The sequence below is a fragment of the Budorcas taxicolor genome, chromosome 8 (assembly GCF_023091745.1).
Source record: "Budorcas taxicolor isolate Tak-1 chromosome 8, Takin1.1, whole genome shotgun sequence".
NCBI lineage: Eukaryota > Metazoa > Chordata > Mammalia > Artiodactyla > Bovidae > Budorcas > Budorcas taxicolor.
In genome coordinates this window covers 89,633,972-89,778,150 of record NC_068917.1, presented here as the reverse complement: position 1 = coordinate 89,778,150, position 144,179 = coordinate 89,633,972, and the positions used below count along the sequence as shown (strand labels likewise).

The window sequence follows — 144,179 nt, the reverse complement described above, 5'->3', positions numbered from 1 at the left end:
ACTAAACAAACTCTGATGCAAATGTTCACTCAGCCAAGACTGCTCTCAAGTAGAAATGCTGGCAGCTATGCCAAGAGACTCAGTGAAGCCAGGGTGGCTGGGGGGACACCAGCCTCTGGGGTCTTACCCCACACTCACTTGGTGAATAGAAGGGGTGTCCTGGCAAAGCCAGCGCCCTGTCAGAGGGAGCTCTTCTGTCTCTCCTGCCACAGCAAGGAAACTGTTCTGTGGTTCTTGACTTGCTTTTTCTCTGATGGCCCCCTAACTTCCCACCAGGACCCTGGTTCTCATGATGAGTTAAACCAACCATTGATTCTACTTTTAATGATGACAATGATAAACTCTTTGTTGTTTCTGCTGAATTAGATTGCCACAGAAAGAATTTAATTTGGAACTTAGGAAGAATTTTCTATCAATAATTATGAGAGTTTTCAATTTCTAAGAAAAATTACTAAGGGTTTCTTTCTGTCAGTATGGCATCTGTCCAAAAATCTTTGTTATTTAAAAGCACCTGAAGGTAGAGGAGTTTTTTCTCTTTTTCTCTCATTGGTTCTTACATTACAGAATGAAGGAAAATCATATCTTAAAGGAATCTTCAAAAGTAGAAAGTCCAGTCTTTTCATTAAACACTTAAGTCTGAATGTGATATTGTCTTAGGGGAGTTTAAACCCAAAAGGGCACCAACCGCAGCCTTGAACCTTGGTATGGATCCTGAAACAGGAAAGCTAGTGCAGTAAAACAAAATCTTCAGTTTAGCTAACAACATTGCACCAATATTGCACCAATGGTAGTCCTTCTGTTTTGATGAATGCTTCATGGCTATATAAGATGTTAATGCTGGGGAAGTTGGGAGAAGGGTACATGGCCACTCTCTGTAGCTTTTTTGCAACTTTTCTGAAATCTGAAATTACTCCAAAATTGAAAATCTTTTTCTTTAAAAAAATAATAAATAAAGGACAGATTTCCATTTATTAGTATGTTTCTCTGAGTCAAATTTGTTTTCTGAATTGAGTAATAATACATTTTTAATACTTTAATATGTGGTTACATCAGGATCTTTATTCAAGATTCCCAAAGTTAAACAAATCTTTCTGCTTTCTCATTGTCATCCGTAAAGTAAAATGAAGATATTCAGAACAGGTAAAATCTTAATAAATTTTAAAAAGAACTTAGAGTGAGCACCACAAATGGATATAAAAATGTTTGAACCTGATACTTTTATGTAAATCAGTATGCATACTAATTTTTTGAACACAATCATTCTTTTAAAAAGTTTGCATAAAACTTCAATGAAAGGTAATGGTACTTTCTTTTTTCCTTTAATATTTTTGGGCTTTCTTCCTTTCATTATTGGACTTCCCTAGTGGTTCAGTGGTAAAGAGTCCACCTGCAATACAGGAGGCGTGGGTTCAATCCCTGGGTTGGGAAGATCCCCAGGAGAAGGAAATGGCAACCCACTCCAGTATTCTTGCCTGGGAAATCCCATGGGCAGAGGAGCCTGGCAGGATTACCCCCATAGGGGTGCGAGAGTCGGACACAACTTAGTGACTAAACCACTATCATCACATTTCATTATTATATGTAAAAGAGCAAGAGTGCGAAAGCGTAAGACAAATAGTTCATATTTAATACAAGATCTAGTATAAGCTTAGACATAACCTCTGGCTTCTGGAGGGCTGTGGGTGGGTAGGTAGTGTAGGGGGTGATCAGGTCCTTGCAAAGGTCACATGGAAGAAGAAGGCAGGAGTCAGCTGACTTGTGACTAGAGGCAGCCTCCGTGTGCTCTGTGGGTGACGAGACCCTTTTTTTTTTCCTGACTAGAACCAGGGTAAACCAGCTCAGAACAGCTAGCTAGTCAATCCCAATGACTTGAATGTGTTTTCCAAGTAAAACCTAACTTCTGGTTAAATAGTCTCCATCTCTTCGACCTACTTAGGGCTTCCCAGGTGACTCAGTGGTAAAGAACCCACCCGCCAATGCAGGAAATGCAGGGCACACAGGTTTGATCCCTAGGTTGGGAAAATCTCCTGAAGGAGGAAATGGCAGCTCGATCAGGTACTCTTGCCTGGAAAATCCCATGGACAGTGGAGCCTGGCAGGCTACAGTTCATGGGCTCACAAAGAGTCAGATGTGATTGAATGACTGAGTACATAGTACCCAAACTTACTTAATGTGTTCTCTCCGACAATGCATTAAGCCGCCTGTCTCTGATTTAGTGTAAGGAATCCATGCACTGTACAAAAGGACCATAATACTCTTGCTTAATAAACTCCTTGAATAATTTAGATTATCTATGTCACATGGGAGAAGGCAATGGCACCCCACTCCAGTACTCTTGCCTGAAAAATCCCGTGGACTGAGGAGCTTGGTAGGCTGCAGTCCATGGGGTCATTAAGGGTGACCAACTTCATGACTGAGCAACTTCACTTTCACTTTTCACTTTCATGCATTGGAGAAGGAAATGGCAACCCACTCCAGTGTTCTTGCCTGGAGAATCCTGGGGATGGGGGAGCCTGGTGGGCCACCGTCTATGGGGTCACACAGAGTCAGAAACAACTGAAGCAACTTAGCAGCAGCAGCAGCATGTCACAGGTCCACACACTTATTACAGAGAGCCAGAGAGTAAAAATGTTAGGTTTTAATGTTAGCAAAATGCCCAGGCCACAAGGAATCTCTGAGGCATAGTCAACAATGTTTAGTTGTTCCTTTTTTTTTTTATAAAGTTTATTTTCATCAGGAGAAGCACACAGAAGGAAAAACAAAAGTACATTATGCATCTTTTTCTGCAAATTTACAGTACAAAAGATACTGCCTTTTAAGTATACAATATTTAAAAAAAAAACAATATAATTTTAAAAATCATTGATATCGTAACACAACACACTGGAACCCACTGGCAGCTTCTGAAAACCAAAAGGCAGCCCATCTCGGGGACTTCTGATTGGAGGAGTAGTTTATACCTATATTTTCTTGCAAAAGAGAGGAAAACAGGATGGCCTAGGTGGCAATAAAAACTCTACTGAACAGGAGAACAATTGTGTGATGGGAGAGATAGGGGAAGGACTAGGCTGCAGTCCAGTATTTAATTCTTGTATGAGTTTTTAAACACCCTTTAAACAGTCCGTTAAAATTGTAAAAACCATCCTTGGTGTGGGAGGGCATATACAAAAGAGGCCACTGGCCGAATCTGGTCAGCTGTTGCAGTTTAGCAATCTCTGACCGCTTATCACAGCGTCTTTAATTTTTACTTTTTATAAAGTGCCTCAAAGACAAAAAACGAATGAAAAGAGCTGTCAAAAAAAAAGAGTAAAAAAATTTTCCCCATGATGACAAAACATTCCTAAATTTACAACCCTGTTCCCTGAGTCAGGGTTTGTTCAGACAGCACCCTCTGCAGGTTCCAGGCAGGAGGCTGTGGATTGAGCCAGTAAGCAGAAGCTCACACAACCACTGGTTAAGGATATTCCCGGCAGGTGCAGAGGGTCCTGGAGGGCTCACCAGGGCCTGAGAGTCCAATCCCTGGAGGATCGGCTTGCGACCTCTGATTTCAGGTGTGTATATGAGTCCACCTGATGACTGCTCACCTGATGCCCACTCACCAAAGTTGAGTAGCCAGCTGCCTTCCCAACTTCCTCTCCCCTGCATTTCATACCCACTTCCCTCCACAACCTGCTCAGACAGCACCCCCAGGAAGCTCTAGTCCTGCTTCTCCTCTGAGATGTCCCTGTTCTACAAGGACACTAAGACCAAGTGGACAGCAGCGGGTGGTCTAGTCCTGATGGAGCCATCCTTAGCTTCTCTCCAATCGTGAGTTATTCTAATGCTCTGGTTGCTCAAGATGTTTTCAGTTCTCAGTGTAGCCTCTGACAAGGAGAATGAAGGACCTATTTTGGGTCACTTCTACCCATACCTTCCATGTTACTGGAGTTGATGCCTTCCGTGGCTGAGAATTCCACATGGCTGGGATGTAGGACACTGACAGCTCCCGTGCTCCCTGCTGTCTCTAGATGCCCATCCTCTGATTTGACCACAGGCACAATTCCTTCCAAATCCTCAATGGTCCCAGCCATGTTCTAACATTTACCTTCTTTAATACAGAAAGATAGAGTAGGGAATGTGTCTACATATCGCCTTACAAACGATAGTCCTCTTAACTGTAGAAGAAATAAATAGCGGAATTTTTTAAGTTCTTAGGTTCTATGTAGTTTGTGTGTCTGTTTTATATAACAGAAAGGCTGTCCAACGTGTACTTTCTGTTAAGGATTCTCTCCATAACATCAAACATATACTGAAAGGGGGACTGTCTAGTTATACCAGTCATAAAAGAAACTGTTGTCAGCAACCATCAGCCTCTAAATTATAAATTAACATAAACATATTCTATAGCATAAATTATAGTTTAATAAATTTATACTAAATACAAATATGTCCAGCTGCATGTGTGGAAAGACAACAAAGTGTAGAGTGACCTACACTTGTTTTTTAGCAGTTCACTCTGCTGCAAGTCACCAGAAATATCAGAAAAATTTAACACTCAGTGTAGACCACTGTTAGAGAAGTCTGGTGTATCACTATACCAAACTCGCTTTTCCACTTAATAACCATGAATTGGACAACAGCTTCCCTCTGTTTTCCTCCTTTAGCTCCTCAAAACTGAATCAGAGAATCTGTGATCTAAGAATGCACATGCATGTGTGTTTTCTCAGCCTACTGATAATAAAAGTAAACATCCTATCATGCTGGAGGAAGGGCTTTTCCTAGCAAAGAAGACATTTTCAAATCTTGGAAAAGAATCAGAATGAAGCAAAATTACAAAGCACGAAAATTACAAAGGTAAAGCAATTAAAGAAGTAATGTCCTAGCATATTAGACAGATAAATGAAATAGAACAGAAAGAACAGAAATAGATTCAAGTATTTAGCAATTCAGTATTTGATAAAACTTAATTACTAATCTTTGAAAAGATGGACTGTTGAATGAACTAACCATTTGGGGAAAGAGATTAAATATCTATTTCACTCCTTATGGCCAAATAAATTTCACATGTATTATAATGGATTCTAAGGTTCGAAATGTAAAAACGTGAATATTTTTGTATATTTGAATATAACAAAGGCATTAAAGCTAGAAACAATAGGTAATTTTTCTATATAAGATACTGAAATATTATTTTGGTACAGATACATAAACAAATGAAATATAGAAAGCTGAAAGACAAAGAATAAATGGGGGAAAACATTTACAATATAACTGGTGAACATAGATAGAAATAAGGTTTATAACCTACAAAACTTTTTATAAACCAACACAAAAATTAGCACCTGGTGAAAATACTGTGAAATGTAATAAATAGGCACTTCCCCAAAGAAGAAATATTAATAATCAATAAAGCTATAAAATTACATTCAATCTCTCTAGTTAAAATGATATAAATCAGAAGTTAAAATGAAATACTTTTCACCTCTCACGTTAGCTGGTATAAACGCATCATTAAGCAGAGTGTATGCTAGACTTTGGTTCCACCCAATCCTGTGCTGAGTACCACCTGTACAAGGTGGAAGTATAATATTATCAGAATCACATCTCAGTTTAGTTCAGTTCAGTCGCTCAGTCATGTCTGACTATTTGCGACCCCATGAACCGCAAGCAAAAAGCATCATAGATAAAACTGCACCTCTTCTGACTAAGTCAGTTTGTAGGAATTTATTCCAGAAAGATCCATTAAGGATCAAAGATGTACAAACAGGGATCTCTATGGTAAGGCAGTTCATAATAGCAAATCTCTGAAAATAATTAATGGTATATCATCAGGGATTGGTTATCACTCATGGTCCATGCATTACAGAGTCAATCAGTTCAGTTCAGTTCAGTTCAGTCGCTCAGTCGTGGCCGACTCTTTGCGACCTCATGAATCGCAGCACGCCAGGCCTCCCTGTCCAGCACCAACTCCCGGAGTTCACTCAGACTCACGTCCATTGAGTCAGTGATGCCATCCAGCCATCTCATCCTCTGTCGTCCCCTTCTCCTCCTGCCCCCAGTCCCTCCCAGCATCAGAGTCTTTTCCAATGAGTCAACTCTTCGTGTGAGGCGGCCAAAGTACTGGAGCTTCAGCTTTAGCATCATTCCTTCCAAAGAAATCCCAGGGTTGCTCTCCTTCAGAATGGACTGGTTGGATCTCCTGGAAGTCCAAGGGAGTCTCAAGAGTCTTCTCCAACACCACAGTTCAGAAGAATCAATTTCTCGGTGTTCAGCCTTCTTCACAGTTCAACTCTCACATCCATAGCCTTGACTAGACAGACCTTAGTCGGCAAAGTAATATCTCTGCTTTTGAATGTGCTATCTAGGTTGGTCATAACTTTTCTTCCAAGGAGTAAGCGTCGTTTAATTTCATGGCTGCAGTCACCATCTGCAGTGATTTTGGAGCCCAAAAAAATAAAGTCTGACACTGTTTCCACTGTTTCCCCATCTATTACCCATGAAGTGATGGGACCGGATGCCATGATCTTCGTTTTCTGAATGTTGAGCTTTAGGCCAACTTTTTCGCTCTCGTCTTTCACTTTCATCAAAAGGCTTTTTAGTTCCTCTTCACTTTCTGCATTAAGGGTGGTGTCATCTGCATATCTGAGGTTATTGATATTTCTCCCGGCAATCTTGATTCCAGCTTGTGTTTCTTCCAGTCCAGTGTTTCTCATGATGTACTCTGCATATAGGTTAAATAAGCAGGGTGACAATATACAGCCTTGATGTACTCCTTTTCCTATTTGGAGACAGTCTATTGTTCCATGTCTAGTTCTAACTGTTGCTTCCTGACCTGCATACAGATTTCTCAAGAGGCAGGTCAGGTGGTCTGGTATTCCCATCTCTTGAAGAATTTTCCACAGTTTATTGTGATCCACAGTCAAAGGCTTTGGCATAGTCAATAAAGCAGAAATAGATGTTTTTCTGGAACTCTCTTGCTTTTTCCATGATCCAGTGGATGTTGGCAATTTGATCTCTGGTTCCTCTGCCTTTTCGAAAACCAGCTTGAACTTCAGGAAGTTCACGGTTCACATATAGCTGAAGCCTGGCTTGGAGAATTTTGATCATTACTTTACTAGCATGTGAGATGAGTGCAATTGTGCAGCAGTTTGAGCATTCTCTGGCATTGCCTTTCTTTGGGATTGTAATGAAAACTGACTTTTTCCAGTCCTGTGGCCACTGCTGAGTTTTCCAAATATGTTGGCATATTGAGTGCAGCACTTTCACAGCATCATCTTTCAGGATTTGAAACAGCTCCACTGGAATTCCATCACCTCCACTAACTTTGTTCGTAGTGATGCTTTCTAAGGCCTATTTGACTTCACATTCCAGGATGTCTGGCTCTAGATGAGTGATCACACCATCGTGATTAGCCGGGTCATGAAGATCTTTTTTGTACAGTTCTTCAGTGTATTCTTGCCACCTCTTCTTAGTATCTTCTGCTTCTGTTAGGTCCAGACCATTTCTGTCCTTTATTGAGCACAGCTTTGCATGAAACGTTCCCTTGGTATCTCTAATATTCTTGAAGAGATCTCTAGTCTTTCCCATTTTGTTGTTTTCCTCTATTTCTTTGCATTGATCACTGAAGGCTTTCTTATCTGTTCTTGCTATTCTCTGGAACTCTGCATTCAGATGCTTATATCTTTCCTTTTCTCCTTTGCTTTTTGCTTCTCTTCTTTTCACAGCTATTTGTAAGGCCTCACCAGACAGCCATTTTGCTTTTTTGCATTTCTTTTCCATGGGGATGGTCTTGATCCCTGTCTCCTTACAATATCACCAACCTCTGTCCATAGTTCTCCAGGCACTCTATCTATCAGATCTAGTCCCTTAAGTCTATTTCTCACTTCCACTGTATAATCATAATGGATTTGATTTAGGTCATACCTGAATGGTCTAGCAGTTTTCCCTACTTTTTCAATTTGAGTCTGAATTTGGAAATAAGGGGTTCATGATCTGAGCCACAGTCAGCTCCTGGTCTTGTTTTTGTTGACTGTATAGAGCTTCTCCATCTTTGGCTGCAAAGAATATAATCAATCTGATTTCGGTGTTGACCATCTGGTGATGTCCATGTGTAGAGTCTTCTCTTGTGTTGTTGGAAGAGGGTGTTTGCTATGACCAGTGCATTTTCTTGGCAAAACTCTATGAGTCTTTGCCCAGCTTCATTCTGCATTCCAAGGCCAAATTTGCCTGTTACTCCAGGTATTTCTTGACTTCCTACTTTTGCATTCCAGTCCCCTAGAATGAAAATGACATCCTTTTTGGGTGTTAGTTCTAAAAGGTCTTGTAGGTCTTCATAGAACCGTTCAACTTCAGCTTCTTCAGCGTTACTGGTTGGGGCATAGACTTGGATTACCATGATATTGAATGGTTTGCCTTGGAGACGAACAGAGATCATTCTGTCATTTTTGAGATTGCATCCAAGTACTGCATTTTGGACTCTTTTGTTGACCATGATGGCTACTCCATTTCTTCTGAGAGATTCCTGCCCGCAGTAGTAGATATAATGGTCATCTGAGTTAAATTCACCCATTCCAGTCCATTTTAGTTTGCTGATTCCTAGAATGTCGACGTTCACTCTTGCCATCTCTTGTTTGACCACTTCCAATTTGCCTTGATTCATGGACCTGACATTCCAGGTTCCTATGCAATATTGCTCTTTACAGCATCAGACCTTGCTTCTACCACCAGTCACATCACCAGCTGGGTATTGTTTTTGCTTTGGCTCCATCCCTTCATTCTTTCTAGAGTTATTTCTCCACTGATCTCCAGAAGCATATTGGGCACCTACCGACCTGGGGAGTTCCTCCTTCAGTATCCTATCATTTTGCCTTCTCATACTGTTCATGAGGTTCTCAAGACAAGAATACTGAAGTGGTTTGCCATTCCCTTCTCCAGTGGACCACATTCTGTCAGACCTCTCCACCATGACCTGCTCGTCTTGGGTTACCCCACGGGCATGGTTTAGTTTCATTGAGTTAGACAAGGCTGTGGTCCTAGTATGATTAGATTGACTAGTTTTCTTTGAGTATGGTTTCAATGTGTCTGCCCTCTGATGCCCTCTTGCAACACCTACCATCTTACTTTGGTTTCTCTTACCTTGGGCTTGGGGTATCTCTTCACGGCTGCTCCAGCAAAGTGCAGCCACTGCTCCTTCCTGACATGCTATCTAATCCTATAATCAAGTAATAAAAAACATAATCACACATTTATATGTATGCAGACAAATGACTAAAACCACATCAAGAAAAGTTTTAGTTGCCTCTAGAATTGTAACTTGGGTGTCTTTTATACTTTACCATTTTATTAAAACTTCTATGGCTCAGTGGGTAAAGAATCTGCCTGCAATGCAGGAGACACAGGATATGAGATTTGATTCCTGGCTTGAGAAGATACTCTGGAGAAGAACATGGCAACCCACTCCAGTATTCTTGCCTGAATAATCCCATAGATAAAGGAGCCTGGCAGGCTACAGTCAAAGGGCCACAGAGGATCAGACATGACTGAGCAATTACACACACACATATTAGACATATATTTTACTTGGAAAATCAGAGTTCTTTCTTGAACCATTTCTATTTATAAATTCTGTCTTCATTGAACCCCACCCATCTAGTAGTCCCCTGTCATTATTAGCCATCTATTTTGTCTTTGACTCAAATCAAAGAGCCACCATTTAGAAAGCAGGGAGTCTTGAGACCCACAGACTCACAAGCAAAGAATGTAGATAATTCCAATCAGTCATTCCTTTCTTCAGTTTCTATATGGCAACAAATTTTACAACAAACTGTATTAATAGTTATAAAAGATACATTAATTTGAAAACTTTTCATTTTTAACTTTAAAAATAAAGTTTATTTAAACAACAAAAAAGAGACAAAAAACAGCTCATTTATTTCTCTTACCTTCCCACCTCCTACCTCAGAGACCACCACTCTGTTTTCTGCATACCTATATATATATGTGTGTGTGTGTACAAATCTAATATATATATTAGATTCCACATTTAATGAGATCACATGGTATTTGTCTTTCTCTGTCTGCCTTATTTCACTTAGCATTATGTTCTTGAGGTCTACCTATGTTTTCACAAATAGAAGGTTTTAATTCATTTTTAAGGCTCAATAATGTTCCACTGTGCATATATGCCACATATTATTTATCTGTTCATTAATCAATTGACACTTAGGTTATTTCCTTATCTTGGCTATTGTAAATAATGCTGCAAAGAACATGAGGGTGCAGATATCTTTTCGAGTTTGTGCTTTTATTTTCTTTAGGCAAATACTGAGAAGTGGAATTCCTGGATGATATGGTAGTTCTATTTTCAATGTTTGGAGAAATCTCTTCACTGTTTTCCATAGTTTTACCAATTTAGTGCCCACTAACAGCAAAGAAGTGCTCCCTTTTCACTACGTTTTCACCAACACTTGTTATTTCTAGCCATTTTGATAATAACCATTCTAACAGGTGTGGGGTAGTATCTCATTGTGGTTGGATTTTCATTTCCCTGATAATCAGTTGTGTAGAACATCTTTTCATGTGCCTACTGGGCATCTGTATGTCTTCATGTACCTATTTGCCATTTGTATGAATGAAAAGAATCACAATTTTTCATTCTTAACTGAGTTTCAAAGTGACAGCTTCAACACCAGATCAAAACTGAGAATTCAAATCAGTCAAGATTTTCAAACATTATCAGTGGAAGAGATGTATGGGCAAGAAGGAAATGCCCATTCATGGAACTGAAACATATTTTGGATCAGAAAAAAAAAAAAAATAGTTTCTATTCTTTGTTTCTAAGAATATTTTTTCTAGGTAAAATTGAAATAGATTATGATTCCCAGGGGGAACATAGGCTAAGTTGCTCCAGTTGTGTCTGACTCTTTGTGAGCCTATGGACCATAGCCCACCAGGCTCCTCTGTCCACGGAGTTCTGTAAACAAGAATACTGGAGTGATTCCCATGCCCTCCTCCAGGCGATCTTTCTGACCCAGGGATAGAACCTGCATTTCTTACATCTCCTGCGTTGATAGGCAGGTTCTTCATCATTAGTGCCAGTGGGAAGGGTAATAATATTTAACAGGACTTCATACCAATATGCTTAATACTTTATATTAGAAGATTTTTAAAATATTATATATTTCAAGTTATTTACTTTTATATTTAACTTAATTTCCTCCACAAATCACTCACCATCTCCCTAAGACCACATATAGACTTAAAGAAACAAAATTCACTTAAGTAATGCTTAACTAAAAGAAAAATACCAGTGATATTTTAGAAAGTGTCAATTTTTTTAGTTTAATTTTCTATTGTCTGAGATAGATATATATACAATCTCTAGCAGAAATGTTGAAGAGGGCTCAACAGATATTTGTCTGGGTCAGGGGTGAGTAGGTTCATAAGGACCAATGTTAGTTAATGAGAGTAGAACATAAGGAAGTTCACATCATACGCTTCAATATATGAAAACCAATCAAGTGATACCCTATATTAACAAATAGAAACATAAAAACCATATGATAAACTCAATAGATGCAGAAAAAGCTTTTGACAAAATTCAGCATCCATTTATAATTTTTTTTAAAAAAAATCTTCAAAAGTTCACATCATATTCTTCAATATATGAAAGCCAATCAAGTGATACCCTATATTAACAAATTGAAACATAAAAACCATATGATAAACTCAATAGATGCAGAAAAAGCTTTTGACAAAATTCAGCATCCATTTATAATTTTTTTAAAGAAATCTTCAAAATATGAAGGAACCTACCTCAACATGAAGGAACCTACCTCAACATGATAAAGGTCATATACTGCAAATCCACAGCAAACATTATTTTCAATGGTGAAAAACTGGAAGCGTTTCCTTGACGACCAGGGGCAAGACAAGGGTGCCCATTCTCAACACTATTATTCAACAAAGTTTTTGAAGCCCTAGCTATGGCAATCAGAGAAGAAAAAGAAATAAAAGGAATCTAGATTGGAAAAGAAGTGAAACCCTCACTGTTTGCAGATTACATGATACTATACATAGAAAACTCTGAAAATACTATCAGAAAATTACTGGAGCTAATAAGTGAATTTAGTAAAGTCACAGGATATAAAACCAATATACAGAAATCACTTACATTCCTATACACTAGCAATGAAAAAATTAGAAAGAGGAATTAGGAATCAATCTCATTTATCATCACAACAAAAAGAATAAAATGTCTAGGAATAAACCTACCTAAAGAGACCAAAAAAAAAAATTGCAAGACACTGGTGAAAGAAATGAAAGATGACATAAACAGACAGAGAGATATTCCATGTTCCTGAATTTGGAAGAATCAACATTGTGAAAATGACTATACTACCAAAGCAACCTACAGATTCAAGGCAATCCTTACCAAATTACCAGTGGCAGTTTTCACAGAACTAGAACAAAAAATTTCACAATTTGCATGGAAACACAAAAGACCCCAAATAGCCAAAGCAATCTTAAGAAAGAAGAATGGAGCTAGAGGAATCAACTTCCAGATTTTAGACTATATTACAAAGCTACAGTCATCACGGCAGTATGGTACTGGCATAAAACCAAAAATATAGACCAATGGAACAAGATAGAAAGGTCCAATATAATCCCATGCACTAATGGACAACTTATCTTTGACAAAGGAGGCAATAATATACAATGGAGAAAAAAAATCTTTTCAATAAGCAATCCTAGGAAAACTGGACAGCTGTACATAAAAGAATGAAATTAGAACACCTCCTGATACCATACACAGAGATAAACTCAGACTGGATTAAAGAACTAAGTGTAAGACCAAAAAATATAAAATTCTTAGAGGAAAACAAAGGCAAAACACTCTATGACATAAATCACAGCAAGATCCTCAATGACCCACCTCCTGGAGTAAAGGAAATTAAAAAACAAACAAACAACAAAAAAGTGGGACATAATTAAACTTAAAAGCTTTTGCACAGCAAAGGAAACTATAAACAAGGTGAAATGACAACCCTTAGAATGGGAAACAACAATAGCAAATGAAACAACTGACAAAGGATTAATTTCAAAAATATACAAGTAGCTCATGCAACTCAATACCAGAAAAACAAACAACCCAATCAAAATGTGGGGGAAAGACCTAAATAGACATTTCACCAAAGAAGACATTAGGATGACTAATAAACACATGAAAAGATGCTCAACATCGTTCATTAGAGAAAAGGAAATCAAAACTACAATGAGGTATCACATCAATCACACCATCATCAAAACATCTACAAACAATAAATGCTGGAGAGGGAGTAAAGGGAACCCTCTTGCACTGTTGGTGGGAATATGAATTGATACAATGACTATGGAGGACAGTAGGGAGATTCCTTAAAAAACTAGGAATATAACTACCATAAAATCAAACAATCCCACCACTGGGCATATACCCAGAGAAAACCACAAATGAAAAAGATACATGTATTCCAGTGTTCATCACAGCACTATTTGCAATAGCTAAGACATGGAAGCAAAATGTTTTACAGAGTGAGGTAAGTCAGAAAGAGTAAAACAAATATATATTAATGCATAAATATGGAACCATGCACCTACATGCAAAGCAGCAGTAGAGAGGCAAACATAAAGAACAGACTTGTGGACACAGCAGGGGAGGGAGAGGGTGGGACGAACTGAGAGACTAGCATTGAAACATATACATTACTTACTATATGTAGAACAGATAGCCAGTGGGAAGTGGCTATATAATTCAGGGGACCCAACCTGGTACTCTGTGACAGCCTAGAGGGGTGGGATGGGGTCAGGAGTGGAAAGGACGTTCAGGGGGGTGGAGACATATGTATACTTATGACTGATTCACATTGTTGTATGGCAGAAACCAAAACAACATTGTAAAGCAATTTTTCTCCAAATTAAAAAAAAAAAAACTTAATATCATTAAGAAGGAAATGTTCCCAAATCGATCTACAAAGTCAACAAAATTCCTTTCAAAACTCTAGCTTACATTTTTGCATAAATTGATATTTGTCCTAAAATTCATATAATAAAAATGCAAAAGGAACTATTACAGCCAGAACAATCTTGAGTTAGAACAGAGCTGAATGCAAACTTCCCTATTTCCAAGTTTACCACAAAATGACAGTAATTAAGATTCTCTAGTGCTGATATTGGAGAAGGCAGTGGCACCCCACTCCAGTACTCTTGCCTGGAAAACCCCATGGACAGAGGAGACTGGTGGGCTGCAGTCCATAGGGTCGCTAAGAGTCGGACACGACTGAGCAACTTCACTTTCACTTTTCACTTTCATGCATTGGAGAAGGAAATGGCAACCCACTCCAGTGTTCTTGCCTGGAGAATCCCAGGGATGGTGGGAGCCTGGTGGGCTGCCGTCTATGGGGTCTCACAGAGTTGGATACAACTGAAGCAACTTAGCAGCAGCAGCAGCAGTGCTGGTATAAGGACAGATACATAGATCAATGAGATGGAATGGAGAGTCCAGAATAAACCTTTACACTGATCTTCAACAGGGTGTTGAGATGACTGTGGACAGAATAGCTGTTTCAACAACTAATGTGGAACAACTGGATATGCCCCTGCATAAAGGCTGAAGTTGGACCTCAGTCTTATTATTATATGTAAAAATTATATGCTGAAATTTGTATGTAGAATAAATTTATATGCTCAAAGCTATATGTAAAAATTAACTCAAAATGCATCTGAAACATAAATGTATGACGTAAAGCTATAAAACTCCAGAAACAGAATGAAAACAAAAGTAGAAAACAGAAGAGTAAAATTTTAAGATCTTGAGTAAGACAATGGTTTCTTAGATACAACACAAAACTATAAGCAAAAAAATAGAAAAACTGGAAAAGTTGAACTTCTTCAAAATTAAAACTTATGTTTGGCACATGATATAATAAAAAAGTGACATACAGATGCTCATGGCAGGATTATCCATAATAGTCAAAGAATATCCAGTGTGTGGATAAATAAAAGAGTATAGGTATATCCATACAAAGTGATATCATTTGGCAATAAAGAGGAATGAGATACAAATATATGCCATGAGAACACAACTTGAAAACATAATAAAGAAGTCAGTTACAATGAGCACATATTGTACAATTCTATTTGTATGAAATGCCCAGAGACAGAAATAAAGATTGGTGCTTTCCTAGGGTATATGTGAAGGGGTGGAATGTCTGAGGTGGGGAAAATGGAGAGTGACTACTGATGGGTACAGCATTTCTTTTCGTGGTTAAAAAAAAAAAAGTCCTAATATTGAATTAGGTGATGGTTACACAACTTTGTGAATATACTTAAAATAACTGAATTATACATTTTAATTTGTTAAACTGTGTAAATGTCAATTATATAAAAAATAAGCTTAAAACTGAATTGCATTTTTATAAAATAAAAATTGAAAGATCTTCCTATGAGAAAATCCATTTGACTGAAGTGATTTTGATTAAATCAAAAATAACCGCTTGCACTTCCTTTCAATTAAGTAATTATATTTTTTAATTAATTTATTTATTTTAATTGGAGGCTAATTACTTTACAATATTGTAGTGGGTTTTGCCACACATTGATATGAATCAGCCATGGCTGTACATGTGTCCCCCATCCTGAACCCCTTTCCCATCTTTCTCCCCATCCCATCCTTCAGGTTGCCCCAGTGCACCAGCTTTGAGTGCCCTGTTTCATGCATCGAACTTGGACTGGTGATCTATTTCACATATAGTAATATACATGTTTCAATGCTATTCTCTCAAATCATCCCATCTTGCCTTCTCCCACAGAGTCCAAAAGTCTGTTCTTTACATCTGTGTCTCTTTTGCTGTCTCGCATATAGGGTTTTTGTTATCATCTTTTTAAATTCCATATATATGCGTTAATACACTGTATTGGTGTTTTTCTTTATGACTTACTTCACTCTGTATAATAGGCTCCAGTTTCATCCTCCTCATTAGAACTGGTTCAAATGCATTTTTTTTACTAGCTGAATAATATTCCATTGTGTATATATACCATAGCTTTCTTATCCATTCATCTGCCGATGGAAATCTAGGTTGCTTCCATGTCCTAGCTATTGTAAACAGTGCTGTGATTAGCATTGGGGTACATGTGTCTCTCTCAGTTCTGGTTACCTCAGTGTGTATGCCCAGCAGTGGGATTGCTGCGTCATATTGGAAATTCTATTTCCAGTTTTTTAAGGAATCTCCACACTATTCTCCATAGTCGCCATACTAGTTTGCATTCCCACCAACAGTGTGAGAGGGTTCCTTTTTCTCCGCACCCTCTCTAGCATTTATTGTTTGTAGACTTTTTGATAACAGCCATTCTAACCGGCGTGAGATGGTATCTCATTATGGTTTTGATTTGCATTTCTCTGACAATGAGTGATGTTGAGCATCTTTTCATGTGTTTGTTAGCCATCTGTATGTCTTCTTTGGAGAAATGTCTATTTAGTTCTTTGGCCCATTTTTTGATTGGGTTGTTTATTTTTCTGGTATTGAGCTGCATGAGCAGCTTATATATTTTTGAGATTAATTCTTTGTCAGTTGCTTCATTTGCTGTTATTTTCTTCCATTCTGAAGGTTGTTTTTTCATTTTGCTTATAGTTTCCTTCGCTGTGCAAAAGCTTTTAAGTTTAATTAGGTCCCATTTGTTTATTTTTGCTTAGTAATTATATTTTTTAAGAGGCAAATGCATGCTTACCTGTTCAGACTTGTGAAGAGAGGACTTATTTTTTAGCATAAATTTTCCCATCCTTTTAAATCTCCAGTGCTTAGGATTATTTCTGACAATAAATGACACACAATACTTGCTTGCTGACTTCATGGAAAACAAGAAACCAGAAATTCCCACAAAAGACTTGATTTGCTCAGAGCCACAAGAAAGGGGGAGCACTGGGGTGACAGTCCAGGCTTAGCAGCCTCCACTGGGTGCTCTTATCACTAGCTTAGATGTTGGCATCCAAGTTCCAATGCTTTACTTGGTTCTTAAGTAATTTTTCTCTTTCTCTGTCTGTTCAAAACCTCACTAACTATAAAAAAAGAAGGAAGTCTGTAATTTGTAGGTGAAAAGTCACATTGAGATCATGGTTGAATTGGCAGGGGATCCCAGCAGCAGAAAGAGGCTCTCCTTCCTGCCATGTTCAGTGGCATTTTAGAAGAGAGATGGATGTGGCCAGGTTGGGGAAATCACTGAGATAAAGGAATTCATCTCATTATTCTGCCAGTGATTCTGGCTAATTAATCAAAAGTAACTTGTCTTCATAAGATAAGAAAGGGCTGAGCCATAACATTTTTAAAAGTTTCGCCTACATTTTAAAATGATTAAAATGGTAGATTTTGTGTCACGTGACTTATCTCAACTTAAAATAATTTGTATAAAAGTACGCCTGATACTGTCCTAATTCTGGGATTTTTCTCCTTTATATGTCAGCAAAATTTTACTATTCAATCTTCTTATTTCACTTTTAAGTATTTATTTATTTGGCTGTGCTGGGTCTTAGCTGTGGCACATGGGATCTCTGGTCTTTGCTGTCATGCGTGGGATCTTTAATTGAGGCATGTGGGATCTAGTTCCCTGACTAGGGATTGAAACTGGGCCCCTTGCATTGGGACCTCAGAGTCTCAGTCACTGGACCCCCATAGATTCAATTACAGTTGATCTACAATGTGCTAGTTTCAGGTATATAGCAATGTGATTCAGTTTATATATATGTTCTTTTTCAGATTATTTTGCCTTATAGGTTATTACAAGATATTAAGAATAGTTCCCTGTGCTGTATAGTAGGTCCTTGTTGGCTATCTATTTTATATATAGTTAGTATGTATATGTTAATCCCATACTCCTAATTTATCCTTCTCTTTTGGTAAGTATAAGTTTGTTTCTTATATCTATGAGTCTATTTCTGCTTTGTAAATAAGTTCATTTGTATCATTTTTTTGATCTCACATATAAGTGATGTCATATGATATTTGTATTTCTCTGGCTGGCTTATTTCAGTTAGCATGATAATCTCTAGGTTCATCTATGTTGCTGCAAATGGTAAATTTTCTTCTTTTCTATGGCTGAGAAATACTCCATTGTATATGTATACCACATCTTTATCCATTCAGGGTGTAGAGAAAAAGGAACCCTCCTACTCTGTTAGTATGTATTAATCTAATATCACTGTTAGAATGTATTAATAAATTGGTATAGCCACTATGGAGAACAATATGGAGATTCCTTAAAAAACTAAAAATTGAGCTAACATATAATTCAGGAATCCCATTCCTGAGCATATATCTGAAAAAAAACTAGAACTCCAATCTGTACATGCACTCCAATGTTCATAGCAGCACTATTTACAATAGCCAAGACATGGAAGCAATCAAAATGTCCAACAGCAGATGAATCAATTTTACTGTTTCAGCAGTTGTAGTTAAATATTATTTTATTTGCAACCTAAAGTGTCATGTGTAACTGTGTATTTTTTATCTGAAAGAGAAGAAAAATGAGGACCTTGCATTCTAAATTTTAAAATATATGATCTATACTCTATAAGAAAAAAGAAATGTGTGGCATTAAATTTTGGATAAAAGTGGTGAGATATTCAGGGAGTATCAAGTTTCTACCATCTAGAAAAAAGATAAAGAACCCTTCCTCCACTTTCACCCCTATCTCTCTTCTACCAATAAAAAAAGGAAGGGGGAGAAATAAAAATGTAAAAGTTACCAACAGTAACCAAATGAGAAAAGGAGAAGCCCTTAATGGCATGAACTTAGAAAAGCGCTGGCTCATCCACAAAACAGAACTTTGAGAGTGTCACGATGAGGCCATGTCCCCACCTCCCAGAAACTACATCTTGTGAGTCTACAAAATCTTGCCAGTTCTCACTGAAATCTTGAGAGAAGTAAAAAGGACTGTTTGTTCTTAGCTTTTCCCAATTTTGACCAAGAAGTAGTGAAAATCGTTGCTGTGGAGATGAGGGTAAAAAGAAAAATATCAGCAATCTGGCATGACTCTGTCATGCTTGTGAAGAGCGGGGGAACTGAGCGAATGCCCAAAAGTGCTCCCCAAATAGTTAACTCTCCCTTCTTCCTCTGCCAAGGAGGATTGCACACACTCACTCAGTCATGTCTGACTCTTCGTGACCCCAAGGACTGTAGCGCGCCAGGATCATCTGTCCGTGGCATTCTCTAGGCAATTTATAATACTGGAGTGGGTTGCCTCCTCCAGGGGATCTTCCCTTGTCTCCTGCATTGGCAGGTAGATTCTTTACCACTAGTGCCACCTAGGAAGTCCCAAGGAGGAGTGAACCCTCATATATTTATTACGTGGGATGCGGGAGAGAGGAGCCCAGTTAGCACAACACGACTCCAGCTAAACACCCCCACCTTCCCTGTGCAAAGCCTATAGTAAAACAGGCATTAAGGGAATAAATATTAATATTTACTATTCATATCAATAATAGTATTTTATTATTAAGCAAACTATCAATATTACCCAGACAGAGGAAAGAAAAAGATTCTGATACAAGATTCAAGGAGCTATCTCTCACGAGTGTGCTAAGTCACTTCAGTCAGGTCTGACTCTGCAACCCCATGGACTGTAGCCCTCCAGGCTCCTCTGTCCATGGAATTCTCCATGCAAGAATACAGCAGTGGGTTGCCATGTACTCCTCCATGAGATCTTCCCTACCCAGGGACTGAACTCAGGTCTCTTATGTCTCCTGCATTGGCAGACTTGTTCTTTACCACTAGCGTCACCTGGGAAGCCAGCCTGGCACAAAGAAGCAGAACAAAATGAAGGGTTGCCAGCATGGGCAAAACAGTGAACTAGTAACAATGCCAAGAAGATAAAGAATCAGAATTAAAGTTGAAAGATGCAAGATGAAGAATCAGAATGGTTTGGAATTCTCAACAGCAACACTAGAAGCAAGAACGCAATAGAATAATGACTTTAAAATGTGAAGAGAAGTCATTTTTGAACTACTATTTGAACTACTATTTTCTATACAATCTAAACCATCAATCAAATTTGACAGTCAAAGCATTTTGGATGTGGAAGGTCTTTAAAATACCTATTTCCACTTCCTTATCTGGGATTCACATCCTCGTTGGCGGTCAGCTACAGTTCTAACCACTTTGGAGGCCACCACTACATGGCTTATCTTATCAGTGCTAAGATACCCACCACAGGTATTGATACTCACCAAAAGAGACATTAAATATAGAGCTGTATGACTGCCTAAAGTATTTTAGAGACATGCATCGTTCTTGAAGATGAATTGTGCTGTATCTTCTTGTTATTATGTTTCTTTTTTAAAATAAATATCTATGTAGAAGATTGTGTTTCACCAAAATGATCAAGTGAACTAAGGGAGAAAAAAAACATGGAATACAAACAATATGGACTCAAAGACAGAAGAAATGTGAAAAGAAGCACAAAGCAGAATCAGAGCAAATGAATCCTTAAGAAACTGCAGCCACAAGTTGACCATAGAAAGAAAGAAAGTGAAGTCGCTCAGTCATGTCCGACTCTTTGCAATCCCATGGACTGTAAGCTACCAGGCGCCTCTGTCCATGGGATTTTCCAGGCAAGAGTACTTGAGTGGGTTGCCTTTTCCTTCTGCAGAGGATCTTCCCAACCCAGGGATCGAGCCCAGGTCTCCCTCATTGTAGCCAGATGATTTACCATCTGAGCCATCAGGGAATTCCAAGTTGACCATAAGCTGAAGTCATTCAGTCGTGTCCGACTCTTTGTGACCCCGTGGACTGTAACCTTCTAGGGCTTCTCCGTCCATGGGATTCTCCAGGCAAGAATACTGGAGTGGATTGCCATTTCCTTCTCCAGGGGATCTTCCCGACCCAGGGATCAAACCTGGGTCTCCTGCATTGGAGGCAGACGCTTTAACCTCTGAGCCACCAGGGAAGCCCAAGTTGACCATAACAGTGCCCAAATCTCCAGTCCAGATTCTTGTCCCCTAGTTGGTCCCTAAAGACATAAACTGAGAATTTACCTTAAATTGTTGGCACACTAGTTGCACTCCAGACTGCTGACAGAAGCAAAGGCAAATTCTCTCTGAAATCAAAAGCAGAAAAACAAACAAACATACTTTCACCTTGGGCCTCAACTAATTTCCATAAATAACTTTTCAAGGACAAGGAGTGGCTCACAGTCCAGTGTAACGAAGTACAACTAAAAAAGCCAGGCACTGTAACACTCAGACAATGTATGCAGCAAAACTATATATATATATATAGGAACAGGAGATTTTTAAAAAGTAACTGTGTCTGGAGTCTGTAGGACCCTTTGGGTACAGGGCTTTGTTAGGAAGGCTTCCAGGACTCAGCATATAATCATAGCTAAGATTTATTTCAACAGCAAAGGGAAATGACACATGAAGTTGAAAGAAAGATTGGAAGAAATGTATTGACTTCTAGGAAGATTTTTCTTTTTCCTAGGTGTTTGTGTGATAGTTTTATTTTTTAAATTTTATCTATTTATTTTTGGCTGCACTGGGTCTTTGTTGCTACGTGCAAGCTTTCTCCAGTTGCTACAAGCTGAGGCTGCTCTCTAGTTGAGGTCCACTGGCTTCTCACATCAGCACCTGCTCTAGCTCACACAGGCTGTGTAGTTGTGGTGCATGGGTTTAGTTGTCCTTCCTCCCCCTCCCCAGGTGAAATCTTCTCAGACTAAGGATCAAACTCATGTCCCCTGCACTGGCAGATGGATTCTTAACCACTGGAAAACTAGGGATGTTGATAATTTTAACATTTTTTTAAAAAAATCATTAAAAGCAGGCTAGTTAACTTTAAGATGACTCAGAGGTGGGAAGGACTGTAGCAGTGCTAAAAGGTGGCTTAGAGATGGATGGAAAACCTCATCTTATCTCCCATAAGCACTACCTAAGGAAACATTGTAATCTTAGTAAAAGCAAGACAGATTCTGTAGCCTCTGTTTAGACAACAATGGCTATTTCCTTGGCTATTTGCAGTAAAATTAAGTCTTGTGGTTAACAAATAAAGTGAAGTGAAAGTCGCTCAGTCGTTTCTGACTCTTTGTGACCCCTTGGACTGTAAGTCCACGGAATTCTTCAGGCCAGAGTACTGGAGTGGGGAGCCTTTCCCTTCTCCAGGGGATCTTCCCAACCCAGGGATTGAACCCAGGTCTCCTGCATTGCAGGCGGATTCTTTACCAGCTGAGTCACAAGGGAAGCCCTAACAAATAAAACCATAATAGAAATCCTTCACTTGAGTTAAAAATTTAGTGGTAAAAATAAATGGAAGAGAGTGTTCCAGTGGAAAAGTCTGAGGGGTCCCACTGGAGTCTAAGGGCTTCCTATTAACGTTTTTTTCTCCATGGCAACTTTAATCTAACACCCTATATATTTTATTTTATTGATTATATTTTGGTTAAGCTTTTTAAAACAGGCAATGCTAGCCAGAGTTACCAGTACAGCCACAGTCTGGAAGCTGTTTTATGGGAAGATTCTAAAGAGGGCTAACAGGGGGAAAAAAGGGGGGGGGGGGGGGAGAGAACCAGGTAGGAGTTTTTAAACCATTTTAAAGACTACAGAGAAAGATGAAACTTTATTTAATTAAACGTCAGAACTGCTTGTGGGTAAGAGGGAAGCAAGTTTAACTCACTGTCAAGAACCTTGTAATAATTAAAGCCATCAGACAACTGACCAGCTGGACAGGCTGGGCTCACCCAAAGGTGAGCTGTAAAATCTGATGTTCGCTTATGTCAGGAGACCACCTGGGAGGACGACGACATGGGCCTTCCAGATCACCAGTCAGCATGAGCGTCTTGGGTTAGTGATTAGGAATAGACCACACTGTGAGCAAGATTCTCTTCCCAAACAATTGCACCTCAAATGGGCGTGACCCTGAGTGCCAGTTGGTCCTTGGAAGAATCACGCAGCAGGCAGGACAGGTGGCCAGAGGGTCCAGTTGTTGGCCATGCCCCATTTTTGCATATGAAGCCCCCTGTCTGGGCTTTCTGCGCCCGGGGAGTTGGGACCGAGCGCCTACCTGGCTCCCTTCCCTGCTCCCCTCTGGCCTCCTGCCTCTCAGGCCCACCCCGAGAGCCGGGTTCCGGTGCGCTCTGGCTGCCGATCCCCTGCGCTGGGCGCTGGGGGCGCACCGGGCACACGGGGCTCACGGGCGGCAGGGCGGGCCTGGGGCAGCGGGGCGCGGCAGCTGGGAGGAAGTTCAGGGCCTGCCAGGGCGCGTTAAGGAAGTTGCCCAAAATAAGGAAGCGTCGTGCACTAGGCGACTGAGGTGACTCCGGCGATTGGAGAAGCGAGGAGGAGCGGGTGGCCTGGCGCAGTGCCCGAGCTGCCCCCGCGATCTCGCCCGTCGAGTTCTCGCAGCCCCGCGCCCCGCCCTCGCCTCACCTGGCACAGGTAGGTGTGGCCGCGCGATCCCTCCGCTTTGGCTGCCGGGCTTGGGAAGGCGGCATGGGAGGGGAGAAGGCGCCGAGAGACGGAAAGATGCGGCCCTTCCTCCTTGGCCCGCACAAGACCTGTGCGCCCAGGCACACCCGGGCAGGTACGCTCAGGGCCTTCCTGCTTTGAAAATCGGAGGGAACGTTTGATAAAATATTTCGATTGAGAATTAGTCGATTGTGCCAGCTTTTCTCTTAAACTTAGTTAGTGTCTCTTGGGCTCCGGTTTCTGTACGGGAAGCCAGGGGCTGGGCCTGGGGGTCTGGGGGCTGTGCAATGGGGCCCCCAAACTCCAGGTGCTGCCGCGTGCGCAGCAAGTGCGGAAGCTGCTGCGTCCTGGGAGACTAGCTGGAATCCGCAGGCACAAGAAACTCGGTGTCGGGTATCGGAAAGAACATATTTTCGTTTGGCCATTTACAGAAGTCACTGGAAAATTCCACTGAATTTATGGAAGTGATTCCATGTAGAGATGTTCATACGCGTGCAAAGGTTTTATTTATACTTTTACTACAGAAAGAGCAGTTGCCTAAAATCATGACAGTTTCTGAACAGTAGCACAATTGCCTTTTTTTTTCCCCCCCTTCATATTCTCATGGTAAAATAGCTTAATTAGCCAGTGAATTACTTGAAGAGCAGGAAAGTTTGGTGTAGTTAAATGCGATAATTTTGAGTTAAAGATTTTTTTTGCACTATGGCAGTATGGCTTTAAAGGGCTTCCCTTGTGGCTCAGCGGTAAAGAATCTGCCTGCAATGCAGGAGTCGCAGATTGGATCCCTGTATCAGGAAGATCCCCTGGAGTAGCAAATGGGGTCTTCAGTATTCTTGCCCGAAGACTCCCCATGGACAGAGGAGCCTGACGGGCTACATCTTATGGGGTCGCAAAGAGTCAGACAGGACTGAAGCGACTTCACACATGCATGCACGGCTTCAAAACTTTAAACCTAACCTACATAATGATACAAAGGCGATTCATGTTTTGGTTTGTTTGAATATCAAGAACTAAAAAGACAACCACTGGAGAAGTTAGAGTTTGAATCTTTGGCCGTTTGCGGTTCAGTCGCTTGGCAAAGAGACTCTCCTTCATGGTGCAGTATATTCACGGGAACCAACCCAAGACACTCCTGTTGACTGGTGACCAGCCAGCCCTTGCCATCTTGCCAGGTGGCTTTTGGAAACCAGATTGCAGATTATTTTAATGAGTTTGCCTGACTCCATTAAAGATTCCCATTGACCCAAATAAAACTGTTGGCTGGAGTTGTTCTTTTTCTTAAACCCTAGAGGTAGTTCCGCTGCTGGTAAGTCACTTCATTTGTGTCTGACTCTGTGTGACCCCATAGACGTCAGCCCACCAGGCTCCCCCGTCCCTGGAATTCTCCAGGCAAGAACGCTGGAGTGGGTTGCCATTTCCTTAGAGGTAGTTCAGTATGTAGTTAAAAGACTTGGAGATATCTCACATCTGAATCTTTGTGTTAAAAAAAAAGAGGGGGGGGGGGAGATGATGGAGAATTCCTGAAAGAAATGGAATTGATTCTAACATCTGTTTTCTTTGTTGTAGTAAGAACAAATTCATTGCTGTGACTCAGGCAATATTTTCATTAGATGCAACTAAATTCGTTGATGTGCACACCTCTCTCCTATCCCCAGATAGGTTTATCTTTGACCTAAAATGTTTAAATACATGTAAAGTATTAGATGTTTCAAGTGAAAAATCTTGTCTACTAAAATTATTTTATCAAATTGTTTTGTTTTATCTACACTGAACTTTTGCTTTGATCTGTTTAGAGAAATGTTGCAGTAAGATAGAAACTTCATATTTCTTTATTTTACTTTTATATAAATAAAAAATTTATTCTTTGTATTTAGAGTGCTTCAATATGTAGGATTTTAGGAATCATCTCAATAACTATCATGTTCTTAATGTTTTAATCCAGGAATAAAAATGAGGTATTTATTTTAGCTCTTTACCTTTCCTGAGGCTAAAATTGTCAGAAAGCTCATTTTATCGCTAGATTTGCATTTCAGAAACCATTCACCTTAGCCTTCTTTAGGTTCGTATTTCTTGTTCTAATTGCAGGTCTGATTTCTCTGTTTTTAAATTAAAGACTTCTTAACAGAATGTAACTTATGCAGCACATAGCATATCCAAAATCATTATCCAAAACCCTGTGCCAAAATAATGTTTTGGAATTCAATATTTCTCAGAATTTAGAATTCAAATTTAGAATATGAGTTTCAGCCTTGAGAAATCCATTTCTCAGAATTTAGTAAGGTGTGCATGCAAACTGACGCCATATATTGCACACCACTCCAACACAGCCTGGGCAGCCTCCTGTAATCCCACGTGTTAATATTTCTGCACCAATAGTGTGAAAAGTCTCACTAAGTGGAATAAAGAGAGGCTACAAATAACTGTGTGCCAGTTCAGGGCAAGTGTTGTCACTTATGAGGTTCCCTACAAAACTCACCAAAAACCTTGTTTTTCAGAGCTTTGTGGAATTAGGGCTAAGGAACTGAGTCTGTGTTAGACTTCATGGAGCTACTGTTAGGTTTTGAAAGCAACTTGCATTTCCGTTGCCCAACAAGTCGCACTTTCCAGTAATTAGACAAATAGTTCCCCTGCCTTTACAGAAAGTTTGAAATAGCAAGACTTCCCTGAATTCTCAATGATAATCAAAAGACAGGCCCTCCGAGTGAGAATAGGATGTTTCATCCTTACTTATAGACTTTTCAACAGCAAAGTTTCTGCCACTCTGATTCTAAAAAAAGAATGCAGTAGCTACTTAAAGAAGAGGTATTATCACCCTTCACAACTACAGCCTGTCCTTGGAAGAAATACTGCTTCCTGATCACTTTGTTCTATCTGTCTCCATTATCTGTGCCTAAGGAATGGCCCAGTATTTTGTACAATCTAAGCTCCTGTTTCTTTCTCAGCTTTCCACCATATAGTTTTTTTCTGATTCCCTAAGTCACCCCCTGCCCCGCCCCACAATTTCTTCCACTTCTGGACTATTTAGCAGCAAATGAATGGAGAGAAAATTAGGAACTTAGACCAGTGAGTGAAATTTAAATATATATATATATATATATATACGCTGAACATTGCTTTTCGTTTAAAGCAACTGAAATCAAAAAGCAGAGTCTTAAAGAGAGACTGGAATTAAATTGCTTGACTTAATTATGTCTCACCATCTTACCTTCTACTTTGTAACTGAACAGGTTGGGTTTGCTTTTTTCATTCAGAAAAAAAAGAGATTTTTTTTTTTCCTTTCTCTTTAAAAGTTTGTGAAAAAGAGAGGAATTGTGGGAAGATTTTAAAAACTCAGCTGATTGGATTTTAAAGGGAAAGCTTTATTCATTCACTGTGGCTTTGCATCAGCAGGAATATTTTCTATTAGCTTAGAATTTTTTCTGGCAAAATGTTAGCTTGTATCAACTTAGTTTTTTTTTTTTAAGAATTAATTATGTAAGTTTTACCCTATGAATCCTGAAAGGTGGTTAAATTGAAATCTTAAATATAGTCAAATGTAGCCACTGCCAAAGACACCGATAGAAGGAAGAATATTTAGTTTCTATTACAGTAGGTTTAACAAATCAAAATGGAGAAGGAAATGACAACCCACTCCAGTATTCTTGCCTGGAAGGTCGCAAAGAGTCGGACACGACTGAGCAACTTCACTTCACTTCTCAGTAGGTTTAACAAATCAAAAAGGACTCTCTCTTGATTCTTTTGTTTCTGGAAAATTATGTATCTATTTTTGGTGGCTGCCAAAGGCTGAAGATAGGAAGAGAAAGGTGAGGATGATGTAACACCTCAATTACCAAGGGTAATGTACTGAAAACTTATGATGGACAGTTTCTGGTAAGTAGCATCCTCTGTCCTGAGGGTACCTGGCTCTGATACTGGAATCCTAGCTCCTGTTGCTGGAGAAGGCAGTACCTCTCAGTGCTGTGCTGGAGCCCTGGAGGGGAGCACAGATTTGAGAGGACATTGGGCTTCCAGATTGGCACACTGTGTGTGAGATATTTGATCTGAGCAGAGGCTGGGCAGACAGCAGGACTGACAAGGAGAGTGTAGGGCTGATGTCACGTAAGTGAGGCTTAGGCCTGGATACAGTCAGTGGGGCAGTGTTAAAGGATAGAAGGGGGCTGAGCACCAAATTGTAGAAAAAGTCACAATTTAAACGTTGGTTTCTTTAGTTATACTCAGTGAGGCTACAAAGAGCATTTGAATGTGCAACAATTAACCTTGTACTTTCCCACTCCATCTTCTGTCTTAAATGCTAAATCTTCATGCTGTTCTGGTCAGTCTGACAATTTATTAAATCTGTCCATTTCTGTTCAGTTATCATGGAAACGTTTTGGTGCAACCAGAGTTAATCTTTTTATTTAATTTCAATTTATAACAATACCTTCCCATCCTCTAGCACTGTTCCCCAAAAGCAATTTTTTAATATTTTTAGCTATTTCTTCTAGAATTTTCCTTCTTATTTCCTGATGCCATGTTCACTTGCTTTTTATATATATATATCAGTTTAGACAATGCTGACTTCCTATTCTGAGAAGTAAGCACATGGCAGTCCTAGGATAATTATTATTATCCAAGATAATCTTTCTGTGTGCTTCCCCGATTGATGGCTCAAGGGGTAAAGAATCCGCCTGCAATGCAGGAGACACAGGAGACATGGGTTCAATCCCTGGGTCGGGAAGATCCCCTGGAGGGGGAAATGGCAACCCACTCCAGTATTCTTGCCTGGAAAATTCCATAAATAGAGGAGCCTGGCAGGCTACAGTCCAAGGGGTCACAAAGACTCAGATCCTGCTGAACACAGGATGAATGGATGGCTGGAACCTTAACCTAGGGTTAAGATGCTACTTGGTATTTACCTTGTGATTTTGTTTACTAATAGAGCATGTTGTATAGTACAGTTCCATTTTCTTTCTTGTACCTCAAACTGTTTTTCATGGGGTAAATTCTTGTTTCATTTTTGTGTTTTCTCAGTTGGTCCTGTGCCTGTAGTGGTTCGCTCCCCGATTCTCTGACACGAAGCTAAACCGCACCACCCCCCCCAACCCCGGCAATTCGGACTCAATTTCCTACTGAGTCAAATATATCAAGCACTCTATGAGTTCCATTTCTTTCTTTTTCTGGAAACCCCTGCCTCTTTGCATCAGTCTAACAGTTTCTTTTCAGTCTTGCTACACACCTATTAATAACTGAAGCATATTTGGGGGTGTTGGTTAGCTAAATATATTTTCTGCAAGTTGCTGTCCTGTACGCATTTTGGAGTCTGAACATAACTCTTATCAACATTTGTGTACTTTTAAAATCCATTGTAAATCCATTGTCATAATTGTTGAAAACATTTCCCCCAAACTTTTGATTTCTATGGTTATTTGCTTATTTGTATAATTTATTACTTTTTGTAGTTTTTGGAACTTTTATACTTTCTCAGGTCGGGGTGTATTCTGAATCATGCATAGTGAAAGATTATTCTTAGCTCCAATTTAGCAGTTAGCATCTCTATTTTAAATCAATCTCAGTGTCACCTCTGTATTTGCTCTGACCCTGATGTTTTATTATTTGATTAATGGGAATATGTACTTTCTGGGGATGGGGGCTCCACAAATTTTAAAAATCAGATGACTGGCCTCAATTCTCTTGATTTCTGAAGCAGGTGCTATGCAATTTTAAATGGTATTTCCTAGGAAGCTTTGCTTGTTTAACCTTTCCTTGTTTCCTTATTCTTAGGCAGAATAAAGTTGAGTAAGCAGGATCATTGTCCTGGGCTTGCTCATGGCGGTTGTGCAGGTGGTGTGCATGGTGAGGGCGCATGTCGCTGAACTCTCACACCCCTGTGATCATGGGATACACTGGTTCTTGGAGCATCTTGTATAGTGGGTCTCCCCAGGTCTACTTTGGGAAAAAGCGGGTAACCTGCTGCCCCTTTACAAAATCCTCAGGCTTTGCTTAGACGGAGGCAGAATGCTAGGTTTATTTTCATCTCAAACACTAAGAGTATTTGAATCACTTGATTGCCCTAATGCTTCAGTCACTGAATATTTTTTATCAACAGGGGTTGAGAGTAGGGGTCTGAAGTCTCACTGGGTTCAAATCCCACTGTTTTCAAGCTACTCCTTCAGTCTTTGTAGATGGAAGGATTATAGGGGATTTCCGTGTGGTGCATGGTGGAGACAACATATGTAGTAATCGTACCTGGCCTGTGGTTAGAACTGGCATAACGGTCACAGTCTTTCCCAGGTGGGTAGCTCTGGGAGTCTGCCCTGTAGTCTTGGCTGGAGACTAATAATAGCAGTCCCAAATGAGCAGTCACAGATGAGTAAGTACTGGCTCTGAAGTTTTTTTTCTCTGACCTCCAAGATGGGGGAACTGTCTCTCATTTTCTTTTTGAAAAGTGTTGACTTGCATAACTGATGTCTGAGTACATACCGATTGGTGAAGAATTCAGATATGACAGGTAACACTGGAACCCTCATTGACCTCCACCCTTAGCCCCAGCCCACCCCAGCTGAGGGAGGGCAGCTTGATGTATAGTGTTCTAATCTCTCATTCTGTGCATTCATGTGTGTATATATATGTGTGTATTTTTAGAAGATATAGTGTGTGTCTTCTTAATACCAGTGTCATCCTGCAACTAACTTTTTTAATCAACAAGTTTGGGGGAGCCCTTCCTATCAGTGATCCTTGTGTTTTATTCCAGAGCAGAAAATATGATTACTTATTGATAGACATTTAGGATTTTTCTCTAATTTTTGATATTATATACAAAGCTGCAGGGAATGCACTTTTTCTTTCATTCGCTCCCTCTCTTTTACCCTTTTCATTGCATTTTATGGAACTGACAAGTTGATCATTTGCTCAAGAAAGATCTTCAGCCCTGTCCATCCTGTTTTTCAGTCCATCTATTGAGTCATTTGTATTTTAGCAAACAGGTGGGGAAGCAAGGAAGGAAGGTAGTTAATTCTTGATTTTTTAAGTGATACTTTAGGCTCTTCCGGATACTTGTTTTTGTGACTGCTTCCAGCGTGGACATTCTCTTCTTGCTTCATGAGCTCTATCTCCTTTGACACTTACTCATTTGTTTGCCCATTTGGTTCCTTACCTTTGTGGGGTTAGCTTTCTTGTTGTGCTAGGATGTGTGCTGGTCTTATTTCAGAGATGCCCTCGGAGTTAGTTTTTAAGGCTATGTATGTTGCATGGCCCTCTTTTTACCTGTCACCCATGATGTGGGTCTGGAGGAGGGAATGGCAATCCACTCCAGTATTCTTGCCTGGAGAATCCCAAAGACAGAGGAGCCTGGCAGGCTACAGTTCATGGGGAAGCGAAGAGTTGGACACGACTGAGCGATTAACGCACGCACACACACACACACACACACACACACACACACACGAGATGGGAGGAGCGTGAGATGTGAGCAGGACAGGATGAGCCAGTAACCACGGTGTGGGGTGCAGGCACTCTCTGTTCTTTGCAGATGTGGCCATACTCTGCCTCTCCAAATGCACGTCTTTCCTGCAGAGGGCCTTCTGCTGCTCTTAGGGGTGCCAGCAGCTGAGGAGTTGGAGAGGGTTTGGCTGCCTGCCTGCTTCCCACTCTGCTTCTCCCCCACCTCACCCACCCCATCCCACCCAGGCTTTGTCATTTCCAAGGCACCACGCCCTTGACTCTTTGCAGCCATCCCCAACTGCCTGCACTTAGGCTGTGGTTTCCTAAGTTTGAGCCCATCTTTCTTTGAGTCCTTCAAGAGTAGTGAGAGTTTCCATTCCGCTAACAATCTGCCTCCTTTGCTCCCAGCATGGTTATGGATTTATATTCTATATTATTGTTTTTGGTGCTGTTTCTTTTCTTTCTCTGCATTTTTAGCTGCTGTTAATACTTGAAGGGGAAGTCCAACACTTCCTTTTTTTTCAGCCACACCAATCAGCTGATGGTCATAGCTGTGAAGGAAGTGACAGGGAGGAGGAGGAAGGGGAGCTCCCTACAGCAGCCGTGAAAGGCAGACTTGGGGCTTCTTTCATCTTCCCTATTACCCTGGGAGCTGGGCTAGCCCTTCTACAGCTTAGGCAGGAATTGTTTCTAGAGAGAGGGCTGCATTGTTAAGACACTCCTGATCATTAGGCAATTGCTAGTCCTGAATCATGTTTCTTAGAAGTGTGTGTAAGGATGCCTGGGATGGTAGAGGCGGGGAGGGATCTTAGGCACCATCTAACTCAACCCCCTGAGAAGCAGTGAGTCCCAGAAAGATGATGTCACTTGGACTTGTCCAGAGGCTAAGCAATGCTGCTGCGAGTTGAAACCTACGACCCAGGTGTTTCTAATCCAGAATTAGACTCTGTATCCAGTTCTCTAATGAGGAGCCTAAAGGGACCTGCTGTCATGCCTGGTGCTAAGATTTAAAGTCCTATCAGTGGAGGCAGCCAGAGGGCAGAAGCCCAGTTTGACATGTTGATTTCACTCTTTTACCAGCAGTTTAGAAAATTTGTTATCTTCATAAGTTTGTGTTGAGAAATTAAGCAAATTCAGTAGGAATAGGGCCAAAAATTCCTGAATCCATGAGAGGTTAACATGGGAATGCCTGATGCTTTTGCACATGTTACTATCCAACTGAGACTGAGCTGACTTTCAATTCTACCACCCAGAGTGAACTTAAGTAATGTGAGAAGCTTTAAGTAAGGTTCAAAAGGATACTCCGAGCCTTTGTCTGCTCAGATATCAGGCTGATATCTCTGCCACTGTCCCCACACAGGATAGAATCACTGCTCTCTGCACATGTTATTGTTGAGAGGGTTGGGAGGGGGCATACATGGTGTCCTGAAGATTAGAATGAAGCAGGAGATAAAGGAAAATTTCAAGTGAAGTTCTGTTGCATGGTGGAAATATTTGTGATGCAGCTGGGATTTCAATGTTTTCAGTCAAAGGAAGGCAGGTTGACAACTCCAGGGGAAGCACGCCTTCTAGAAAGAAGGTAGAGAAGTCATGTATGTTTCCCCAAGAAGCCAATACCTGCAAAAATAAGTGCAAGATATTCCTTCTAGCTTATCCCTTTTCCACAGAAGACTCTGGAAACTATCAGCATTCATTAATAGAGGAACGGTGTATTCATTTTCTAGGGTCCCTGGAGCACAGTACCACAGACATTTATTGCATCACAGTCCTGAAGGCTGGAAGCCTGAGATTAAGGTGTGGGCAGAGTTGGTTTCTTCTGAGGCCTCTTTCCCTGGCTTATGGATGGCGTCTTCTCTCTGTATCTTTACGTCTTCTTCTCTCTGTTCATGTATCTGTAATTTCCTCTTTTTATAAGGACATCAGTCATAGGGAATTAGGTCACATGCTAATGACCTCATTTTAACTTACCTCTGTAAAGGCCTGATTTCCAACATCCCATTCTGAGGTACTGGGGGTCTGGGCTTCAACATATGTATTTGCGAAGGGAAGTGGTTCCTCCCACAGTTCAGTTCAATTCAGTCGCTCAGTCGTGTCCGACTCTGCAACCCCATGAATCGCAGCACGCCAGGCCTCCCTGTCCATCACCACAACAGGTAGTTAAGTGGAGCCTGCCACCTCCCCCACCCCCACCCCACCCCCACTCCCACTGTGGACTTGCTATGTAGCCACAGGAGCATGAAGGAGCTCTCTGTTATCACAATGGAGAGATTTCTTAAGCCAGCCGAAGTGAGCTCTGTGCACAGAAGGTTATGAAACAAGATGTCCATCACACACAAAACTCAGCAAGTTAAAATGCCCATGATACAATCTTCCTCCCACCTTAGACTGGCAATTTTATTTTATTTTTTTTTAATGAAACCTATGAGACCCAAAGGGAAAAAAAAAAAAGTAAGAATGGTGAAGAGAGACAAATTCTACAAGATCTTAAGGGAAAACTGCAAAGGAACGTGAGACAACAGACCCAAACTCCACATGGAATTTGGTGCAAAACAAGGGTGGCCTTTCCCATCAGTCAGGAAAGGGAGCATAGGTTATTAATCATTGGTCATGAGAAAGTTGACTGATGATTTGGGAAAAATAAAGCTTTGCTCTGTGTACAAAAATAAGTTCTGGATTGAACAAAAATATTGAATAAAATATAAAGTGCTAGAGGAAAAGAGTTGAGTTATAAAATAACTGGAGTGAAGACCTCTCTAAATATGGTAGAAACTATGAAACCATAATAGGAGAAGGTTGAGTATGATTTTCTAAAATTGCAAACAAGTCCTTATACAAAGGGAAAATATAAATAAGTGAGGGGGAAAAAACACAAAAGATACGTTTATTTTCAAGGTCTGTGGTAAAGGATTAGTAGCTCTCATATGCAGTGCTGTGGAAGACTGTGCAGTTGCTCAGGCATGTCCTACTCTTTTCAACCCTGTGAACTGTAGCCTGCCAGGCTCCTCTGTCCATGGGATTCTCCAGGCAAGAATACTGAAATGGGTTTCCATACCCTTCTCTAAGGGATCTTCCCAACCCAGAGATTGAACCATGGTCTCCCACATTGCGGGCAGATTCTTTACCATCTGAGTTACCAGGGAAGCCCTCATATGCAGTGAGTTCTTTCAAATCAATGAGAAAAATAAACACATTCCAATAGAAAGAGCAGTCAAGGACACAAACAAGCAGCCCAAAATGCAAATGAACCAAAAGCACAAGAATATGCTTTGCCTCTCTGGAAACTCACTTTGATTTAAGGGTTTACTGTATGGTGAGATGTGGGGAAAAGGGACGCTCCCACAGGTCAGTGCCTGCAAGGCGGTTGGGTAATGTCTGGAAATATAAAACACACATGTGTTTTGACTCAACAATTTCACTTTTAGGAACTTATTACACGCATAAATTTATAAAACTGGGGAAATATATATATATATACATACTGTAACTCATTGCAACATTTTATTTTGTAATAGGAAAGAAGGAAGGAAGAAAGAAATTTGTATCAGGCTTGATTAAATGAACTATGGTCTATCCATGCACTTAAATCATATGTGGTGTTTTTCTTAAATGTGGAATCTTACAAAGTAAAATATAAAGATGTTTAAGTTAAAAGCAAGATGTAGTATGTCACTATATTTTTGAAAACACATGCACATAACAATGTAGGCTACATTGGAATGTTATTTGCTATATAAAGATGCAGGTCTGCTTATACCTGTGTGTGTGTGTGTGTGTGTGTGTGTGTGTGTGTGTGTGTGTAAATATGTGGAGCGATTCTAAAGCAAAGGCAGCAAACTATGAGCAGCAGTTATCTAGTGAGGGCAGCAGGGGAATTGGTTTGGAGAAAAAAAAAGTGAAATGTGCATTTTTACTTTGCATACAGATGTTTCAGTGATTGTAATGAAATGATGAGGTTTGCTTCTGGGGCTGGAGGCTAAGTAGGAAGGGACCAGGAAAAGAATTAATTCGAAAACAAAGCATCAGTTATGGCTGTTGGGACCGTACTGTCTCCAAGGTGTTAGGTTTGGAGAGGTTGGCTAGTTTGCCCAGAGATGTACAGCCAAGGTTTGCAGCATGCCTGTACACAGCCATCATCTGAGCTTGTCTCACTCACTGATGCCCAGGCTGCCTCCAAAGTTTCTGATGTGGTTTGGCATGTGACCTGCCTTGGATATTTATTGCTAAGGTCTCCTCACTCCTCTTGCACCAAGTGCAGCAGCCAAGGTTGAGAACCACTGGTTTAGAATTAGTTTATGGGACTGTATAGCACACAAGCACAGCCGGACACAGTTCCACCAAATGTGATTTTAGTGGGAATAGTGGCAGCCATGTGTGCCTCTGATTGAAGAGACTCTGGGCATATGAGGTGGTACATCCTCACTTTGTGTGTGTGACAGAGGGGCGGGGGAAGGGAGAGAGAGATTGATTGAGAGAAGAGTGATTGAGATAGAGAAAACTCACATATTTTTATGCTTCAAGCACTCTACTCTTTGGAAACTTGCACTCATAACATCTGGAGGCCTGTGGAAGTTTTGGAAGCATGAGTGAGAATGTGAGTGTGTTCTTAGCACCCTGCTGTGAGACTTGTAAGAGGTGAGCGCACCTGAAATGATTGTCCAAGAAAGAATGCGTGCACTGGTCTGATTAGACAAACCATGCATACCATTTTTTTTTTTTAACCCAAGATAATGTGAATGATTAGTCCATCTTTCAGACTAGTTTTTAGCGTTACTCCAAGTCCACTGGCCTTATTTACTCTCAGACAGTGTGTCGTCTTCCTGTTTCGTGTGAGATGGTTTTTTTCTCATGAGGAGGATGTAAATGAACAGTCTTGCTTTGGGTGGAGAGCTGGGGCCTGGGTTTTCTGGTGACTGTGGTTGCTGGGCTTTGAAGGCTGCAGCAGATGTTGATGGAGGGGCCACTCTCTGTGTGGACCATTTGGGGACTTCCCTGGGGCTGGCTTCCCAGGTTCTGGGCTCCCTGGTACTGACTGTGTCCATCCAGGCATACACGTGGGAGCACTGAGCAGCACCCACATGGGAAGCCCCAGGGGCTCATCACGTGCACTCAGATTTATATTCTGTAATGAAACTTCTAGGACGATGACTGTGACCTATAAATGTCCAGCTCTGAAAGTCTCTCTGGGAGGCGGTGTGGGTGATGGGAGCAAACCAAGCCCATGGCTCTGATTCTGTTACCGACCAGGGTTTGTGGCCTCCTTAATCAATGGAAACTGGTCAGAGGCCAGACAAGAAATTCAAACGAAACTTTATTGGGGCACCCACAGCAGTGGGTAGCAAAAACAAGGAACAGTTTTCCTTGCTTGCTGCCCTAGTGAAAGTGCTTTAGTTCCTTATATAAAGTGGGGGTAGGGGTGGGTCCAGGGGTCAGACTGTAGGGATGGCTTGGGTGGGTTGCCCATTCCCTTAGTGGTGTTGAGTGCAGGGGGCATGCACAGTACCCCACTTTTGCTTTCAATCCATAGCTTTTGTTCCTGGCTCTTCAGAAGTGATGGTTGAGGCTTTTAGGTATTTTTTGTATCTCATCCGTAATTTGCCCCAATTGCACATGCACACAGTTATTTTAGTCCCTTACAGCTTCTCTGTAATTTTTCGCTTAAGGAGATGTTTGTCCAGGTACAAACACTGCAGCAAAGGGTCCCAGGACCCAACCTGGGTTAGGTGTCCTCACCTGAGCTAGATGTCCTCACCTGGGCTAGGTGTCAGAGGCGAGCGGCAGGCAGTGCCCAATTCCATCATTCCTTGAAACTGCTTCAGCTCTGGCCACCTCATCACCAAAACAAGGCTGAAAAGACCTGCCCCAGAGTGACTGTGGCTCCAGAGACACTCTATGCAGAGTGCTCAGCAGACTGGCTTGCAGACAGGTAGGTGCTCTGCAGAGCAGTCATGGTTGTGTAAAGGTAGTCAAGGAGCTACGTAGCCTCTGGTCACCTGGGGATTGAAAAGGAGGGTCTTCCAGGGGCAAAATGATATTAAAAGATTTTATGGGAAGGTCACAGAAAGTGACAAACCTAGAAAAGAGTAAAAAGTGGAGACATCACTTTGCCAACAAAGGCCTGTATAGTCAAAGCTATGGTTTTCCACTAGTCATATACGGATGTGACAGTTGAACCATAAAGAAGGCTGAACACCTAAGAACTGATCCTTTTGAACTGTGGTGCTGGAGAAGACTCTTGACAGTCCCTTGGACTGAAAGAAGATCAAACCAGTCAGTCCTAAAGGAGATCAACCCTGAATATTCATTGGAAGGACTGATGCTGAAGCTGAAGCTTCAGTCCTTCGGTCACCACCTGATGTGAAGGGCCTACTCAGTGGAAAAGACCCTGATGCTGGGAAAGATTGAGGGCAGGAGGAGAAGGGGACGGCAGAGGATGAGCTGGTTGGATGGCATCACCAGCTCAGTGGACATGAGTTTGAGCAAACTTTGGGAGATAGTAAAGGAGAGAGAAGCCTGGCATGCTGTGGTTTGTGGGGTTGCAAAGAGTCAGATGTGACTGAGCTACTGAACAACAACACAGAAAGAGTGGCTCTGGCCCTAGTGTCACTTGACTCTGAAGCAAGTGTGTGTCTATTCTTTGGTGGTGTCCTGGGGAACCCTTCTGGGTTTTAACATGCAGCTCTTATGGAGTGTTCTCTCCTGTCCCCAAGCGACTGGACAAGGACAGCCAGCTCAGGGGGTCCTAGCAGCACTCTAACCCTGAAGCTCTAAAACACAGTATGACATTATTTTGGACCCCAGTCATGTACTTTTACATTGGTTTGGAGACCATGCTGAGGACATTGTTGTGAGCTCTATGCTTCCAGCATGCGGCCCTCTGCACATGTGTAGAGACTTTTAATGTCCCCTCCTTACATTTCAATATGTCACGTAGAGTTTGAATACAGTAAGCTAGGTATTTGGAATAAAGTGTGTGTCTCTTGTTAATTAAGAGAAAACCTAGAGTCCCAAGCTTGGCCCAAGTAGAAAAAACATCTGGAAGGCAGAGGTGTCTGAACCACACAGCGTGTTCCTTGGGGTGAATTTATGAGATTCCCTTTGCTGACCTGCAGTCCTATCACATTGGTCCAATGGAGGAACTGCCTGCTGCTCACCTCTGACACCTTGCCCAGTTGAGGACACGTGGCCTCTCTCCAGCTTCCCTGGAAAGGACCTAGAACTGTGCTGCTCAGAGCTTTGCTACCAGCCACATATGGCTGTTTATACTGCAAATACTTAAAATGAAATAAAATGTAAAAATCAGTTCTTGGTCACAGTGGCCACATTTCAGGGCTCACTAGCCTCGTGTGGCAGGTGGCTCTGTGTGGGGCAGAGTAGAACTAGTATCTCCATCACTACAATATAGTTTGGGGACAGATTAACCACTCTGCGTTATACCTGAGCCCTATAGGGTCCTTCCTGGAGAGTGAGGAGACACAAGTTTCTATCCCATGCACACTGTTCCTCATTCTTGATACTGCTGTGTGTCAACAGTGCATTGTTGCACTCTTTTCCACGTGTGGATCCTGGGTGCCTCCTGTTTCTTTAAAGGACTCTAGCCTCAGAGATGATGGTGTCAGCAGGATGCCCACATCCCTGAGATAAGACCACAAGAAACAGGTCTGGCCCTTTCATTCTCAACACAGCAACCTCCATCAACACAGATACACACCCAGCACACATACATGTGCATACACACACATGCACAAGTGCACACACCGTGAGAGTCTAGTTTAGTGACAGTTTTCTCACATAGGGCCTGAAATGGTTCCCAGTTGCACTCTTGGAGCAGTCTAATGGGAACCCCGTCTTGGAGAATACTAAGTAATATATCCTGGAGTTAAGCACGCTTGGTTTGGTATAGTTTCTGAAAGAATAGGCTAGTTTTTTGTTCAAGAGGATTTAGAGTTAATGGGGAAATTTTGAGTACTGATTAACTTCTCTGCAGTAAAATAGAAAATCCAATGCCATTTCCTCAAAATATCTGTAATCCAAAATCTGTCCATTTTAAAAGGAAGATTTGAAGAGGGAGTGTATTCTTCCTCAAAATGAGGAATACACAATGCTGATCACATGACCTTGTTCTGTTCCTGCCAATACAAGAAAACAAGACTCTCACTCCTGGGAATGGAACGTGACCACGTGCATCTGAGAGCTCCGAGGGCAGTGGAAAGGGCAAAGCGGGCTGAGAGGCAGGTGCATCCTGTGGCAGGCAGCACCCGTGGAGCCTGTGATGGGGAGGAGATGGGCAGAGGGACCCACCCTGTGCGGGGGACCCACCCCAGCGGGGGACCCACCCCAGCGGGGCACCCACCCCAGCGGGGCACCCACCCCAGCGGGGCACCTGCCGCGTCCCCAGGCTCCATCTTTGCCTCATCCTCATTCTGGGCGGCGTAAGAGAGATGTGACATTTGCCTGTCTCTGAAATTCCTGTGCTGCTCAGTTTCGGGAGAGATAAAATACCACAAGTGAAGCAGTTGGACGGGTTTGCGATTATAGAACTTCCTTTCATGATTCAGCCCGACATCAGGAAGTGGAGCAAAACGCGTGGATTCCCAAGCGGACTTCATGCCCCACCCCACCCCCGGCCGTTACGCACGCGCGATGGGCAGGGAGGACTGGGGGGCAAGATACTTTTACCTGAATCGCTGAGTTAGCAAAATCAGTATGTCTAAAAATCAGTGTGTGAGGAGGCTTTACTGAACTAAACATGGTTTCCTGAATATCTTTCTTATTTCTTCTTTAGAATTCTATGTAAAACTTTGAATTTCCTACTCTTTCCATTTTTCTTCCGTTCTATAGCCCACGCTGTTGCTCACATCATCAGCCAGCTCTGTTTGGGCCAGTTTTGAACCTTCGGTACAGAGGCAGTAATTCTAGAACAGTGGTTCTGTGTCCCCACTGCTCACGAGAATCACTTGGAAAATAAAACAAAGAGACAGTGCTATCTGGGCCCCACCTCTGGAACTACTGAGTTTGTCTTATGGCACGGTCACCAGTACTTAAGGTACCCGGGTGGTTGTTACCTGGGTCCACGTGAAGAATCACTGTTCTGGCCTAGAGCTTTGCTATTGAACTTACTGTTGAAAACATTCTTCTGTGATTTTATGTGCTCATCCAACTCTGGGAGCAGAAGCACAGGCCCTCAGACTTAGACTCTGTAGGCTGCTGTACCGACCTCTGTCCTCCCACCCTATCTGCACAAATAAGAAGCATCTGGAGTGATTTGGAAGCAGTCTTGGAGGTGTAATGGGCCTGCTTGGCCTTTGGACTCTTGGCAGAAGCATTCGAACCTTTCTACCACCCACAGTACTTTTAGTCCCTGTCCTGAAATTGTGATGTTTGCAGCCAGCCCTTAGCCCAGCTGAACCTTTTGTTTCTGGTCTAGACATGCCTGACCCCTCTGGGAACACCCAGCCTTTGCCTGCTGGCTTGGACTGTGGCTGAGAAGAAGTCTGAAGCCCAGAACTTTCCTTCCTTTTGTAAGATCCTGGATAGGAGAATCCAGGGGAAGGTAACATTTAATTGAAGCTCTAAACATCTGTACCACCCTTTTATTTAAATTCTCTACTTCAGGAATGTCAGTCTTACGTACTTTGGATCTCCTTTGTCCTTCTAGTCTTCTGTTGAATTCTTCCACTCTTTGTTCATTTCATTTTTCTCCAGCTACTCCATCCTGTCCACTTATTCACAGTGTTAGTGTCTGTTCTCTTTTTTTCTGTTGGAAATAACAGACATCATTTCTTTCCTGTGTTTCCCCCGATTGCAGGCCTATTTCCCATGACTTTTCTTGCCTCCCCACCTCCTCCTCTGCCCTTTGTGTCTCCATTTAGAGCTACTGTTCCGAACAGTGGCTGTTCTGTTAAGTCCTTTGGCTCCGTGGCTGTATGTGTGGCTGTGATTTCATCTGCCCCCTGGGACGATTTTCCAGCCAGTGTTCTTTGCGTGCTGTTTGTTTCTCTTGTTGCTTCTCTCCTTTTTTTCCTCTTAGTGTCACTGTCCAGATTCAGGGTAAGTTCCTCATCTTGGAAGTGAATCATGTCAGGGAGAGGCCTAGGATGTGTTCTAGCCTAACAGAATCTGTTCCTCATTTTCCGTAATGCTGTGTGTGTCTCTGTGTGTGTATGTGTGTGTGAGAGGGAGGAGAGACAAGGAGGAAGGTAAAAGGAAGGAAGGAAGAAGGAAAGAAAGAAAGGAAGGAAGGGAGAGAATTGGCTAAACCTTTACTTCTTTCAGGGAGGCTGCCAGCCATTCGGAATCTCCTCTCTACCCCCAGGGGATGGCTGGCTTCCTTCCACCTGCTCAGTAGAAGCCCCAGCTCTGCAGGCTTTGGGGTCTGCAGAAGCACCTCTGCTTCCTTGACCATCTTCCTTAAAGGTATTCATGCTCCCAGGACAAGCCTTTGCTGCATTTTGCTGATCCCCTCAGATTGTTGTTCAGAGTGAGTAGGGTCTATTAGTTCCATGGCATTTCTTTTGTTTTTTCTAGAGGGTGATTTTAGAATGAAGGGAATTGTGACATCTTTACTCTATCAACATCCAAGCTATCTGATATTTTGATATTTATCATATATGACAACCTAGCATGTTTGGCATTTTTATGGAACAACTACATTTCTACAGGAACAGTTAAGAACAAACACACAGAAAACAACTTCAGAATGACCAAAAAAAGTTCATGTGGCACTCTTTGCTTCTGCCAGCCTCTCCAATCTACCTGTCCAACTGAGGCTATTTTGTTGGCTGGTTTCTTGATCTGTTCATTATATTGATTCACTGAATACCTCTCACCAGCCAGAAATGGTGCTAGGTGCTGGGGCTATTGCAATAACCAAGATCCCTCTCTGCACTTAAGCTGTTTACAGCCAAGTTGAAAGAAAGAGCAGGCCCAGCACCAGGACTTGATCAGATATAATCTCATTTATTCTTCACTGCAACCATTTAAAAATTTCAGAAACGTGCAACATCACTCATAATTAACAAACACTGCTGATTTACCATTTTTTCCCTTTCTTTCCTCCAAAAGAAGAGCATCCCAAATAAAGTAGAAGTTGTACCATTTTTGAGGAGAGTAACTTCCTAAGGCTGGAGAGCTTGTGAGCAGCAGGCCCCTCTGGGTGCAAAGTCTGTTTATTCCCTTACTTATTTGCTGCATTGCCTTGTGTATATGGCATTGATTATGACATGTGAGCTGTACAGCTCATCTACAGCAAACATCAACAGCAGACAGATTTTTTTTTTACACAGTAGACTGACTTTTAGTAATTGTAATTACTGCTTACATTGCCAAGACACATCTTATCCGAGAGCCAGCAAATAAAGGAAAACATGGTTATCAGAAGGGAGCTGAGATGAATTGAGATATAAATTTCCAAATATTAGTATCTCTTAACCCTTGTATTGATGTTTTACAATAGCCTGTACTTTCCCATCTAGTTTGTGACCACTGAGCCCCCTTGTGAATAAAAATGAATCTAAGACTTATATTTAGCTTTCCACAGATTCCATATTTGTAAATTTGCTTGCTCACCAAAATTTTTCTGTGACCCCTGAGTCAATACCCATGGTGCTTCTGTGGCCCTTTGTGGACGTGTGCAGAGCGGCAGATACTTGAGTCATCTGATGTGCCTGTTCCTAGCTTAGGCTGAATGAGGTGACATTCTGCCTTCTAGTCTCAGCTCACCCTAAGAATGGTGTCTTTTTGACATCAATTGAGTAGTGTATTTTCTGTGCTTTTTGTTGATGATTAAATTGATCCCCAAACACAGTGCTGAAGTGCTGTCTAATGTGCTGTGCACAGGAAGGCTGTGATGTACCTAAACAGGGAAAACACATGTGTAGGATAAGTTTCCTTTTGGCATGGGTCATAGGGCTGTTTCTGTGGGCTGTTTCAATATTAACGAATCAACTATATATATATATATATATATAATATTATATATATAATAAGATTTTATATATAATTATATATATAATAAGATTTCTTTAAACAGGAACATCCGTAAAACAAGGTTATGTATTATTTGGTTGATGAAAAGATGACCTGAGACTCTTAGGAACTTAGCCGTGTATTGCCCCTAGCAACAATGGGTTCAATATTTGCTAATTCAGTGTTAGTGGCAACTTTATAAAACATAATTACCACAAATAACTAGGAATGACTTTTATTTCATTTTTGTACAAATCAGAGAAATAATTTTTTAAACCCAGTTAAATTTGACTGTTTTTATGAGACATGGGTTTGAAACAAATGGACTATTTTATAATCCAGTGAACATCTCCTTAGGCTTGCATTTTGCATAGTTATTAAATTAGCAGGTTTTTTCTTGAGCTCCTACCGTGCACCTGTCACTACTCTGGTACCAGGAGGACATTGGTGAACAGGTTCAGAGGTCAAATAAATCCTTTTAATTCATCAAAATTTAAAGTTCTGACAGTAGGACTTCCCTGGCAGTCCAGTAGTTAAGTCTTAGCCTTTGAGTATAGGGGGTGCAGGTTCGATCCTTCGTCAGGGAGCTAAGATCCCACATGCTGTGCAGCCAAAAAGCCAAAAAGCCAAACCATTATTGTAACAAGTTCTTTAAAGATTTTAAAAATAGTCCACATCAAAAAAAATCTTAAAAACAGAAAATGTCCTGACGTTTCGCCAAGGTCATTTCTGTTTAAATTTGGTAGCAAACCTAGTGATTTCTCAAAATAAGAATCAGATTCTTATGTTAGTGATTTTCTTATGAGAGATTAATTTTTCATAGCCAGTATTTTTAAGTAAATATCTTTATCATACCCAGGGACTGATTTTATGTTAAGTTCCCTCCCAGCTAGGTGCACAGTGGGAAGCTGGTAATAATATACAGTAATATGAACCCACCAGAAGGTCCTCGTGGCTCACTGTATTCAGACCATTCAGTCATCACAGGTCATATTTGGCCTAGGCTGACTCAGAGGCTGTCAGACAGAAACCCCTCTGCACAGCAGGATGCCAACAAGCATTTTCCTCCAGTGAGGTCTTTACTGCATCATACAGCTCAGGTGTAAAAAGACAGGTCCACACCTGGAGCATGGCTGGGGAGCCAGCACTCTGTTTGTACAATATTCAAGACAGCTTCAGGGTCCCACTGGAAACAGGCCAAAGCTTTGGTTTTTGTCAGAAATTTATAGTTCCCCCAGTCCAGATGCAATTTATAAAATAAAATGCTAATTAGCATGAGTATAAGCAGTGCTGCCTAAATAGGTGGGCACCACCCAGCCAATAGGAGAAGGGCATCTTCTAGTGGGAGCAGAGCTTATTTTTTAGGTGGGAAATGTTGAACCTAAACAATTCTTGTGATAAAGGTCATATGTTCCTTGGAGGGTACAATGGTAGTCATTTTAGCAGTTGGAGGTTTCTGAGAACAAAATATTTTAGGTAACATCATAATAGAGAATATATTGTTTCAGGCTCTGTTTTCAGAGTTTCTTGTACCTTATTCTTTGATACGCTCCATCCCTTTATGTGCTTGGAGGGGGGGTGTTTGGGTCTAGCAGGCTGTGGTCATCCCCACTTTTTCCAATAAGACCCATGTACTGTACTTAGTCACTTAGTCATGTCCAGCTCTTTGCGACCCCATAGACTGTAGCCCAACAGACCCCTCTGTGCATGGGGTTCTCCAGACAGGAATGTTGGAATGGGTTGCCATGCCCTCCTCCAGGGGATCTTCCCAACCCACGGATAGAACCAAGGTCTCCCACATTGCAGGCGGATTCTCTGCCATCTGAGCCACCTGGTTAGCCCTAGTAAGACCCGTAAATCCACACTTTTTCCAGTAAGATCCATAAAGCCCAGAGATGTCCGTGTGGATAATCATGGACCCTCATGCAGTCAAAGGGGTGGTTGACAGGGACAGGCTTAAAATTTGTCTTTAAAGCCCATATTATGCAAGATAGGTAGGATATGCTCATTTTAAAAAATATTTTTGCATGAAAAAATTTACATTTTTATCTTGAATATTTTCTAATATGCCGACCAGTGTATCATGCATATACTCAAAGCTTAGTTGTGGTACTATTTTGTCATATTTTTTTCTGAAGTGCATTCCAAGTAAACTACAGATGTTATGAAATTTCACCCCTAAACACCTTCAATGGTCCTTTCTTAAAAAAGGCATGATAATAATAGTTATCCCCCTCCCACCACATTTAGCATTAGGGGAATACTTGTAATTATGGTGTCATCTGAGCCTGCTGACAGCCACAGAACCATGGAGACAGGTGAACATGCCATCCTAGGAGTGAAAGGATGAGAAAATCTACCCAAGGAAGTCATTTCCACCAATAGTGAAGGTACGCACTGTTGTTACCCTGACTGCCACTAGGCCACCCTCATTATCAACCTGGGTGGGGCATGTCCCAGGTGCCAGGCCATGCACTGTGAACCCTTCATACAGATTGACAATGGAATCCCCAAACCACTATTGGACATGGATTCCAGCATGATCCTTATTTTGCTAATGAAGAAAGCTGAGGCTCAGCTGCCTGGTTTAAAAGCAGTGGAGTCAGTGTTTGGACCCAGGGACTCTGTTTTGATCTGGGTCCTGTGACCATGTCACAGACCACCTCTCCACCCCAAGAATGCAAGGCTTTCTGTGACTCTACAAGAAGATTCTGCCTAAAATAAGGCATGGAAATTGCAGCCTGATCTTACTATTCAAATAAAAGGGAAATGTGAACATTGCTTTCAAAGCACAAGGCCCTTAATTTTGCAGAGTTATTGTAATTTTCTTGGTTTAAGCCTCAAATGTTTTTAATGGTTATGCAGAAGGAAAAGAAGGGAATTAAGACAATAAGGTTCACAATGTCCCTGTAATTTGGGACAAGATTATGATTTATTAATTAACCAGGGCTTCCCAGGTAGTGCTACTGGTTAAGAATCCACCTGCCGATGCAGGAGACTTAAGAGATGTGGGTTCAATCCCTGGGTTCGGAAGATCCGCTGGAGGAGAAAATGGCAACCCACTCCAGTATTCTTGCCTGGAAAATCCCATTGACAGAGGAGCCTGGTGAGCTACAGTCCATAGGGTTGCAAAGAGTCAGACACGACTGAAGTGACTTAGCACACACACATGCAAGTAACACTGGACAGTATCTAAATGGGACATACGAAGATTTTCTAACTGTATTGTATTTGGGGAAGAGTATTTTTTTTTTCCTTCTGCATTCCAGATCTGCATGAAAAAAAAAAGAGATCCAGTCAGTTGAGGCAGAAGTAGTTTAGGACTGGTCTCAGAGTTCCTGGGGAGAAAGTAGAGAAAGGGTATGCACTGTATGTCAGAGGATGTTGGGTTCTCTAGTTATTTAGAGTGAAATCAGGTGGACCAGACTTAGGACCCTGAAGTACCTGTGAGTTGCCTTGGATTTGAGATGGGTCGCCTGTCTGGAAAAAACTGCAATCACATCTCACTCACTCACTCATTCATTATTCATTTGACAAATGTTTATGGATCAGATAATCACATCTGAATCATTTAGTCTTTCATTTATAAATTCATAGGTGTGATGTAGTTATAGACCATCTACTATAGAATAATCATATCTGATCATTCATTCTTTCATTTGACAAATGCACATGGATCATCTGTTAAGGAGTAATCACATCTTAATACTTATTCATTTATTTATTTATCTGACAAATATTTTGGGGCCATCTCTAATAAGATAGACACCTGGTAAGGGTGAAAGAACAGAGACACCATCTTCCAGTTTCAGCTCCAACAAGTAGAACTTAAAATAGGTGTTGTCACTTTTATTCTTAGACTATTACAAAGCTGGACTAATTGAGAATCAGTGATACTTTTTTAGACTTAGGAAACGGAGGTCTTAGGACATATTGGCACCTAGAAGTTTTAGATTTGAGATGAACAATTAGGGCACCCATCTGGATAAAACTGCAGTTACATCTCACTCATTCATTCATTATTCATTTGAGAAATGTTTATGGACCAAATGTTATGTTTGGTGCTTCCAGAAACACCAAATCCTGCTTACCTAGAGCAGAAGCTATTGGAGCCCTAAAGAGACAGAATTCTTAAATGATCATTTTGGTGAGGACGATTGTGGACTAGGTTGAAAGGGAGAAATTTCAGTGAGTCACAGTCTCAGGAAGGTCTCCACTTTCTCTGGCTTTATCTCTAGAAACCTTGTTTTAAGGGTACCTGGGGTATGGTAAGACACACAGACACAGAAATAATTGTCATGAAGATAGAAGTTTTTATACCCATAGATCCCTAGAAATAGGAGGTATAGCACACCATGCAGGGCTACGTTAGGAAGCACCAGGTTTTGCCAGGATGCAGAGGGAGAGAAGAAAATACTTACAAGAGGCTTTGTTGTGGTTTCTGTGGGAAAGAACAAATGAGATAGAGTAAGTAAGCTTGGAATTGGCTAGTTTGAATAATTTCAGTGGACTCTAGTGCATACAGGCTGTTCCTAGTTGCCTGGTACCTGACCCTGGGATGACTGAGGAATACTGACTTGGCATGTAAATGAGGTGGGTGGGGGACTGCTTGTTTCAGATATAAAGGATACACTTGTAGGAGAGTCCAGTTAAAAAAATAAAACTGAAACTGTTACCCACAGAGGAATAAGGATAAGAATCATAGCATACTTCCCATCAAAAACAATGCAAATGAGAAATGGTGTGGTGAAAGATATGAAGTGTTGAAAGGAAAGAGAAAAAAAGCAACAACCTAGAATATTATATCCATCAGATTTACCCTTCAAAAGTGAAGGATAAATAAGGACTTTTCAAAAACAGAAAATTTAGGGACTTCCCTGGTAGTCCAATGGTTAAGACTTCACCTTCCAATGAAGAGGATACAGGTTCAGCTTCTGGTAAGAGAGCTAAGATCCCACATGTCTCATGGCCAAAAGAACAAAACATAAAACTGAAATACTATTGTAACGAACTCAATAAAGACTTAAAAAAAAAATTCACCACTAGCTGACTGCCCCTACAGCAAATATTAAAAGAAGTTCTTACTATTTAATAGTAGAAGGAAAATGATATAGGTCCAAAGCTTGAATCTATGTGAAAAAGAAAAAAAAAGGTTATTTTGTTTTTAATAATCGTAATTAGTCAAAAAGTAACTGTTTAAAGTAATAGAAGTAACAGCATATTGGATTATTATAACATGGATACACAAAATGAATGACAGCATTGTCTTAAAGATAGGATGGAGGAATTGAGAATACCCTGTTATGAGGTCCTTGTATGTGTAAAGCAGTATAGTGGTTTTTAAAGATGGAATTTAAGTTTTAAAATGTATAGTGTAAGCTACAGGACAATCACTAAAATTTTTAAGGGATATGCTGAGAAGATATAAAATGCTTGATTAAAATCACAGAAAGCTTAAACAGGAGGAAAAAAAGAAAGAACAAACAGCAGTGAGTTAAAAAAAAAAGATACAAGCATTGTAGATATTAATCCAATTAAGTCAATAATCAATTTAAATGCACATGGTATAAGCATACAAATTAAAGCATAGAGATTGTCAGAATGGTTTAAGAAATAAGACACAACTATCTACTATCTACAAAGAACCCATTTTAAATGTAAAAACACATATAAAGTAAAAGTAAAGTGATGGAGAAAGATATTCCATGCTAACACTAATCAAAAGGATATCAGAGTAGCTATATTAATTTTAGACAAAGCAGACTTCAGAAAGTGGAAGAGTATCAGAGATAAAGAGGCATGTTACATAATAATAAATGGATCAACCATCTAAGGAGACACAACAGCCTTAAACATGTGTGCACATGTTTAAGCATCAGAATACACAAGCCAAACACAGAACTGAAAGGAGATTAGACAAATCCACTATTATAACTGAAAATTTCCATCACCTCTGTCAGTAATTGATATATGAAGTAGATAGAAAATTAGAAAGTATATATATGACCTGAGCAGCACTGTTTCATCGACTTGATACTTATAAGATATCCAATTCGACAATGGAAAAAATCATGCCCACCTTATTTTGTTACACTTTGCTTTATTGTGCTTCATGGGTATTGATGCTTTTTACAAATTGGTTTGTCGCAACACTATGTCAAGCGATTCTATCAGTGCAGTGTTTGCAACAGCATTTGCTCACTTGATGTTTCTACATCACATTTTGGTAATTCTCACAATATTTCAAACTTTTTCATTATTCTATTCGATATGGTGATCTATGATCAGTGATCTTTGGTGTTACTATTGCAAAAACTTTATGACTCACTGATGGTTGATGGTTAATATTTTTTAGTAATAAAGTATTTTAAATGAAGATATTTATATTGTTTTTAAAACAATGCTACTGCTCACCAGTATAGTATATACATAATATTTATTAATATATGCATACACTTCTTGAGAAACAAAAAAATTCATGTGATTAGTTTCATTGATATTTGCTTGTGTGCCAGTACCCGTTCTTCTCAAACACACATGGAACATTCACCAAGACAGAACAAATTCTTGAAAAACATGTGAACAAATTTAAATGAAAAAATATGCAAATTATGTTCTCCGAACACAATGGAATTAAACCAGAAATCAGTAACAGAAAGTTATAAAATCCCCAAATGTTCGGAAATTGAACAATTAACTTTGAAATACAGTGTGGGTTCAGAAACAAGTCTGAAGATAGATTTTAAAATACTTTGAACTGAATAAAAATGAAAATACAACTTACCAAAATTCATGGGATGCATCAAAAGCAGTACATACGTTAGAGCATTAAGTGCATACGTCAGATAAAAAGAAAATATAAAATCAGCAACCTGTTTTTCAACCTGAGAAAACTACAGAAAAAAGAGCACATTTCCCTCAAGCAAGAAGAAGAAAATAAATAATTAAAATTGGAATAGAAATAACTGACATTGAAAACAGGAAGACAATAGAGAGAGTTGACAAAACTCAAAATGGGTTCTTTGAAAAATGTCAATAAACTTAAGAAACTTTTAGTTAAGGTAAACAGGAAAAAAGAGACAAGACACAAATTAGCAACATCAGAAATAAAAGAGATCAGTGCCACTGAGTCAGTGGACAAGTGGACAATAATGAAATACTATAACACAGTTCGGTTCTCACTAATGTGGTAAATTAAGTGAAAAAGACTGTCTTGAAAGACACAAACTGTTGAAATTCATAGAAAGAAAACTAGCTTGAATATCCATGTCTTTTCAATTTAAATCAATAATTTGTAACTTCCCTTCCAAAAAGCACCCAGAAAAGACAGTTTCATTGGTGAATTACTTAAGGAAGAGACTATATCAATTTTCAACAATTTTCTCTTCCAGAAAACAGAGGGATGGAGAGACATCAGCAGAAACTCTCATGAGGATTCATACAGATACAGAGGGATATATACAGAAATACATGTATTACATATACAGGTGAAGTAGACACATGTATTTCTTTGCTCTGTCATGTAACAAGGTCTAGAATAGTGACATCCTGGTAGCAGCAAGCATGCCTAGTGCCCAGATCTTGAGTGCCCATATCCTCAATAAAAAGGAATACAAACCATAGATTCTGGGATAGGAACAAGAAACATAAAGATAGGCTTGGGGTATCTTGTCATGCCAAAGGTAAAAAATTAAAAAAAAAAACTGCCCCCAAAACCCCACAGTGATGGAGGTGTGTCAGAGGGACACAGGAGCCAGTCATAAGTGTTCCCATAACCAGGCTGGAGTAATTTAAGCCACAAAATAAAGTAGCATTAGATTACAACCTAATGGATAAAAAAATAAATATCCCCGAATCCATACTTACCTAAATAAATTATTAAATAAATGAATAAATGGAGAGAATAGACAAATTTACTCTGCAGGAGAATTTCAAACAATTAATATAGATACTCTCCCCTCAAGGAAGTATCTCAGCTATCCTTAACTGCAAGTCATGCAGAAATTCTTCCTTCCAAGGAGGGTGATATGGAAAGGGGATGGGGTGGGAGAGCAACGTTGCGGTGGAGAAACCTGACAACCACCACCTCTGCCAAGGATTAAAGATTAACATCAGTGGTGACAAGTCATGTTGATAGCACGCATCTTACTTCTGTGTTCTTCCTCCCCAAAACACATAAAGCCCCAGTGTAAGCATGAGTAAAACATCAGATAAACCACAGCTGAAGCACATTCTGCGAACCACTTGACCAGTACTTCTCAAAACTGTCAAGATTATAAAAAACAAGGAAAGTCTGAGAGCATGTTGTAGCCAAACATTGCCTAAGGAGATATAATAACTAAGTATAATATGATATGTTGGCTGGGTTCCTGGAAAAGTAAAAAAAGGACAATAGGTAAAGACTAAGGAAACCCAAAGAAAATAATAAAGTATAACACAATAATTTGTCACTGTTGGTTCACTAATGGTGAGAAATGTACCATAATCATGTAAGATGTTAATAATAAGGGAAGCTGGATGTAGGGGTATAGGAAAGCTCCCTGTACAATCTTTGCAACTTTTCTGTAAATTTAAATATATCATAAAATTAAAAGTTCATTTAAAAAGTGAAAAAGAGAGACAGGGATGAATAGATATCTCAGCCTGCATTTTTCAAGATAGGAATTCATCCAATAATCACATACATCTAAGTAAAGGTAAATTAAAGTTAAGTCAGAACTGCGGTCAGTATTACAACAGAAAGCCACATGGTACCTTGAGGGGAGGTGGATGGTCTGAGTGCATCCAGGATACTGTACAGAGAAAGCCCAGGGTAGTGAGATCTGAGGGTAACTGATGTGGATGCTAAGAAATTGGTGTTCATCCTGAGATCAGAGAGCAGACAGTGATGAATCTTTAGCAGAAAATTGGTGTGATTAGGTTTTGACTGAAGAGTGGACATGTTTGGAAGGTTAGAAGATAAGATGTGTGAGATTGGTGATGCATTATTTTCAGGAATGAGGAGGGAAGAGAACTGTCTGAGAGGGCTTAGTTTTTTTGTCCTCAGCAGTTACATGGATGGAGTTCTTTAGCCAAAATTCTTGTAAGTTCCTGGTGATGCTGGTGTTGCAAAGGCCTGAGCTTGCATTTGGATGTGCTGATAGAAGCGTCTTTTCACATTCAGCTGAAGACCTAAAGGCAGTAGCTAAGAGAAGGGCTGGCTTCCCACACTGGCTCTCCCACTAATACCTGTGCCTGTTTTGAGAAGTAACTGACTTTTCCAAGCCCAGTACCCAGATGTGTGAGTTGGGGATTACAGCAGCCACTAACTTTAGGGATATTGTGCAGGTCAGCTGACGCCCTGCAGGGGAACTGCTTCTGGTTGCCATCCTTGTCATCATCCATCTCACAGTCATCAGATGTCAGCACTAAGCTTGTTTGTGCCTTGGGTTTATCACTCATAAAATGGTAATGCTTTTTTGCGTTAAAGCGATCATTTTTGCTAGCTTTAGGTACAGATTGGCTACTGTTACTTTTCTGAACACATCCTTGTGAGTGTCCTGGCCTCACCCAAATAAACCACCCACCAAACTCCTTCCAGCTTCAAGTGTCTGAAGAGGGTGTTTCTCCATCTTGCCTTTTCAAGGATATTTCCTCATCTGCTTCTGGGTGAAGCCTGGCTAGGCTCCTCCCAGCTGTTTTCCAGGTGAAGGGAATGGCACAGCCTGGAGTGAGACATTCAAATCTGTGCTTCCTGCAGAGTGTGTAGATGTTTGGTAGATCCTTGGAAAGCACCTCCTGTCTCAACTTGAAGGACCTCACAAAAGGCCCTTTGTGAAGTTGTGTCTCCTGCTGGTACTACAGGTGGCTGTCTGCCAGGAGGTCTGAGAGCAGAGTCAGAGATTGCTGGCACAGGTACTCTGACCCTGAACTCTGGCCTTCCTGCTGTAAAGACCATATTTGCTTACCTCTCCAATCTCCACACAGAAATTAGCATCCTGAGGTTGCTGATAAGTCCTTTGCTAGGAATTCTCTCTTATTTGATCCAGAGCTCAGGTGGAATTTGATATTTATAATGTCCTAGGGCTGTTTAAGGGATTTCCCAGGTGGCACTACTGGTTAAAGAACCTGCCTGCCAATGCAGGAGACCTAAGAATTGCAGGTTCAATTCCTGGGTCAGTAAGATCTCCTGCAGGAGAACATGGCAACCCACTCCAGCATTCTTGCCTGGAGAATCACATGGACAGAGAGGCCTGGTGGGCTACAGTCCATAGGTTCTCAAGGAGTCAGACATGACTAAAATGACTTATCACACACGCATGCATGTAAGGGCTGTTTAAAGTATAAAATAACCAAGATGACTTTGGTGTACCCCAGCTAGCACTTCAGGGCTTCCCTGGTGGCTCAGATGGTGAAGAATCTTCCTGCAATGCAGGAAGCCCAGGTTTAATCCCTGAGTCAGGAAGATTCCCTGGATAAGGGACTGGCTATCCACCCCAGTGGGCTTCCCTGGTGGCTCAGCATAAAGAATCTGCCTGTAATACAGCAGACCCAGCTTCAATCCCTGGGTCTGGAAGATCCCCTGGAGGAAGGCATGGCAACCCACTCTACTACCCTTGCCTGGAGAATCCCATGGACAGAAGAGCCTGGCAGGCTGCCTCCATAGGGTCACATGGAGTTGGACACTACTGACGTGATTAATCAGCAGCAGCATCTACTCCAGTATTCTTGCCTGGAGAATCGCCATGGACAGATGAGCTTGCAAGGCTACAGCTCTTGGGTCACAAAGAGTCAGACACGACTGAGTGACTAACACTAACACACACCTAGCACTTCAGGACACAGTTCCTTCAGTAAGAACTCTTGGGAGAGTGAATTTCCTGACTGGCTCAACACAAGCAGGCTCAGCCACTGGCACGCTCTGTTCTGGTGGGTTCCATGTCCCTGGGGTGTCCATTGGTATGTGCAAGTGAACGAGGCCAGTTGCGTGGAGATCTGCACTTCTGCTTTCTGGCTAGTTCGCTGAAATGGGAGAAGGCCCACTTCCTTAATTGCAGACACAGCACAGACAGGAAGTACTCCAGTTGTTAAGGCTCGTCTTCTGCTTTCTCTCCGTATCTGCTGTTCTCCCTTTAAATACTTCTCTCTGTCCTGGGCTTTTTCACTTCCCACACTCCATGCTGTCCTGGGCTTCTAACTGCAGACCTGCACTTGAATCTGGAAAAGGAAGGTGGGTCAGATGTGTGGTGATCAAGTAAACCCAGAACGGTGACCTTGGAGCCCTCCCCTCTGTGACTGCCCAGAGGAAGGGTAGTGCACTCGTATTTCAGGGAGTTCATGTCTGTGCTCGCATGCTGTGTGCTCTCTGCCCTGAGCACAGTCTTCTCCCTCTGAACGCATGCCCAGAAGAGCGGGACTCAGGTCTTTGCCATCCTACTTCTTGCCTATAGTTACTGTGTAGTCAGACCATCTCTCTCTTTCATAGAACACTTTGCCAGCTATGTAAGTACTGGATATATTTATGCCACAGGTTTATGAAATCTAAGGATACCGTCATACATTTCTATAGTATTTTGCCATCATGAATCACCCATAATTATTCTTTCACTGACCAGAAAAAAAGTGATGGCAATTTTTCAGGTATGCCTAGTAAAACTTTTAGTAGTTGTAATCCTTTCATTTGTATGTCTATGTGTGTGTGCTCAGTCATGTCTGAATCTTTGCAACCCCATGGACTGTAGCCCTCCAGGCTCTTCTGTCCGTGGGATTTTCCAAGCAAAAATACTGGAGTGGGTTGCCATTTCCTCCTCCAGGGGATCTTCCTGACCCAGGGATTGAACCCATGTCTCTTGAGTCTCCTGCATTGGCAAGTGAATTCTTTACCACTGTGCCCCTTGATTTAAATGTTGTGTGGTTTCTCCAGCAGCTGCAGGTCCCTGTGAATATCGTGTGGATGAGGTGGGGGTACAAGAAAGTAAAATAGTGCTCAGAAGCTAAAAACCTTCTCCAGGCACCGCCAGAGGGGACAGGAGAGGCCAAGTCACTGTGAGGTGACCATGGGTTTGCCAACAGGTCCAGATGTTCTCTGAGTGGGAAGGGGTCTTGGAGGGTCATCTGGATCAGGACCAGGGAAAACTCAGTAATTTTGCTGCCTGTTCAAATTTCCTGTGAGATATGCCCAAAGGAAGAGAAGGGCAGTGGGGTAAGGTATGAGCCAACAATGTGAATTCTCTCGTCTATGACTTTATCCGTTGTTTTGAAATTTCCCAAGAGCAGAGTGGGTGGCGAGGTGGTTTTCAGGACACAATGGTTGAGTGAAGTTCATGGTGGGGGTTGGAGGTGGGGAGATGTCCTAGGAACCACTTTGGGTTGACCCAGGCTTCAGCCCACAGTCAACAACCCCAAGAGGGCATGAGAGGGCATCACTAGCGACCACTTGGATGTGTTCCTATGCTCGCTGTTTCTTCACTAAGTCTAGCTCACTTTTAATAACAGCGTCCTTGTGCATAAATCCAGCTCCATGACGAGCATGGCTCTGACCCGGTGCCCTGGCAGAGGAGTGTCTGGATAACCTTTCCTCCCTAAGGGAGTTGGAGATGGATTTTCCTGCCTTGAGGTCAGCAGGCACAGTGTGGAGGACTTTAATCTTCTTCCCTGGTTCCCTTCCCTGCTATAGCAACAGGCAGCCCAGTTTCACTCCATCTCCAGACTCCCTTCTTCCCTACATCCTGGAGGGAGACAGCTCAATTCCCTTTTCTCTCTACCAGCCCCACTTGGGGAATGAAATATTGGATTATGGCAGAGGTTCTCAAGTAGGAAAGTGCTTGAAAATTGCCAGGAAGTTATTTAAAATCCACACTTGTCTTCTGTATGCTGTATCTCTGGCCCAAGCTGGGTCAGGGACCCCATTTCCAGCACTGAGCCTCAAGTGCACAGAATTTCCACCAAGATGTTACATCTGTGGTGGCTCTGGCCAGTCACACTGGGAAGCGAGAAGAGGTGTAGACAGTAGAGAATCGGGGTCTTCATAGTCCTGGGGATGGAAGCAGGGCCCCTGGAGAAGATTCACCACCCATGAGCCACTTCTGCTTGCTCGTTGTCTGGAGGCAGGGAAGTCCCCTTCCTATTCCATGAGGTCCTCAACAAAATGAACTGCACGTAGAAGATGCCCAACAAACATCCTAAATAAATAAATGATTCATAATTTGAAATTAAATTCACGATGGTGGGCTGGTTGCTTATTTGTAACCGAATGTATTGAGAGTTAATGTTTATGTTAAGTGTTAATGTTTCTGTAGGCATTGTATCTGTGATTTGTGCTAATCGCGTTGAGGGAGTATTGGGTGGATATAGTGAAGTTCTTGAATATCTTTGTGGAGCCTGAAAATCCAGATGTTGGCTGAGATACATCAGTATTTCCTTGATGCATTTTCAGCACCTTCGGGGTTTTGAAGGCAAGGCAGAAGAACTTGGTTTTGAAGGTTTGGATAACATTCTCAAGTATTGGAACATCTCATCTCTTCTAAATATCAGTGTAACATCGTGTTCTCTCCAGCCTCAGACTTACTTTCTGTTTCTTAAATGTGTGTCTCTGTATCTAAGAATCTCTGTGCTTTACCACAAGTGCAGAACAGGGACCATTCCGCAGAAGTTGTGAAGTATGCCGCTGCCTTGGAGACCCGGCCTGAGGCAGTGTGACCAGCCCAGCAGGCCTCAGAGGGCCCGGGGACAGCCCTGCAGGGTGGCTTCCCAGAAGGCCCTGCAAGGTGGTCTCCCATATCGGTCCAGATATGGGGCCAATATGAGGCCAATATGGGGGCCGATATGGGGCCATCTCAGGCTGGGGACTTGGGTTCTGCTTCTCCATGTTACAGCCGCAGGTCTGTTCACCTGTTTTTTTTTTTTAATTGCAGCCAAACCCCATTGCAGAGGGCAGCGCCCAGGGCCCTTTGCTGACTGATGGAGGGCAGTCATCTGCTGGTGTTGTTTGGGATGGTCCCCCTGCGTCTCCCTTTGCCTGGTCATTTCTCATAACTCATCAGCCAGAACCTGACTCGCCCAGGAAGAACTCTTCTCCCGCCCCCCCGGGCCAAGCTCTGTCCTCTTACTTATGAAAATTAATCAAACCTACAGATGCAGTTTTGCCTTTTACCCAAGTCCAAGCACTTAATTTTCTCAGCTTGAAGCTGCAGAGGGAATTCCCAGGCAAATTTTATCGGGGTTGCTTTGCATTGAGGTGCCTGTGTGGCTTTGAGCAAGATATCTTTTTCTGTCTTCCTGATTTTGTTCCCCTCTGTGGTAGGGCTGTGACAGAAATTGTCCCCAGACGGTGTTCCCCCAGAGTAGCACTTACTCTCGCCACTGTCACCTCCGTCCATATTAGAAGGGGAAACTGAGCCTGTGATGAGAAATCAGCCTACCTTTAATGTGCTAAGTGCTGTTGAAACATCCTCCACAGGAAGTAGAAAGGGCTGAACGCTTAGTCAGGGGCAGCACCTGCAGTAGCCATGGTTTGATGGGTCTTAAGAAAAGCCTTGAAGCGCAGGTCAGGGCTGGTGATAACCAGGGCAGATGGGGTTTTTAAAAAAGAACTTGAAAAAGAATAGACACGTGTATATGTATAACTGAATTACTTTGCTGCACACCTGAAACTAATTAATATTGTTCATCAACAATACTAAATATACAATAAAAAATTTTAAAATATGAGGGAAAAAATAAAAAAAATACAAATAAGCAAATGATCATTTTGTAGCTGAAATTTTTAGCATTAAAATATTGGAATTTTTATGGAATCTTTGATTAAGATAAACATTATGATCAATAAAAATATTCCACACTCTAAAAGATAAAATTAATTTTTTTAATTACAAAGACATAAGCTACCTCTTCTAGTTCTACACCAAGTTTAAAAGCACTGAAATGAACACAGATTAGAAAACAAGAATAATACACATAAGTACACAATCTTATGTTGCTGTTGTTTATGCACTAAGTCATATCTCACTCTTGTGATCCCATGGACTGCAACCCACCAGGCTCCTCTGTCCATGTGATTTCCTAGACAAGAATATTGGAATGAGTTGCCATTTCCTACTCCAGGGGATCTTCCTGACCCAGGGATCAAACCTGAGTCTACCGCGTTGCATGCAGACTCTTTACCACTGAGCTACCAGCAAATCCCTTATACCAAGACATCATTGTGTTTCTACCCATGAAGTGGAGGCTCTTCAGGCAAGTAGGAGAGAGTGGAGGAGAGTCACATATAGCCGATCCTCATTATTCATGGATTCCATTTTTACAAATTCACCTTCTTGGTAAAATAGATTTGCAACCCCCGCATCAATACTCCCCTCGCTTGTGTGGTCATTCGTCTACATGCACAGGACAGGGAAGAATGTGAGTCACTCAAGTCGTTCTCAGCTGAGGTTGAATGAAGAGTCACTCTGTCCTCTCATCTCAGCTCATCCTGCAAACAGGTAGCCTTTCCACAGTCTCTTTAGTGCCATGTTTTTTGTATATTTTTGTGTGTTTTTGTTGTTGTTGTTTAAAAGGGCCCCAAGCATAGTGCTGAAGTGCTGTCTGGTGTTTCTAAGGGCAAGAAGGCTATGAAGTGACTTATGGAGAAAACACACACTAGATAAGCTTCTCTCAGGCATAAATTATAGGGTTGTTGGCCATGAGTGAGCTGTTGATGTCAATGATATACATGAAATGAGTTTATTTAAACAGGAACACACAGAAAATGAAATTATATATTGATCTGTTGACAAAAATATCGTGGATCAGAGGCTCGAAAGAACCCAACCCAATTTTTCTCTATGAGCAATAGTTCAGCATTTGAAAATTTATTGTTCACAGCACTTATATAGAACATATATATGCACGCTAAGTTGCTTCAGTCGAGTCTGACTCTTTGCAACTCTATGGACTGTAGCCTGCCAGTCTCCTCTGTCCATGGGATTCTCCAGGCAAAAATACTGGAGTGGGTTGCCATTCCCTTCTCCAGAGGATCTTCCCAACCCAGGGATCAAACTCGTGTCTCATACATTTCCTGCATTGGCAGATGGGTTCTTTACCACTAGCACCAGCATAGAAGATAACTAGTCACAAATAATGACAGCCAACTATGGTTTGTTTCATGCATTGGATGAAAAGAAAATAGAGCCAAGGGTAGCGATATTGACATGATAGAGAGAAGAGGAAAAAGGGAAGGAAAGGATGCTATGAAAGTGGGTGAGTTACAATGTTGTCAGAGACAGTAACTTACTCCGAACTTTGGGCTCTGCCTCTGATCCCAGTTTCCAGGCTTGGATACCAAGGCCTTTGCAGGGCTTGGGGTCAGTGCCTCTGGTGGTCTTCAGTGTGTAGAAGCAGGGAAGAGGAAGACAGACTGGGGTGGCAGTTCCTAGGGGCACTCACTAGGTACATGTACCTCAGTTCCCTCCTTCCTGACCTTAGGAGTTCATCTCTTCCGTCCTCAGTACCTGGAAGTTTTATTCTGACTCTGGCAGAACCTAGCCTCTAGGTACTTCCCTCACTCAGTCCAAGATCTGAGGGCCTTGTTTGCCAACAAGTCATTCAAATATGTATGAAGCAGCTTTGTTCCTCTCATCTGACCTTATTCCACGTGCTGTATTAGTTATCTATTGTTCTATAACAGATTTCCCTCAGCTTAGTAGCTTAAACTAATCATGTGGTACCCCTCACAGTGCCTGTGGGTCAGTCTTGAGGTGGCCTGGCCTGGCTCACGGTCTCCTGTGAGGCTGCAGTCACAAGTACTGCATTGTCTGAAAGCCCATCGGGGCCTGGAGGACCCTCTTCTGAGGTGGCTTTCCTCCTGGCAAGTCCATGCTGGCTGTTGGCTGGAGGTCTCAGTTCCCCAAAGAGCTGCTTGAGCATCCTCATGACTTGGTATCTGGCTTTCCCCAGATTGGGACTTCCCTGGTGGCTCAGATGGGAAAGAATCTGTGTGGGCTCAGTCCCTGGGCCAGGAAGATCCCCTGGAGAAGGGAGTGGCAACCCACTCAAATATTTTTGCCTGGAGAATTCCATGGACAGAGGAGCCTGGCAGGCTCTAGTCCATGGGGTTCTAAAGAGTCGGACACGACTGAGCGACTAATACATTCACTTATTTTTCCCCAGGGTGAGTGATCCAGAGACAGGGGGAAATTGTAAAGGCCGTTATAGACTAGCCTCAGGCATCACACATTATCACTGTGCAGTCAGCCCTCAGTCAGGGTAGGAGGGCTGGAAAGGATCTGTGGAGCCATCGTGGAGACTGGCTACCGTGTACACATTCTAATTCTCCACCAAGCTTTGCAGGGTGGAAGCCCATTTTTAGGGGTGCCTCTGTTCTAGACGGGGCTTCCCTGGTGCCTCAGATGGTAAAGAATCTGCCTGCAATGTGGACGACTCAGGTTTGATCCCTGGGTTGGAAAGATCCCTGGAGAAGGGCAAGCAAACCCACTCTAGTATTCTTGTATGGAGAATTCCATGGACAAAGGATCCTGGTGGGCTACAGTCCATGGGATCACAAAGAGTCAGACACAACTGAGTGACTAACACTTTCTGCTCTAGGCAACAGGAAACAATACAGAAACACACTGATCCTTATGAAGTATCTATTCTAATGGCTTTCGGGATGCAGACAAGGAAAAAATAGAAGGTTTTAAAAGCTGAGGTGGGTGGGCATGCGATCCCACCCACCTCATGCTGAATTCACTCTGATTGTTCTCTGCTAGGGAAAAAAATTCCCTTCCACCTGAGTTGTGGGTTCCAAACAGCTTTTGTAGCTGCTATCCCGGGTGTGAGCAGCTGTACCTAACCTTGCACGCAGGCTGCCCCCAGAAGGGTGACTTTTTCTTTTAACTTTGCTAATCTTATCTGAGACACTGTGTTTATGATGGCAAGCATGGGCTATTCCCCTTAATCTATGAAATTGCTGTATGATAAGCTAGAACTACACAAGTGATATCTTCCAAGCTAAATGCATTGTAAAGGGCAAAGGTTGTGCTGGCAGCCTTGGCCCTGGGATTGGGGAAAATGGACTTTGAGAGGCTAGTTGGAAGGGAAGGTTGTAACATGTCAGAAGTGCAGAACACAGTGCTGCTTAGATGGAACAAAGAAGTCAGGAGGATGCTTGTCGGATTCCAGGGGTTCATCATCTGTCCCAGGAATGTGTTTCTGTAGGCTCAAGGGGGGCTGCTGATGGGGCTCCTTGGGTGAGGCAGCCAGAATCAAAGCCCAGTGATGAAATAGTCTCTATTCTAGAGATAACTCCTCAGAGGGCGTTGAATGCAGGATGAAGCCTTGCCTGATTAGGCAGGATTTAAAGTAGGGAATCATTGTCTGTGGTTCAATTCGAGCTTCCATCATCCTTGTGCGAGAATGTCTGTTGGGGGTGGTGTGTGCACATGCACTCAGATCCACACTCGCAGACACACACTTCTTTCAAGTGCAGGCTGACCATACCTCCCCCTCCACCACCCTACCATGAACCGTTCCTTTTGTTTTTGATTCAGAGCCTCCGTGAGTGAAGTCCCAGTTGCCATGGGCAGCCCCCACACTACCCATCGTGACTGTAGTGAGTTACGGTGACTTTGGTGCTACTGCCACCACTTTCACAGGTACAGAACTGTGGCTCTAATGGGTCTGGGAGTCAGGAACTGGGATGCGATGCCAGCCTGTATGGCGCTCAGGCTCTGCTCCGCACCCCTGGCTCTGCTACCTTCAGAGTCAAGGCACACTTACCTCCACAGGGCTCTTCTCCTTTCCACCTCTCCCTGTCCTGTGCTCAGAATGATGATGGTAATAAATGCGAGAGTGGGGTATTCATTTATCTAATTTATTGGTGAAGATGCTCTAGCAATGGAAAGAACACACAGATTTGTGGGCAGACCTAATAATTAACACAATGACTTCCAGTCAGGGGACATTTGGGGACTGTGTTCAGGGAGCTTTTGGCAGTGTCTGGAGATGGTTTTCATGATTGGGGGATGGGAGGAAGCTGTTGGCATTACTGGTGGAGGCCAGGATTGCTGCTACCTGGCCTATAGTTGATAAGAAGCCCCAGAGCAAGAATGGTCTGGCCCAGTTGTCAAGTGTATGAAGTTGAGAAGCATGGTGCTGATGCAATGAGAGGTGACAGATGGAAATGGGTGATACCAATCAAAAGAGTGTGAGTTGGGCACATGCAGCCTTCTTAATATGTAAATAGAGGGTGGAGGGCGTGCTTTGATCACATGCGATAGGGCAGCTTTTCACTTGTCAGTAGCCCAGTATGGCTACCAGGAGCTGAGGCCAGCCAGGGCCACGTCTATGGGCCACTGACAGCAGCTCCAGAGGGACCTGTGCATTTGTGTGTTTAGATCTCGGTGGTGGTGGCACAAAGCCAGCTACACCTTTTTTTAAATTTTTTTTTTTTTAAGCCAGCTACACCTTAAGAGGGTCTTGGGCAGAATGGAATTGTGTGGATCTTGAAAGAGGCTGGACACATGTTCTCCAAAGTTCTCTCATTCTAGCACTAAGCTGTCCACCTGGGTAGAGTAGCAGCCGCACGGTGAGAGTTCGTATTACTAAAGTAATATGTATTCACTGTGGAAACTCTAAAAAGGAGTGATCAGCACATTTCCATTTATTAGGTATTTTGTGAGCACCTGGGAAGCCCCTAAGTGTTTGGGATGCAGGTGAACTGTTGGGGTTGCAAGTCAATTTGTAGACCTCAGAGCTTACATTATACATGGACCTGCTTGTAGTGAATGGATTTAGGAAATAAACCTTTTCAGGAGATGAAGATAAAGGGGGTCAAGAAGCCACCTTAGACTCGGCCATCAGCATCACCTCTCTGAGGAGGTGACATGAGCTGAGACCACAGGCTTGAGAAGGAGGAAACCAGCCAGTGGTGGGAGGGGGTGGGCGGGTGTGGAGGGGAAAGTGCCATGGCCAGGACAGAAAGATGTGTGGCGTGGCTGAATGTGGTGAGCACAGGCGAGATGGGCAAATGGGCAAGAGGAGGAAGGGGCTTGGGCCAAATCAAGTTGGCTTTGAAGGTCAGGGGAGGAGGGTTTGGGATGTGTCTGAGAGAGGGTGATGCTTCTGCCTGCTGGGGGCATGGTGGGGGTGGACCAGAAGAAGGGTCGGGCGGAAGGGGGAACTAACGAGGTAAGACTTCCATTCACATGAGCGAGAGCTGATGAACATTCCACCCAGGGAATGTCAAGCGGAAGAAAGAGAAGCCATGACTTTGGAATACCTCTTAGAGGAAAACTGATGAGAGCTTCCTGGAGATCAGCTAGTCCAACTTCCTTCAAGAGTCTTTGATGGAGTCCCCAGCCCTTGATGGAGCCCCTTTGGTCTTTGAATGAAGCTCACTGTTTCCCAAGGGGACACATTACTGGGTGGGCTGGACCCATGTGAAGGAAAACATGTTCTTTTTCTTAATTAATTTTTACTGAAGTATAGTTGATTTACAGTGTTGTGTTAGTTTCTACCGTACAGCAGAGTGAATCAACTATATGTATTCATGTATCTCTTCTTTTTTGGATTTCCTCCCTGTTTAGGTGACCACAGGACATTGACTAGAGTTCCCTGAGCTATACAGGAGGCTTTCGTTGCTTATTTGTTTTATACATTGTGGCTGCTGCTGCTGCTGCTAAGTCGCTTCAGTCGTGCCTGACTCTGTGCAACCCCATAGACAGCAGCCCACCAGGCTCCTCTGTCCCTGGGATTCTCCAGGCAAGAATATTGCAGTGGGTTGCCGTTTCCTTCTCCAATGCATGAAAGTGAAAAGTGAAAGTGAAGTCGCTCAGTTGTGTCCAACATTGTGCCATATATATGTTAATCTCAATCCCCTAGTTCATCTTGCCTTCTCTTTTCTCCTTTGTATCCATATTTTTTTATCTGTATCTGTGTCTCTATTTCTGCTTTGAAATAAGATCATCTGCTTTAGCAGATTGGGTTTCCCAGGTGGCTCAGTGGTAAAGAATCTGCCAAAGCAGGAGACGCAGGTTCCATCCCTGGGTTGGGAAGATCCCTGGATGAGGGCACGACAACCCACTCTAGTATTCTTACCTAGAGAATCCCATGGACAGAGGAGCCTGGCAGGGTACGGTTTCAAAAGAGCTGGACATGATTTAGCAACTAAACAGAAGCAACAAGTGAGTGGATTAAACATGCATGATGAGTGAAAGGGAGGGATCCTGAGTCTTTAGGGTCTTGTCCTGAGCAACTGGTTAGAGTTAATGTCATTTCCTCAATGAAGAGGGGCTCAGGGAGATCATACATGAGCAATTGAAAGCCCGTTTTGGGCACCTGAAGGTTGAGTTGCCTTTTAGATTTTCAGTGGAAGCATCAGATAAGCAGCGTTTAGTTCAGAAGCTCAGCCAGGAGAGGTGGATGTGGGATCCATGGCACACGGGGGCCATGTGCAGGGAGAAGATGCAGGTGAAGACCCCACACTGGGCTGCAGAGTAAGCACAGGAAGGAGCCATGGTTGGGGGAGGAGTTGGCCAAGCAGAGGGACTGACCCACTAAAGTGTGGGTGCTGGGCAGCGTCCACTGCTAACGGGAGATCAGGCAGGACAGGGCCCTCAGAATGACCTGGAGTCTGGCCTTGTAAAGATTGATGACACTGGTGAGAGCAGATTCATGGAGCATGGAGTAAAGGCCAGGCAGAGGATGGTAGACAAAAGAGAAGGGGGCAGAGTGGACGCTTTGACAGAAAATACAAAAGAGGCCAGTAAAACCAGCCACAGCCCTTCCTCCATCCCCACCGTCCCCTCAGACCTTCTCTCTCCTTTCCCACTCTCTAGCTGTATATTATTATATGCTTTCATATATACAACCTTTTAAAAGCAAAACTGGATTACTCTGGACACATTATTTTGAAAGCTGCTTTCACTTAATCATAGGGTTACCAAAGCTGAGATCACCATACCGCAGGCCAATAAGTTGAGCACGAGGTGTTGGACAAGGAATAGCAGCTTTATTCAGACCGAGAAGATGGTGGAGTAGTGTCCCCATCTTGCTGGGGTTTGGATGCTAGTTTCTCTTCTAGAGCAAAGCGGGGAGGTGAGAAGATAAAAAGAAGTTGGCGCTAAGTTGTTGCAAATATTTCCTGGTTCCGGTCAGACTCTGCAGGCCATGTGCTAATTTCTTCTTTCCTGTAGTCATTCACAGGTTGACCAGGTCAGGATATTTCCTGTGAGCTAACCAAAGATATTGTAGCTTAATGCTCAGACATGGGAGGTAGGGTTCCCAGAGGTGGGTTATTATCGTACTTTAAGCTGTTGGGCTTCCCTTGTGGCTCAGCTGGTAAAGAATCTGCCTGCAATGAGGGAGACTTGGGTTCAATCCCTAGGTTGGGAAGATCTCCTGGAGAAGGGAATGGCTACCCAGTCAAGTACTCTAGCCTGGAGAATTCCATGGACTGTATAGACCATGGGGTCAAAAAGAGTCAGACACGACTTTTACTTAAGCTTTAGGCAGCATCCTTTTAGAGACTGCTCAAAGCCAAATCAACAGAATACAAAGGTTAAAGAGAAATAGATCCAATATGGAGTCAGACTTGTTCTTCCCATTATAATACCTGGGGCTTCCCTAGTGGCTCAGCAGTAAAGAATCCGCCTGCCAATGCAGGAGACACGGGTTTGATCCCTGGGTTGGGAAGATCCTTGGGGATGGAAATGGCAACTCACTCCAGTACTTTTGCTTGGGAAATCCCATAGACAGAGGAGCCTGGTGGGCTACAATCCATGGGGTCACAAAGAGTCAAACATGACTTAGCAACTGAACAACAACAGCAACATCACAATGCCTATTAGTCAACAAATAGTTTGGCCACCTGCCATATACCAGGAGCTGTTCCAGGCATCAGGACAGGGCAGTGAACAAAATCTTTCTCTTCTCACCTCCCAGAGCTGCCACTCTGGTGGGAGGACCAAGACAAGAATCTGTCTTCAATAGCAAATTACCACATATTGAAAGGTTGTCATCCATGGAGATGTGCTCTGGAGAACTAAGCTGGGAAGAGGAATGGGCTTCCCAGGAATCACAAAACACTATTTCATGTTATAAAACATTTTCTTGGTGTGAAATCCACCTTGAACTTGTGTCATAAAAAGGCCCCAAAGAGCCAGTCACTGGCTGCGGTGTTTTTTGGTTTTGCTTTTAAGTTGAAGTGTAGCTGATTTACAATGTCGTATTAACCTCAGGTATACAGCAAAGTGATTCAGCTATACTTCTATACACATTCTTTTTCATCTTCTTTTTCATTATAGTTTACTACAGGACATTGAATACAGTTCCCTGTTCTATACAATAGGGCCTTGTTGTTTATCCATTCTATATAGAATAGTTTGCATCCGCTAGTCCCAAGCTCCCAATCCAACTCTCCCCAGTGCTGCAAGGTTTTGAGGCTCTCATCTGGCAATAGCATGAAGCCTCACCTTACTCAAGAGCTAGCTATGCAGGTATGCCCCAGCTGAGGTGCTGGGGGTGTTTGGGAGGAGTTGAAGGGCCTGGTCCATGGAGACCAATGGCCTTTTTTGTTTCTCAATTTTTGAACTTTAGAATAAAGTGGTTTCACACATGGCAAAAAATAACTGGGAAAGTTGAAATAGACAAAAAACAGGTAACAAGTTCTAGGCACTGTCGAGAAGAATATTACCCTTGTTGTTATTTAGTCACTCAGTCTTATTTGACTCTTTGTGGTCCCATGGGCTATAACACACCAGGCTCCTCTGTCCATGAAATTTCCCAGGCAAGAAGACTGATGTTGGTTGCCATTTTCTCCTTCAAGGGGATCTTCCTGACCCTGGGGTAGAACCCGTATCTCTTGCATCTTCTGCATTGGAAGACGGATTCTTTACCACTGCACCACCTGGGAAGCCACAGGTGGAATATTATCCTATTACCCTGGAAGGCATATTTTCCTAGTGGGTGTTAAACAGAATTTGAGCTACAGATCTCCCCTGGGGTCCAGGGAAATGGAAGATTCAAGCAGTGCCTGTGAGAGAGTGCAGGCGGAGAGGGGAGCATCGCAGCGGGGAAGGCGCTGTCTGTACCGCTTCAGCAAAGTGAGCGAGAGCTACTGTCTGAGAAGCAGGGCTGAGAACAGCAGGGTGGGGATGCAGCTTCTGGGCACGGTGGCTACAGCAGAGGTGACCACCACCCATCACCACTGCCTGTGTTATGGCGAAGGTGTCAGATGGGTGCTGGTGAGAGCTGTCTGAACAAGGCATAAGAGGAGCATCACAGATGTTGTTCACCCTCCAAATTAAACAGCCCGAGAATCTTCCTTAAGCTGTCCTTGCAACAAACTGTCTCTGCTGTCAAAACCACCACCAAGAGCAATGGCCCAGTGTGTCTTTGTCAGGCCCTGGCGCAGTGTCACCTCCAGCACAGGAAATCACACCATCAGAAAAGGGCTACTCAGCCAGGCACTGCTCACGCCAAGGGCAGCCAGGCTTTGCTCTCCCAGGGAAGCCAGAGAGGTGCCACCTGCTGGGGCTGAGCCTGCCATGCCTCAGGAGCTTCCCACTAGGGGCCTGGAGGATGGGCCCGGCAGGCTGCCTTTCTGCCTGTCTCCTGTCTTGTCACATTCATTCACTTCAGTGTGGGATTCACAGCAGAGGGCCAGCACCGATGTAAATATTAGTGGCAAACTGATGAATTTTAAAAATGATAGTGGTTAAGGGTTTATATAAATTAAAAATATTTATTAACACTTACAATATTGTTTTTGAAGATGTAACGGTTTTCGTTGAGCCTAATGCTGGGTGGCAGCTCTGTAAAAAGTCCCAAGAAGTAGGAACAGCCGAGAGTGAGGGTGCATCTGAGGCAGGTGCGCAAGATGGTGTGTGATACAAGCAGAGGGGGTGTGTGAGCCAGGAAACAGGAGGGGGCAGCCATGGCCTGAGCCTGCTAGGAATGAAGCTGACCAAGAGAGGGATAGGGTGAGCTGTAGGGAACTGTGTGGATATGGAGCAGATGAAGCAGGAATAAGAGGGGAGAGCTTCCAGGGGAAGGGGAGGGCAGCTGTGCAGTTGGGGGTGGCGCCTTAAAGAGCCAGCAGGAAGAGATACAGGAGGCTTCCCAGGTGGCGCTAGTGGTAAAGAAGTGAAGTGAAGTGAAGTTGCTCAGTCGTGTCCAACTCTTTGTGACCCCATGGACTGTAGCCTACCGGGCTCCTCCGTCCATGGTAAAGAACCTGCCTGCCAATGCCGGAAACATAAGAGATGTAGGTTCGATCCCTGGGTCAAGAAGATCCCCTGGAGGAGGGCATGGCAACCCACTCCAGTATTCTTGCCTGGAGAATCCCATGGACAGAGGAGCCTGGAGGGCTACAATCCAGAGGGTCACAAAGAATTGGACATGACGGAAGCAATTTTACATACATGTATAAGGGATACAGAGAAACAGAACACATGCCAAAGCCATTTTAAAAACAAGCCCAAGAAAAAACAAGTATTCCGAAAGAACTGTGGGTTCCTGGCTGGGGCAACGCCTGGGCTTTGGAAGGTAGGCAAGTAGTACATGGGGATCTCAGCCTCAGATGCAGTCAGAGCCAGCTCCGACATCACCCAGATTGTTGGCACTGCAGCGAGGCTGGTCCCTGCTCTTAACAGAGTTCAGGGGATGTGCAGGCACATGGAAGTTGGAAAACTGATGGGCTGCAGGGGACAGGAGTTGGAAAGGCAGCTGGGCTCACAGCACGTGGCAGGTGAGGACCTGAAAGCCCCATTGCAAGAACAGAGCATACCATGAGACAGGAGCGCTAGGGCCATCCCTGTGGAGAGGGGGCTGAACTTGTAACATGCACGGCACACAGGGGTTATTATCCTGAGAAGGAGAAAGAAGCAGAAGAGAAATATCGTTCTGAAAAGACATGTCTCCTCACTGTCTTTCCAGAGAGGACTTTTGGTTAATAGCAGATGTCTTTGCCTTAAGAAAAAATATGAACTGTACTTTTAGGAGAAAACAAAACCTCACTGAGTGATGAATGTTTAGAAACTTCCACAAGGAAAAAGTAATGATAGATAGTCAATTAAGAGAAGTAAGCAAGAAAATTATTTGTACAACCAAATTATAATAAAACCTATGTCTTTTTTTCGGCGCGGGGGGAGGTGCTCACTGAGAAATACTGGTTTGGCAATATTACCTGGAGAAAATTTTTACCTCTACAAGGCAGGTATTATGTTCTGTGATCCTTTTAGGGTAATTCCTATTGAGAAGAAACTGTTTCATGTAATCATGTGTGCGTACAGGTGTTTGTGTATCTGCATCTCTGAATGTGTCGTGTGTGTGTGTGTGTGTGTGTGTGTGTGTGTGTGTGTGTGTAACATGACGGGGTGTTGCTTTGCTCTCTCAGTGTACAGATACAGTCATCTAGATTCTTTTCCATTGATGACAAGCCGCTTTTGGTTTACCCTTTGGTATGCTTTTTAGACTGGTAATTTAGATTCTTCTCATCTACAACCACAACTGATCAAACAATCTTCCTGTCAAATTGTCTTCACATTTCCCTTCTGAAGTGTGTGTCTGTTTAGTGCAAGAGGTAGCTTTTTTGTGACAGATGTCTTTATCAAATGTGGAACCTACACGACGTGTTCAATATCAGCCATGTGTTTGGTACAAGGTGGGTGCCAGGAAGTGGTATGGAGGAGAGCAGGGAGGGGTCTGCATGTTACTGAGGCCTGGGGTTTCGGGAGGATGACACTTTTCATGCCTCAGGGCAACTGCTTGCCTGTCCTACCTCCCAGCCAAAGGTTTGATGTGATATATAAACGTGGCCAGTGCTCAACTCTCTGGGGTCCAACTACAGTATGTGACACAGTAGTCCCTCAGTGTCTATATAAAAGGAGTCCCGTAACATCTTCACAGCAGGTAACTGACCAACATGAGTGGTCTTGACAGCCATCTCCATCTCCAGAGAGCAATGGACTCCTCTGGGTTCTGTCCCTATGTCCCGGTAACCAGACATAGGGACAGAGTGAGAGCTCCTAAGTCTTATTTTGCAGGAGGACTTCTCTTTTTAGTTTGTCGCTTATAATTCTTTGTCTCCAACAACAACAACAAAAAAAAGAGAAACAGAAAGCTTGGTTTGGCCCATTGGTCCAATGCTCTGTTTTTTGGTTCAATATTGAGAGGGTGTGTTTGAAAATCTTTTTTTTTTTTAATTTAAATTTATTTATTTTAATTGGAGGCTAATTACTTTACAATATTGTATTGGTTTTGCCGTACATCAACATGAATCCACCACGGGTGTACACATGTTCCCCATCCTGAACCCCCCTCCCACTATCCTCCCCATACCATCCCTCTGGGTCATCCCAGTGCACCAGCCCTGAGCATCCTGTATCCAGCATCGAACCTGGACTGGTGATTCATTTCATATATAATATTATACATGTTTCAGTGCCATTCTCCCAAATCATCCCACCCTCTCCCTCTCCCTCTCCCACAGAGTCCAAAAGACTGTTCTATACATCTGTGTCTCTTTTGCTGTCTCGCATACAGGGTTATCATTACCATCTTTCTAAATTCCATATATATGTGTTAGTATACTGTATTGGTGTTTTTCTTTCCAGCTTACTTCACTCTATATAATAGGCCCCAGTTTCATCCACCTCATTAGAACTGATTCAAATGTATTCTTTTTAATGGCTGAGTAATATTCCACTGTGTACATGTACCCCAGCTTTCTTATCCATTTGTCTGCTGATGGACATCTAGGTTGCTTCCACGTCCTGGCTATTATAAACAGTGCTGCGATGAACACTTGGGGTACACGTGTCTCTTTCAATTCTGGTTTCCTCAGTGTGTATGCCCAGCAGTGGGATTGCTGGGTCATAAAGCAGTTCTATTTCCAGTTTTTTTTAAGGAATCTCCACACTGTTCTCCATAGTGGCTGTACTAGTTTGCATTCCCACCAACAGTGTAAGAGGGTTCCCTTTTCTCCACACCCTCTCCAGCATTTATCGCTTGTAGACTTTTGGATCACAGCCATTCTGACTGGCGTGAAATGGTACCTCATTGTGGTCTTGATTTGCATTTCTCTGATAATGAGTGATGTTGAGCATCTTTTCATGCGTTTGTTAGCCATCCATATGTCTTCTTTGGAGAAATGCCTATTTAGTTCTTTGGCCCATTTTTTGATTGGGTCGTTTATTTTTCTGGAATTGAGCTGCAGGAGTTACTTGTATATTTTTGAGATTTGTTGTTTGTTAGTTGCTTCATTTGCTATTATTTCCTCTCATTATGAAGGCTGCCTTTTCACCTTGCTTATAGTTTCCTTTGTTGTGCAGAAGCTTTTAAGTTTAATTAGGTCCCATTTGTTTATTTTTGCTTTTATTTCCAATATTCTGGGAGGTGGGTCATAGAGGATCCTGCTGTGATTTATGTCGGAGAGTGTTTTGCCTATGTTCTCCTCTAGGAGTTTTATAGTTTCTGGTCTTACGTTTAGATCTTTAATCCATTTTGAGTTTATTTTTGTGTATGGTGTTAGGAAGTGATCTAGTTTCATTCCTTTACAAGTGGTTGACCAGTTTTCGTAGCACCACTTGTTAAAGAGATTGTCTTTAATCCATTGTATATTCTTGCCTCCTTTGTCAAAGATAAGGCGTCCATAGGTGCGTGGATTGAAATCTAATGGTTATGTGGGCAGAAAGGAAAAGGGCAGATTAGCTCAGGCTCTAGACCTGAGTCCCAGAAGGAAGAGCATCCTGCTGACTGGAGGACTTTCCTCCAGAGCTGGAGGGTGGGTCCTCTAACAATGTCTTGCCATTCGAGTCTTGACCACTGCCTGGTCTTTGTTTTGCCAGGTGGACACTTGAAGGAAAGGCACAGGCATGGGTGACGGCGCCAATCACCTGCCCTTCTTCTTCGGCAACATCACTCGGGAGGAGGCGGAAGACTACCTGGTCCAGGGGGGCATGAGCGATGGGCTCTACCTGCTGCGCCAGAGCCGCAACTACCTGGGTGGCTTCGCCCTGTCAGTGGCACATGACAGAAAGGCACATCACTACACCATCGAGAGGGAGCTGAATGGCACCTATGCCATCACGGGTGGCCGGGCCCATGGCAGTCCAGCCGAGCTCTGCCACTACCACACCCAGGAGCTGGATGGCCTCATCTGCCTCCTCCAGAAGCCCTTCAACCGGCCGCCGGGGGTGCAGCCGAAGACTGGCCCCTTTGAGGACTTGAAGGAGAACCTCATCCGAGAATATGTGAAACAGACATGGAACCTACAGGTGGGTGGTGGGCTGTCCTCTGGCAGGTGTGATGAAGGGTCTTATTGCTCAGAGGGGCCCTGGAATTCCACACAGGCACCCAGTTGCATGAGAGCTATGCAGTGGTGCTTCAGATAAGCAACCTTCTCCTTAGTCATCAACATGGGCCCCCAAATGCCTCACTCCAAGAAGGCAGCCTTTCCTTTTTTGTGGTCATGCTTGAGAGGGTGGGCCCCTTTGTGCCAGCAATGTGGGTTTCTCCACCACAGGAAACCACTGTCACCCAATTCATGCTGGGCCCTTTCAAAGCAGGATCACTGGGCAAATACTTGTATTTATTTACTTAAGAGGATCATACTGAACACACTGATTGGCACTTGATTTTACCCCTTCCTAACATCTCTTCCAGAATTTTCCATGTCAACAAGCACACAGCTGCATCAGCCCCTTACTGGCCCTCTGATAGTCCCTCCTGTGGACCATAATTCATTTTACTAGCACATATTGGTAGACACCTTCATTGTTTATAAACAATGCCCCCTACCATTCTCATAACCTTTTATCAATATCAGCAGGGTAACCCCAAACTGGTTGGATTGAACACAGTGAAGGATTTGGATGTGATGACAGGTTGTCATCCAGAAAGGTCCCAAAGGTTGTGACAACTTACGTTCCCGCCACACTCTCCATAGCACTTGGTATCAGGAGGCACCAGGCTGGTTGACAGTCTTCTGGTCGGACTCACATGTTGAACCATTTCCTTGCACTTTTTGGATGTATGCTTTTATATGTACATGTGGATAACAGTAGAGGCTTTTGGAGGATTCCATCCACTCACTCCTTCACTCCTATGATATGCTCTGTGCTGACTGCGTTCAGTCTTGCAGACCAATATTATGGATTCCGTATTTTTCATTAGTATTTATTGGATATGATTTATACCCGGGGTCCTCCAGGGTCTAATGCCTGATGATCTGAGGTGGAGCTATTGTAGCAATAATAGAAATAAAGCTCACCATAAATGTAATGTGCTTGAATCATCCAGAAACCATCCTCCACGAGGTCAGTGGAAAAATTATGCTCCACGAAACTGGTCCCTGGTGCCAAGACTTAGACCATCCTTTTACTCTTTTAATCAGATTTACTAAGGTATAATTTACACACTATGAAAATTCATCCCTTTTGAGTGTACAGTTCTATCATGTTTTTTTAACAAACAGGTGACATCATGTAGCCCCACCCCCAGCCCCAATCAAGATACACAACAGGTCCATCACCTATCAAGCAACCTCAGGTCACCCCCCACTCCAGCCCCTGGCAACCCCTTACCTGATTTCTGTCCCTATAGTTTTGCCTTGTCCAGAATGTCATGTAAATGGACTCACGCAGCATGTGGCCTTCTCAGACTGGTTCCTTACACCCAGTATAACACATTTGTGAGCCAGTTACGTGTCAGTGGTCCCTTCTTTATTGTGGCTGAGTAGTATTCCACACTCTGTTGCTTTTGCCCTTTGCTAACTCTTGCACCAGTTGCCTCCTTGGTATGTAACTATTACTGCTTTTGTTTTTCGTCCCATCTATGAAGCATGACAAAATGTTCAGGTTCACCTTCCCTTCTACCTCCCCTCCTCTCTTCCTGCTCCTCAGGGGTTGGTTATGTTTTTATTTTCACTTCTTCTGGTTCTTTTTATAACTTTGAATCAGCGACTTGTGTTCTTCATTTACTACTGTAATAGGTATCTATTTCTCTCCCACTAAGTGTGATTAGGAAGTTGATTCACTCAGCTGTCAGCCTCCTTCTCATTCTTGTTTTCCATGTTGTCCTTTCTGCATTGTCAAGATTTATCTCTTTTTTCTGTGACCACATCTGCAGTTACAGGCAGCAGCATATGTAAACACTTAGAGTGAAGCCTTTTAGGGGAAGACAGAAAAAAAAGCATGGCTCTTTGCTCGCACACATCTTAAGTCTTCCAGATTGTCATTAAACGATCAGGGTCTAATATAAAACAATCAGTTCTAGGAGGTGATTGATTGGGAGAGGTCAGGAGGCCCATTCTCTAGACCTCATGGATTATTCCTGATGGTTTCTAAAGCCCAATGTGTCTTTGCAAAGGCCAGCCTCTGTATTCTAAAATCTATTTTGTTAGTCACGCACTTGAAGATACTTTAACATACGAGGTCTATTAACTTTCTTTATTGAATGAACAAACAAACAGATGTGATTTCATTTTACCGTTATCAGGACTTAGGACAGATTGGACCTGCTTCATGTGTCTTTCTTGTCACTTTCACTTATTATGGCTCCATCTCCTTTCCTCGTGACAGGGTCAAGCTCTCGAGCAGGCCATCATCAGCCAGAAACCTCAGCTGGAGAAACTGATCGCCACCACAGCCCATGAAAAAATGCCCTGGTTCCATGGAAAAATCTCTCGGGATGAATCTGAGCAGATTGTCTTGATAGGATCAAAGACAAATGGAAAGTTTTTGTAAGTATTGTGTCTTTTCCCTTCAACCACTAGCACCAGGCCTGCTTGGACAGTTAGGGGTCACTAAGCCCTCCCACCCCTGAACTCCTGGTGACCTCGGAGAGGGACCATGTGCTATCAACTGAGACATGCATGTTGGTTGGCCTCATAGACATCTCAAATTGAAGCCATCTCATGTAACTCAGCATTTGTTTTGCTCAGTCTGGCCTCAAAGTGAACCCTCTTTTTGAGCACTGAGAGACATCATTTAAGAAAGTCTTTTCAGCCACATATTCTGCTTTCAATGACAAACATGGGATGTGTAATAGTATGCATCCACCCATGTTAAAAAACAGTGAAATATGTTTGCTCACGTTTTCCCCCAAATCTCAGCCTTTGCTTCTCTTTTTACTTGGAGAGACATGCCAATGGGGCAGATAGAAAAGAAAATTTTCTGATAGTCACTCATATGAAAGGTTAGCGCAGGAACTTGATCACAAGCAGGTATGTGAACTCTGGCCTCATAATCTCAGAAATGAGGTATGCATCCCAAGCCCTGCTCACTATTATTCTCAATGGTCAGCGCACCTCAATCTTGGAGCTGCTGGAGATGCAGGCCACCTTGGAGCAGGGTTGGTGGTCCAGAGAAGGCAAGGAGCTGTTTCAGACAGGTGTTGACCTCATTCCCCTGAGATGCTGTGACCAAGGGGACGGAGGGATGCTCACCTGTGCTTGTCACTACTCAGTGATCACCCCTGGCCGTGCCGACTGGGTGCCCCATCCTGGCCTTGGACAGTTACATAGCAGTGTTAGCCCTGTAACCAAGAATGTGGAGACACACCCAGTTGGTGTTTTAAATTTTTCCTAGAAATAAAAGTGTTTTCTCTGAGTATCCATCAATTTAAAGAATCTTCCTCAGACTTTACCGTAAAAGTAAATTTAGTTGCTCGGTTGTGTCCAACTCTTTGCAACCCTATGGACTATAGTCCACCAGGCTCCTCCATCCATGAAATTCTCCAGGCAAGAATACTGGAGTGGGTAGCCATTCCCTTCTCCAGGGGATCTTCCCCATCCAGGAATCAAACCCCAATCTCCTGCACTGCAGGCAGATTCTTTACCATCTGAGCCACCAGGGAAGCCCGACTTTACCATAATCCCTTTTATTTAAGAGGTGAGGTGATCTTAAACATAATACTTTTTTTTTAAAAAAAAGTGATCCTAAAAACAAGCATAGAGCAGCCTGAGTGGGCACACAAGGTGACTGGGATGATGCTTAGTGGATGTAATAACAACCACTGGCAGAGATCCTGGAGCAGGAAGATGTTTTCCACTCAGTGTGGCACCTCTTGGCTCATTTCCCATGAGGTTTGGACTTTTACCACCTTCTTAAGACTAATTTCCAACACACATGTTATGCGACTGGACCTATGGCCGCCTGTGGGTGAAGTCAGCCCTAAGTTGTATTATCCAGACAACAAGGCCTCCTGCCTTCTTGCCAGTTCAGAAACCTGCTCTCAGGCTCGCAGGGGAACAGCTGCGCTCAAGGAGGCTGCCTTCTTCCGACCTAGACAAGGGGGTGCTGCAGGGGGCACCCACTGTGGAACAGCCCCACAGCTATGGAGTCCTTCCTACTGAAGCTTCTTGGGCCTCATTCAGGTTTCCCTAAAGAATGTGTCTCCTCCACACTTTCCCATCATTTAAATGAACTTGTCCATCTGTGGACCAGCATTTACCAGTGTCCACAGCTGTGTGTGTTCTTGGGCTTCCCTCCTGGTTCAGATGGTAAAGAATCTGCCTCAAATGCAGGAGACCCAGGTTTGATCCCTGGATCAGGATGATCCACTGGAGGAGGGAATGGCTACCCACTCCAATATTCTTGCCTGGAGAATCCATGGACAGAGGAGCCTGGTGGGCTATAGTCCATGGGGTCACAAAGAGTCAGAGTGACTAACACTTTCAGAGTTGTGTGAGGAGCTAGATGCTGACTCCAACTTGGACTTTGGAGATGGAGATCTCTGCCTTGTGAAGCCCACATCTCACTGGCAGAAGTAGACACTGAACAATTGAACAAGAGCTGCCCAGTGCATTGGAGCATTTAAGGAAGGGACTAGAACTTGCTGTGATTGGCAGTCTGGGATTCTGTTTTATGCTGGGTGATCAGGAGGGGCCTTGCCATGAAGGAGGCATTTGAGCAGAGACCTGAGGGCAGCCAGGAGCCATCCTGATTGAGGGAAAAGCCTGTGTGGGTTCCCAGAGGCAGGAGTGTGCTCAGAGGGTCAGGCCACCATGAGGCCACTGTGGATGGTACAGAGTGTGGGGGGTACGGATGGAGGATAGGAGCCAGGCCATTGTGGGCTCTCCAGTATTAAGACTTTTCTTTGGGCAAATCAGTGCATCTACTTTTGGGAAGATGTTAGGGCAGATACAATTGAAGTTCATGGGGACCCATCTGGCTGGGTATAGAAAGAGCCAGTGCAGAGGAACAAAAGTGAGCAGGCTCACCAGCCACACTTGTGTGCATTTATATACATTTACACCAAAGTGTGATGTCCATTTTTCTGCAGAGATTTCAAGGCCTTCACCTTCTCATGTCTGAGCACAAGAACTGCCTTTAGTGAATGTTGGAAGGAGGAGTGGCATGGGTGCTGGTGGCTGCACCAGCGTGGCTGGGCCCTGTCTCTCCTGTGCAGACGGGCCCTTATTGTTGGGAGCAGCAGTTCATTTGCTTCCTCCTTTCCCAGTGACCCCAGGGAAGAGGCCAATTTCAGCACCAACCCTCTCTTATCCTGATGTTCATAGTTCCTTGTCAAATCTCATCTTGCTGCTTGATTTTATCACTGAGGGCTGATGATCCAGCTCATCATTACTTGCAGTTCTTATGCAGGTCCATTCCCAGCCCTCTGGATATGGTTTGGCTCCAGTCGGCTGCCCATGACCACCATGTGCTTCTTATACCCCCAACAACCTCTTCACACCAGCTCAGAGGTGTTTGTTTCCTGTGCCACCCTGTCTAAGACTTGCCAAGACTGGCAGATCTTACCTGGAACATGCCCACAGTACCTGGAAGATGTTGAGAATGTAGGAGCCTTTCAGATTCAGAAACAGAACTTATCCTCTGTGCTTCCTAATAATGGGCTCCGTGTGGCTCAGACAGTAAAGAATCTGCCTGCAGTGCAGGGATGTGGGTTCAATCCCTGGGTCAGGAAGACCCCCTGGAGAAAGGAATGGCTATCCACTCCAGTATTCTTACCTGGAGAATCCAAGGGACAGAGGAGCCTGGTGGGCTACAGTCCATAGGGTCAAAAAGAGTCAGACATGACTGAGCAACTCATACATACACAGATAACACATGAATAGGTCACACATAATGTTAAGTACTTCATAGTAGGTTAATAAATATAGGTGGATTTCGAGTCATTAATGAACATAGGATGAAAAGCCAAGGGACACCCATGGCTAATGTTGAAGGTTTACGGTTCCCATTTAGGAATATCTTGGAGAATCGAGTGTGAAAATATTAGATTCATTCTGGGATCTCTGGTCTGCGTTGTGGTTCAATGGAGCAGATCCCCAGCCTCCATCTCAGAAAAACAGTCTTCTTGCCACCCACAGAAACCATATCTCAAAATGTCTGAGACCTAAATGAGGTTATAAATCCTCTCTAATGCAGTTTAAAATGCAGAAGGTATGGTCCAAAGACTCTTAACTGTTGAGATGGATTGTGTCTGGGGAATCTGGCCAACTCAGATTGTAGTTTTTCCTCCTCTTTAATTATGGTATGAAGTACCTTTGTGGTGGCAGAACTTCTGAGCCAAGAGCGACCTCACTGCTAATGGTCTAAATCCTTTGATTTTCAATCAAGGACTTAGGTGGAGAAGGCAGTGGCAACCCACTCCAGTACTCTTGCCTGAAAAATCCCATGGACAGAGGAGCCTGGTAGGCTGCAGTCCATGGGGTCGCTAAGAATCAGACACAACTCAGCGACTTCACTTTCACTTTTCACTTTCATGCATTGGAGAAGGAAATGGCAACCCACTCCAATGTTCTTGCCTGGAGAATCCCAGGGATGGGGCTGCCGTCTATGGGGTCTCACAGAGTCAGACACAACTGAAGCGACTTAGCAGCAGCAGCAGCAGCAAGGACTTAGGCACAAGGGACTTGCCCAGGACTGTCAGGCAAGGAGGAGATGAGGGCTGGAATTTAGGGTCGCTGATGTGTTTGGACGGAGAGATTGCTATCGTTCAGTCGCTCAGTCATGTCTGACTCTCTGCAACCCCATGGACTGTAGCACTCCAGGCTTCCCTGACCTTACTATCTCCCAGAGTTTGCTCAAACTCATGTCCATTGAGTCAATGATGCCATCCAACCATCTCATCCTCTGTCACCCCCTTCTCCTCCTGCCTTCAGTCTTTCCCAGAATCAGGATCTTTTCCAGTGAGTTGGCTCTTTGCATCAGGTGGCTAAAGTATTGGAGCTTTAGCATCAGTCCTTCCAATGAATATTCAGGGTTGATTTCCTTTAGGATGGACTGGTTTGATCTCCTTGCTGTCCAAGGGACTCTTAAGAGTCTCCTCTTCTGAACCACAGTTCAAAAGCATCAGTTCTTTGGTACTCAGCCTTCTTTATGGTCCAACTCTTATATCCATACATGACTACTGGAAAAACCATAGCCTGAGAGGAAGCAGCAGAAAAATCCATGTCCAGAGCCTCCCCCCCGGCCCCAAGCCCCACTGCTCTCCCCATGTAGGGCATGGTACCAGGACATGTCACTCAGAATGCCCACTCTCTGCCTTGTCTCCTGTCCACACAGCACTGCTCGACTGTTCAGGAGTGGCTTTATGAAGAGTGGCCAAGAGAGACATTATACTGTCCTTGGGTAACAAAGGATGTAAGTGTAAAGGCTCTTTACAGAGGGGATAGACAGTGTGGTCTATAGAACCCCCCACCCTCACAGTTATCTGCACCATTTCTAGAGGTGGCTTTTCATCACCTGCTATAATGGGCTGAATGCTGTGTCCCCACAGATTCATATGTCGAAGCCCAAGCCCCCAGTGTAAGAGATTTGGAGGTAGGGCCTTTGGGAGATGATTAGGTTTAGACAAAGCCACGAACATGGGTCCCCATGATGGGATTGCATATGAAAAGGAGGAGACAAGACTTTCTCTGCCTGCTCACACCGAGGCAAGGTCATGTGTGTGAGTGCACAGCCAGATGATGATGGTCTGCAAGCCAGGAAACAGGCTGCCACGAGACATGGGCTCTATCAGCATCTTTTTAAGAAACGTTGTATTTTGTGTTGAAGTATAGTTGATTAGCAATGTTGTGATAGTTCCAGGTGGACAGCAAAGGGACTCAGCTGTACATACACATGTATCCATTCTCCCCACCCCTCCTCAGGCTGCCCCATAACATTGAACACAGTTCTTGTGTTATGTAGTTAGGGCCATCATCGTGATCTGAGAATTCTAGCCTCCAGCACTATGAGAAAGAAGTGCCTGTTGTTTAAGCTCTCCAGGTTGGGGTGTTCTAAGATACCTATCCATGTCTTGGGTCTAGATGGCCAGGTGGGAACACCAGACAGGGACCGCCAGCCCAGGTCCTATGAATGGAGGCCAGAGCTCTGCCTCTTTCATGACCCCAGGGACAGAGGCAGAGTGGACAGGCTATGTTGAGAATGTATCCCCTCGGCTCTCTGAGGCCTCATTTGACAGCATGGTTTGTGATTTTGAGAAATTAGCCCAGCTCAGGTGTGACTACAAAATGAGTTTGTTAGGAAAGGGAAACAAAGCTTACTTTATGAAAAATTTATATCCTCTCCCCAAAAGGAAAGATCCAGAATTGGTGGGGTTCAAAGCCTGTATAATTTGGAGATCTTCTTTAAAAAGAACACAAAATTAGGTATAAAATACAGTATTTTAGAGTCAGAGAAAAATCACAATGAATTGCAAGCTTCTAAAAAACTGATAAATACTTCAGACATACAAAATTTTGAAAAGTAATATCATTTTTTTAGCTAAGCACCTGACACATGTCTATAGCACTTTTTGTTTTCTGCATCTTTTGACTACACAGTGTTTGGTTGCCTCTTCATTTGACAATAATTTGGTAATATTTCCTGAATATTGAAAAAAGAAAACTTGGTCCTTCCTCTTGGGTCACAACTCATTCTGAGTAATGCATATCCATTTTTAGGATTACTGTCAACTCTGGGAAAGGAAGCTGGAGTGGAGGAGAGAGTGGTCTTCTCTGGCTATGATGAAATAACTTTTACAAATTATATAAAACTCTAAGGCCATATGATCACACTGCTGGACCCTGCTTGGGCCAGATGAGCCTATGGGGATGGGCTGTGGTCAACAGACCTCTGACCATCTCATGTATAAATATCTCACCATGTGGTTCATGCAGGGCAGCTCAGAGCTCTCATTCACACAGGCTGCCCCCAAGAGCACATCATGTCTGTTGAAATGTAATGTGCTGGCCCCTTCATGTCACCATGGAAGCTATCTCAGAACAAAAATGCTCTACACATGCCATGTTCTGCAAATATAAAACAATGGAATTGTCACGTTCTTTGTATTTAGTCTCCAGGTAAACATATTATTGTTTTTGGCTAAAGATTCTTTCAAGTCTTAAAGAGTCAGCAGTGAGTTCAAGGTGACCTTTAAAACACACAGATGGTGGCTTTCCAAATGGCTGAATTAACCTTCCACAGAGAAGGCAGTAGTTTAGATCTATCAAAGGAATCATCACACCAGTAAGTCGCCAATGCCATTTTCACTATGGTTCTTTTTTTTTCTGTCATCTATTATTGTCTGACTTTAAACAGAAGTATGCTGTTTAAAAAAAATATCCTTTCATTCCACAAAATAATGAATTCCACCAGATATGTACCAGGCATTGTGACAGCACCGTGACAAGCGAGATAGACTTTGATCCCTGCCCATACCATGCTTAAAGCCTAAGTGCATGTTGGTGCTTCAGTCATGTCCAGTTCTTTGCAGCCCCATGGACTATAGTCCCCCTGCCTCCTCTGTTCATGGGATTCTCCAGGCAAGGATACTGGAGCGGATTGCCAGTTTCTCCTCCAGGGGATCTTCCTGACCCAGGAATTGAACCTGAGTCTCCAGCATCTTCTGCATCACAGGTGGATTCTTTACTGCTGAGCCGTCAGGCAGGCCCTTACCGCCTAGGGGAAGATGTCAAATTTAGAAAGACATGCTGCAAAGCGTGTCATGTGTCCCACCCATCATCACGGTCTTCCTATCTAATGCTACCAGGGACACTGACTCTCAAGCATTATCTTTATTGTATTTCTTTTCACGTGTCTATTGTCTATCAGTCCACTTATTATGAGTGCCTAAGGCAGGGACTGGCCACCATCTTCTCAGCTGGAGCCCCAGTGCTCAGAACAGAGGCTCAGTGGTAAGACTCTTTCTGGGGAAAAGGACGTTTAAGCTGTGCTCTGAGCAATGAGAAGAAAATTAGTGGAGAAAGAAAAGAAAAGAAATTGGGGACTTCCTTGGTGACCCAGTGGTTAAGAATCTGCCCTCCAATGCAGGGGCTATTGCTTTAATCCCTGGCTGAGGTACTAAAATCCCATATGCTGCAGGACAACTGCCTGCACACCACCACTAGAGAGAAGTCTGCTCACCTCAACTAAGACCCAACAGAGCCAAATGTTAGTTTAAACAGCATATAGTGTTTTGAAAAATAAAAGAAAGTGGTCCTGGGCAGGAGAAAGTGTCAGTGCAGAGTCTTAGGGGTCAACATTGTGACCTGAGTGTGACTTGGCCAGGAGCAAAGCAAGAGTGACAGGGAGGTCATCAGGCCAGACTGGAAGTCCCTCCAGATCCTAAGGGGTGGGCCAGAGAATGGATTGTCCACTCAAGGACACTTTGAGAGTAAAAAGGGGCCAATGACAAGATGGAAAGGGGTACAGCAGAGGATAACAGGACTGTCTCAGGCCAGAGGGTCATCCTTTTTTGCACTAACTGTAGGATTTGCCAAATGATCCTTAAACTGGCTGATTAGATTTAGCTGAGGCTTCTCAGGGGGCACTAGTGGTAAAGAACCCACCTGCGAGTACAGGAGACATGAGAGATGCAAGTTTGATCCCAAGGTTGATAAGATTCCCTAGAAGAGGGTATGGCAACCCACACCGGTATTCTTGCCTGGAGAATCCCATGGACAAAGGAGCCTGGCAGCTACAGTCCACAGGGTCGAAAAGTGTCAGACGTGACTGAAGCGACTTAGCATGCACGCACACACGAGATGGTGAAAAGGCAGGCCTGACCATCAGGAGGCCTGACCTCCTCCATCAGGAGGGAGGAAAAGTCACAGTGGGACGAGTGCTGGGCAACTTTACCCAGAGCCGCTGGGTGACAACAGTGGAAGGAAAGGGGTAGGTTGCTTGTGCTGACTGCAGGTCTTATTTTTGGAAATGCCTGGTGAATGCCAGGCCAGCATTGCCACGGGGCTGGGAGGTGGAGGGGATTGAAATAGAGATCCTAGGAGAGTGGTGGGTTTGAGGCGCTGCCAGGCTGAGTCTCCAGGGCCAAACCAGTGGGGCTGTCGGGTCTGAGAGATTTGTGAGGTCCTGAGGGAAACCCTGACCTCTGGGCTTGCCCCTCCCCGAGTGTAAAGAGAGGGGGATGAGGCTTCTGTGGGGAGAGAGATGGCAGAGTCAGGTCTTGGACCAGGCACCGTAGTTTGCAGAAGTCAAGAGCGAGTGTGGCCTATGTGGTAGCTGGGTTGGGCGGGCAAGGGCAGGAAGGTGAAGACTGAGGCCAAGAGGAAGCCCAGGGGAGCTGGAGTCCAAGGGTCTGAGAGGCACCTGTGCTGGGGAGCGTGTGAGGAGGGCGAGAGTTGTGGCCTGTGGGCTTCCCCAGTCCTGAGGTCATAGAGCGTTACAGCTCCTGCACTTGGGGTGGGCCCCAGCACCCTGCGCCGGCCTGTGGTTGTTGCATGTGATGGGTGGGACTCCTCCGCCTGCTCCTTTCCCATGTCAGCTTTTTAATATGTCAAAAATCATCTCAGGTACCCCAGAGCCCTGTATGCCAAGGAAGAAGAGAGTGCAGAGGCCTCTGAGCAGGTACCAAGTAGTGGTGCCATTTGCCTTTCTCAGGCCCTCCACAATTATCTTCCCACCCAGCCCAGTGGAACAACTGAGTCCTCTTATGTTTTCTGCATCTGAAATCCAGGTGCCCCAGACCTTCCTTCTTCATGACGTTCGAGGAGAAATAAGTCCTTTGGTCTTTGCATCGTCCCTTCCTCATTAGCCATTTTCCAGGCGTGTTACCCTCTCATCATTTCCTCCCTTCCTCCCGTCCATTGCCCCCTGTATTGATTTTCATTATAGCCCCATGCCCCTCACACCCTCACCTCCCTTGCACACATGGGTGCACAAATTACGCACACACACACACATTCACTTATTCATGCCTCTTATGTGTCGGGGCCCTGTGGGAAGCCCTCCAGGAGAACTTACAGGTAAAGAAATGAGCAGCATGTATAGATGGTCTGATGAGGGTGTACCCCATTCTGTATACAGCTGGATACTGGAAGATTTGGTGACAATGCCTTTCTAAGGGAAAACATTGTGACCACCCAGAATCAGAGGTCTGCAAAACCTTGTGGTCCTTGTCCAGGATGGACCTGGCTTGGGGACACCAGACAACATATTACCTGTCACCCGTGAATCTTAGAACAATGCCCTCTCCCCTCCCCTGCCCCCATCCCACCAGATGAACTGGGAGGCAGGTGGATGCCTCTCTTTGGAAAGAGCTATGAGGCATCTTTTTCACTGTAAGTGCAATTCAGTATAAGGTAGCCAGGAAAAAAAAAAATGTATTCAGAATGTGACACATTTTTCAGAGACAGTGAGATAGCTTGTAAGAATATATGCTTGTATTCCCTACGAACAAGGAACAAATGTAAGTTAGGAGAAAGGATGAAGAATGAGGTTCCACAGGATGAATACGAAGTCCAGAGCAGATGATGTAAGCAGTGGTTCTCAGCCTTCTGTTTGTGTGCAAATCACCTGGAGGCTGGTTAAAGCACAGATTGCTGGGTCAAACCACAACCCCCCACCCAGTTTTTAACTCACCAAGTTTGGGTTATGACTCAGAAATTTGGATTTCTGCCAAGTTCCCAAGTGATGCTGGTCTGGGGACCACATTTGAGCCTGTTCAAGATGCCCAGTGCCTACCTTAGCAAAACTAAGCATAGTGATACTTTGAGATGTTCCAAGTTCATTGGAGGATCTTTAAGTATATGTGCAGTAGTTTTTCTGTTTTATTTGATTGATTGAGACATAGTTAACCTTGAAACTGCTTCTGTTTGTAGAAACTTAAGTTCAGACAAGCACAACCATTTAATAGCTCTGTGATTTAGACAGCCTAATTAAACTCTCTGACCTCAGTTTACTGAATGATAAAAAGGGAAAACTAGTGTGCTATCTGGCTTGTTAATCGAGATGAACAAGGTAATGTGTTTAAAGTTCACCTTGTGGTTGTCCTGTAGTTGTGCTTCCTGCAACTATGAATCTTTTTCTTTCATCAGTTCTGGAAAATACTCATCTATTTTTTTTTCCAAATATTACTATCCTTCTTTCTTATCATTTCTTCCTTCATAGCTTGCTATTAAACATCTTTTAGGCCTTACTCCATCCTCTATTCTTTCTTATTTTCTGTTGCCTTTTCTCTATGTGCTGCACTATTAAATGTCCTTGAATTGTCTTTTTGTTCATCAATTTTCACTTCATCTGTATCTAATCTACTTTAAACTCATCCACCGCTTTTTTCCATCAGTTATATTTTTTAAAATTTTCTAGCAGTCGTGTTTGTTCTGGTTGTTTCTCAAATAGTCCTGTACATTTTTGAGAGCATCTTATTGCTTGCTAGTTTTTGTGAGTCCCTCATTTGGTTTTTGAGCATTTCATGTATAATTAGCTTATATTCTCAGTCTAATGATTTCAATACAGAGAGTCCTTAGTGTATAAATCTATGTCTCTCCTGCTCTCTTTCTCTTCCTGCCCTCGTTCTCATAACTCCTGTTTCCTTTGGTTTGGGGTGATCTTTTGAGCTTGTATTTGATTGATATTCATCTGTGGGACTCCTGAGTATTCTGTGCCAGGGACACTGTCCTCCAGGGTTGAAGAGGTTTTCTTCTTCATGGTCCTTGCTTCATTGTGGGAATCCTAGGTTCAGATGCTCACCTTGCTGCTGACCCCAAGAACGGGATGTTCTCCCTGTGTCCACGCCAGTACTGTCATTAGGTGAAACACACTTTTTTTTCTTATTTATCACTCACGTTTCCCTGCTCAAGTTATAGCTCACTTTTTCTTATATACCTACATTTCAAAAGCAATCTGTGGGTTTAGGGAAAAAAAAAAAAAACCTTACTTCTGTTCACTGATGAATGAGACTGCATGACCCTCATATGCCCACAGTAAAAGCTGAGTTCTTTGAGTGCTCTCAGGTGCTGCCATCAGGGATCAAAGTGTGCCATTTCATTCGACACATGTGGCTCTGCAGCTATAGGTCAGCAAAAAGCATCACGGCCTGTCTGAAGTGAAAAGTTTAAAGGGGGTTGTAGACTGATGTGAGTATCTCTTCGTTGGTCTGATCAAGGTCCCCATGAAGCTGGAGGAGAAGCAGTGTGGCCTGGTTTCATCTCATGAATTAGAGCAGAGGGAGAGAGAGGGGAGTCTGTGATAAAACTTGAAAAGGCAGGTGTATGAAGGAAGAGCTTGGCGTGGCCCCATATCTGGACCTGTGTTCCATACTGATCCTGCTTTCGCTGTGTGTGTGGAAGTCTCACGTGTCTAAATTTTGCTGAAGTAGAAGACAGAAGCACCCAGAAGTTGCATTTTATTTTCCGTTCTGTGGATCATTAAGGCTGGTACCTCTCCTGAGTCCAAGGATGCTCCTGGCATTATGCTGGCAAGCACACTACTGAGCAGGCTTCCCAGGTGGTGCAGTAGTAACGAATCCATCTGCCCAATGCAGGAAATACATGAGTTCAGTCCCTGGGTCAAGAAGATCCTCTGGAGTAGGAAATGACAACCCACTCCAGTATTCTTATCTGGAAAATCCAGATAAGAATAGACAGAGGAGCCTGGCTGGCTACAGTCCATGGGGGCACAAAAAGTTGGATGCAACTGAGCACACGTACCTCTGAGCCACTCCCATGTCTCCTCCCGCCTCCCAGCTCCTCTCTTAAGAAGCCACTGTCGGGCCCCATGCTGCAGTATCTGACCACCTGATACAGCGTCAGCTCTGGAAGGGAGCCCCCCATGTCTCTCTGAACCTCCCCTCCAGGCCGTAGATATACAGCTCATCCCCAGTGTCCTCCTTTCCCCTCAGGCAGCCATGCTCTGCTCTGCCATGGGGAAAAAAAAAATACGCAGACAGTGAGAATGCTTGGTAGGCCAGGCTGTGCCCTGGCTGTTCTGTTCAGTCTGCAGCAGACACAATGCCATGACCCCAGACCTCGGTGGGTGAGGGTCGTCTTGACGGTCCTACCACCACTTGGGTCCTTACTTCCCTATGAATGTCTGGGCATCATTACCGCATGTTTTCTCTGATCCAGGAAGTCATAGCAGGGGGAGCCCCTCCAGGCTGCGTCTGGCAGAATGAACACTCTCCTGACCTGAGTTTTGCCTTGTGCCTCATGTCTGTGATGTGCAAAACCTGCTCGTGGTAGAGCCTGAGACAAGGTGGATCTCCTGCTGTCTCACCAGGGACCTCAAGTCAATCTTACAGTCTGAAAGCAGTGAAGTCCCTCACCTTGTAACAGCAAAACTCAAATCTGTCGTGAGCCATGATTTGTCATGGCTTCTTCTGTCTGCTTCTTCCAAGAGACTCCCCGGAAAGAAATTCTTCTGGGGCTTCTGGGAACATGCTGAAGATAGTTGACCTGGAAGGTGGTCAACCTCAAGAGAGGCTGCAAGACTAGCCTTTTCTCTTTCCACTTTGGGCATCCACGTGACAAACCCGGTGGGTGTCCCAGGACAGTGGGGGTCTTTCTGAGGAACAGGAAGGGGCTAGGAGGAGGAGGGGCTACTTCAGCTTCCAAACCAGTGTTTTCCATATGTTAGATTAAAAATAACCCAGCCCAGGATCTGCCTGCAACCAGCCAGCAGACACCTCACAGTTGCGGGCCGTTAGTGTCACCAAGCCTCTGGTCTTTGCCACCTACAGATGCTGGGCCTGTGGGTTTCCCTTCTTTGCCTCGTTTCCTGCCAGCTGCCTTGGGGGCCGCTCAGGCTGCATGTCCACGGTCTGTCCCTGTGCCTGCTGCTCCTTAGACTGTGCTCACCAGGTAGATGTTGCCACTGGTATCCCAGGAGCTGGCACAGGCTGCCTGTCTGGAGCTCTGTGAGAGAGACTCCTCCAGGGCCTCTTCTCGGGGGGATCCTCAAGGAAGTGTGTGCCTTTACAGAAATCGCTGATTGGTTTTTGTCTCACACCAGCTCTTTTAATGCCATTTTTCTTATGAAATATTCAACACACACAGGAGTGCCTCACTCTATACGTGTATTTTAGCGTATCTTTTCTAGAGCCAGAGCTCTTTTTTTCTTTCACTTTTTACCACCTTGGTATACATTTCTCAATGAAATTGTTCAAATTTACCTATCTGGGAACTTCTTACAGGTAGAATCACAGCATCCATTTATACTTATGAGAGTCACTTGTGCTTTGTATCACTCTCATTTGTTCATTTTATTCATGACATTCTGTGGTATGAATACCCCAAGACTGACTTACTCTGTACTCAGCAGATACTTAGCTTGTTTACAATTTTTGATAATGAAAGATAAAGCTGATATAAACATCCCCACACACGTTACGGGTGCAGAATGCATGCATTTTGTATATCTTGGAGTATATCGCTGACTCAGGGAATAAATAGGTTCAGTTTCAGTGAGTGAGTGAAGTCAGTAGAGAATTCCAAATTGTTTTCCAAAATGATTGAACCAATTCATGCACCTGCTGGTGGTAAATGAAGACGCCTTTTGCCCTCATTCTCAGCAATTTATTATGTTCCGTCTTTTTAACTTTTGCCAGTCTGGAAGGGGCATAATGTTATTTCTACTGTGGGCCTCATTTCCATTTCCCCATTTCTAATGAGGTGATTGCACCATTTCCCTGTCATTCTGCGATCCTCTGTCTGTTTTAACAATAAAAGGTCAATCAAGACTTAAGGCAAGATAGAGTGATGGGCATTGGACATGGATTCAGAAAGTCAGAGTTCAGATCCATTTAATTGTCTCCAGGACCCAAAGGTCAAAGATACAAAGGTGAAAGTAAAGTTAGTTGTCACTCGTGTCCGACTCTTTGTGACCCCATGGACTGTAGCCCGCCAGGCTCCTCCATCTATGGGATTTTCCAGCCAAGAATACCAGAGTGGGCTGCCATTTCCTTCTCCAAGGGATCTTCCCAACCCAGGGACTGAACCCACGTCTCCAGCGTTGCAGGCAGACTCTAAGCCAGCAGGGAAGCCCAAGACACAAAACACTGGAAATCAAAAAGAATGGTATTTTAGAATGGCCTATGGACATTGTTATCCCAAGTTAACCTTTTATATGTATTTGCATAAATTCTTAATGCTTCGTATTTAGAATTTGTATAATTCTCTGAATCTTCAAACTATCCAATTTGTTTGCCACTGATGCTTATAAACTAAGCAAAGCAGGGGTGAGCAATCCTGCCTTATAAAATAGCTTCCCTAAGAGATAAACTCAGTTCTTCCTCGTATAAAACTGTTTTTCCTTTTCTGTGTGGTTGTTTTTCGATTTGACAGCAGCCAACTGGCCTTCATGGGCCATGTGACCATGAAAGGGAGCTTACACTTTGGGGTGCAGGCGACCTGCCTGGGTTTGGGGGAAGGGCTGTTTTCACAGTGTGGAAGGTTTCAGAAGCAGTCCTGCAGAGGTCGAGGGGAGTCTGGGTGTGTCCCGCCACCCACACCAGCTGCCCTGAGCACTGAGGCATGGAAGGAACCTGTTCGCCGTGCACAGCCAAGCACAACTTAAAAGAAACTTATTTTTAAAACAAAGTTCCAACCCCATGTGACACAGCTGAGCTCTCATGTCCTGGGCTCACTTTTTGAGATGAACCTACAAGGCCAAAAGTGACTGCGTCAGCTTCCAAAGCTGGTCCTGTGGATGTGGTCTCTTACAGCCAAGGGGAGGCATCAGAAATTTCCCCACAATGGGGAAATCCCATGACAGTTTTGGCACATTTGGGCCTCTTCCCAAAGTACAGTTGACTGGACACATTGCTTAACATTTGGGGGCCTCAGTTCCCTCATTTTAGAAAATGACAAGGCTGGCAATGCTTTCTGGGACCTTCTGAGATCTCAGCGACTCACCCTCTCACATCTTGTGATCCCAAAGGTTTGAGTTGCTGAGAGGGAAAGATGGGCTGAGGATGGTGATGACTAAGAAGTTCAGTTGGGGGAGGGGATTCACCTCCATTCTTCTGCCTTTGCAGCCCTCACCTAGACTACACCCTCCCACAGTCCCACAGGTCTTCCTGGGCAGGGCAGAAGACCTCTCCCTACAGGGCAATGGGTGTCTCTGTTTGGCATCAGGCTCACAAGTCTCATCCCTGGATAAGGGAAGGGAGTGGCATCAAGGAGGGGACCAGGAGGCCCCTCGGGGACCAGGAGGCAGAGCCAGGGCAACCAGCACAGCCCTGCTTCTGCTCATTGGTCCCCAGCCCCCAGTGGCGGATATTTTCTTCTCCTGGTGACATCATCTGACGCTATCACATGGTGGTTTAGTCACTAAGTCATGTCCGACCCCATGGACTGTAGCCCAGCAGGCTCCTCTGTCCATGGCATTCTCCAGGCAACAATACTGGAGTGTGTTGTTATTTCCTTCTCCAGGGGATCTTCCTGACCCAGGAATCAAACCCAAGTCTCCTGCATTGTAGGCAGATTCTTTACCATGGGACATTTTAAGTCCCAGTCCTGCTTTCTCCTCCCTGTAAAAGGGAGAGTGAGCTTGACAGAATGAAGAGGGTCCTAGGACGTGGGAGCCTTTCCTGGCCTCCATCTGGGGTCAAGAATATTCCTAGTTAAAATGCCCACCAAACACCCCCTCCAGTGACACACCCTGGGTTGGGTGGGGGAACTGCACTGTCTGGAATCTAACCCAAAAGCAGACCTCATGGAAGAGAGGGGCTGAGTGCAGAGGGCTGCACAGACTCCACTGTTCCGGGGTGCTGTGGGATTCATGTGCCTGTGCCCTGAGCCAAGCTGTGCTCCAGGTGAATGGAGGACTCACCCCCAGAGCCTGGGCCTCTCCTGACATCCCCTCAGTGCTCCCAAGCCTGCTGGGTGTTCCTTGTCTGGGACTCAAGGTGTCATTGAGCTGTGAGCTGGGCCTCCCTGGGTACCAAGCCCTTGACCCCGAGGTCAAGACGCTGCTGCAGGCTGCCTGCCCGGGGCGCTCCTCCCCACCCCCAGCAGGCAGTAGGAGTGATGATGACACACTGTCTTCTCTCTTCCAGGATCAGGGCCAAGGACAACGGGTCCTACGCCCTGTGCCTGCTGCACGAGGGCAAGGTGCTGCACTACCGCATCGACAAGGACAAGACGGGGAAGCTCTCCATCCCTGGCGGGAAGAATTTCGACACTCTCTGGCAGGTACATGTCCTCCTGGACCTTTATAGAAGACCTGGGTCCTTGCTGAGCCCTGCCCAATCAAAGTCCACATTGCACCCTCCAGGTTCCTGGACGCGTTGGTCTAGGGTTACCACGTTAGGTGACTGAGGCTCCCATAGCTCGTTCAGGGCCCCCTCAGCTCTTGGCACCAAGCAGTGGTACCTAACCAGGACTACACGTGGTTTAACAGGAGATCCTGCCTTAAGGCACTAGAGACGTTCTACCTGGAGTCCAGAGTGGCCTTTCAGACAAATACACAGTAAAGAAAGGTGTAGATGGCTGGGAAGGGAGTCTTAAAGGTGGCTAATCAGACTATTCTTTGAATTGTGAGGGGCCAAATTTAATATAAAATGTCAAGTGCCATTCTTGGTGCAAAATGAATCGCTGCAAAATTAAGGTAACCTAGTGGTCATCATTTCCTGCGTGTCAGGCCACCACTTGTATAGGATTATCCACCCCTGGCCTAAAAAGGAGTTCGTCTTAACCCAGATAGTAAAGCCAGAAGCAATGTGTAATATGAGAGTTACTTAGGCACTAGTGAGCTCTAACCCGATGTTCACCGCTGCTTTCCACCAGGTACGAACGACTTGGCTTCATTCTAAATCACAGCTCCGTGAGGAAATGGCAGAACATCCTATAAACTGTAGTGGGCCCAGAGGCAGAGAAAACCAAAGGACTCTGCCACCCCAAGAACGACAGCTACATTGAGTTTTTATAGGTGCAGGATGTCACTGAGGAAGGGTTCAAATGGAGGCCCCACCAGGAACTTCATGGGTGGCACCAGCAGGAAAGTACCAGGCTCAAAAAATCTTGTCTTTTTAAAACCTGAGATCAGGGATCCCTATTACCTTTAAAGCACTCAGAGTAACCACCACATGATGTATTTTGGCTCTTAACTGTAACTGGAAGAAAATCTTTTTCTTTGCATGCTGGGTATTTTAATATTCATGGACATTAGTCATAATGTTGACATTATCTTTTGGTTTGTAGCTCATTGACGTGTAGCTCATTATTGACCACAGTCTTTGCTTTATTTTAATGGTATTGTTTTGAAAGAGTGTTTGCTCAATGCAAATCAGAGAGATGAGTAGGGAATATTGCCTTCTGGAATTAATTTCCCATCAGAGACTCTCACCTCCTACAAGAATCGCTGATGGTGTGCATTGAAAGGCACTGGCCTCCATCTGTCAGTCTGATGCTTGAAGGTCCTGGGCTCTATCACTGCCACACAGCCATTGGATTTCTCCTGAATGACCATTTTCCCTGAGTGAGTCCACTCACAGTCTCCAAGTCTGCATGCTGACTTTAATGTTAAACATCTTTAATTGTTGGAAAATTCCTTTCCAAGACTTTTTCCGGTATTTACTGATTCTGCTACCATATCGTAGTAGTCAGCCTTAATTAAATCTTTCCCCTGTATGTTTGTTTAAGAAAGAGCCTCGAAAGTGCCAGCAGGACTTTCCATTATCATGAGTGTGATTTCATTGTTCTCTCTTGACAACAATAAGGTTCCATGGTACCCTTCCCCTACCCAGGAATATGGTGCTGTTTTTCTGAGAGCTGGTAATCGCTTCACTACTCTAGTTTTCCTTTCTGTAGAGAAAGAATCAACACACTTATGGATCACGTCTGGCCCTGAGTTGCTTTTGTGTTGTCCCTGAAGAAAAATGCTTTCTATATTTTAAAGGGTGATTTTTTTTTTTAATAAAGAACTGTGTGACAGAGATGATATGTGGAATGAAAAGACCTAAAATATCAGTTTCTGGCACTTTACAGAAAATGTTTGCGTACCCTTGCCCAAGAGGGAAATCTTTATGTATATGCCCACCTCCCACCCATCCTTTTGGAGTAGATTGTCTGAAACCATAAGCATGTAAGGAGATATTTGAATGATACTGGAGAGATGCATGGGATATTTCAGCTGTTGTAGGGATCTCAATACTATGTCTGAGAACACACCGTTGCATTTAACAGAACAGAGAGAGCTTTGTGGTCCATTTCAGTAGTGTGTTAGGGCTGGTCATACTGGAATATCTATAAAGAGGGTGGATCTCATGTTGTGTTCTTTCCACAATAAAATAAAATTTTAAAGAAGAATGCTCCCTGGAAGGATAAAATACATTCATTCAATGAACATTTACCCAAATAGGTAAGTTTTGAGAGAAAAAACAGGTTTAGGAGCCAAGAGTCCATAACTGGAAAAGGAATCAATAAATAGATAAGAAAGAAATATCAGATAGAAGGATTTTAGTTTGTCTGAAGAGGAAATGTCTGTTTGAGAAAAGAAAATGTGAAAACTAAGGCTGTCTTCCTGTTGCATAATTTTGATTAGGTATAAATAAATCTACTTGGCATTCATTTCCTTTTTAATATAGGAATCAGACATCATGATTCATAGTTTCCTGGGCACCATTAGCCAAGGGTGTCCATGTTCTGTGAACATAAGGCCATTCTCCAAAGGGCCAGCTTTCTCCATGCCCTGGATCTTATGTCACTCGTGCAGTGATATCTTCTCTCTGAAACTTTTGGGCTGAGTTATTTGGTCCCTCCAAAGCCTTTGCCCACAGCACTAATACAGAATCAATTACTCTACATTATAATTCATTTATAGCCTTCTCCACCAAGGAAGTAAGCACCTCAACAGTAGGAAATGTGTCTCATTCACCATAGTTTACCTTCTGTCCTATCTCAGGGCCTACCAAACAACAGAATGTTTGTTGAAAGACCGAATAAATGAATTCATTGTTATTGTATCACATGGATATAGAAGAATATAAACAAAGACATGCGACTTACCACCAAAGAAAGAAAGAAGGAAGGAAAGGAAGGAAGGAGGGAAGGGAGCAAGGAGTAGAATAAAGTTAAAAAGGAAAGGTGGAATGTGGAATTCTGCCAGAAGTCTGAGGGTGGCAGAAAAGAGGTGTAGGGAGGAATTAGGAAGACCACCTGTTGTTTAGGGCTGTCCTTGAATCACTTTTAAAATCCAAAAGGGGAGTCAGCTGCTCCAGGTAAGGAGCATTTCCTGCCCCCATTATTTATGATACTTTCTTACTTTTTTCTTTTTCAGCTGGTCGAGCATTATTCTTATAAATCAGATGGTTTGTTAAGAGTTCTTACAGTTCCATGTCAAAAAATTGGTGGGCAATCAGGTGAGTAGCCAAGACATTGGAGTTTCACTCTTTCAGATGCTGATAATAATCAGCCTCATTTTAAATTTGATCTGTTGCAAAGTCAAACCAGATGGGATGAGACTTTGGTTTTACTGATTGATTAAAATGATTACTCCAACTGTATATTTATCATTCATCAAAAGCTAGTCAATTTAAAAATGGATTTGTTTTTATTGCTTATATGAGAAAGTTGAATGAAAGAGGATAACAAGAAATGTATGCAGAAAATATATCTGCTTCTCAAGCAGTAATATTTTACAGTCATGTTGATTGATCTGCAGTGAGGGAGGGGATAAATAGATGGTTTTCTCTGACACAGCACTAATTGTGCATGTTCTTTCTAACCAGGAAATATTAACTTCCGTCCACAACTTCCAAGTTCTCATCCTGGGGTAAGTGTTACTTAGCCAGGCCATTAATGATGAAGCAGTTGTATATCAGCACAATGAAAAGTATTTTTAGACAAAAGGTTTATGGTCATTGCTTTTATCACACTTGATAAACTGGGATTGCTGGTGCAGCTAGAATCAGCCTATTTTCAGTTCTGAACTAGCTAAGTCAGCTTCTTTGGTAGGTTAAAATCCCTCCATTTTCTAAAAGTATATGAAATATCCATGTAACCCAATGTTAAATCAGAAATATACCTCCTGGTAGATTTTGGAAATGGTAACATATTATTCAGGCTCAGCCCTGACCCATCCATGAGGAGTCACGTTTATGACCCCTGTGACCACATGCATAATGGGTAGGAAGCTGGGTATATAAGTTGTCTCAGTGAGGTTGACTGCCAAACTCTTTTGGTTAAATCAGATAAGACACTGTTATCAGAAAACTCACCCTTTCCAGGAGAGCTGCTTTGGCCATAGCTTGGTGGAGGAAGGCTTGGAATGGGGGTGCTTGGTGCTATCACTTGAGAGAAGAAGCCTCTAAATAAGGATGGAGTTGAAGGCTTGGCAAGAACCCACCACCCCCTCCACATCAGTGGGTGGTAAGAATGTGATCTCTCCACACTTCTACATGTGGGTTTGGCCAACACATGCCTGATGCTCCTGAAGAGAGAGAATTCCAACTCTCTCTTCTCTCCAAACTATTAGGAGCTGACACATAGATTTATACTCCAAGCAGGAATTATGTCCTGCTACTTTGAAGGGGACCTCACTGTGGACTTTTGATGCCCTTTAATGACATTTGTGAGGTTTAAAAATTCCCCCAACATGAGCTATGTGCTCTATACCTCACTTTCTGCCCATTAACCCTTAAAATCTGCAGAAGATGAAATGAACCCTCCACCCATGGTAGGGGCTATTGACTTGTTCAGAAGCTGCACCTCTGCTAAACCAAGCAGTCTTTCTGAGGCAGCTCTTGTCCCCGAATCAAGGGAACTGAAATGCCAGTGAACTTTGGGATCAACTTCTAAAGTAAAGCACCATTATGGAGTCATCATTTTGTTTTACCCTTTACATGACTCATGGGCCTGGCGAGTCAACTTAAAGATTTTATCCACCATTTTGCTCTAAGAGGCATGTGGGCTTAGGGGTGAGAATTTTAAAAGAATATCATGGCTTCTCTTTAGTTGTGCATCACATAATGGCTTCAAGGAGTTAGACATTTTGGAAAACATTTTACTGACTATATAAAAATATGCATGTTCCCTAAGGGTCCAACTCAGTGAATTTCCACAAATATCATGGAACCAGCATCCAGAAGTAACAAAACTGAGCTCTCAGAATTAGTTTCTTTAGGATGATTTGTCTGCAGTTTGACAATAATTATATATGAAAAGTGGGCTATTTAATATGAAAACTTGAATCTTATAGCCTTTCATGGAAAATATTGCCAAAATATTTTCCCAGATCCTTCTACTCAAATAGTAGGCTTTTCCTGAAGCCTTGCTGGTGATCACATGTTGCCTCTAGTGCATTTCATCAACAGAATCTGGAGGGGGTTACTGTAATTATAGAACAGCTAAAATAACATGTCATGTAAGGTAGCCTGTGTTTGTTTTCTGAAACATTTACTATTCCTCTTTGCCATTATGGTTTCTAGACTTGGTCAGCGGGTGGAATAATCTCAAGAATCAAATCATACTCCTTCCCAAAGCGTGACCACAGAAAGGTGCTAAAGAGTCCCCTGCTTGCTGTCCCTGACTAAGTGGTAGGACAGACCCGCACTCAGCACCCACGCTCTGCCCTGTGGCTGCCCCTCCGTGTGCACTGCTGGCGACCCTCCTGCTGCTCTGGTCTCATGTCCCTGCCATGTGTAGCCCTCGTGGGCAGCCCGTGCCCAGTACTCATTGTGCTTTCCATGTGGGTCCAAGTCCCTTTGCTGCAAAGTCCATCACCGTGAGCACGCTCTCTCTGCTACAGTGTGCACTTGGAAGTCGTCTCCGTCAGTGTAATAAGTGAGGGAATTCTCATATGGGAAAGTCTTTTCAAAGGAAACCAGAATCACATGCTGCAGTGTTACGGTAATTGACTAGATAAATTACACATTGGTGGAAGGAATAGCCAAAGTAGAGTGGGCCCTGCCCAGTGGCTACACAAGGTCATTGATTTTATAAATATCAAGTGCCATAGTAACTTCATTGTGGCTGTAGAGTTCCAACACAGAACCTGAGGTATAATATATATAAAGACAAGGTGGAATTTGAAGATTAGAACATCATTTTTACTTATGAGTCAGTAAAGCTGACATAATATGGGCTTTCCTGATGGCTCAGTGGCAAAGAACCCACCTGCTAATAGAGGATACATAGGTTTGATCTCTGGCTCAGGAAAATCCCCTGGAGAAGGAAATGGCAACCTACTCCAGTATTCTTGCCTGAGAAATCCCATGGACAGTGGAGCTGGTGGGCTACAGTCTACGGGGTTGCAAAAGACATGACTTAGTGACTAAACAACAGCAACAAAAGCTGACATATAATGCATATTCATATTTTGCTGTATGATTGAATTATGAGGTAAATAAAAAGGTTTTTTAATGACTCAGTTATAATGAATCACCTCCCTCAGGAAGTATTTATAACATGTATATGGATTTCTTATTTTTTAGTTTTATCATTGTGATATAAAATTATTTTATTAATAATTCTTTCCATTTTTATATCCAGTTAGTACTTTTCCAGGCATGTGTGCTTTAGCTGCTCAGTCGTGTCCAACTCTTTGTGGCCCCATGTATGGTAGCCCACCAGGCTCCTCTGTCCATGGGGATTCTCCAGGGTAGAATACTGGAGTGGGTTGCCATGCCTTCTCCCAGGGCATCTTCCCAACCCAGGGATCTAACCCAGGTCTCCCACAGGTGGATTCTTTACCATCTGAACCACCAGGGAAGCCCAGGAATAATGGATTGGATAGCCTATCCCTTTTTCAGGGGAACTTCCCAACCCAGCAAGTGAACCAGGCTTTCCTGTATTGCAGGCAGATTTTTTATCAGCTGAGCTACCTGAGAAGCCCCTTTTCTAGACATGTCAGCATACAATCAAGCATCAGTTCATGAAGCAGATTGCCTGAAGTACTTAGCAGAAACAACGTAAATGAAAAGCATAAAAGCCCCGAGATTTTCTTTCCGAGTGGGCTGTTATATTTTAGATATTTTCAATCTTGTTGACTACAAAAAAGAGAAGTGAGTTTAATGTAGTGTTTGAGGGGGAAAATTAGGTGATAAACCTGAATGGAGTAACTATCTGTTTTGAGGCCACATTCCCAGTCAGGGTGGATCAGCTCATGGGAAACATCAGTTATGTTCTTAGAGGGGTGACCCTGAGGGCTGTCCATGCCAGGGTGGCATGTTAGAAGCTGGAAGGCTGGGGAGTTGCCAAGGGAGTGCATGCTAGGCCAGTACCCCTTTTGCCCCATGATTTGGTGTTTGTTTCAAGCCAACAGGGCCAATAGGTGATTGGGGCTTTGGCCTTGAAGAGCGCAACATTCCCCATGGTCCAAGGTGAACTATCTGCGGCTGCACCTTCTGGTCCTCCTGGCCCTCAACCCCTGTCAGCATTCACCCCTTCTCCTTGGGGAAGGCACACCTGGTTGTCAAGATGGCATCTCATAGGGCCATATTCTGGGGAAAATAGGCCAGATGGTGCCCCATCAACTGAGGTGATTCAAAATATGCTCTGGTTCAGGGTGCTTTTCAACCATGAGTCATCTCTTTGAGTCTTAATCAAACACTGCATTGACAAAACTTCATATTATAGTACAACCTGGGGAAGGACACTGCATTGCCCATCCATGGAGCCCCATCGGCAGGCTTAGAACCTTTCACTCACCTGGCTTCCTCGGCCCTCCATGCATTGAGTCTGTGTGGCAGCCGTGGAGGAGTCTCTGTGGACTTGGACCACACTCTGACTTCCACCACTTGTTTATTCATCCTTCTCTTTCTGACGGCCCAAGGCTCGAGTGCTGATGCACAGTCCTCCACCCATGGGCAGTCCCAGACATAAGCAGTTTCACTGCAGAGAAGACACAGCTTTCCACGTTCACCTTAATTCTGTAGTGTCCAAGGGCATCACTCAGGGTTCACCCAGGAGAATGTGATCAGTCAGAGGTTTATGCATGAAACACCCACAGTGCACTCACACACATACACACACATAGGTACATTTTTAACACACATAAGTACATATTTATATAAACATCTGTATACATGTACACACACATATACATATATATATTGACTTATCACTAGGACTTGCCTTACACAACTGTTGGAGCAAGTTCAATGTCCATAGGGCTAGTCATCAGGAAGGGAGGATAACAAGGTGGAACTGTCATTAACAGCCAAGGGTCAGTCACTCCCCCTGCCCCACCCCTCTTAGAAAAGTCTCAACCTCTTCTAAGAACTCTTGACTTATTCAGTCATGCCCACCCAGGATAATCTCCCTAAATAAAAGCAACTAATTAAGAATTTTAATTACCTCTCCAAAATCCCTTCACAGCAATACCATGATCATAGTTTGAGTCAGTAACACAGCAGTATCATTCAGGCCATTCAGGGTGACACATTAAGGCGCTATCACCCCAGGAAACAGTAACCCGACCTGTGAAGAACTAAGCCCCTCTCCAGCCCCGTGGTCCTCCCCAGCAGCCCGAAGCCCACCCACCCACAGTGATACAGAAGTATCCAGAAAATAAGATTCAGTAGGCCTTTAGATGAAAGAAGAATGTCTAAAGAAATTGAAGAAAACATCAGCAAGACTACCCAAAAATAAAAGACGTGTGGATAAGAACCAAAACATCTTCCAAAGAAACATAATAAACTTGAAATTAATATTAGCAGTGATCATATATATATATATACACACATATCCATATATAAGGTCAATATCTTTACTATATAAAGAAATTATATGAATCAATAAAAGTTTTAACTATCTAATAGGTTAGTGGGCATAGGATAGTTTATAGGAAAGAAAATACAAACAGTTCTTAAGCATAGGAAAAGCTGTTGCATTTCATAATAAGAGAAATGTGAGTTAAAGCTATGGTGCTCTCTTATGTCCAGCTGTAAAACTAGCCCAAATAAATAAGCTTGGTGACACCACACAACAAGTGTGTGGTGAGTAAGCTGTACTTTATTGGAAAAGTGTGAAATGGTACATGTCTAATATTGTATCATTGACAAATACTGGAAATAATTTAAAAATCAATGGGAAATAAATGAAATCAGTTATGATAAAATTCATACCACAATGGGTAGCTGAGATATAGAGTCATTTCCAAAATGCAATGTTAATTGAAGATGACAAAGTTGGGCACATATATATGTGCTGATACAGTGTAGAATGTTCTAGAAGAATATAGCAAATACTGATAGCACTAGTTGCCTTGGGAGTAGGAAATGGGGTGTCAAGGAGACCCATTATTTCATTGAAACCCTGTTGTGCTTTTTAAAATTTGCCCCTCTTAAATTACTTAATCACTTTTAAAAGACAATTAAATATTAGAAGCTAATTAATCTGGTTAATACTGTGGAAATGCTTTTCTGGCTAAAAGAGGGCTATTGTCTATTTAAATTTATAACAGCTTTGAAGTATGCATTGAACTTTCATAAAAGCCAAAAATATCAGTAGTTCATTAATAAAGAGAAACATTGTATGATTTAAGCAATGAATTAAAAATATTTTAATTGCTCACCGGAAATATTTTAGGAGAACTAATACTTAGGTCTTAAAAAATAAAAGAGGAATTTTCCATTATTTAACCAGTCATGAAAAAGACTTGTGGGAATTATGTCAAATATCCCATCTGTTAAGGTATAAATAACTTTCTTGAATTTGTTTATTTGTTCAATATGAATAGTTGTTTTTTAAATAATTCAGGTGCAAAATGGACATGCTAGAACCTGAATTAACTCTAGCATGCAGATAGTTAATGACAAATGTATTATGATTTACAGAATATTATTAATCAGATAATTTGAAATATTATGACAAAAACTTAAGGGCAGTATTTTTCTTTAGAGATTAGTAACATTTTAACACTTGAAATTATGAATGAATTTAACTGAAGAATAATTCAAGTATAACCTACCCTATCCTTGCTTCCTGCCATCACTTACTCTAAGGACTGTTAATCCTTACATGGATAAAATTCCACCTATTGTTAGCATTGGAATATTTTTCTTTGCTGCTTTAAGTATGTAAACCAATCCTTCTATTGAGGATCACTGTCAGTTTGAACAACAGCAGCCTTAAAGACCGTGCTTCTGTTTCAGAGTTCAAAGGCACGTTCTCTAAGATGAAACATAGCGTTCACATTTGTCTTAGTTGTGGAAAAATGTTCCAGAATTTCAAATTCAAATCCATTTTTCATGTTTTATTCCAGCACCTACATTGCTGATTGGAATACTTTTAGACGTTTTAACACGATTCACGAAGACTCAGCTAGGAGAAAGAAAGGAGTTCTTAAATCATACCCATGTACTTGGTAATGTGGAAGCGGTGGGCCACACCCTTGAGAAAATGCTTCCACATCATTATAAAGGACCAGGTTTAGATCTTTGCTTCTAAGGTGAAGGAAAATTAATTATGACAGCCAGGTGCTTATTTTTATGGATCTGAAGCAAACCGAAGATTATTTCATGCCCTGACCAAGGAGAGTCTGTCTTTAGCTCTGGAACCCTGGACTGGGACCAGTCATTCCGCTGAAGACCAGAACTGGGTCTGGTTTAGGCAGCTAAAATTTCTGAAGCCTACTGGCTCTTTTTGTCATTGCAGTGGTGACAAGCATTGAATATATTGTCATCATTATTACTGCTGTTACCTGACTTGAAAATGTGTTTTAAGTCTAAAAATGTCTAGAAATGAAAATCAGAATACCTGTCAGGAAACTCTCAATTAGCTCCATAAAAGCAATGTATTTTTCTCCTTTGTTCACTTCTGAATCTATACTTCTTAAAAATAGGCACTCAAAGGATACTTGTCAAATATATTCTCTACTTGCAGCTAAGTAGCCAACAAGAGATCAAGGATCATAATTTATAACCTGTGCAGTGCTGTGCTTAGTCACTCAGTTGTGCCTGACACTTTTCAAGCCCGTGGACTGTAGCGCGCCAGGCTCCTCTGTCCATGCGGATTTTCCAGGCAAGAATACCAGAGTAGGTTGCCATGCCCTCCTCCAGGGGATCTTCCCAAACTAAACAAATACTATTTTTATTATTGTGGAGTGATCTGTTTTTACTTGAATTTACAAAACTTAAAACTCGCAAATTGCTCTTTGAAAGGTGGAAAGCTAAGGTAGCTAGTGACATCTAGTGGTGTCCTGCAGGTTTGACTTTGGTTTCAAATGTCAGCAAAAGTAGGGGGAAAGCAACAGTCAACATTTCATTGATACCTTGTTCTCTATGCAGAAAAGGAGATGTTATTGATTAGGGCAGAATAAATGATAAAATACAGAGCAGAAATAATAACTACAGATGATATAATGGATCAGCAATACATTTTTCATTAAATTAAAAGGCATTTCAATTCTAAATATTAACAATACTTTCCTAGTTTATCATTTTGCCTTAGAGTTCATTGTTTACAAAGTCCTCAAATCTTCTTTTCAATCAAGCATTTGATTCCATAGGGTTTTGTTGTTGTTCTACTGAATGGTAGAATCACCAAGTGCTTTGGGAAAGATGAAACTTGCATTTGTAGCTTCATCTTCAAATAAAGTCAATACGGCCTTTTTAACAGACACAGTAGAAAAACCTCCCATTTCTTCCAGAGTGCATTCTCTGTGGAGTGTATTTCCATTTTTTGTCCCAGTCAGGGCAGGGAGGGCCAAGGGGTCCAGGCAGGGAGCTGATGTGGTTATTGAGGGAAATTCTAGGTTTAGGCTACAAAGGCTGGTGGTCTAATTGGGCAGTGTTGAAATGAAGCCCTTGAACCACCTCGGCTTAAAAGATGGGGCTCAACCTTCTCAAGAGGAGACCCACAACCCATTTTCTTATCCATAGACAAGACAAACAAGGGATGGACACCACACAGCCAATCAAAGTATGCATCAGTCTGTCCAGGGCTGTAGGCAAACTGTGGCCATCAGCACTGATTCCTACTCCTCATGCCCTAGTGTCTTTTTCAGTACTTTTTACATCCCCACCTCTGTTTTTAAATTCTCCCTGGCAGGATTCATATCGCAGATCATTGCATTCTGGCTTCAAATGTAACAGCCTTTATGAAGTCTTTCTGCTCCGGAGAACATCCTGTCAGGGTGGAGGGGCTGCAGTCCTGGAATACATCCCTAAGTGGGAAAAGAGTGGGAGGCCTTCCAGTGCAGAGAAGGGGTATCGGTGCCTTCTCCTTGTGCACGGTGGCTGGTCCTGGGGTCATGGTTTAGCTTTCGAGTTCAGAACCTTCCTACCTCGAGGGCAAAAATCAGAGAAGTTGAAATGACAGTCAATGAGAACCTAAAAGAGAATTTATTTTTTAATTTGAAAACTATTTCAACCTTGTAGTTTGATTACCGGAGGGGACTAAGCAGAGCAGGAGTATGGCAAGCTTTGGGAATTACCTAGTTTCTCCTAGGACAGATCCATTGAGACAGGGTAATTATAAATAAAACATGAACTAGCTGTATATCCAAGAGCCTTATAATCATGTTAATTTTTTAAAGTGGTATATTGTTATTTGGAATTATCCACCCCTATTAATAGAAGAACTTGAGAGAGAATTCATTTTTAAATCACACTAAAAGTGTTTACATTTCACACCTCCCAGTTTGAAGTTTATCTCCATTCACTCATTCCTTCATGTTATGTTTGTTGAACTCATTTTTATTTAGCAGTGGTTGTGTGAACAATTTAGCAACAAAGCTCTGATGCAGTAAATCAATGATTATATCCCCTGTAACTTATATTCTATTTTCATTCTTGATACATCACAGCTGTTTCTATTAAACAGTTTGATAAGAATGCTGAGAAAGTGGATCAGAAAATGGATACAATGGCATTCCATTGACACATAAGAGCAGATGTCCTTTAGCTTGTCAGAAGGGCTTTTGCCATGGTGAGCCAGGGCTCTATAGAGCTTGGTAAGCAGCAAGAAGACAGTTTCAGGCACAGGTGACCATGTCGCAGAAGTGATGTACTGTGACTTCATTACTGTATTTTGGATCCCAAGCTGGGGATATCAGGAAGACAGGTGAACATTCTGTGTGTGCCAGTAGATAAGCGACTGTGTAAAATTCAGCTTACTGTCTGTTTCTTTAAATTTCTCCAAAATATGGCAGTATCTCATTTCTTCATGGCCAGTGTTTGGGCACTGCTTAAAAAAAAAAAAAAAAACGGGTATATAAAACTTCTTTCTACTCAACTCATGCCACAAAGATAATTTGAACCATGGTTTTTCTGTGAACCAAATTTAGTAGCAATATCTTTGTTTGGGGGCTTCCCGGTTAGCTCAGCTGGTAAAGAATCCAGTTGTAATGCAGGATGACCCTGGTTCAATTCCTGAGTCAGGAAGATCCCCAGAGAAGGGATAGGCTACCCACTCCAGTATTCTTGGGCTCCCCTGGTGTCTCAGACAGTAAATAATCCACCTGCAATGTGGAAGACCTAGGTTCAGTCTCTGGGTTGGGAAGATCCCCTGGAAGAGGGCATGGCAACCCATTCCAGTATTCTTGCTGGAGAATCCCCATGAGCTGAGGAACCTGGTGGGCTACAGTCCATGGGGTCACAGAGCCGCACATGAGTGAGTGACTAAGCACACACCTTTATTTTTAGTTGAGGATAAAGGTGGATCTCCACTGAGATGGAGACTTTTGGAAGGGAAAAGATATAGGAATATAACAGTGGATTTCCCCCCATTATTTCCTGCTGCAAACTGATGCAAATCAAATAAATAATAAGGAAAGTTGCCATTAATAATGGCCAATTTCCTGTCTCTTTTCCTGGCTTTTTATCTGCGTCAGTTACCTGCTCTGGGTACAGGGAAGAAATACCTGCCTTCAGGTTAGCAAAAGGTTACAGGCTTCCCTGTCTCAAAGGGTTGATAGATGATGATAATGACGATTGTGACAATTAACAGGTGGGGCACTAGACCCTGGGATTCTAGCAGCCGCTTCATCTTGGTACCTCTAGCTTACTGACCAGACCAACACTACCCTCTGGGATCTACCCAAATGTTGCTAGATCTCCACAGATTGTAAAGATACATGTGGATACTGGGAATTCATGGATGCTTTAGAGTTGGGAAGTGGGTTGAAGCAGCTGGTGGATACTTAATGTTTCTTTTTCAATAACTTCCCTGTAATATTAGAAAAAATTAATGGAGGAGAATGAATCCAAGGGGATAATGAAAATACTCAGCATCTTTTAGCAAGTGGAAGTAGGACTTGAAAGGGCAAGTGAGTAGGCAGGAATTCCACCCAAACAGTTCTGGTTAATTCTCTCACAACACCCCCTGGGATCCCTGCAGGTCCCTTCTGTTATAGAAGCATGAGCTCTATTTAGCCTTCACAGCATCCCATCAGTTGCCCGGAGAATGAGATAAGCCATGCTGTTGTTGTTGTTTTCCTGTCTCTTTTCCTGGTTCCTTCCTTTGTCTTCCCTGCTTAAGTTAAGATGTGATTATTTGAAAATAAAAATTAGTATGCAGGCCAACTCAACAGTGTTATTCATGAAGAAAAATGAGCTCTTTTCATTTGTGTGCCTCAGGCCCGCACATCCTCAGGGAACCAGGTGGATAGTTCTACAACGTTCAACCCATACGAGCCAGACCGAGGACCGTGGGCCAACGAGAGAGGTAAGAGCTGCCCCTTTATTCCTAGGCATTCACAGCGCAAGGATGCCTCCCACAGTCCCTTGCAAATGGCAGGGCAGGCTCACCCTGCTGTCAGCAGCTGTTACAGGCGCTGCTTAGCAGTGAGTGATCCTGTCGTCTGGGGGCAGGTGGAAGATGCCATGTGTCTGCGAATGGTGGTGTCTGTTGGATGAAATGGTCTGTACAGCCTCCCTCACAATAAATGAGCCATATTGAAAATATCCTTCAAACCCCCTGCTTCAGAATATTTCACCTTTTCCAGTAATAATTAACGCTACTTTAAGTTTCCATTTCTAAGATCTGTTCTTGGAAAGATGTCTGTGTCCAGTAGTAAATTCAGATGGAGGTCCAACAATGGGTAGCTGGTAAAAACTGAAGAAACGTCTAAGTTTTGCGATTCTAGACATGTTCAGGGAACTGCAGCGATTCTGTGAGGGCAGGAAGGGAAGCACCCCTTCAAACTCATAAGGCCTCTATTAGACTGGTCAGAAATGGGGCCTCTGGATCAGCTTCTTAGGTTTTCTAGGTGGCCCCAGGTTTTTGTTTTAGTTGGTATACTTGATTGATTTAATGCTACAAAAAATCAACCCCAAAGTTAGTAGCTTAAATCAGCAACAGTTTTGCAGATCAGGAATCTGGGCAAGGCTGAACTGGGCCGTGGTGGCATGGGGCCTCTTACAGGCAGATCGGGGGTGGAGCTGGGCCAGCAGGAGTGGAGACCGTGGTGGGACTAGAACCAAGGCACTGAGAACCAAGCCAGCATCTTTCATCTCCAGGATATGGAGCCTCAGAGACTCTTCATCTGGTCTCTCCACCTGGACTGGCTGGGGCATTCTCACAGCATAGAAGGAGCCAGGGCAGTTGAACAACTGCACGGAGTCTGAAGCTTCAAGAGTCCCAGCAACCCAGACAGAAGGGGCATGGCCTTTAGGACCTGGCCTGAGTATATCACAAACATCACTGCTTATATGTACTCTATCGGTGGACATGATTACAGAAGCCACAGAGGGGAGGTGACGTAGACCCCGCCTCTCAGTGAAGGAGGGCCAGGATTTTCAGACAGTTTAAAGGCACCACAGTCCATTAGGAGGGCCACATCCCAGGAGGTGCTAATGGTAAAGAATCCACCTGCCAGTGCAGGTGAGGCAAAAGATACAGGCTCAACCCCTGGGTTGGGAGGATCCTCTAGAGTAGGGAGTGGCAACCCACTCCAATATGCTTGCCTGGAAAATTCCAGAGGAGCCTGGCAGACTACAATCCATGGGATGCCAAAGATTTGGACACAACTGAGCACATCCATCTCTGCTGCTGACAGGAAAACTCTTTCTTGATGTACTTCAGTGCAAGAACAGGGGTCAAGTACAACAAAGATGAGGGCCTTTTTCCTACCCTGCTGTAGCTGGGAAAGGCTGTGTCTGAAGTGCTCACAGGCACTATAAATGCCCAAGATAACCAAGGTCATGAAATGCAAGGCATGACCCCAGGAGGCAAGAACAGGGGACAATGGCAATTTCACATGGGATCAAGTTCACGGGCTGTAAGTTTCTTAACTCCTTTTCAGAAGCTCAGAGAGAAGCCTTGCCCATGGACACTGAGGTCTACGAAAGCCCCTATGCAGACCCCGAGGAGATCCGGCCTAAGGAGGTCTACCTGGACCGGAAGCTGCTGACCCTGGAGGACAAGGAACTAGGCTCTGGGAACTTTGGGACTGTGAAGAAGGGCTATTACCAGATGAAAAAGTAAGTCAAAAGTTTGCACCATTTCCCTGCACTTATTCTCATGTGAGCTTACATTCTAGAAACTACCACATATACATGTATCATGTTCTTTTAATCCCAGACACAAAATGTCATGTAGCATGGCTAAATCCTTTATGATTGACTGTACAATTTTTGTTCATTTCTGGTACAATTACAATGAAAGCCTCTATTACATATATTAACTGTGTATGTAATAGTTTAGATGTATTGTGTGTCCCTTATAGCGAATTAAGAAATAGAGTCAATGAAAATATAAATAAGAAACTAAAAACATCATATTTTACCACTCAAACACTGCGACCGTTGACAAACCTGAGTGTCTATAATTTTTAGATCTTTATATGCACATGCATACACATATGTATTATTTAAGATGCAATCATTCATTGATAAGTGTTTTCACTTATTTTCTTTGATTTTTAAAAATTGCATCTCATTTCTCTTAACCAGAAAATTCTTGATGACAAGTATCATTAGTATAATTATTTATTTGCTCTAGTCTATAATTCAAAGAACAGTATGTATGTATTATGTGTGTGCACGTGCGTGTTAAGGTGCTCCAGTTGGGTCCGACTCTTTGCAACCCTATGGACTGTAGCCCACCAGACTTCCCTGTCCATTGGGTTCTTCAGGCAAGAATACTGGAGTGGGTTGCCATTTCCTTCTCCTGAGGCTCTTCCCAACCCAAAGACTGAACCTATGTCTCCTGCATTCGTAGGAGGGTTCTTTACCATTAGCACCACCTTGAAACCCTAGTATGTGTTATTTAACAATTAAAATTGCTAGATTACTAAAAATCTCTTTGTATTTTATTTGGTGCTTACAAGGCATCTGTCATGGAATTTTCAGTAAAATTATTGGTTTCTAAAATTCTTTGAAACAAATCCTCTGAAAATCTATGTTCAAGCTAGGAAGTTACTGATATGAATATAATTGGGTTTGGTTGTTTGATGCTATTTTAAATTTAAGGAATTTGTATACAGTTTTTTTCTTGAGTAGATAATTTACGTGGCTCAAGGGTCAAAAATACAAGCAAGAGTATGCACAGAAACATGCTTTTAATCATACCCCTTTCACCATATGTGTTTATACAAGTATATATATGTATATATATATATATATATATATATATATATATATATATGTTGTTGTTCAGTCACTAAGTTATGTCCGACTTTGTGTGTGTATATATATATCTATATATGACATATGACAGATATATTAAGTCATATATATACAGATATATGACTGCTATGCTTACTTTTAAATAAATTAATATATGTCCATTATTTTATAAATGAATATAAATTATCCTGTATTAAGGTATAAATTTTCTCAACTTCTTTGTGATACTCGATTCCTTGCTTAATTAAATATACAAATTGACATGGACATGACTATAGATACATAATTTCAACTAGAGATGTGGGGAGAGGAAAGGCTACATTGGTTAACTGGGGGCAAAATGATGTCTTTACAGTAGTGAGTCTTCATATCAATAAGCATGACCCATTTTTCCATTTACTTGGGTCTTTAATTTCTCTGAGCAAAATTATTTAGTTTTTTGTGTACAGGTCTTGCACAGCTTCTTTGCTGGATTCATTCATAGGTATTTAATATTTTTGGTTTTATATGTGGTATAATTTTAAAATTTTTTCTTGCTATTCCTTGGCATTGCTTGAATGCAAGAATATGATTTTGTCTGTTTGCCTGATGTCCAACAACTTTTCTTAAAGTCTTCTATTATTTTTCACTCATTATTTCCAGTAATTTATTTGTGTATTGTTTGACCCAGAAATATATCATCTATAAATAACAACAGTTTGATTTTATCCTGTCCAATTCTTATACTTTTACACTTCTTCATTGCCTTATTGTATTAACTAGATACTGTGGTTCAATATTAAATAAAAGTGCCAGTGGTCACTTTCCTCATTCCTGATTTCAGGGGAAAACTTTCAATATTTCACCAGTAGGTTCATAGCTGCTCTTTATCAGATTACGGAAGTTTCCTTTTATTTCTACTTTTCTGAGAGATTTGTTTTTAATTGTAAATGTGTGTTACATTTTTTTGTTTACTTTTTCTCCTCTGCTGATAGTCTTTTTCTCCTTTGTTGTGTTTATGTATGAATTACACTGATTGATTTTCAGATGTTAAACCCACCTTGCATTCCTGGAATAAACCTATCTTATTCATGAATTATATATGCATTATATCTTTCTCATAAAGCACTGAATTAAATTTTCTAATATTTCCCTTTGGATTTTTGCATCTACATTGATGGGAGATATCAGTAAATTATTTTCTTGTAATTTTTTTGTCTGGTTTTGGCATCAGGCTAATGGTAACATCATAAAATGAGTTGGGAAGTTCCCTTCCTCTTTTTGTTTCTGGAAACATTTGTGAATGTTCTTTCTTCCTTAAACATTGGAAGAATCAAGAGGTTTGTGCTTGTTAATTTTGACCCCTACCTACCTCACACCATACGTGAAACTAATTCCAGATGGATGGTAGACCAAAATGTGAAAGGTAAAACAATAAGCTATCTAGAGATGGCATAATATTGTATTTCCTTGATCTCAGGAGGAGGATGCAGAGGCTTCTTGGGTACTGGATACATTCTATACTTCCATCTGTGTAGGAACTACATCTTGTGTGCAATGTGTAAATACTCTTGAGTTCTACACTGCAGCTATATGTTCTTTTCAGAATGTATATCAGACTTACTCTGTTATTATGTTATTTAACCTATTTATTTGATACATCTGTTTTATTTTCTACTTTTGAAGTTCAACAAAAGAGTTATACTTCCTGCATTTGTGGGAACTGTATCATGAAAAGATGCAGTTTTTCAAATTGTACATAGTTAAGTGCTATTTATTTCTTTAAGCCCCCACCATGTCAGGATATTTTCAAGAGTTCAAACATGACTTAGATGATGCTTTTATTCGAAAATGGAAAAAAATTTGTTTTTTTTCCAAACTTTTTGAAGCATGCTTAAAATGAACAAAATTCAGTTTTTAGAAGTGTTTTGAAAATTATAAGCTTCAACAGTGCATGCTTTTTAATTCTGCATCTAGAAATTCATTGTAACATATATTAAAGGCATGCTGTAATTACATACATTACACATAATGATGTGATAAATCTCAAGACGTTACTGGAATCCATGCATGTCATAGTTTTTAAAGTTTGTTTGAAAGTTATTTAAATATTCTACAGTGTGTCAGCTTTCTGGTTGGTTGGGGCATTCTTTGGCACTCTCCCATTATTTTCAACTAATTACGTATTACTCCTTGTCTATAAAATGAGAGAACATGATTGAAGAATTAGCCATGTACAACATGGCTTCTTCAGACACATTTCCACTCTGTGGCAGGTATTTCCATTACTTCATTTCCAGCACAGGAATTATGCATCATGGAAGATAATTATCCATACGTGAACCACTTTGAAAAGTTCCTTATGTGTTTTGATTTCTTTTGCAGAGTTGTGAAAACAGTGGCTGTGAAAATCCTGAAAAATGAGGCCAATGACCCTGCTCTTAAGGATGAGTTATTAGCAGAAGCAAATGTCATGCAGCAGCTTGACAACCCTTACATTGTGCGCATGATAGGGATATGTGAAGCTGAGTCCTGGATGCTGGTCATGGAGATGGCAGAACTTGGTCCACTCAACAAATATTTACAACAGAACAGGTATCCTTAGGTGCCCCAGCAGCTCATATGTGAGGGGCAGGGCCTGCCTGCCCAATGCACATCATAGCCTGATTTCTTCCAGAACCCTTGTCTCCTCCAGTGCCTTCCAAGAGTTGGCCCACACTCAGGGACCTTGAGTGGGGAGGTTTGAAAGCTGTAGTCTTTGGATCAAGTGTTCTTTACCTCTTAATGTATAAAGAAAAACTCTAATTCAACAATTTGGTCTCCTTTGCTCATGTCATACTGGCCTGGTGATAAAGTCAGCCCTAGACTATCTTAGCAAGCATTCTCCTCTCACCAGGCAGAAAGAATGTGCTCTTTTAAAAGAAACAATTAAATAAACATTTTATATGGGAAAACAGTGATATTTTACATATCTGGCTAATTACTGCATTCCCATAAGTAATTATTTTTGAAAATATCCATTGCTGTTAATTCATGGCAACCATCAATGGAGTAATCATGCTATGCTCATCTCCAGTCATGGTTGAGATAGAGAATCATGAGGAATAAATCATAACAATAGCCACTGATTACTTTATCCCATTTGTACCTATGCTTGTACTTCAGTGGGACTCAAGGTGGGTGTTCTTACCTTTTCAATATTGGAATGAGGGTTCTAACTGAACCCTGATTCTCCATGGGGCAGGTCTGACCACCCTGTTATACTGCTTTTCATGTAATTCTAGCAGCTGAATACCAGTCACTGCCACTTGTGACTCTTGCTTTAGAAGAATAGGAAATAAGTGGGTTCATATTCTCTCTGTGTGAGAAGCATGGTTGGCTGTTCTGAAATGGACTCCTGTTCACTATCATTAATGACATATGTGTGGCTTTCAGGCATGTCAAGGATAAAAACATCATAGAGCTGGTTCATCAGGTGTCTATGGGAATGAAATATTTGGAAGAGTGCAATTTTGTGCACAGAGATCTGGCTGCAAGGAATGTATTGCTGGTTACTCAACATTATGCCAAGATCAGTGATTTTGGACTTTCCAAAGCACTTCGTGCTGATGAAAGCTACTACAAGGTACGAACAACTCACCCACCATTGAGAGTAGCTGGTAGTAAAAATCTGAAATGCAAATATATGGTTCTTTATTTTATTTTGGTAAGATTTCAAGAAGCAGTTTCCCTATAGAAAAATAACTGTGTAAGAAATGTTCTTCTTAAGCTTTGATTCTATTGTTAAAAAGATGGAAATACTCTAATATGTCACAACTTGAGATTTACTCCGAATAGTATCTTCCAAACTATGTTCCTTAGAACAATAGGGAATCAAGATATTAATGATGATTCATCTGGAAAAAAACAAGAATAGAATTCATTTGTTAAATTACTTTGGAAAATACATATTGGACAGGTTGACTCTAGTAGGATTTTTCAAAGCTCCTCTATGAACCCTCAGATGAACTAATAGCAAGTAAAAGAAGGGAAAAAAGTAAACAGCCCCATCCTCATATGAACTCAGTCACAGAGTGTATGTAGAGTCTACCCTGACCCATTGGAAAATGTAACAGAGACGAGATAGCAGAAAAGGGTGTCAAGAACATATTCTCAACTCTTCATGTCCCTGGGAATGTCCAACAGTCTCAGAAATAGATGACATACCCTGATGATCTAACTAGTGAATGGCAGGGTGAGAGTTGTGGACTTTCCCTGAGTGCCACACCACAAAGTGGCTGGAGAAGACACCTAAGTGACCACATACACCCACTCATGCTTTCTCTGAGTGGGTATGACAGATGGTGATGGATAGCAGATCTCAGTCAGCGAAGGGTCAGCACAAAGGCTGAGCAACAGAAGCAGAGCTCCCATCACAGCTCCTCACTCCATTCTTCATAGACAAGCTGGCCCCAGAGAAGCCACTTCAGAAATGAGCCAGAATGTGTGAAGCATCAAATGATCCTTTTGATGGGACTGCTAGGAGATGGAGCAAAAGAAAGAATGGCCTTCAAATAATAACCACACATACACACCAGAAAAAAAAATAGATTTTAAAGTTAGAGACACTTTGGAACATGCACTTCATGATAAGTAGGAAGAAAGAAATACAGACTATCTAAAGCAAGGGCTTAGAGAGGAGACAGAGAAGTTGAGATAACAAATGGTCCCAAAACTTGTTGCATTAAAACAACACCAAGCACTTACTTACTCACAGTTCTGCGGTGTGGGCAGGGCTTGGTGGAAATGGTGCATCTCTGCTCCATACAGTGTCATGGGGGTGGTTCCAAGCGGTCCAGCTCACTCATACCACTAATGATTCATTTGACATGGCCATGATCTGGGACTTTCACTGGTCTGTATCCATTTAACAATAACTTATCTACATGTGGCCTCTCCATGTACCCCGGACTTCCTCACAGCATGGCGACTGGGTCCTGAGACCAAGTTACTCAAGAGGCAGGAAGTAGAGATTGTCACACTCCTAACTTCAGGGCCTAGGAACTGGCTTACAGTCTTGTCCACTTATTCTGCTGGTCAGAGCAACCCCAAATCACCCATATTCAAGGCAGAAGGAAGGAATATCAAAGAACATGAGGGTCAATTTTTTCAACTGCCACAGATATTAAACAGCATATTTTGAAAAGGGAACAAGCAGATCTCTAAAAATCTATAAAGAAGGGAAGAAAATATAGAAGACAGTGTCGAAATAAAAGGCAAAGGATCAGGAACAAGACAGTGGGGTAGGAGATCCAGATTCTGTCCTCCAAAAATGATCAATGGTCAGATAGCTATCCATGAATAAAACAGCTTTGAGAGAACTCTTGTTCATTCACTCAGTTATGTCTGACTCTTTGCAACTCCATGGACTACAGCACACCAGGCTTTCCTGTCCTTCACTATCTCACAGAGCTCCAGAGAGAACTCTGGAGTCCACTTAAAAAGCTTTAGCAACACAGCAGAATGAAAACCATGAGAATAACTGCACTAAAAGGAAAGAACACTAACTTCATTTTTCCTGCATCATCCCATCCGTCAGGTCCGTACCACTCAGTGCCAGGCGAGAACGCAGCTAGAAAGAGTTCTCTTCACCAGGAAAGGAAAGCCTCAAGAATTCCAGACCCCTATCTGTGCTTCAAGAGCCCCCGACCCCTTCGTCCTCTCCTCAGGGACCCCAGACTTCTTATCAACCTGCCTAGGAATTGATTCTCTCAGGACTTCCCCGGGAGTCCAGTGGCTAATAATCCACCTTCCAATACCGGGAACATGGGTTCAATCCCTGGTCAGAGAACTAAGATCCCTCATACTTCAGGGTAGCTAAGCCTATGCACCACAGCTTGCACACCACAACAAAGGCTCAACACAACCAAAACACTGTTTTAAAGAAAGGAATGAGGAAAGCCTATGGGACTCACGGGACACCATAAAGTGAAAAGAGTTTTGTATTATTGAAGTCCAAGAAGAGAGAATGAAAGGGGCAGAAAGCTTGTTTTAGGAATAATGACTGAGACTTCCCAAATCTGAGATGTGGGCATCCAAGTTCATGAAGCTCATAGGTCCCAGATAAATTCAGTTGAAATAGATCTTCTCCAAGACACACAATAATAAAACTGTCAAAAATCAGAAAAAGAATCGTAAAAGCAGCAAGAGAAAAAAAATTTTGTCACTTGCAAGGGAGCTCCCCCTAAGGCTACCAACAGATTTCTCAGCACACATCTGTAAGCCAGAAGAGAGTGGAATGATACAGTCAATGTACTGAAAGAAAAAAAAAAAGCCAACCAAGAATACTATATATCCCAAAGAACGCTTTATGTCCTTCAGAAATGAAGATGTGATAAAGACTTTCCCAGCCAAAAAAGCTGGGGGAATATATTACCACTAGACCTATGTTATAATAAATTCTGAATTCTTCAAGCTAAAATAAAAAGAAGCTAGTTAATAACATTAAAAATATGAAAATATAAAGCATATTGATAAAGGTAAGTATATAATCAAATTTAGCATTCCCCATTACTATAATATGGTGTTGTGTTAATCACTTATGCTGGCATAAGGGCTAAAGGACAAAAATATTAAAAATAGCTATGGCTACAATAATTTATTAATGGATATAAGATATAAAAAGACTTTAATTGTGATATCAAAAACATAGCATATATGAGGAAGAGTGAAAGGGTAAGAGTATTTTCATACAATCAAAGTTAAGTTGTTATCACCTTAAAATAGATTTATATTTGTAAGATATTTATGTAAGCCTTAGGGTAATCACAAGGAAAAAACTTGCAGTAGATGTACAAAAGATAGAGCAAAAGAAACTAAGTATACCACTATGGAAAATCATCAAATCACAAAGGGAGACAAGAGAGGAAGAAATGAACAAAGGAAATCTAAAATATCCAGAAAACAATAATATGATATTAGTAAATCTTTACCCATGAATAACATTAATAATTACTGTAATTGTAAATGGATTAAATCTGTCAATCAAAAACCATAGAGTGACTAAAAGGGCAAAAAAAAAAAAAAAAAAAAGACCCAGCTAATATGCTGCCTACAAGAGACTCATTTCAACTTTAAGGACACACAAAATCTCCAAGTGAAGAGATGGAAAAATATATACCTTACAAATGGAAACCAAAAAGTAGCAAATGTACCTAGGTTTATATCATACAAAATAGACTTCAATCTAAAAACCTTAGCCAGAGACAAAGGAGGTCAGTCATCATATAATGATAAAGGGGTCAATTCATAAAGAAGATATAATAATTGTAAATATACATGCCCCAACATTGGAGAACCTAAATATATTAAGAAAATGCTAACATATATGAAGGGAGAAATAGATAACAATATAATAATTGTGGGAGCTTTCAATGCCCCACTTTTAACAATAGATAGGTCATACAAACAGAAAGTCAGTAAGGAAACATTGGACTTGACCTATACTTTAGACCAAATCGACCTAACAGAATTCATAAGAGAATTCTATCAAACATATCAAGAAGAATTAATGCCCAAAATAGAAGAGGAGGAAATACTCTCAAATTCATTTTACACGGCCAATGTTATCCTGATACCAAAGCCAGATACAAGAAAAGAAAACTATAGACCAATATCCCTGATGAACTTAGATGCAAAAATTCTCAACAAAATACTAGCAAATTTAGCAACACGTTACAAAGATCACACATCATGGTCAAGTGGGATTTATTTTTGAATGCAAGGCTAGTCCAATATATGCAAATCAGTAAATGTGATACCCCGTATTAATAGAATGAAAGATAAAAATCATATGGTCATCTCATTAGATGCATAAAAGGCATTTGACAGAATCCACATCATTTCATGATAAACAGTCTCATAAAGGTTGGTATAAAAGGAACATACCTCAACACAATAAAGGGCATGTATGCAAGCCCACCACTGATGTCAAACTCGGTGGAGAATGGTTGAAAGCTTTTTATCTAAGATCAGGAATAAGATGAGTGCTTATTAAACAGTACTGGAAGTCCTAGCAAGAGCAATTAGGGGAAAAAAGGGCTTATGTATCAAAGTTACCTCAAGTTAAAAAAAGAAATAAAAGACATCCATACCTGAAAGGTAGAATAAAGTTGTCTTCATTTACAGATGACATAATCTTATACAGTTGACCCTTGAACAACACAGATTTGGATTGTGCAGGTCTGCTTACACATGGATTTCTTTCACTAAGTATGTACTATAGCACTACATATTTCACTATTGGTTGAATCCATAGATGCAGAACCATGAAGATGGAGAGCCAACTGTAAGGTTATACATGGATTTTTGAGTATATGAAGTGTTGGCACCCTGAACCTCCACACTGTTTAACCCCCACATTGTATATAGAAAACCCAAAGACTGCATCAAAAAGCTGTGAAAACAAGTAAACAAATTCAGTAAAATAGCAAAACACAAAATCAACATACAAAAATCAATTGCATGTCTATACACTAACAGTGAACTATCTGAAAAAGACATGAAGGAAAAACTTTCATTTACAATTGCATAATAATAGATATTTAGGAATAAATTTAGCCAAGAAAGTTAAAAGATCTGCAGACTGAAAATAAGACATTGATGAAAAATTGAAGAATACACAAATAAATGGAAAGATATCCTGTGTTCGTGGATACAAAGAGTTAATATTGTTAAAATTACCATACTACACAAAGCCATCCTCAGATTCAATACAAATCCCTACAAGAATTCCATTTTTCACAAAAACAGAAGAAATAATCCTAAAACTCATATGGAACCCCCAAAGACCCTGAATAGGCAAAGCAATCCTCCAAAATAATGAAGCTGGATGCATTATGCTTCCTGACTTCAAACTATACTATGAAACTATAGAAAACAAAACAGTGCGGTACTGACATAAAAACAAACATGAAAACCAATAGAACAGAAGCAAGAGCCCATAAATCTATGCATATATAGTCAAGTAATATTTGATAAGGGAGTCAAGGATATCCAGCGGGGAAAAATACTCTTCAAAAACTGGATGTTCACATTCAAAAGAATGAAATTGGACTCCTGGACTATAACACTCACAAAAACTAACTCAAAGTGGATTAATGAGTTTAAATGTAAGACTTGAAACTATAAAACTCCTAGAAGAAAACATATGGAAAAAGCTCCTCAGCATTGGTCTTGGCAATGATTCTTTTTGGCTATGACATCCAAAGTACAAGCAACAAAAGCAGAAAGCAGCAAGCAGGACTACATCAAACTAAAAAGTTTTCTGTATAGCAAAAGAAACAATCAACAGAATTAAAGGTCAGCCTAGAGAATGAGAGAAAATATCTGAAAAACTATCTATCTGATAATTGGTAATTATCAAAAATATATAAGGAACTCATACAACTCAATACAACTCAGTAGCAAAAAATCCAAATAATCCGATTTTTAAATAGGCAAAGGACCAGAATGGAAAGATTCTATTTTTCCTATATTTCTATAATAAAAGAAGACATACAAATAGCCAACAAGTATGTGTAAGGGTATTCAACATCACTAAGCAACAGAGAAATGCAAATCAGAACCACCATATGTCTCCTCATACCTGTTAAAATGGCTGTCACCAAAAAGATAAGAGATAGATAATGTTATTGAGGATGTGGAGAAAGAGGAACCCTTGTGCACTATTGGTAAGAATATAAATTTGGACAGTCACTATGGAAAGCAATGCAGAGTTTCCTCAAAAAATAAAAACGGAACTACTGTTATCATTCAGCAGTCCCACTTCCAAGTATATATTCAAGACAATGAAATCACTATCTGGTAAAGATAGCTCTCATGTTCATTGCGGCATTATTCACAATGGCCAAGACATGGGAACAATCTAATATCCATCAATAGATGAATGGATAAAGAAAATGTGATGTGTATGTGAGTGTGTCCATGTGTGTGTATGTGTGTGTTGGCTTAAAACTATAGACAAATACATGGGGAATATCCAGCCATAGAAAAGGAGGAAATCCTGCCATTTGAAACATCAATGTCCCTTGGGGGCTTTCCTAGTAGCTCAGCTGGTAAAGAATCCACCTGCAATGCAGGAGACTCTGGTTTAATTCCTGGGTTGGGAAGATCCCCTGGAGAAGGGATAGGCTACCCAGTCCAGTATTCTTGGGCTTCCCTGGTGGCTCAGATGGTAAAAAATCTATCTGCAATGAACCCAGGGAGACCTGAGTTCAATCCCTGGGTTGGGAAGATCTCCTGGAGGAGGGCATGGCAACCCACTCCAGTATCCTTGCCTGGAGAATACTCATGGCCAGAGGAGCCTAACTAGCTAAAGTCCATGGAGTCGCAAAGAGTCAGACACACCCGAGCGGCTAAGCACAGCAGAGCACAGCACACAGACATACCTTGAGGACATTACGCTAAGTGAAACAAGTCAGCGCAAGATAAATACTATATGACCTCACTTACATGGTAGAATCTAAAAAACGCTGAAGTCATAGAAACAGAGAGTAGATTGTGGTTGCCAGGAGCTGGGAGGTGGGGGAAATGAGAAGATGTTGGTCAAAGGGCACAAACTTCTAGTTATAAAATCAATTCTGGGGCTCTAACCTACAGTATGGAGCCCAGAGTTAAGAGTACTACATTGGGTGTGCTCATACTCAGTTGTGTCCAACTCTTTGTGACCCCATGGACTGTAGCCCACCAGGCTCCTCTGTCCATGGGGTTCTCTAGCCAAGACTACTGGAATGGGTTGCCATTTCCTTCAGGGGATCTTCCTGACCCCGGAATAGGACCCACATCACCTGGGTCTCCTGCATTGGCAGCTGGATTCTTTACTATTAAGCCATCTGGGAAGTCCACCGCATTGTAAGCTTGGAAGTTACTAAGAAAGTAGATCTTAAACGTTCTCACCATTTCAACAACAAATAATATGGTAATCTTGTCAAGTGAAGGGTGTGTTAACTAATCTTATTGTTGTAAATATTTTGCAGTATATACACGTCTCAGTCATCAAACTGTATCCAAAAAAAGCCATGTTAGAAGCAGCCAAAAGAAACTGAACACACGTGAAAAGATGGGAATGTGATGAATTTCTTTAAGAAAACAAAGTGAAATGAAAAACTTTAAAAAGTTAAGAAAGATTAAAGAGAGATGATAGTGGCCGAAGCAAATTAGCTGGGCTCCTGGAGAACTGTGCATGGCAGGATGGACTTGGGCAGCACCAGGACCGTAAACACAGATGCCCTTTGATCCAGCAACTCCTTACAAGTACTCCGCACACAGGGCAAATACACACTGTCAGTAATGTTCACTCTAGCATGATGTGTAAGAGTGAAAATCGGGAAAAAAACTTAATGACCTCTCAGCAGGAGGCTGGCTAGATGAATCATAGCAGATTTATGGAAAGCATGCAATTAACTCTTCTAAAAGTGACTTCCTTTGCAAGTGCTGACAGAAATATATCTATGACACATGGCTAAGTAGAAAAATTAAAAAGTAAAGTGTAAAAGTATATGCCTGTAGCTTGATTACCTCTCAAAAAAAGCATGTATTACTTATTTATACTCGTATATAGATTTTTCTGGAAGGACTCAAGAAAAATAATCAAACGTGCTGTCTCTGTTGATGAGGACTTGGAGTTTGTAGTGGAAAGAGACTCACTTTCCCTCATATTTAGGATTTGTCAAAGTTTTATCTTAAAATTCAGAATAAACTTGAAATAACATACATGACTAGCTTGTTCAAAAAAATCTGAAATCAAAATCTAAAAATAATACATAAAATGAATGAGACAGAAGTATAAGCAATGTGCCATTTAAAGAAGTGTGCTGGCAGCTATGATCTCAGATTAAAATCCCTGAGCTGTCCCCCTCTGGCCACCATAGGGCAGCTGGCCTCCCTCTGTCCACCCAAGAGATGCCACCAGGGTTATAGTGACTTCCAGGGGAGGTAGTAAGACTTATCCATGTCACACTGAACCTAATGTCCCTCAGAATGGGTTTTTCTGGGCAAAATTTTGATCTTTTTTCCACCACTTGCTTTTTTAAATTAGAAAGTTTGCAACTTTGTTTTAAATGATACTAGGAAACCATCTCCCCCAAAATAATCAGGGCTGACTTAAAACTATGGACAAATGTACAATAATAGCTAAATATATTGTAAACAGCCCAGTATTTTTTGAAACAAAACCATTAAGTAATACTCAGGCCTGACTTTTGTATTGTCATGCCAAACTCCAAGAAGTTGTGAGCAACCAAAGAGGTAAGAGAAAGAGACTTAGCGGATACAAAAACTTCAGTCCGAATCTTAAACATGCATATTTAAATCTTAAAAATTTAAGATTTAATCATATTTTAAGATTCAGACAATATATATACATAGGCATTTTGTGAGTCGTGATTTTATTGATATTTAAAGTTGCAGTAAATATATACATAATGTCTGGGGGAAGAAATGGCAACCTACTTCAGTATCCTTGCCTGGAGAATCCCATGGACAGAGAAGCCAGGCAGGCTACAGTCCAAGGGGTACAAAGACTCGGACACAACTGAAGCAACTTAGCACGAGATACATAACATAAATTTTACCATCTTAACCATTTCAAGAGTACAGTTCAGTAATGTTCATTCACGTTGCTCACAACTAGTCTCCAGAATTCTTTTCATCTTCCCAAACTGAAACTCTGTACCCATTAAACAGCTGCTCTCCATCTCTTCCCTCCTCTGGCCCCAGGCAACAGTTATTCTCTTTGCTGTCTCTGTGACTCCACAGAGGTCTCAGTTGTGTGGAATCGTATATTAGTCCTTTAGTGACTTGACCAGCTTAATTTCACTGAGCATAATAAAAGGCAACTGCATGGTTCATCTGTGTTATGCATCTATCAGAACCCCCTTCCTTCTTAAATGTGCATCCACTATGTCAATATACCCATTCTGTGTATCTGTTTATTTGTCAATGGACACTTGGGGAGCTCACACCTTTGGTTGTTGTGAATAGTGCTGCTATGAACAGACATGGTGTCCATCATTTTATCCTTAATGGAACATCTCCATTTGCCTGGTTTTCAGGCCCAGACCCATGGAAAGTGGCCTGTGAAGTGGTACGCTCCGGAATGCATCAACTACTACAAGTTCTCCAGCAAAAGTGATGTTTGGAGCTTCGGAGTGTTAATGTGGGAAGCGTTTTCCTATGGGCAGAAGCCGTATCGGGTGAGTTACTTGTGCTTCATTTCCTAATTATCAGGCCATCAGAACAGATAAGCACCAGATTATCTTTACAGGACCCTGAAAAACTTCAAATTTAGTCACCCTTCCTGAGTCTGTATCTTTTGAGAGTGCAGAGTTAATGTGATCTCAGTTTATTCTAAACTGAAAGAAATATTTGAAACTATCTGAACAATATGTGGTTTTTTTTTCATTGTGTATTATACACATAAATATGCATTCATATGTCAACAAAAATTCCATTAACTATCGAGTTCAGAAGGAAAAAAGGGGATTTTATTTGAGCCAAACTGAGGCTCATAACCCAGGAAGCAAATTCTTAGAAGGCATTGAGAGTTATTCCACTTGTTAAAAGTCGAAGGCACAGTCTTAGAGACAAGATCTTTTGAGACAAAAGATTATACATCAAAATGACATACTCGTTCACTAAGGATACACAGTCCAGGTAAGCATGTACAGAGGGAGCAGCAAGCCAGCACGACCCCCTCAGAGCGAAGAAAGAGCACTATTTTTTAAAGAAGTGACATTGCCAGTGTCAGAAGAGAGAAAGAAAATTGATCTCTGTGGTCAAGCAGGTACTCCTGTCTTTGAGGAGCTCGGGTTAATGTGTAGTGCAGATACATGCTGCCCATTAGTGACGAAGAGAGGAGGTCAAAACACACAGAGAGGATTTTATATTTAATTTTTTTGTCCTGCCTTAAAATACAAATTTTACTTAAACATTTACCCAAATCGACATTCATTAGAGTTGAAATAAAAATAATGGCTACTCTCATTTGCAAATGTGCAGTCCAGTAATCTTCTCTAAGATTTTTTTCACATCAAAATATATATACAGAAAAGTGCACAAATCCTAGGCTACAGCTTGATGGAATTTCATAACTGGGACCTGCCCATAAAGCCAGCCCCTCAAAGCAGAAACAGAAGCTCCCTTTTCCCCCTACATGCACAAGACTTACCCCAAGGGTCACCCCACCTGATTCCTGGCATCATAGGTTAGGTGCTTCTGTTTCTTGCACTTTCTATAATTGAAGTCACACAGTATCTACTCTTTCGTCTCCTTTCAGGGATGGGTTCTATTTGTTTTGTTTTGCTGAATGCTGTGCTTGGTTTTGCATGGTTTAGGGAATGAAAGGCAGTGAAGTTTCTGCTATGCTGGAGAAAGGAGAGAGGATGGGGTGCCCACCAGGGTGTCCGAGAGAGATGTACGAGCTGATGACCCTGTGCTGGACTTATGAGTGAGTACCTAGCCCTTCCTGCCATGTAGCCCAGTCCTCTGGAGGCAGATGGAATTGCCAGGCACTAATAAGGAGCATAAATGCCATCTTTTCATGAATCAGGGATCGGCTCCCTTCTAAACAAACAATCGGGGACAGGTCTTGCTTCCTGGACCGTACACTTCTGTTCTTTAGTCTAAAGAGTATAAATTACTCTAATTCCAGGTATGAAAATTTAAATGTAGATGATATCAGTCAGGGTTAAGGGGTGTTCAAAATAAAAAACAAATGTTCTTAAGTGTCTGGTCTGGGGATGCATGCCATGTTTGGTAAGAGAAGATGATGGAAGTACTTTGCAGAGAGATGTCATACTGTCCTAATTCCTGATCACCCTTCAGCCTGAAGCATGATCACGGATGGATTGGCTCAGGTTGCACTCCCCAAAAGTGACTCAGAACTTGAAACAGTGGCCCTAGAGTCGGCCCCAGTGGGCTGCCAGGTAGAGCACATTTGACATTGTAGGCAGGTGATATGCAGGGGAGCTCAGCTGACAAAGGAAATGCATTGCCCCCGAGAATAAGGGACATGGCCTTTGACCTTGCCTGGGTTTGGCTGCCTGGATGTGTATTGTGGAGAAACCCAGGGCCAGGGTCTCCGTCCCTCTGACACTAAAGTGTGCTGCAGAACCCTTGTAGCTTGGAAAAGATGCAGGTCTGTAATCAAGAGGAACTCATATATCTGCCAATAGATTTAATATTTTGAGGATCAGGTTTCTTCTCAGGTATGACATCTGATGCTGTAGAAGCATCTCCAAGATGATAGATATTCTAAGTGCTTTCAGATGCAACCTGGAATTCTGCAACATCCCAGGAAGCATCATCTGTGACTGTAGCTGGGAATGGAAGTTAAGAATCTCTTTATTATCTAAAAGTGACCCAGGGTGAGCCAAGGGAAAGAGCAACTTTCCTCATGCTGCTGTGGCTGCTAAGTCGCTTCAGTCGTGTTCGACTCTGTGCGATCCCATAGACGGCAGCCCACCAGGGTCCCCCGTCCCTGGGATTCTCCAGGCGAGAACACTGGAGTGGGTTGCCATTTCCTTCTCCAATGCATGAAAGTGAAAAGTGAAAGTGAAGTCGCTCAGTCATGTCCGACTTCGCGACCCCATGGACTGCAGCCTACCAGGCTCCTCCGTCCGTGGGATTTTCCAGCCAAGAGTACTGGAGTGGGGTGCCGTTGCCTTTTCCAACTTTCCTCATGGAAGTTAACAATTCTGGGCTGGGCGAACAGGAAACAAATTAACTAAGCACTTAAACACATGATTACATATTGTGATGGTGCCATAGAGCAAACCACAGGGATCTTTGAGTGAGAGTAGAGAATTTCAATCCCTGGGTGGGGAAGACCCCCTGGAGGAGGAAACAGCAACCCACTCCAATATTCTTGCCTGGAGAATTTCATTGACAGAGGAGCCTGGAGGGTTACAGGCACACAGGGTTGGACACTACTCCAACTGGTAGTAGTCGGACCCTCCTACCATAGAGTCGCAAAGAGTCGGACTCTACTAAGCAACTGAGTACAGTACAGCACACGCACAGAGAATTTGCGAGGGGTGGGGATTTTACTTCCATTGACAAGTCCATATTGGCCTCTTTTAGGAAGGGGTGTTCCAACTGAGAACTGCAGGGTGAGGAACTTGAGTGCAGGAAATGAGAAGGAGGCTGCAGGGCACCAGGTTCAGAGCAGCAAAAGCACCCCAGACCCGGGTACACAGAAGTGGGCGGGACACCGTCAAGTACACAGGACCCTTGGCCACACTCCTCTGCAGAAGCTAAGAGTTTCCCTGGCTTCCTGGCAGCAGCCTGACCCATAATGTAAAGGAGAGATTCTATGGGAAACCTGACCAGGCGTCTTTGCTGAGGGTCCTTCTATATTCCTATTTCCCCATACTAGTTCGCTTGTCACATAAAGGGATCCCTGGAGAAAGGATAGGCTACCCACTCCAGTATTCATGGGCTTCCCTGGTGGCTCAGACGGTAAAGAATCTGCCTGCAATGCAGGAGACCTGGGTTTGATCCCTGAGTCAGGAATATCCCCTGGAGGAGGAAATAGCAATCCACTCCAGTATTCCTGCCTGGAGAATCCTCATGGATAGAGGAGCCTGGCGAGCTACGGTCCATGGGGTCACAGAGTCGGACATGACTGAGCAACTAAGCATGGCACACAGTACAGTCTATTTGGTGGATGAAACCCTCACAGTAAGACTCTTAAGGGACTGTTTGTGTATTCGGTCAGAGAACACCCATTTGGCAAAGATGATGAGGTTGTGCTCTTTAGTTGTAGAAGCTTAGTAGCAGGAGGGAAGGTTTCCCTCTGTGTGGACACATTTCCACTTGCGGTTCTGCATCCCAGGCTTGGCCATCACTTCCACTCCTGCACACACCTTGGTGGCTGGAGACACATCTTGGTGGCTGGAGGAAGCTTTTGTCTCTAACCATGACCGCAGATGACATACTTCAAGCAGCTTTATTGCTTGCTCTTGAAAACCATGAGTGCAAATGAAAACCATAAATGCAACCATTTATTTTGGTGCCATTTGCTAGAACAGCCCATTTTGGTTCTGTCGCAACCACTGCACAGTGAGTGAGTGATTTTTTGTCCCCATGTGTGGTGCCTGGCTATTCTCTCATACCTAGGCTGAACCATGTGAAATTGCAGCTGCCGTTGGTCAAAAAGGTTGAATGTGGACAGTGTATGCAGTTTAACCTCAAGTTCTGTGTCACTTACTGGGTGATTTTACCCACTTGCAATATTGCCAAAAATCTTGCAAAATAAAATAACTTCCAAACAAGGACATATTCTCAGAGTTTTAAGAAATACTTGCTTTCAGCTGATCCTGTTCAGTATGCCCATGTTAGATGAAACAGAGATGCCTATAGATGTTTGTTTAGAGGTTGCAGATTGTTAAAGACTTTTACCCGTGGTTTGCATACACCATTGCCTCAACTGCTAACAGTGACAAAAGTAAGACTTTGCCGCATTAAGGTGTGTAATAGCAGCATGTTTTCAGAAAATCTAGAGCCATCTACTCGGGCACAACCTTAAATTGTGTCCCCATTTTTTTCTTAAAAAGATTAGGAGCTAAGTGTTTATCGACAGCACGTTGATCAACTAAGTATTTTCAGACACATTCTGTTTTGCTAGATCATAAATAGACCGTCTCTGAAAGTGGGGTTTATAGATCTAAAAGTGGGGTTTAAAGTCACCTGGGTACCCTGTTGTATGCAGGTTGGTTCTGTGGGTCTGGGATGGGCCTGACACTGTGTTCCCCAAAGGCTTCTGGTTGTCCTGAGCCCAGAGCAGAGGTGTGCTGTGACCATGGGTTCCTGAGAAAGCCAGCAGAGGGCGCTGTCACTCCACTCGCACTTGGCCTGCAAAGGCCCCAGCTGTGATCAGCGCTTTTTCTCTAGCATTGATAACAGTAATGCCTCTCTTCCCTTTGCAGCGTGGAGAACAGGCCTGGATTCGTAGCTGTGGAACTGCGGCTGCGCAATTACTACTACGACGTGGTTAACTAAAGGCTCCCACGCCGTCTTTCAGCAGATGAGCGGCGCGGGAAGACTTCTCTAGTGCGTTGATTTTGAGCCTTCATCTCCCTCCCTCTGCCCACTGGGAGAGACAGCTCATGCGGACTGCGTCTGTGACTGTGGTTCCCCCAAGGCCTGTCCTGGAACACACCCTGCACAAAGTAAACCCGCCCCAGAGGAGCGGTGGGAAGACAGACAGACAGCAGGACTAAGGAGCCTATGGATTCGTGCGTGTTTCTTGTCCATGTGGCACGTTGTTTGCAGAATTTGTTTGCAAACTCCTTTCTCATTTTCCAGTTTTCAGGCTCCTGGGTTGCATTTGAACACCCAGCATCACCATGGCGTGCTCAGCCCTCTTGCCCACCTTGGCTGCAATTTCTGGAGGATGCCTTTGGCTTGTGACACCTGCCAGGGAGGGAAAGGAGAGGAGAAGGGGTTTGATTTGCTTCTAGAACATGGCTCTGACAGGTCCTGAGACCGAGCCCTGCCACTGAGAAACTTTCCCCAATAAAAGTGCTTTGAGGCTTAAAAACAAACAAACAAATCAGGCTGCATCCGTGCAGTCTCTAAGCCTGTAGCCCAGTTCAGGGAAAAGAGAAAGTTTGGATCCTGCTTTTGCTCTGTGTGTTCTGAGGCAGAAAGTTCAGGTCTACATGGAAAATGGGGCCTGTTAGTATGAATTGGCTAGGCCTACTCTCCCCACAACAGCCTCTCTCCTTCAGACTCTCTGAAGGCTGTACTTGACTGAAGACTAATAAAGAAGGTTTTTTGTGAAGATCCAGTAGGGGAGAAGGTGCCCATCATCTCAGGTCTGACCAAGGACAAGCAGCAGGGTGCTGCGGGCTGCTGTCTGCTTAGCCAAGCTTCCTCTGCTGCAGCTGGATATATTCATGGTAAGGGACAACCTGTTGGCCAAGGCCATTTAAAGATAAGTTTCCGAGGCAAGTATTAATTCAAAATAAAGCCAAAGACCCTGCCCTGCCCACAAGTAGGCCTCACTGAGTATGATTTTGAGCTGAAGCTACGAAATCTTTTCTAGTCCCCTACTTCTTAGTTAATCCTGACTATTGTTTGATCATATGTAGGGCATCAGCTCATTGATATCAGGTTTGCTGTAGCCCTTGAAGGTAGGTGTTAATTGGCCATCCTTCTTAGTTAGGTCTGTCAAGACACATAAACTCAGAGCATCTCATCATCAGTTGCGTCTACATCCAGCTGATGGCCAGAGGAGGAGGCCCCCCTCCTGGCAGGGGAGCTGGGAACAGAGAAAAGCAGCAGTCAGCACCCCAGCTTAGCCAGGCAAAGACTTGAGTCCCCTGGTGGAACTTGTGTTAAGAAACTTTCAGAACCTACCCCTGCTTTTTGGAATCGTGCCCCCTCGTGGTTTATTCCCTGTGTTAAACAGAGGATCCCTGTGTGCTGAGCAGATACTCAGTGCACAGCACATTGAAATGATAAAGATTAGTGACTCCATCTCTGTGGTCAGGCTGTGTAGAGTTATCAGAGGAAGATCTGGATAAAGCGAGGATGGCATCTAAGAAAGAGGCCATCCATACACACTGCTGGACTCCCAGGGTCCTTCTTCAGCCCTAAAGTGTGTCTGTAGCTGAGGCCGCATGCATACAGGAATAAGGGGCGTGCATGTAGTGAGTGTGCAGAGCTCTTTCCTTCCTTCCGGTGGGATTGTCCGCTGCCTAGCATCTCCTCACCCCTCCCTGGAGTCAGGGGAGGAAGAACATCTAGAATGCTAGCGGGCAAGAGAAACCCAGCCTGGGAGGCAGCCAGCGCTTCCCCCTCCCACGCTGTCCTCTGCTTCACCCCCAGTGGAGAGAGACCTGAGTGTAGAATTCCCCCTGTGGCCAGTGTCCACGTCTTATCTAGGGAAAACTGTGTCCTGTGTTATGGATAACTCTCCTTTCCCCTAGGGGTCACAGAGGAAGGGACACAGGGAAAGGCAACCTTGTAGAAGAGGGATTTGTGATGTAAATGAGCAAAATTTGGAAGGTTAGGGCTTCCTCTGGGGCAACTGGCCTGGGCTGGGCTTCCACATGCATGCTGCCCTTCTGATGGTTCTAAGCGCGTCTTTACCCTGATCTGGGCTCACTCCATGTGCCTTCAGTTCCATGTGCCTTTCAGTCCACGTTTAACAGGAACAAAAGGACAGTATGATGGATACATTGCCCTGGCCAGCATCAGTTGTCTGATGATGCCACAAACACCTTGTTCCTCAGTGGGACCAAAAGTTTTTGTAACAGAAACATAATTCATTCTGTGGTTAAAATAATAAAAGCTTTTTGTTTGAACCTGTTCTTTCCCTGCAATTGCTGGTATCAGCCCTGCCTTTGCCACTGGATGGTGACGTCACATTTACCCCCAACCGATGACTGCAGAATCCCACCCGGGTTTTCACATGTTGGGCAGACTGCTGGATTGTCAGGCCTCCAGCCTCCCAAGGAGCACAGTTGACCAGTTAATCTGGTGTTGTATTCTCCATTCATTTCGGAAGAGCAATCTTTTGTCACTGGACTTTTTTTCAACTGTAATTTTTAATAAAACATTTAAATTAGCTTTGTGATGAGTTGCATGGATGTAATTAAAATATGATAGGTGTGCTCAGTCACTCAGTCATGTCCGACTCTTTGTGACCCAGGGACTGTATCCCGCCAGGCTTCTCTGTCAGTGGGATTCCCCAGGCAAGAATACTGGAGTGGATTGCCATTTCCTCCTCTAGGGGATCTTCCCAATCCAGGGGTCAAACCTGTGTCTCTTACACCTCCGGCATTGAACGGTGGGTTCTTTACCACTAGCACCACCTGGGAAGCCCAAAATAGGATAGGTATACTGTCAAATACATTCTGTCAAACAGCATGTCCAGTGTGCAGTGTGTTTAAAAACAATAAGTCCCCAGCCACGGTCTAAAATGGTAGATGTTTGCAGCTGGTGGAAATGGATCTGGAAGTTTCTGCCATGCACAGAAGGTAAAGGCCTATTGATGAGGGCCCTGAGCCACGGAGCTCCTCTGTTCACAGGCAGGGGTTTGCCCAGCAAGAGCCTTGCAGTTCACAGTGTACCCTAATGGGATGTGGGCCGACAAGACAGAAATCCCCAAAGGGGCCAGAGCAGGGCTGTGGGTTCGAACTTTTCCTTTCTCTGTACACAAAGCTTAGGGAGCACTGGAGGCGACAAGGAAAGAAAGCCAGAGCCCCCATTCCCTGTTTTAAAGGAGTTTAGACACACATGCATGGACATCACATAGACACATACCTTGCACGTAACATACCTCATAAACACACATGCCACACATATATACTGAACCTTATTGCAAACGACCACTTCATTGGAATTCAGCACAAGTGTAAGGCAGATGTCCTGCCGTGGGATATATAGTGGTGGCCCTGTCATCTTTCGTCTACCTGCTCTATGCCAGGGTCAAGTACCAGAGTCTCTCCTGGCTGCCAGCCTCCCTCCAGCTCCACTAGAATTTCCCCGGCTCCTGGCAGGCAGAGGTTTGAAAGAGACCTGGGTTGACTGGCCTCACTCTCCCTTGGTGGGCCCTGAGATCAGGACGGCCCCAGGACAGGAACAACACAGACCGCCAAACAGCCTCTTGGCGGGTTGCCCCCGAAGCAGAACGTAACAGGTGGTCTCCAGCACTAACCTTGGGGGAGTCATACAAACTCAGCCTCCTGATGTGCAAAAGTGCAGCTGAGGGTTACCCACTGACTGCCCTGGCACACCTAAATGCCAGGCGCAGAGGCGGGATGGGGGGGCGGGGCTACATATTCTAAAAATGCACCAGTCACCACAGCACCTGACCTGTGGGAATTCTGCAGGCCAGCAGGTGGCGCTGAGTGATGGCACAGGAAATGACTTCTTCAACCTCAGGGAGAGAGCAGAAAACTAGCAATCCCATTTGTGATCACTGTGAGGGAGCAGAACCCGAGCAATCACATGTTTGTGACCACTGGAAACGGTGACGTGAAGTGGCTTTACCACCAAACTGAGCTTGGGCTGAGAGAGATTTTAAGACCCGTGGCTTGACTTTCCAAAGGCAGGAAGGGACTTCAAAACCAGTTAATAAACACTTTCTCACTTCAAAAAAAGCACCTGTTAGACTTTGTCTGTCCCGAGCTGCATTTAGGATGAGAGTTGCTGGGGCCCAAGGGAAAGGGGTTGGCAGAGAACAGCCGCCTTCCTGTAAGCTGGGGTGACTTCTTGTCCACTCAGTAGTTCCATTGAAATTGTCTACTTGAGAAAGAGAAGGCATTTTCCCCATTGCGCCCACACAGGCCAAACTGAGGAGCCTGAGAAGTAACCCCCTTTGTGGAAAGTCCTGTGATTACTATAAAGAAACATACCCAGTGACCACCTAATACAAGGAAATGACAACTCCTCATGTGATCCTGAACAGCCCACCAATTTGTAGACACCTAAGCTCAGATGGTAAATGGTCTGTCTGCAATGCAGGAGACCTGGGTTCGATCCCTGTGTTGGAAAGATCCCCTGGAGAAGGAAATGGCAGCCCACTCCAGTATTCTTGCCTGGAAAATCCCATGGACAGCAGAGCCTGGTAAGCTACTGTCCAAGGGGTTGCAAAGAGTCAGACACAACTGAGCAACTTCATTTCATTCAAGACCAGGAGTGGCAGTGGCTCCCAGCTTCTGAAACATACAGCTGATTTTCAGAAAAATAAAAATAACTGAAAGAGCCAGAATAAGATCTTAATTCAGGACAAACGATGCTGGCATTTCCCACTTTAGGCAGTAATTGCTTCCTTCTGGACATTGGCTTGTGGCCTCAGGATGGACTTCACCCCCACCCTCAGGGAAAGCCAGTCCTCTTGAATCGTGACCTTTCTCAGGCATTGGAAGCCCAGCAAAGGCCAAGTGCACTCAAGCACCCAAGCCCTACCCCTTCTCCTTCTCCCTGCCATCACCCAAAGAGAAGCCCGATAAGCAGCTCACAAGTGTCTTCCCTCCAAATGTGAGTCTGGAGACAGAGCCGTGCTGTGCACCCAGCAGTTCCCTGGTGAAATAGCATGGCTGAGAGCATTTCCACATAAGAATCCCAGTGTCCCCTTAGCCCAAGGTTCAAGGAATAGTGCAGCAAAGACCTTTTCACACATTTTTTCTAGCTCATCATTTTTCTGACTTCTTTGACCATAGAGCCACCATTGTGCTCAAGACTACTAGCAAGATGGAGCTGGTGCTCCTCACAGTCTGGGAAACATCACAGTTAACACGCAGCAGGGAGGGGTCTCAACAGCAGATGCAGTGTGTTTGTGGGAAGGTGATTCTGTCCCTGAAATCAGCCAAGGGAGCTGTTGTCTAATTGTTAAGTCGTGTCCTACTCTTGTGTGATCCTATGAACTGTAGCCCCCTCGACGCCTCTGTCCATGGATTTCTCCAGGCAAGAATACTGGAGTGGGTTGCCATGACTTTCTCCAGGGAATCCTCCTGACCCAAGGACTGAACCCATGTCTACTGCATTGGCAGGCGGATTCTTCACCACTGACCACCAGGGAAGCTCAAGGAAGCAGTTACCATGTATTTATTGCTGAAAAACTAGCCCCATCCTGTTCTCAAATGTGGGTTATTTACACACCATATTCTCTCTCTCTCTCATTCACACACACACAATGCCAGGACACATATAATCACTCTTTCCTTCGAAGAAAAAGAAATCAAACGATGGCATTTTCATACAGAAGGAGGGCACAGGGCATATAACTTGATGTTTCGTCCCATAGGACTCTTTTTAAGGCCACTTATTATTTTTTAGTTTTACAACATTAACCTACATTAAGAAATAATGTGGACTTTCCTAGCAGTCCAGGGATTAAGACTCCTCACTTGCACTGCAGGAGAAACAGGTTCAATCCCTGGTCAGGGAACTAAGATTCCACATGCCACACAGTGTGGCCATAAAATGAAAGAAAGAAAGAACATAGTCCCAGAGCCACTACCACCAAGTCCAGCAAGCATCCACCTGGATAGCCAGCACATCCTGAGCTGTGATTTGGCCCGTCTGAGCCTGTTTGAACTCATGATCTCACCAGCCTGGCACTGCCAGTCACCACCCTCCTATGGGATATTCGCTGACCAAGCGATGCTCTCAGCCCACATGCCACTCAACTGAAGCCATTTCCAGGAGCTATTTTTTCAGCGAGGCGTTATTTTACCAAAGCCATGAGTCATGAGACTTGATGCCTTTGCAATCTTTGAGGTCTTTGAATGACTCAGTTTTCCATGACGACCATTCAGCTGTGGAACAGTGAGTGGAAAATGAACATTGTTCACAAACAACTCTTCCTCATTCATAAAAGTAAAGAGCCAGTGTCTAGTTGCTGTTTATTCTCCGTGGCACACATGAAGTAATGACATCATGAATTTTCTATAAACCACCAAGGCTGTCAAAGCTGTTTGGAAGACGACGCTGTAAATACTCATGGTCTGTGAACAGCTGCTCGAGCCCCTTCTTCCCTGACATGGGGGCAGGGTAGAGGCGTCAGCCTCGTAGGCAGCGAGCAGGTAAGGAAAGTAAGGAAAGATCATTGATCAAGAAAACCATTTTGGTAAGGGGACTTGGGTCAGAAAGAAAATGATTTTCACCAGAGTAGGCGAGTTACCTGCATTCTCTGCGCAGGAAGTGGGTTTTTGATTCCGTGATGTACCCGGTGATGCTTAGGGAACATCAGGAGTGGCATCTCCTCTCATCCTGAAGGCACCCTGGAGAGCACGACCTCTGGGCACTGGATGTGTTCCCAGGGAGGCCTGGGAGCTTTCTGCCTGCCCAGGTGCCCAAGTGAGCAACCTTACATAGCGGTGTGCTGCCCCACAAGCACCCGCAAGAACTGAGGCACATGAGCTGCCCAATAAGCCCCCAGCCCACCACCTCACCCCTCCTCTTCTTGCTTCTGTCAACATTCAACCCTGAAGAAAAAAAACAGGATGCTTGATGAAGCCAAACCCACTTATCTCTACCTTTTACCTAAAGCGAGTGTGTACACGGTAGGAAAACCAGACAGAAAGGTGACCTAAATACACAGTCTGTACCAGGACATCAGAACCTGAGCAGACTCCACTCGGCTCAGAGATGAAACCAAGCTTCCGAGACAGACAGAACTGAGTGGAGGTGATCACTCCAAAGAAAAGGGCTGCCCGGCTAAAGCACAGCACAGCGCAGACAGCCATGGCAAATGATTTACTCTGCAATCAGAACATTTAGACATTTGTTCAGTCTGGAACATTCCTTCTCTTCAAGTCAGTATGATGTCCATTCCCGAATGTCCTGCAATGAGATTTTTCTGTATCTTTCCTGTGCCTCATGCTTAGGCACTGGGAGGGACTGGGGGCAGGAGGAGAAGGGGACAACAGAGGATGAGATGGCTGGATGGCATCACTGACTCGATGGATGTGAGTCTGAGTGAACTGCGGGAGTTGGTGATGGACAGGGAGGCCTGGCGTGCTGCAATTCATGGGGTTGCAAAGAGTCAGACACGACTGAGCGACTGCAGTGAACTGAAGTCATCATGTCCCCCAGTCTGCTTTCTCATTTAAGGTGAGGGTTTGCCTTAAAGTGCCAGTGAGTTCCTTCTACTCCAAAACCCTGCTTCTGTATGTCATAATCTGAAAACACAGGGTCGGAAATTGGCTCATGGGGCCTGTATTCTGTTGTAATGTTCCCCAGGGATTCTGTGTGTGTGTGTGAAGCTGTGTCAAACAGGTGTTCATGTTTTTTCTTCTTTTTCAGATCTGTTTGTACTTAAAAAAAAAACAACAAAACTTTTCACTTTTTATTGGAATATAGCTGAATAACAATGTTGTGATTGTTTCGGTGGACAGCAAAGGGACTCAACTATACACGTATATGTATTCATTCTCTCCCAAACACTCCTTTATCCAGGCTGCTATATAACATTGAGCAGAGTTCCCTGTGGTATATAGTAGGTCCTTGCTGGTTATCCATTTTAATATAGCAGTGTATATGCATGGATCCCAGACTCCCTAACTATCCCTTCCCCACATCCTTCCCCCTGGCAATTGTAAGTTTGTTCTCTAAGTCTATGAGTCTGTTTTTGCTTTGTAAATAAATTTGTCTGTATCATTTCTTTTTAGATTCCACATATAAGGGATGACATACACTATTTCTCCTTCTCTGACTTTCTTCACTCAGTTTAACAATCTCTAGGTCCATCCATGTTGCTGAAAATGGCATTATTTCATTCTTTTTAGTGGCTGAGTAATATTTCATTGAATGTATGTACCACATCTACTTTATCCATTCCTCTGTTGATGAACATTTAGGTTGCTTCCATGTTTGGGCTATTATAAATCGTGCTGAAATGAACGCTGAGATGTATGTATCCTTTCAGATCGTGGTTTTCTCTGGATATGTGTCCAGGAGTGGGATTGCAGGGTCATATGCAGACTTTCTTGTACTTTTAATACTCTTCTCAACATAAAAATAACTGTTTATTGTTAACAACCTGGTCACTGCTTTCCCCACTTCAGTTCTCAGTGTGCAGAACTGGTTTCCCCCACTTAGCAGCATGGACCAAGGGCACTGTTATTGATATCTTTCTAAGAGCCTAATGTCTCAGTGCCTAAGAAAAGTTGCTTTGCCTGAACTGCAGAGACTCACCTGCTGCTCTGCAGTGAGAGGGTTGTGTGGGTGCTGGGGAGCCCCATGTCAGGAGAGAGGCAGGTCTACTGAGAGCAGGTGGCATCCTTTCCACACCTGCAGGTGCATCCTCAGTGGAACTTAGGCTTTTGCTGTGACTCCTTGTTCCCCTGCCCCTGAGGAACCAGCCCACTGGCAGAGTGGGCGTGCATGGCACTTGGAAGCTAGCCATGGCCCAGGTTGTCTCAAAGACAACTCCCTGCATGGCTAACAGGGGCAAGGATCCTTCCTCGGCTTTGGTTGAAGCCCCAAGCCACTGTTGATTCTTAGAGACTTTACCAGGAGAGAAAACAAACTTAGACCACTCATCCATGTCACTTGAAAGTGACATGCAGCTTTTGGATTGTGCCCGGTGAACACACACAGGTCAGAGGAAAGAATTTCCATGTGATGCCTTCTGGCGACCCATGGCCTGCACCTCTGACTACTGGGACAACCGGCATGCACAGGGCTGTAAAATCAATTTTAAAAAATCAAGCAAAGTATGAATGCCCAGAACATTGCTCACACACACATGGTTCAGCTCACTTTGGTAGACTAGGTGTGTGTGGTGTCATTTTTGAGCACTCTGTAATAGAAGTTGCATCTGAGTAATGTAGCTTGCAAAGCCTCTTCAGGTACATTTTCTATCTTTAGTCTAAAAAACAATCAACTTTTGAGATGATTATGGTCACTGATTCTTCATTTTACAAATGGAAATTTCCTGACTCAGAAAAGAGCTGCCCAAAAGAAGCCAACCCAGATGTCTTCATCTAATACCACTGGTTCCTAGGACTGACTGCACAGTAGAGTCAGCTGGAACCTTAAAAATGCTGGTGTCCAGGCTGCATTCTCTACAGTGTTCCCACAGCAATACTCCATTCATCTGGAGTGGAGCCTCGGGGGCCAAGGCATTGATAATACTTAACAGTGCAACCCATCCCCCTTGTGTGGCCCATCACGGGTGCTCCTCTGTATCAGAGCTCTAACTTGGGCAACTTGGAACCATTTGGCGTCCTGGGGCAGGAAGTTCAAGTCAGAACCCCACCTGAGTTCCAGGAGGTTGGGTTTCTTCAATGAAAGCCAAGTGGCATTGACCAATGTTCTCTATGATGGGTCATTGAACACCCATCAGGACAGTTCTCTAAGGGGTCCCGGCAATTGCAAAGCATCTCAGTGAAAGGTGAAGGTCTTGAATTCTCTTGGCTGATAAAAATCTGACTTGGTGGTTTTGACTGTTAAACCTCATCACATCCCTGTGATTTGGGTTCCAACTTTTCACGAAAGAACTGAGAAATCTGTGGCATGAAGAAGTCAGTGTCATGATCAGCTTGTCGGTGTTGGCCAGCAAATTGGGAAACAGCCTAGCAACTGAGATGCCTCCTTCACTCCCTCTCTGTCTGTAGAGTCTCACAAATAGGACGATATGGTGTCAGGGGGCCTGAGAAGGTGTCAGGAGCTATCATCAATCAGCAGAGGGTGACTTGGAGGAAACTGTGAGGTTCAGGCCTCGTCCAGGAAAAGAATCTGGGGACCTCAGCCTCAAAAGCAAGGCCAGCACTTGTGTCCCAGATGACTTGCAGGATGCCCAGCAATGAGCAAAATCCATGGTGTTGTCAGTCTGAGCCATTCCATTACACACATCCTAGTGGAGACCAACAACCTGGAGGCTTGGTTAAATAACCCCCTCGCACAGGGGAACTAAATATCTTTTAAGTTTATCCTGGAGGGTGTAGATGGTGTGAGTGGGGGTGGATGGACAGTGCCTAAAAAGAGGAGAGAAGTCACCTTCTAGGACCACATTCTACTGTGGGTTCTGCCTGGATGCTTACCACCTGTTCTGCACCCTCAAGCTGGGTCCCCTGGAGCTCAGCCCCTTTGGGACATCATCAGGGTCCCCCTGGCACCCACGTTCCCTGCTTCCTTTTCCCCAGGTCACACCATCTGTGGATGAAACCAAGGCTAGATTCATAAGGAAGATGGAAACGTTCCTGATCCCTGGCATCTGTGAATGCCCCACCTTACTGCTGAGCATCCTGGGGTCTCACATGTGGCTCCAACAGGCTTTGTGACCCCTGGCAGGGCAGCCTGCCCTGAATTGATGTAGAGACCAAGGCCCAGCGGGACTGTTCCTGGCCCATGTCTCACGGGACAAGAACAAAGTCGGGTTCTTCAGACTATGCCTGCCACATCTGCCTGCACACCTGGGTGTATGTCTGGAGCTGCATGTGGCCATCAGGCCCTTCCCCCAAAAGCATGTTTTACATGCTCTTCCCTGTGCCCATCCATTGCCTGAAGCCAGCGTCACTGAGTCCTCCCCAGGTCAGCATCCCTGGGTGCAGCAGTGTCCCAGAGCTGCCATAACAAAGCACCAAACACAGGGCAACTTAAATAGCAGACATCTCGGGCAAGGTCAAGGCATCAGCAGGGTTGGTTTCTCCTGAGGCCTCTCTCTTTGGCTTGCAGACAGCTGTTTTCTCCCTGAAAAACGTGTTAGTCCTTCTGTGAACATCTGTCTTTGAGACCAAATGTCCCCATCTTTAGGATTTTAACATGGGTTTGGGGAACATGACTCAGCCCATAACACTGGGCAGATGGACTCTTCTGTCCCCGTGCCCACTTGTTCATCTCAAGAGCCTGGAAATAGCTGGGTCCCCACCAGAGTCCAACCAGAACCTCACTCCCAGCACAGAGAGATTCTAGCTGACCAACCCCATAGTTCCTTCAGAGATAGGCCCCAAGCCCATGCCGTGTCTTTCTGAAGATGACAGGGGCAGCTGAAGCCAGGCTGTGCCTTCTAAGGGACTTGCAGTATTTCCTTTGGCCGAGGATGGCTCTAGCCAATTAGGAGGGGGCTGCAGCACCGACCTTGCCCTGAGACACTCTGGGAAAGGTGTGGTTGAGCTGTGTCCCCAACAAGATGCTAAAATACCAGCCCAGTACCTGTGAGCATGATCTTACTGACAGATGAGGGTCTTTGCACGTGATTTAGGTAAGATGGGGCTTTCCTGATGGCTCAGACAGTAAAGAATCCACCTGCAATGCAGAATACTGGAGTTCGATTCCTGGGTCAGCAAGACCCTCTGGAGAAGAGAATGGCTACCCACTCCAGTATTCTTGCTTGGAGAATCCCATGGGACAGAGGAGCCTGGCGGGCTCTCTGAGTCAGAGTTGGACATAACTGAGCAACTAACACTTTCACTTTATTTTTCACTTTCAGGTAAGATGAGGTCATGTGGGTGGGCCCTGATCCAACATTTGTCCTTATAAAAACAGGAATTTGGACAGAGAGACATGCACACCAGGAGATGACTTGTGAACCTGAAGACGGTCTTTTACAGACCAAGGAGAGAGGCCTGGAGCAGATCCTTCCCTCACAATCTTAGAATGAACCATGCAGGCCCACGGTTTGACCTTGAACATCCAGCCACCAGGGCTGTGAGGCAACACGTTTCTGTTGTTAAGTTGCTCAGTTTGCAGTGCTTTGTTGCAACGGGTCCAGGAAACGACCACAAGCATCCTCAGGGAAACCCAGGGTCCGGCGGCCCTGCCCGAACTAGGTGCCCTTTCTCTCTGTGGAGCTAAATGAGTGCCAGGGAGACCTGGGAGGGGGGCAAGTGGCTCCCAGTCACCTTTCTCAATGCCTTCCCGGGCTCATGGATCACACAGATCTGGCTGAAAAGCAGATTCTGAGGCAATGGAATTAGGAAAGCACACTTCATGCCTCCCAGCTCCCAGGTGAGGCTCATGTGGCCCCAAGTGGAATAACAAGAGGCCCCGGCTCTGGTGGTTGACCTGCTGCCCTCCAGTCTTGCCTGCAGGGGTATGCAGTGCTGGTCTCCTTGGGTCTGGGCTGTGGCCTGGGTATTGACAATGTTTAAAGGCCGGTGGGTGAGTCTGATGTGTGGTCTCTGGGAGGAACAGGCTCCCAGGGTGTTTGGGGCGGGGTGGGGGGAGCAGAAGCACTTCTAGTTCTGTGGGGCCTGAATCCGGTGCAGCCTGGGAACCACTTGTAAGAACAGATAAGTATGGATACACTGAGAAGGTCCAGAAGGCAAACCACAGTCTCATGCACTGGGGTCAAAATGTGTAACTTTCACTTCCCTGGTGGCTCAGACGGTAAAGAATCTGCCCACAATGCGGGAGACCCAGCTTCGATCCCTGGATTGGAAAGATCCCCTGGAGAAGGAAATGGCAACCCATCCCAGTATTCTTGCCTGGAGAATTCCATGGACAGAAGAGCCTGGCAAGCTATAGTCCATGGGGTCGCAGAGAGTCGGACACGACTGAGCGACTGACATGTTCACTTTCACTTCACTAGAACACAAGGTTATATAAGCAAGTCATTGAGGTCCTGGGGTGCCAGGACCCCAAGTCATTGCCTCCCTGTCCTGGGATGGGTGGGGCAGAGAGCAAGGCCCATCCTGACCATTTTCAGCTGTACAGTGATCCCCTCTCTGGTCACAAGTGGAGCCACAGGGAGGAGCTCCCAGGACTGAGCCTGAAGCTGTCCCAGAGGGAAGCCCAGGGCCTGGAGGCATATCTTGAGTTCCCAGGGGCCCCATTTCAGCCAGAGGGTAGTTTAAGACCCACGAAGCTTCCTGGCACAGGCGGACATCCTGAGGGACGAGGGACATCACCTCGTCCAGGTGGGCTGTCCAGGTCTGTGCAGGTCCGGCGTTTGGCCCTCCTGGGACAGCGCTGCTGGGCCACACGAGCCCATGGGAAGGCGGCTGTGGCCCTGCCTCTCTCCACCCCTCATGCGGAACCCACGCTCTAGCTGATAAACACTTGCCCTGACGTTTCCTTAGAGTCAGCTTCTCAGAGGATCACCGGCTTCCAGGCTCTTTCCAAATAACCCAGCGCCCCCGGGAGCTGTGGGCATGTGAACTGCTGGGGGTCAGAGGGCACTGCACTTCAGATGCTGACAGCTGTGGCCCAACTGTCTCCAGGACTCCACCACTTTCTCAGTGAGGGTGCTTGGCCTGACCCCTCCTGCTCCCTGCAGCACTAGGCGGGTTCCTGATCCCTGAGCCAGAGGAGACCGGACTCTGTCCCCACAGAGTCCACAAGTCTGCAGGGGTCGGGGTCAGGGTCACAGGCAGGAGGGCAGTACCAATCCACCGGGTCCTGCTCACCCTGGGTCCCAGCACCCAGACCAGCACAGGGTCAGAACACAGTGCTGTGTAGCTGAGGACATCTGTGGGCAGGTAGCTGACCAGGATGGTTATCCCTGCCCTGAGGCTCTCTCTCTTTCTGTAACATGGGTTTGCCCACCTGAAACAGACCAGGCTCTGGCCATGTCAGCCCAGCAAAAGTGCAGGGTCCTGAGAGTCCTTTGAGAAGGCAGGTGCCATCGCTGTGTGCCCGTGTGTCTGCTTCTGTGTCCCTTCAAGGCCCATGGGCTCAGAAATGCTGACCTTAGAGGAATATTCTCACTCAGAGAATCTCTGATTCAGCTGACTCGTGGCTCAGATAGTAAGGAATCTGCCTGCAATGTGGGAGACCCAGGTTTGATCCCAGGGTCAGGAAGATCCCCTGGAGTAGGGCACAGCACCCCACTCCAGTATTCTTGCCTGGAGAATCCCATGGACAGAGGAGCCTGGCAGGCCAGAGCCCATGGGGGTAGCAAAGAGTTGGGCACAACTGAACAACTAACACTTTGTTTCAGACATGATTATATTTGCATAAAGAAATACTTTTACTATGGGTCCATGCCTCCAATAGCCTGGCTAGGAACTGCTACCCCCAACCTAGGCCCCTCTGCTTCCAGGTCAGGCAGAGAAATGGGAACCATCTGAGGTACTCCACTATGATCTCTGAACAGCTGTGTTTAACAGCCTAGAGACCCTGCCCACGTTCATGGCCACAGATCCTTTATCTGCCCCCAGCATTCACCCCAGTTCTGGCCAGTCAGACAGTGGGCATGGCAGTGGTGGTGGTGGGGAGACAGATGTCAGAAGTCACCTGGACAAAAGGGGGCTCTGCTAGAATCCAGGATTCCTTCCCCTCTGCTTCCCTATGTCTAGCCCATCCCATATGGTCCCAAAAGCTTTTCACAGACAGAGCCAGCCACAGGGAGACACAGAATTGCTGGGAGCTGGGGGAGGTCAGGCTCACCTGGAGAAAGTGCCCAGGCATTGATAGTTGGTGTCAAACAGCTGCTGTGTTTACCTGGTGCTGGGCATGGGCCGCCCAGGTGGGCAGCAGGCAGGTAAAGGCACAGAAAGGGGTTTCCCAAGACCCTCACCCACCTGGACAAGGGAACAGTGACAGGGTAGACAGGCAGGTCTGCCCAGGGCCATGTCCCCACAAGCTGCAGCTTCCTGGCTTTCATCAGGGCCTCTCTGTGTGGGTTTGTTCAGCCAGATCTGAGGAGGGATTGTGCCCAGTCCAGCCACTGTGTTCTGGCTTTGCCCTATGACCCCACAGAGCCTTAGTCATCACAACCCCAAGGTCATCATTCTAAACCGGAACTGTAGGGCCTCAGGGTGGAGCCCCTCTGCTCTCCAGCCCCCTCCCAAGTGAAAGAGCTCAAGGAAATTGTGAAATTGGACCAGGCCCCAGTTCCCTCTGCATCTCTCACAGGTGCCTGGAGAAAGCCACCTCCTCCCTGGTGCTGCTTTAGCTGCTAAATCAGTGATAATCATCCTACCTGTACAGAGGGCTTCTTGGGGAGGAGGTGATGGGAAGTCTGATCAGGGCAGGAAGCAGGAAGGGAACCGGGTGTGGGACCCGGGGTTCCCCCCACCCAGAGTCCACCACCCCTTGGTCCACAAGCCTGTCTGTGGCCTGTTTCTCAAGCCGTCTGAGAAGCCCACAGGCGCCAGCCCTGGGGCCACCCAGGAATGGGGTAGCATCTCTGTGCAGTTCATGTTCAGGGAGGCACCCACATCCCACAAGTGTTAGCTGCTCTGAAGCCACCGAGTGACAACCTGGTGAGGTCGTTCTGGGCTGCTAGGCACCCTATTATAATGACCTAGTGAACTAGGGGTGCCAGGGCAGAACAAAGATCCCCAAGTAAGCCATATTCCTGAAACTGAAGATTAGGGCTCCGGTCCTCCTGAATCTAATGGTGTAGTCCTAACCTGGTGGGGCTCAGTCAACCTGTGCCAGGGCCAAATCCAGGGTAATTTCTGAGACTTAGAAGCCTCCTCTGCAAGCAAAAACCTTGCCATGTGCTGCAGGGGGTGGGGCGGGGGGCAGTGGGGGGTTATTTCATTGGATTGAACCCCTTTGAAGAGATGGGAGGTGAGGAAAAGAAGGGAAAGACAAAGATGGGAGGGATGACCATCCCATCGAGTCAACATAGGCAGTCTGACCAGACCGTGGCAGAAAGGCAGCAGGTTCCGGGGCTCCCTCCCAGAAGCATGGCTGACAGGGGAGCCCTTGGCTGCAGGACACCCAGCGGGGCCGCTCCCCCAGCGGCCACTAGGTGGCAGCGCAACACCTGGGAGAGAGTTCACCAGTCCTGGAGGCAGCAATTGGCAAGCCTGCTGGCGAAGTGACTCCAGTCCTGTCTTGACTCTTTGCGACGCTGTGGACTGCAACCTGCCAGGCTCCTTTGTCCATGGAATTCTCCAGGCAAGAATACTGGAGTGGGTTGCCGTGCCCTCCGCCAGGGGATCTGCCTGACCCAGGGATCGAACCCGTCTCTCTTAGGCCGACTGGGTTCTTTACCACTAGCGCCACCTGGGAAGCCCCGGAGGCAGTGATTTAGGTTCCGCCTATTTCCACAACGGAGAAGGCAATGGCACCCGACTCCAGTACTCTTGCCTGGAAAATCCCATGGACGGAGGAGCCTGGTGGGCTGCAGTCCATGGGGTCGCTAAGAGTCGGGCACGACTGAGCGACTTCACTTTCACTTTTCACTTTCATGCATTGGGGAAGGAAATGGCAACCCACTCCAGTGTTTTTGCCTGGAGAATCCCAGGGACGGCGGAGCCTGGTGGGCTGCCGTCTATGGGGTCGCACAGAGTTGGACACGACTGAAATGACTTAGCAGCAGTATTTCCACAAAAGCCTGAAAGTCAACAACAGGTTGCAGTATTGGAAATCACATTTTGGCTGGTAAAAAGATGTAGTGAGTGATTTACTTCAAATGTAAGTGGTTAGCAGCTGGCTACTCTATTCAGGGAAGCAATTTCTAATCTGCCGTTAGATATTGACTAGTAGAGGGAATCTGAAAGGCTTCTTTAAGTCCTCTTGTAAAGATCTGCCTGGCTCGCGTTCATTCCTGCTGGCCTGACCTTGAAATGAGCTCATTTTGAGGTGGGAAGCTGAATGGTTGAGGTGGAAGGGTCCCTCATTCACGCCTGTTTTTCCCCAGTCTAGAATTTGGGGAACTAAAGGACTCACCACATATTCCTAGAGAAGGCCACTCAGACTTCAGAAATACTCAGATTGCTTAATTCAGGCTTGTATAGTCCAAGCCTTTGGCTAAAAGAAATCTATAAACAATGTATTTGCTATGTAGTCAGCATGGTTTGGATGCAGGTTCTAAGGGGGTAACACAAAGGGTCCCAGGTCTAACCCACCCTGTTTTACAAGGGGAGCAACTAAGTCCCCAAGATGGGTGTGGTTAGAGCCTGTGGAGTTCATAAATACTTACTCGGAGCTCTTTCTATTCCACCCAGGTCACCGATCATCAGCAAGTGGAGGAAATCCCACTGCAGGGCTGAAGTATCGTTTCCTGATTCCCAGACATGGAGCAAAGCCAAGGATGAGCTGCCTCCTTGACACACCCCCAACTATCTGAGAAATGTCAAGAGTGACAGATCACCCTTCTAGGTTGGTGTTTCTACATTTTCTCTTACTTCCTTGTAGTTAACTGACTCCTGATCTGCGGATAACATTCACACAGAGGGTAGGCATTTAGACCCTAAACAAATGTGCTTTGTGGTCCAGTTTCCCCTGCACTTGGGCACACCACCATGAAGAATTTCAAGTGACCCACTTGGGAGCTGAGTCCCAGCCCTCCCACCACAGCACCTCC

At 43.5% G+C, this 144,179-nt stretch overlaps 1 protein-coding gene and 1 non-coding gene across 2 annotated transcripts; one reads left to right on the top strand and one right to left on the bottom strand.

Moving 5' to 3' along the window:
* Positions 1–20,880: 20,880 nt before the first annotated feature.
* On the bottom strand, positions 20,881–20,952 carry TRNAW-CCA (transfer RNA tryptophan (anticodon CCA)). Its single transcript has one exon. It is a non-coding gene; the product is annotated as a tRNA-Trp (tRNA).
* Positions 20,953–27,169: 6,217 nt separating this feature from the next.
* On the top strand, positions 27,170–126,514 carry SYK (spleen associated tyrosine kinase). The gene is made up of 14 exons (XM_052644924.1): positions 27,170–27,264; positions 71,647–72,075; positions 74,380–74,540; positions 91,043–91,178; positions 94,264–94,345; positions 94,715–94,758; positions 96,413–96,481; positions 105,506–105,593; positions 107,173–107,350; positions 110,861–111,070; positions 111,911–112,100; positions 121,567–121,707; positions 122,848–122,960; positions 126,442–126,514. The coding sequence occupies exons 2-14, from the start codon at positions 71,674–71,676 to the stop codon at positions 126,512–126,514; spliced, it is 1,887 nt and encodes a 628-aa protein (XP_052500884.1). The 5' UTR covers positions 27,170–27,264; positions 71,647–71,673.
* The last annotated feature ends 17,665 nt before the right edge of the window (positions 126,515–144,179 follow it).

What these genes read in the sequence shown, in the direction of transcription:
- SYK (XM_052644924.1), top strand. Translation starts at nt 71,674, where the DNA reads ATGGGTGACGGCGCCAATCACCTGCCCTTCTTCTTCGGCAACATCACT. An exon ending in CTGATGAAAGCTACTACAAG is followed by an intron (nt 112,101 to 121,566) that starts GTACGAACAACT and finishes CCTGGTTTTCAG; the next exon opens with GCCCAGACCCATGGAAAGTG. An exon ending in ATGGGCAGAAGCCGTATCGG is followed by an intron (nt 121,708 to 122,847) that starts GTGAGTTACTTG and finishes TGCATGGTTTAG; the next exon opens with GGAATGAAAGGCAGTGAAGT.